Below are 144,179 nucleotides of genomic sequence, written 5' to 3'. Positions count from 1 at the left end.
GATGGAACTTAGAGAATAAGACACTGTTACTGTAGCTTTAAGACTTGTATAATTAAGTGACCTCTCAAATGATTGGCTAATCACTGCTGGACTGAACTGCTGAATGGGAATTGAGATGTGATGACAATATGGTTATGATTTCTGAATGACCCACTTTTGCATCTTATTTCCCATAAATGGTGTACTGTACTGAGAGAGAAGCTTTGTGTGGGCACTTTTTAAATAAAGTGTATTAGTGCCTGTCCACATTCTCAGCAGTCTTGGTGGTGGAAGTATTTCCCTTTAATTTTTCCCCATAGGGATTTTTTTCAAAGAGAATTATTATATATTATTATATTTGTGTTTAATATATATTCTATAACCAAATTTACCTGCTCGTATAATCATTGAGTATAGTGAAAAATAGTTGGCTAATTAACTTACATTTGACTGATCACTGTTATACACTGTAAAAAAAAAAAGATTTTATTATATTGAGTTTATTATATTTATATTAGAATATATTCAGCTTCAACTTTGTCTTTCACCTAGAAAATTGCACATTTAATTCATGGTGTTACTTGCCAATTCTTTGTAATTATTTGTGAAATGTACTAGAAATTTCTGAGCAAAAATTGATTTAACAAGAAGAAAATATTACATTTCACATAATCTAATGTATTACTTGTCATTTCTTACTAGCAGTTTCTGAGTAAAAATTTAACAAGAAATTTTAAGTTTCAAAATTTCAAACATTTTCAAAAGGTTTCAAAAATTTCAAAAAGGTTAAACATTTTAAGTTTAATTCAGTGTAACTTTATGTATTTATTTGAATTTTTCCCAATTTATAACATGGTATGTGACAAATAATGGAAAGACCTGTAATTGTCTGCAGTGTATTCCTTCACCTGGATGAGCTGGGACAGGTGTCTGTAACAGGAGTTGAGGACTCTTAAGGGATGATTTGATTTGGCAGGTGTTTTGTGTAACTTTGCAAGTAATACCTTACAACAGAGAAATTCCCCGAACACGGCCAAGACCTGTTGCTGTGTTGATGTGAGCCAGCGTTCCTCAAACACACAACCTGCCAGAGAGCTGCACTAAAACTAATCTGCACTTCCTCTTCTGTGTCCCGTTCCCAGTCGCTGTCTGTGTTCATGAAGGATCTCTGCTCTTCACTTTAGCACATCAGGTAGAGCCATCTGTCCGGAGAACCGGCCAATCACAACACACGCACAGCTGCTGAGCCCCGCCCACTCCGGTTCTGACAATATGAAGAAGAACTGCATCACTTCATCCAGGAGAGCTGATCTAGGAATTTATGAGTGGAAATGATATCAGCTATAGCAGTATATCTACAATTATATGTAATGCAAAGTTTTTTTTCTTGTTTTTTTTTTTATGACAAAAAAATAATAACATTATTTTAGTAGGTTCAGTAATACAATACTCATTCCTTTTCTTGTGCGTCTGTATTTACTGTATCAGTTTATTCAAAATGCATTAATGATTAAGATTTACATTTTTTGATCTGTTTATTTTGGGATTGTAATATATTTTAATAATATTATTAAATTTTCATGCTGTCAAAGGATTAATTGTGATTAATCACATCCAAAATAAAAGTTTTTGTTTACATAGTATTTATGTGTCTAATGTGTATATTTATTATGTATTATATAAATACACACACTTGCATGTATATATTTAAGAAAAATGTTACGTTTATATATTAAGTATATTTATATATAATATAAATTATATTAATGTAAATATATACATGTAAATATTTTCAAAATATATACTGTATGTGTGTGTATTTATATATACATAATAAATATACACAGTACACACAGATATATTATGTAAATAAAAACTTTTGTTTTGGATGTGATTAATTGCAATTAATCGTTTGACAGCACTATTAAATTTGAAATTGTATGTAATATTATTACAATTTAAAATTTAACATTTATCTACAATAGCCGTAAAGGATTTTGATGCCAAATCAAAGTCAGTGTGGTATTAATAACATGCATTAAGCTATTTCATCAATGATTATGTGTATATATATATATATATATACTTTTTGTCTTGAACAAAATATTTAAATATTTAAAGGTTTTTATACAACAATATAATACTATAAAGTGTTTTTCCCATTCAATTAAAAAAAATAATATTTTTTATCAGTCATGAACCCATCCATCCAGCTACGAGGAGAATCACGAGATTGCAAACTTTGATTTGAAGCAAAAAATTATTTGAAAATGAACTGAAAATACTGAAAGTATTTAAAGTGACCCTAACGACTTGAATAAGGGAAAGAACTACAAGCATTGTGAATGAAGACTGAATTAAATGTTGATTTAAAATGCTATTTCTGTCTTTACTTCAAAATTAAAGAGAGTATATTTCCTGGGTACTGAATGAAATGAAAAGCTCTGTTAAAGCTTAACGAAGGATCTCTCACAGCCTAACAAACACACTGTCCATCTCTGTCTTCTAGAGAAGAAGTACATGTTGAACAGCAAGAAGGGGAGAAGAGGAGGAGACAGGCCCATAACGCTGTCAAAGGAAAACTAAACAACTCATTCATAGTGCACTAAAGGCATGATGGGTAATCTTCTCCTTCACAATTGTGACCCTGGACAACAAAACCAGTCATAAGGTTAAATTTTTTGAAATTGAGTTTTTTACATCATCTGAAAGCTGAATAAATAATCTTTCCATTGATGTATGGTTTGTTATGATCGGACAATATTTGGCTGAGATACAACTATTTGAAAATCTGGAATCTGAGGGAGCAAAAAATCAAAATATTGAGAAAATCTCCTTTAAAGTTGTCCAAATTAAGTTCTTAGCAATGCATATTACTATATATATTTATGGTAGGAAATTTACAAAATATCTTCATGGAACATGATCTTAACGTAATATCCTAATGATTTTTGGCATAAAAGAAAAATAGATAATTTTGAGCCATATAATGTATTGTTGGCTATTTCTACAAATATACCTGTGTTACTCATGACTGCTTTTGTGCTCCAGGGTCACAATTATTCAGAAGTTTATGCACAAACAAGTTTGTTTCTCCACAAAGGATGTATGTGAGCATCCAGCACAGAAACTTTATATCACCTAAATAATCCATCTTTATGTTAACCCAATCAGTCAAAGACAACTACAGTGCTCTCACAAAAACCTACTTCTCAAGAACTAACTCAGTTTCTTGATCTGCTAAACACAGCTTCAGACGAACTCCTGCATCTGCTCCGACCTCGCCGAGCACTTGAGAATAGAGCAGAAACAGTGACTTCAATGGAAAAGAATGCACAGCGCTCTCTTAACCCTCCCCAAACTCAGGCAGTATGTTCTCTTTCTCTCTCTCACTTTTGCAAACCCACAGTTTTGTGGTGAATAGGAAGAACTGTAATGTGCAGTGATGACCACAGCCTTCCCTTAACTTTTCCTCTGGCTCGCTCGCTTTTTTAGCATTGCCACGTCTGATGCGCTGTAAGTAATGGCTTGTGTTCATGTACCTAAAGCATTGACAGTGATGAGCATGTGATCTTTAAATTAAGAAAAATCAGTCTGCATTAGTCTGGAGGCTCAGGACAACTCACAAATGTTCTCATAGCTGTCCATCACACACCATAATGCCCAACCATGTAAATAAAGATAAAACCTTTTCTTATTAGACACATTCACCATGACTATTTCTGATTTATTTCTCATCTTGAGTTTTACTCCAGTTTTTGTAATAGTTGAACACTCACAGAGAGAGAAAAACTGGTGCACACCATATGTTCTGATGTGGGACTAGAAAGAGAATTCATTTTCTTCACCATGGAAATCTTGGTAATCATTTTCAGATGTCCACAGTGACTCGCTGCTTCATCATGTCGACCTAGGTAGCAATAATATCACCATTAAACACAATGACTAGTTCTCCTATGCTTTTTATATTATTTAGAAACCAAAATCTGACTAATCCAGCTGCTATTGAACAACATCACAGTATGACAGAACAGCTCAGTTAAAATGTCCTAAGCATTCAACTCAAAAGTGCTTTGATAATGAAAGCATTTAACTTATTAAGAGTGTTTAAGTGATTCCCTTTTGCTCAAAGACCTAAATTGGACGAAATGTTGCTTTTTTGTGTGTTAATTGTGAACTTTTTTTCAAAATTCATAATGGAAGGACCCAGCTAAGGTAGAAATTGAGATGACAGATGACTATGAAAGTCCACTACTCAGAGTTAAAAAGAACTTTGAAATAAGACTTAATTTTCACAATATTACAATAAATGTTGCAAATGAATATGCTACTCTTGAAAATGTTTTTGAAAATATTAAAGGAAATAAAATTAGGGGGAAATTAATACAATATATTTCAGGCTTTACTTTTTTTGACAGCTCCATTAATGACTTCTTGTGAGTCTTGTAAAACTGCTATCAATTGTGTTTCGAACTTAAGTGTACTCAAAGGATTTCCTTTTGCAGAAAGAGAGAGATCACAGAGAGAAAATGCTTTTAAAAAAATAAAAGAAAAGGATAACTGGTAATCTGAATTTCTGTCTCAGTTAAAAAATGGTAATTGTGACAAGTGGAAGAAAGTCACATTGTGAAATGCAAAGTTGAAAACATTACGATAAATAAGGTTACAAATTACAAGAAATTCGCAACTGCAAAACACAGAATCACAATTACAAGAATCAAAGTCACAACTGAAAAATATATATAAAATCACAATTACGAGAACCAAAGGCACAATTTCAAAATATAAAGTCGAAATAACGAGAACCAAAGTCACAAATGCAAAATATAGTCGCAATTACGAGATGCAAAGTAGCAGCTGCAAAATATAGTCACAATTACGAGATGCAAAGTCGCAGCTGCAAAATATAGTCAAAATTACGAGAGGAAAAGTTGCAAGTGCAAAATATAGTCTCAATTACGAGATGCAAAGTCGCATCTGCAAAATATAGTCGCAATTACGAGATACAAAGTCGCAACTGCAAAATATAGTCTCAATTACAAGATACCAAAGTCACAAATATAAAATATAGTCACAATTACGAGATGCAAAGTCGCAAATGCAAAATATAGTCACAATTACGAGATGCAAAGTCGCAAATGCAAAATATAGTCACAATTACGAGAAGCAAAGTCACAGCTGAAAAATATAGTCGCAATTACGAGATGCAAAGTCGCAAATGCAAAATATAGTCACAATTACGAGATGCAAAGTCGCAAATACAAAATATTGTCGCAATTACGAGATGCAAAGTCGCAAATGCAAAATATAGTCACAATTACGAGATGCAAAGTCGCAAATGCAAAATATAGTCACAATTACGAGAAGCAAAGTCACAGCTGAAAAATATAGTCGCAATTACGAGATGCAAAGTCACAAATGCAAAATATAGTCGCAATTACGAGGTGCAAAGTCGCTAATGCAAAATATAGTCTCAATTACAAGATGCAAAGTCGCAGCTGCAAAATATAGTCGCAATTACGAGATGCAAAGTTGCAGCTGCAAAATATAGTTGCAATTACGAGATGCAAAGTCGCAGCTGCAAAATATAGTCTCAATTACAAGATGCAAAGTCGCAGCTGCAAAATATAGTCGCATTTACGAGATGCAAAGTCGCTAATGCAAAATATAGTCTCAATTACAAGATGCAAAGTCGCAGCTGCAAAATATAGTCGCAATTACGAGATGCAAAGTTGCAGCTGCAAAATATAGTTGCAATTACGAGATGCAAAGTCGCAAATTAAAAATATAGTCGCAGTTACAAGATGCAAAGTCGCAAATGCAAAATATAGTCGCAATTACAAGATACAAAGTCAAAAATGCAAAATATATTCACAATTACGAGATGCAAAGTCGCAGCTGCAAAATAGAGTCGCAAAGTCGCAGCTGAAAAATTTAGTTGCAATTCCGAGATGCAAAGTCGCAGCTGCAAAACAGTCGCAGTTACGAGATGTAAAGTCGCAAATTAAAAATATAGTCGCAATTACGAGATACAAAGTCGCAACTGCAAAATATAGTAGCAATTACAAGATACAAAGTCACAAATGCAAAATATATTCACAATTACAAGATGCAAAGTCAAAGCTGCAAGATATAGTTGCAATTACGAGATGCAAAGTCGCAGCTACTAAATATAGTCGCAGTTACGAGATGCAAAGTTGCAACTGCAAAATATAGTAGCAATTACAAGATACAAAGTCACAAATGCAAAATATATTCACAATTACGAGATGCAAAGTCGCAGCTGCAAAATGTAGTCGTAATTACGAGATGCAAAGTCACAAATGCAAAATATAGTCGCAATTACGAGATGCAAAGTCGCTAATGCAAAATATAGTCTCAATTACAAGATGCAAAGTCGCAAATGCAAAATATAGTCGCAATTACTAGATGCAAAGTTGCAACTGCAAAATATAGTAGCAATTACAAGATACAAAGTCACAAATGCAAAATATATTCACAATTACGAGATACAAAGTCGCAGCTGCAAAATGTGGTCGTAATTACGAGATGCAAAGTCACAAATGCAAAATATAGTCGCAATTACAAGATACAAAGTCACAAATGCAAAATATATTCACAATTACGAGATGCAAAGTTGCAGCTGCAAAATATAATCGCAATTACAAGATGCAAAGTCACAAATGCAAAATATAGTCGCAATTACGAGATGCAAAGTTGCAACTGCAAAATATAGTAGCAATTACAAGATACAGTCACAAATGCAAAATATATTCACAATTACGAGATGCAAAGTCGCAGCTGCAAAATATAGTCGCAATTACGAGATGCAAAGTCGCAAATGCAAAATATAGTCACAATTACGAGATGCAAAGTCGCAGCTGCAAAATATAGTCGCTAATTACAAGATGCAAAGTCACAAATGCAAAATATAGTCACAATTACGAGATGCATAGTTACAACTGCAAAATATAGTCGCTAATTACAAGATGCAAAGTCACAAATGCAAAATATAGTCACAATTACGAGATGCATAGTTACAACTGCAAAATATTGTCGCAATTACAAGATGCAAAGTCGCAACTGCAAAATATATTCACAATTACGAGATGCAAAGTCGCAGCTGCTAAATATAGTCGCAATTACGAGATGCAAAGTCGCAGCTGCAAAATATAGTAGCAATTACAAGATACAAAGTCACAAATGCAAAATATATTCACAATTACGAGATGCAAAGTCGCAAATGTAAAATATAGTCTCAATTACAAGATGCAAAGTCGCAGCTGCAAAATATAGTCGCAATTACGAGATGCAAAGTCGCAACTGCAAAATATAGTCGCAATTACAAGATGCAAAGTCGCAGCTGCAAAATATAGTCGCAATTACGAGATGCAAAGTCGCAGCTGCAAAATATAGTCGCAATTACGAGATGCAAAGTCGCAGCTGCAAAATATAGTCGCAATTACGAGATGCAAAGTCGCAGCTGCAAAATATAGTCGCAATTACAAGATGCAAAGTCGCAACTGCAAAATATAGTCGCAATTACGAGATGCAAAGTCGCAGCTGCAAAATATAGTCGCAATTATGAGATGCAAAGTCGCAGCTGTAAAATATATTCGCAATTACGAGATGCAAAGTTGCATCTGCAAAATATAGTCGCAATTACAAGATGCAAAGTCGCAACTGCAAAATATAATCGCAATTACGAGATGCAAATTCGCAGCTGCAAAATATATTCGCAATTACGAGATGCAAAGTCACAACTGCAAAAAATAGACGTAATTACAAGACGCAAAGTCACAAATGCAAAATATAGTCACAATTACGAAATGCAAAGTCACAATAACAAGATGCAAAGTCATAAAGTTGCAATTACGACAAAGTCGAACGTATTCGCAACTGACCCATCACAAAAACTCCCTTTGTTACTGTTGCTATGTCCGACAAGCCATGCCTCTCTCACACTTCACATCATGTTCTCATGCAGTAAAATATACATTGCGGAGCAAAGAGGAAACAAGACACAGCAGGTTGCTTCTGGTATGAAACAAGGTCTCAGTTTCCAAATATATATATATATTTTTTTTAAGAAATTCGATCAATAAATACTGTTTTGTGGCTCTTTAATGTGTCGTGACAGATTTCTGTATTGCCTCTGTTCAAGCGGCATGTGAACTGTTTGTCTTTTCATGTTTATTTAAACTATGAAATAAACATGAATGTACATCATAACATAGTTTATTATTTTTCAAGTTTAAGTCCTCCGAAGCTAATCAACTCTCCTGTCTGATTTGTTTCTCGGACAAGATGATGGATTTGGTGTTATGATTGGTCAGATCGCCTGTCAATCAAGCTTTTTGCGAAGGGTCAATTAAGATAACCAATGTTGCAACTGCAAAACATAAAGTTGCGACTGCAAAGAATAAAGTTGCAATTATGAGAAATAAAGGTGCACCTGCAAAATTTTGTTGCAATTACAAGAACCAAAGTTGCAATTGCAAAATAGTTGCAAGTATAAGAAACAAAGTCACACTTTGTTGTAATTATGATAAATTAAGGCATAACTGCAAAATATGAAGTTGGAATTGCAAAATATAATGTTGCAATTATCTTTTGTTAATTAATTAATTAATTTTATGTTATTTTATTTTCTGAGGCAGAAACACTTTTGATGTTCTCATGGATTTGATCTTGATGTTTTAACAGTCATGGTAGCTGAATTACAAATCACATGCAGCCACATAAACACATGAGAACTGACTGTCTGCTTCATGGGAGAGAACACATGAACACTATAATACAATGAAGCTGTGAGGGTTTAAATTATAGGTCAGTCGTGGTCAGCAGAGGTCCAGACACCCACTGCCACAGAGAAAGTGACGGGGCACAGAAAATATCAGCGTGGACTCACTGGGCACTCGGTTAAGGCTCAGTAAACTCTGCTTAAAATATACGACCAAAATGAGAGGCTGTTAAACCAAACAGGGAAAAAAGTGGCAAAGGAGCTCTTTAAAAATGTTTAGAGGGATGTGTCTCTCCCACACAGCAATGGATGGAAAAGACTTCTGGAGGACATCCAGTCAATCCAGTGAAAGACAAGTCAATTTATTCTCCTTTTGTCTCTCACTGGATCTGAATCTGAATCTGTAACACAACTCAAAAACTCAACATTATGTACCTTTCTAAAATTTCTAGCCAGCCTGTCAGACTTCATGCTCTTTACACTGAAAAAATTATTCTCTTAGTATTTTTGTCTTGTTTTCTAGTATACATTCTTGAATCAAGATGAATTTACTGTATAAGTAAAATGACTTAAGATATCATGTCTTGTTTTCTGTAAAAAAAAAAAATCAAAATTTTGTTAGTTTTTCCTTAAAACAAGCAAAAATAATCTTGTTTAGCCTTTGAATTAAGATTATTTTTCTTACCCCATTGGCAGATGTTTTTGCTTGTTTTAAGCAAGAACGAACACAATTTTTATAATTTGTTTTAGAAAACAAGACTTAATGTCTTAAATCATTTTACTTGTCAAGTAAATGCATCTTGATTCAAGAATGTTTAGATATTAGAAAACAAGACAAAAATACTAAGTAAGAAACTATCTGTAACTATCTGTGAAAGTTTGCAGATTAAAACTAAGGACAAATTCAGGGATGAAGTAAAGAAAAAGAGTAGAGTAATGAGAGGGGAGGAGTCTCAAGGAGTCTTTTGAGAGAAACAGAGAGAGAGAGAGAGAGAGAGAGAGAGAGAGATCTGGGTGGCATAAATCACACATGAACCTTTGAACCCTCAGAGAACCTAAAGGAAAACACATTGCATTAACAAAATCTTGACTGAGAAATGGATTTCACTCAAACAAGCAAGAAAAAGGAAGTGTCCGAAATTAGATATTGGAGTTTGCAGGTTTGTTTCTGCTCTTCAGAGACGTCTGCCAAGTCCACTGATGTTTAGCTCTCAGAGATGTTTTAAAATGCAGTCATGATTCCAGATGGTTTCAGGCTGTGTGAACATTGCCAGTGGAAAAACTTAAAAAAATAAAAATGTTATTGTGATGTTTTATTCACAATTCTGAGTCATAATTGCAAGAATTTAAACTCACAATTCTGAAACAAAAAGGCTGTGCGGTTGCTAGGGTACCAAGGGTGGTTGCTAGGGTGTTGCTATGCAGTTGCTAGGATACTCGTGGCAGTTGCTAGTGTGCCTGGGGTGGTTGCTAAGATGTTGCTATGCGGTTGCTAAGGTACTCGGGGCAGTTGCAACAGTGTTGCTATTCGGCTGCTAGGGTACACTGGGTGGTTGCTAGGGTGTTGCTATGCAGTTGCTAGGATACTCGTGGCAGTTGCTAGTGTGCCTGGGGTGGTTACTAAGATGTTGCTATGCGGCTGCTAGGGTACACTGGGTGGTTTCTAGGGTGTAGCTATGTGGTTACTAAGGCACCCGGGTGGTTGCTAGGGTGTTGCTATGTGGTTGCTAGGGTACTCGGAGGGGGGGGGGGTTGCTAGGGTACCTGGGGTGGTTGCTACAGTGTTGCTATCCGGTTGCTGGGGTACTCGGGGTGGTTGCTAAGTTGTTGTTATGCAGTTGCTAAGGTATCCTGGGTGGTTGCTATGCGGTGGCTAGGGTACTCAGGGTGGCTGCTAAGGTGTTGCTATGCGGTTGCTAGGGTACCTGGGGTGGTTGCTAGGGTGTTGCTATTCGGTTGCTTTGGTACTTAGGGTGGTTGCTAAGGTGTTGCTATGCGATTGCTATGGTACCTGGGGTGGTTGCTCAGGTGGTGCTATGCGGTTGCTAGGGTACTCAGGGTAGTTGCTACAGTGTTGCTATGAAGATGATAGATAGACACAAACTTCATAGATCTAACACATTGATCTAAACCTGAAAGTTCACAGTAGAATGACTGAAATAGTACAATCTTTTATTTAGTGTCATTTTACAGTGTAGATATCAGAATTTAATACTAACACTTGTCTTCAGAAACTGAGCAAAGAACAGAGACTCTTTCACCGGAAAACATTATTTTCTGATCAGTTTTTACCATCATCCCAGTATCAAATTCATTTATATGAACAAATACACCTTATGTAGCATTAGATGCATGTCAAAACTGTCATATTCTGTCAGACAGTTAAACCGAGAGTGGTCCAGACAAATGATTTCCAATAAACTCTGTCTGTAGGTCATATAAAGTCTGTCCCAGCAGGTTACTGTAGTTCTCCGTGGGCAGTAGTCTATAAAGATGCCTATCGAGTGAGCGAGTAATTAGGACCACACATCTCAGCATATATGAACAATATAAGATTTTAATATTATCAAGCATTTTTCCATTACCATTTTACTTTTCAAGTGCTCTCCAGAAAGTGTGCTGTGATGCTGTGATTGACAGCAGTGCTTCATATCTCTGTGATAATCAGCGCAGACGCAGCCCTAGACCGAATCATTTGTGAGGAAACATTTGGAAACACAAAATAAACGTGAGCCTCGGGTGGTTAAATGAGTCTGGCTTTCTACCAAAGACTTAGCACTAAAGGATTCCCATCGCTGCGATACGCCTTCTGTTGGTCAGAGGAAGAAGCACAGCTTTGATCGACAGCTTTAGAAGTGGACTGAGACAACACATCTGTGAGAGAGGGGGAATTTTCAAATAGCTTTTGCATCATTTATTTAAGCTCAAACACAGTTTTTAAATAATGAAGAAAAAAAATCATAGCTGCAAAATGATCACGTTTAAATTAATCAGTCTTCTGACATATAACATATCCAATTATCACTATAAACATTGTATATTACAAAAATAATACATTTAAAACATTGATATATAAATTACAAGCTACTTTTCAAAGGTTAGTTAGGGTTAAAAGTGAGGCTTTTTTTTTTAAAAAAAGAAGAAATTCATGATTGCATTCATCAAAGATGCATTAAATTAAATGGAAATGCTATGTTTAAACTTTCTACTTATCAAGGAATCCTGAAACTATGCTTCACAGTTTCCTCAAAAATATTGTGCAGCACAACTGTGTTCAACATTGATAATAATCAGAAATGTTTCTTGAGCAGTAAATCAGTATATTAGAATGATTTCTGAAGATCATGAAAAAATCTTTCTAAGCCAAACTTTTGAATGGTATGTTTTTAGAAAATATATCTTTTATATTTTTATTTTCTAGTTTGAAACAAAAAATCTCTCTAAATCTTTCTAGATTTATGCTTAAAACAAGAGAAACCAATCAGCCAATGCGATAAGAAAACATAATTCACTATGTATTCTCTGAAATCAGTTCCTAATAATTTATGTACATTTTCTTCAAAATAAAAACAACTTGTCATAAACCGATGTCATATATCTTCAGGTGATGTTTCTGTGATTTTAAACAGGCAGGTGCTCCACATACTAAAACCATAAACAGGAGACAACAGGTTAGGAGGGCAAAAGCAATCGAAATTAGCGTGCTTTGCTGATTTACGGCCCTTCTGAACACATACAGATGGGAAGCAGAAATCTGCGTCTTCAAATCTCTCTCAGGAAATACCAGGAAGGAAACACAGAAGGGTCTGGATGGAAAGTGGAAAAAGCAGAGGCACTTGTGTAAGACTGAACACGATACTGTGAGAGAACATGCTTTCTGTGAAGAGCTTTTATCAAAACAACGCATGATATTTACATGGATGTTTCTATTAATATGCACCAGCCCACAGCGATCACTGAAGGTCACATGATCCCAGGTTTCTGCTTCATGTCTGTACTTCATTTTCTCTACATCGTCTCACTTGCCCCCAAAAATAAGACAAAGACCAGCAGGAAAAATACATATGCTAATATGGAGTGGGCGGAGCTTATGCAAAAGCTCTCTGATTGGTTGAGTGCAGATGGCCATATTTAGTTGACTCATTTCTCAGACCACAGCATGGTTGTTTTTTGGTCTTTTTCTTCTCCTTGTCACATCATGGAAAGTCTGGCCAAGTACTCAGACCCTCCTCCGATGCTGGATCTGTAGAGTGCAGTTTTTCACCGTTTCAAACAACATCTATCTCTCAGAACAGCTCTATATTAGTTTGTAAAAACCAACTGGTAATTTTAACGGTAAAGGACTGTAAAAAATGAATAGTTCACCCCCTCAGACCACCCAAGAATTTGTTTCTTCATGGGAAGAAATTTGTAGAAATGTGTCTCTGCATCAGTGTCTCAGCAATGGATGCTCTGCAGTGAATGGGTGCCGTCAGAATGAGAGTCCAAACAGCTGATAAAAACATCACAATAATCCACACCACTCCAGTCCATCAGTTAACATCTGGAGAAGACAAGAGCTGAAACAAATCCAGCATTAAGACGTTTTTAACTCAAATATGAGTCCATAATCCATAATAACGCTTCCTCCAGTGAAAAAGTTGTCTCCTGTTGTCTCTCACAACAAAATCCAGCCACATATTTGTTTAGAGCTGTTTTGGACTGTTTTAAACGCTGCTTGATCTGTGCAGATTTCTCTGCTGATTCAGACCAGAACACTTTTTCACTGGAGGAAGCGTTATTATGGACTCATATTTTAGCTGGAAGCAATATTTTGAAGTTAAAAACCTCTTAATCTAAGAGTTAAATTTACAGTTTACAGTTAATCTGACTTTGTTTAAACAGTTTGGTTTTTGTGTCCATATTTATATAACATCTTTTGTTGTTTTATGATGTTTATTGCATTTTGTTTTAGTGTCGTGTGCTATCATGATGGTGTTTTCTATTTACTGTATGACACTGTGCATCTTCAGTATTTACCTCAGCTTGTGGAAACTCTAACGTAATTCATCAAGTCTCTCATTAACTGCCTGTTTTATGACAGTGGTTATGTATATTAAGCAATGAAAGCCAATTAAATATACAGGCTTACTGCAAATTTAAGCTCAGTCCTGTAAAACCTCAAATATTGCTGCCATATTTTCTACTGTGAAGTTCTGGCAACCACAGCTGTTGTTTTTTACTGTAAATTTGATGGATTTACCTTTTGCAGTTTCATATTAATTCATAAAGACTCTGAAAATGAGCTGGAGAGCACAGATGATTGTTTCTGAGTCATGCAACTTCAGCTTTCAGTATCTGCTTCTCATTAGTTCTCACATTTTCCCACTTCTCTCTGAGGCCAAACTCATCTCTGCCGTGCATGAACACAATCTGTCTAATAGAAAGGGTTAAGATCTAGTTCATAGGTTTAGGAGTGAGATCTGGATCACGCAGAGCTGAGGGTGTCTTTGTTTGGCGTCTGCAGCTCGCTTCATCATGTCGGTTAAAACAATGTTGAGGAAAAGGAGAAAGGGATGAACTGTGACGCCTCTTTTCTTCTGAAGTTTGCAACACAAAAACTATGCAACATCATTTATCAAGCCTGCCACATCATCATCATCGTTGGGAGGGAGAATCCGGCTCCGTTCCCAAACCTGCTTTAGCTGCTCGCTGTCCTGCAAAGACAGCCTCATAAATGACCGATTAGGAACATCTGCAGTGGTCAGCAAGTCCTCCTGACATGGAGTGAAACGGACACTCAACTAACAATTCATTTTAAAAGAGTTTAATGCATGGTAAAGTGCAGTTGTAACTTTAGATTGATTTGATCAACACTTCTTGATACGTACAAATAATTATTAGCATTAGTATGAATTCATTTATATTTAACTTGCCTTGACTAAAAGATGCAAGCTTATGCATGACTCTATAAAATATTAAAATGTGCCAAATACTTCTTAAAGTGTATTTAATTTGTTTTATAATAAATGTAATAATTAATACTTACTAATACGAATTATATATATATATATATATTATTTAATATTATATATATATATATATTATTATTACTAACATATTTATTTACTAAAATACATATATATATATATACACACACACACACACACACACACAGTATATTAGAGATCATTAAAGAAATTACACATTTTATTCAGCAAAGACATTGTTGATTAGATGTAAATTTATAATATTACAATTAAAATAAAATAAAAGCTGTTCTTTTACATTTATTATTTAGCAAATAATCTTAATAAAATATTTTGTGGTTTCCACAAAAATATTAAAATAGTTGTATATTAAGGTATGTAATATTATAATATTTAATATGTAATATAATATAATATTTTTAAGTCTGAATAGTAATTAATGAAAAATATTAAGAGACTAAAACCTTTTGAAAAATCTTACAGACCCCAAACTTTTTAATGGCATTGTAGATTTTTTTTTTTTTTTTTTCATTTTATATAAACATTTCTAAATAAAAAAATATTTTCCAAAATAAAACAATTAGGGGGAAAAAACTAAACAAATATGCATATTATAATTTATTTTGTGCTTCAGTACTTAAAAGAATTAGCCATGAATTACGCTTCAGTCCAGGATTAGTTTTGGACTAAAAAGTGAGAACTGGTTGGTGGTCTGAATTGTCTGCAACACACTGTGTGTATAAAGACTGGCATAAAGGAGCATTACAGCACACTAATAAAGGGTTATAAAATCACAAAAGCCAAGAAACCCTTAAATGAGGATGAAACACAGGCTTGCGAGGAAAGCATAATCATCATGCCCACCTCTTCAATGTCAACAAAAGCTCAATGGCGCTACACAAATCTCACGCTTAAGAGCGCTCAGTCTATTTTTGGGCTGACATCATGACTGTTTACATCGAGAGCAGTTTGACCCCATGCGATGGGGAGACATTGAGGTAAGCTATCCGACACCGCCGTCTCTCCTTATGCTCACGGCCAAACATGCTGAGACAAAGAGCAGGCAGCATTCCTATATCACAGTATTCATTCATCTTGAGTTATCAGCACGCTCTGGAATCCTGATATAAACAAAGCATTAATAGAGGACACTGTAAGTGAAAGTGGATGATGCTCTGAGCATTTGGTTTTGTGCACGAGTAGTGTTTTACAGTCAAACCAACATTTATTCAGACACCCTTCTCACATTATATTCACAGTTTATTCGCTATAGTTTAGAAAACGGTCAAAAAAATGAGAAAAACTCTACTGTGTCAGAACAAATTGATCTTGATAATGTCAGATAACTTTGATAGAAAGGTATGTAATGAATTGGGTTGAATAGCTGTCAGCTGTTACATTTAAGAACACAATTAGATAAAAACAATTTAGCTCAACCAATCACCAAGCAATGCTTCATTTTGTTCAGTCTGTGGTGTAAAAAGTTCACATTAACAATTAAAGAAAAAACACTTCAGCAAAACATACTCAGGTCAAAGTGTCTGAATAATTTTTGCTCCCAAATTTTACCGGTAGTCCACTGTATGAAGAATTTTTGGGTATAATATGTCACAGTTCACTTTATTTTGCACCCACTAGTAAAAAAAATATCAAAAATTATATCCGCTGTCTGTATAAGTTTTGGTTTGACTGTATATGCATATATTTATCTCTATGTTTGGCTTGGTTGTGAGGTTAAAGCCAAGTACGTGGCTCCACACTGCCACATCCTCAAAAACCCAAATTGGAAAGGCAAACTGAAAGAAAGCAGTCCATCTATCTCTCTTGTCCATGTCTTTGCCTGTCTCCACCTGCCCGAGCTCTCTATCTTAAGTCTGCTCCCTTTTGAACCCCAGATCACTTATCTCAACCCCCTCAGTCGTGGAGGAGACACACCCAGAGCTCCTGCACAGCAGACCTCACATCTAATGCCACTCGGCTTTCCTTAAAATGATAGTACGGTAAATAAATGTGCATTTACAGGCGCTATCATGAACTGAAATGACTCGCATGCTCTTAAAGAGACAGTTCACTCAAAAATGAAAATTCTGTAATCTTTTACTCACCCTCAAGTTGTTCTAAACCTGTATGTGTTTCTTTCTTCTGCTGAACACAAAAGAAGATATGTTGAAGAATGTTGGTATCTAAACAATTGACGGTAGCCATTGACTTCCACAGTATGGGAAAAAATAAATAAATATGAAGGCAATGGCTACCGTCAGCTCTTTGGTCATACCACAGTCATAATATCATAGCTCTGTGTGAGGAACTGAGCAAACATTTTTATCGAATTTTAATCAAATTGCAATATGGACTAGCGTCATGGGGATATAAAAGATATTTAAATATGAGGATTTTAAATTAGTGCTGTCAAACGATTAATCGCAATTAATTGCATCCAAAAAAAAAAATATATATTTACATAATATATATGTGTGTACTGTATATATTTATTTTGTATATATAAATACACACACATGCATGTATATATTTAAGAAAAATATGTTATGTTTATATATTAAATATATTTATATATAATATTAATTATATGAATAAAAATGTATGCATGTAAATACATGTAAATATTTTTTTAAATATATACTATATGCGTGTGTGTATTTACATATGCGTGATAAATATACACAGTACACACATACATTATGTAAATAAAAACTTTTATTTTGGAAGCTATTAATTGCTATTAATCGTTTGACAGCACTAATTTAAATGTTTGCATGAGTGAATGAATGGTGTGGATTCGTTTACTACACATGCTGAAGCTTGCAGGTGTTTTTAGCATCTGCCATCTCTATATATAAAAACATGAACACAGTCAAGTCAGCTTTATTTATATAGCGTTTTGAACAATACAGATTGTGTCGAAGCAGCTTTACAGTATCAAATAGGAAAATAGTGTGTCAGTAATGCAGAAGGACAATAGCAAACACTCAGTTAAAGGCAGTTCATCATTGAATTCAGAGAAACTTCATCTCCAGAGCTGCTCTGAGAGTCACTTCATGAGCATTTCATCACTTCACTTCACAATTTGAAACTATCATAAGGTACAGAAACTGAAAGTGTTTTACTCAACCCTCCAAAATAAATGTTATGACAGAAATATTGTACTATTATACAGTAGAATGTACTGTTTTAAAAATCATAATAATCATAATTTAAAAATCATAATTGGCTTGAGAAAGCCTAACCAGAAAGTTTGAAAACATTTTTAAATGTTTTTAAAAGTTTTAAAAGATTGATGGTTTTCAATCTGAAATATTTTGAAGTTTAAAGTAGTTTTAAAGCACAAAGCTTGAATGTTTTGAAGGCAATGCAGTCTATCAGATAGATAGATAGATAGATAGATAGATAGATAGATAGATAGATAGATAGATAGATAGATAGATAGATAGATAGATAGATAGATAGATAGATAGATAGATAGATAGAAAGATAGATAGATAGATAGATAGATAGATAGATAGATAGATAGATAGATAGATAGATAGATGCTATGCGGTTGCTAGGGTCCTTGGGGTGGTTGCTAAGGTGTTGCTATATGGTTGCTAGGATATTTGGGGTGGTTGCCAAGGTGTTGCTATGCAGTTGCTAGGGTACTCTGGGTGGTTGCTAGAGTGTTACAATGTGACTGCTAAGGTACTCGGGGTGGTTGCTAAGGTGTTGCTATGTGGTTGCTGGGATACTTGGGGTGGTTGCCAAGGTGCTGCTATGCAGTTGCTAGGGTACTCTGGGTGGTTGCTAGAGTGTTACTATGCGGCTGCTAAGGTATTCGGGGTGGTTGCTAAGGTGTTGCTATGCGGTTGCTAGGGTCCTTGGGTGGTTGCTAAGCTGTTGCTATATGGTTGCTAGGATATTTGGGGTGGTTGCCAAGGTGTTGCTATGCAGTTGCTAGGGTACCTGAGGTGGTTGCTAGGGTGTTGTTATGAGGTTGCTAGGGTACTCTGGGTTGTTGCTAGGTTGTTGCTATGCAGTTGCTAAGGTACTCTGTGTGGTTGCTAGGATGTTGCTACACAGTTGCTAGGGTATTCTGGGTGGTTGCTAGGGGGCTGCTATGCTACCCAGGGTGGTTGCTAGGGTGTTGCTATGCGGTTTCTAGGGTACTCAGGGTGGTTGTTAAGTTGGTTTGGATAGTTACTAGAGTGTTTCTATGATAGATAGATAGATAGATAGATAGATAGATAGATAGACAGACAGACAGACAGACAGACAGACAGACAGACAGACAGATGGATAGATTAGAAATATTAGATAGATGAGTTTGAATGAGTTATAAATAGTATGTAGAAGGGAAGCTTGTTTGAGTTTCAAGGGATTTGGCAGTTGGAGTTTGAATAGCCTTGGCTCATTTGAACATTCCATAAATGTAAGTCTATGGAATTTTTATGATTTTTAATCTTCAGTTTTAGGAAAACTGTAAGCCTGATTAATTAGAAAGAAATAGCAACTCGAGTCAGATCGTTTGTAGAGTTAAAGGTTTTTTTTGTTGTTTTTTTTTTTATTATTAAATACTACAGTTCATTAAAATATTATTTAAATATATTATTATAATAATATTACATTTACATTACATTTATGCATTTAGCAGACGCTTTTATCCAAAGCGACTTACATTGCATTCAAGTTACAGTTTTTACATTTTATCAGCTCTTGCTTTCCCTGGGAATCGAACCCATGACCTTGTCGTTGCTAGCACCATGCTCTACTATTTGAGCTACAGGAATATAATAATATTATTTAAAATTTGTTGTCCATTTTAATTTAAACAGTGAACCTTTGTTGTTCAGCACTTTATTTGCTAAAAAAAATAAAATAAAATTTGATTTGAAGTGTTATTAAATGGTTAAAGTATCGTGCATTCATTTGATCGCCACTGTTTTTGATAGTAAATCTGTATAAAACAGAATACAGAAATATTAACACAGACAACACTGAAATATATATAGGGCTATATTGTGACTATTAAATTATTTAATTTCTAAAGTTTCATGACTTAAATTAATTAACCATTCTTTTTATTATAGAAATTTAATTATAATTATGGAATCCAGAAAAATCAAAATGCAAAGCAGACTTTGAGAAAAAAAATTAAATAAATAAAAAATTGGGGGTAAAACCAGATTTCATAGGGCCTTAGAACAACTTTTAGCTGCATTTATAGTCTTGTCTCTTTTTCAGCCCAACAGCACTAATCTCCATTCAGATTCACTGCATGGAAAAGAGCAACATGGACATTCTGCCAAACATCTCCTTTAGACTTCTGCAGAAGAAAGAAAACCGTAACACGATTGTGAGGAAATTATGAAAAAACTAAATTTTTTGGGGGTGAATTATCTCTAAGTTATAGAGATATAACTTAAAAGATATAACTTATATAACAATAAAAGTATTGACCAAAACGTTTGTGAGTTCTTTTTCCAAAGAAAGGGGGCTAATATTTAAAACATCTTGAGTTGGTGTGAGAAAAGGTTAGAAATTCACTGTGAGTAAAACAGCAGGTATAATTAACAATGATTTAAACACCAGACCCTCATCCCACCCCACCCCTATAAAATCAATCAATCAATCAATAGCCTGTATATTTTCTCCTTGGCTGATTGTGAAGAGGAATGTCAAATAGTCACCATTTCTCTGCAAGAGAAATGTAAGTCTCTTTTTCTACGGCTGTCCAAAAGTAAGTCTTGCTTTTTCCATGCCCTCATGCGAAACCTGATCCCTTTTCTTTCTCCCGCAAAGAAGTCGACTCATTTGTATAAGCTGGTCTGAGACCTGGTCTGTTCTTGAACACAGTGGTGAAAAACAATGCATTTTTAATTTATTATCTTTCTTAATAATCATTCGGTTGATTGCAAATGTTTCCAGACAAAGCAAAAGCCTGGGGGAAGTCATTTCCTCACACAAGCGTTTAGGCTTCAGAAACATCTTGAAGTGTTTAAGCAGATGGAGACTCTGCGGTGTGAAACACAGTTCTGATAACAAAACCTTTACAGCAGGACACTGAGACTAAAAACTAAGGCAACATGGCTGCTTTACAACACATACAATGTGCTTTAAAACACATTATTTTGGCAAAACAAGACAGCAGTGCATCACATGCTCTCCCAGAGGAGACAGACAGACCTTAAAACCACTTTGTGGTGACAGAAGCCCCGCTGAACATCTCCCTGCTTTTACTGTACTGTTTAAATACAGGAGCACATTATTATTGAATAAAGATGAAGCTATTATATGCCGGCTGGTGTTTCTTGCTTTGAGAGGTAATTGTCTGGTTCGAAATCTCAGAACCGCAAGTTGCGAGCCCTGGACAGACCACCACGTCTCCGCCCTTCTTTCTTCTCTCACACAAAGACATTTACAGATCCAGAGATGTGAAGAGAAAGCAAAGATGGTGACTTAGTCTATTATTTCCCACAGGAACTTTGTATTGCTCAATTCTGAGAAGACTTATAAGAGTTATGTTTTTATCTCAGGTGAAAAAAAGTGTGTAAGCAAGGAGAAAAACTCACTATTTGCTCTTCGTTTAATATGACTGCTGTCTACGAGAAACAATACAGGTGTTAAAGATCTCATTTGTGAAACCTCTAAGAATTTTGTTGCCTTTTTCATCAGAGACTCGTTATCCAAAGAAATCTTCATTAATGCATTAACATACTAAAAATTAATTAATCAGCCTAATTGTTCATAATCAGCTGTATGCTTAAAAATAAAGGGCTTTGATGAGGAACCTTTAACATTCATGGAAGCTTTCCATCACACAAAAGGATCCTTAGATTATTAAAATGTTCTTCACACTAAGAAAAAATGCTTCTTTTAAGAGCCGTTCAATGAAAGGCTCTTCAGTCATTCTTAGACGATTGTATTGGTCAGAAGGAAACTTTTAAGAGCAATGAATGTAAAAGATGACTGCAAACTAATCAACAAATGTCAGTTTTCATAATTCAGATCCATGATGAAGGCGCAGTATAAAAAGGGATGTGGTGAGGTGAAACTAAAGAACAGCTGGAAATAAGAATAGGTGGTTTTACACCTGATTTCAGTCTCAAATACAAGGCTTTCTGAAGTGTTTCAAAAACATTGCTATAATGCTTATCATTGCTAATGGTGGGATTCACTACGCCTCAACATGCTTTCAATATGTGCGCACATAAAATTTTCCATCTGCAGAGAAGAGTTGCAAATGACAGCTCCAGATGGTTTGACTAGACGCAGACTCTCTATTGCCCTCTGTTGTCTAGAAAGGGCCAGATTAAGCTCTAAATCTGCTGCAAACACAAACTAAACTCAGTTTAAACTCACTTTCACTTAAGGCTTTCAGATTTGCAATTTCATATAATTCATTACAAATTGAAAGCTGAAACAAATAATCAAACTTTTTGTTTGTTACCCTTATTTTTACTTTTGCCATTTAATATATTGCTTTGTTTGATAATCGTTTTGTTTTTCATATTTCATATTCATTATTTCACATCACATAATGGAATTCAAATTCAAATATGTTGTGGAAGATGTTTCTTTTTTAAAGTTTACATAGTATTTCACATTGCAAATAAAATTAATTATTGACAAATCTGTGCCAATATCTGTGCATTTTTTTATCATTTTGTCATTATCCACACTGTATGTATGTATTTATTTATTTATTTGTAAAAAAAAAAGAAAGTTGTAAATAAAAGTAAATACATTGTAAATATAAGTTGCAGCTTACATTCAGTCGTTCTACTTTGAAATTGCTGGTAAATTTCACTAATATTTACAAAGTGACAAATTTTAGAGTAAAAAATGGTTTCAAAGCCGATTTTTCTTTACATGTTTTCATATAATCACACAACACTCGTCACATAAGGACAATGTGTGTGATCTATAACAGTGAAATGCTCAATATATTGAACATTTCTCTGTAAGAAAAATAATCTTGTTTTTTGTTTGAAATAAGATTATTTTTCTTACCACATTGGCAGATTATTTTGCTTGTTCTAAGCAAAAACTCACTAAATTTTGACTTATTTTTTTCTGAAAACAAGACATTAATTTTTACTTGTCTAGAAAATCCTTCTTAATTTAAGTTGTTTTGTTTTTTTAGATATTTTGGCTGAAAACAAGAAAAAAAAATTTTTATTTTTTTTTTGCAGTGAGAAATTGACTTTCTCTAGATTGTGTGTGCATCTAATCATTGAAAGTACAGACTGGTAAGAGTCTCAGAATAACACAAGCACAGACACGCATCAGAAACGTTGACAGGTTAAACAATCTTTGATTCGGAGAGCGTTTGGTTTGTGTGTTCGACACTTAATATCATTTTAGGAATGAGTACAGACAACTGATTTAGTGCATCATGATAATAGTCATGTGAATCTGAATGATAACGCCAGTCTGGATCAGTGTTTAGTATGAGAGAATAAATTACCCGAATCACATGTAGAATGTTCAGACAGCAAATAAAGATTTTCAGACAGACCTGTATAAGACTGTTTGACAATGATTTACTGGCTTTGTGGAAATTCAACATAGTGTTCAGTAATTTATGAGAGACTGTTGCAGGATTTACGGAGGGCTGGCGTTGGTCGTGTTTTTAGATGTGAACTACAGACAGAGCCTGTTTAAATCTGAACTGCTTTCAATGTCTGCTCTCTAAACCTGTATACTCTGTGCTAATAGACATTAAAGCATTTTATATGCTAAGGTCAAATGCAGAATATATATTAGATTTAACAGTACCTACACTACCAATCAAGACACTTGGGACTGGTAAGATTTTATATAATTTTTTATGTTATTGAAAGAAGTCTCTTCTGCTCAGCAAGGCTGCATTTATTTGATCAAAATTCAGTAAAGACTGTGAAATATTATTACAATATTATAATTAAAAAACAGCTGTTTTCTGTGAATATCTGTTCATTTATTTCTGTGATCTGCAGCTGTATTTTCAGCATCATTACTCCAGTCTTCAGTGTCACATGATCTTCAGAAATCATTTTAATATACTGATTTAATGCTCAAGAAACATTTCTGATTATTATCAATGTTGAAACCAGTTGTGCTGCTCAATATTTTTGTGATACTTTTTCAGGATTTTTTGATAACATTCAAAAGAACAGCATTTATTCGAGACAGAAATCTAACATTGTGAACGTCTTTTATTGTCAATTTTAATCAATTTAATGCATCCTCGCTAAATAGAATCATTCATTTCTTTATTCTCAATGTCTGTATAGACAATTTCAATGTTATTTAAAGTCAGTTTAATACTTTACAGGGAATATTTCTTACCCTGTGAGAAAAGACCAAGATCATCTAACATTTGCCATTCGTTTCAAAGAACGCAGGCAACAACTGAACGTTTGCTGACGGAAAGAGTGAATCATGACCCAAAAATAAGCAGAGGTTAAATGCAGCTCAACCATAATCCTCTCTGCCTTTAAACAGTCTCTTCTGCAAGCCATAAAAACATTTTTTTCCCCCTGGTAAACTCTAGTGTAAGTGTTATTATGCGCAGACAGATGCAAAGCACTTCAGTGAAGTGTTATTGTTTCTAAGATAATATACTGCACTTATTACTAGTAGAATAGCTTTGTTTTGTAGAAAGACCCACATTGGGTGTCTAAATTAATTTAGCTTAAGAGCAAAAATGTGGAAGAGGATTCTTATCCCTCACACAAACTCTGTTTTTGGACATTGCTTCAGTATAAACATTTTTAGCCAAGCCTCCCCTCTGGGTGCAAGCTGTAAGACCTCCTCCATTACGGCTCAAGGCACTGAAGTGTGTCCAGAGAAAACACTACACACACACACACACACACACACACACACACATCCCCGTCCTACTGGGACGACACACTCAGCACTACATGGAAGAGTCGACAGAAACCGGATACAGAGACACGCTCGTACATACAACCCCCACTGACAAAATAAACCTGACTGCATACACTAACAATAATGGATTTCCCTGTGAAATATCCTAATGCTTAGTTGAATTATTTTGTCATTATTCTAAAATGAGTGCATAAGCACTGACAGTTTCCACATCTTACGAATACACAAACACAGCATTCTCCTTTTTGAATGAAAACTTACTCTGTGCTACACACCGTGGAATAATTTAGTGCACACACTTTTTAGGTGGCTCTGGTTCTGAAAAAAAGGATTCCTATTAATTTTTCCTTATAGGGATTTTTAAAAAGTCTTCGTTTATAGGTCATGAACCAAACCAAGCAGCCAAAAGGTGAATCACAACATTACAAACTGTGATTTAAAGATTGTATTTAATTGTTGGTAAATTGCAGTTATGACATCAGTTGTGCGCAAATCATTTTGGTCAGAGAAAAATGCCAGTGTAAATAAATAGATAGATAGATCTATTTATTCACCAGAACTTCACAGGTTGCCACTGGAGTCCTCTTCCACTCCTCCATGACGACATCACGGGGCTGGTGGATGTTAGAGACCTTGTGCTCCTCCACCTTCCATTTGAGGATGCCCCACAGATGCTCAATAGGGTTTAGGTCTGGAGACATGCTTGGCCAGTCCATCACCTTTACCCTCAGCTTCTTTAGCAAGGCAGGGGTCATCTTGGAGGTGTGTTTGGGGTCGTTATCATGTTGGAATACTGCCCTGCGGCCCAGTCTCTGCTTCAGTATGTCACAGTACATGTTGGCATTCATGGTTTCCTCAATGAACTGTAACTCCCCAGTGCTGGCAGCACTCACGCAGCCCCAGTTTTTTCGTTGGTGTGGTAAGGTTGGGGGGGTGTTTGGGGTGGGGGGTGGTCTATGTTTCAGGAGGTAAGTGTTTGCATGGGGTTTCAGAGGGGGGCGGGGTGGTTTGAGTTCAGGGCTCTCACAGCCTGGGGGAAAAAGCTGTTGAGCAGTCTGGCGGAGCGGGCTCTGATGCTCCGGTACCGTCTTCCTGATGGTAGGAGCTGGAAGAGACTGTGGGAGGGATGGGTGGAGTCCTTCACGATGCTGTTGGTTTTGCTGGAGCATCGTGTAAGGAAGAAGTCCAGGATGGAGGGGAGAGGGGCACCGATGATCTTTGCAGCTGTGTTCACTGTCCGCTGGAGGGTCTTGCGGTCAGCAGCACTGCAGTTCCCGTACCAGACAGTGATGCAGCTGGTCAGCACACTCTCAATGGTGCCTCTGTAGAATGTGGTGAGGATGGGTGGAGGGAGACATGCTCTTTTTAGCCGGCGGAGAAAGTGTAGGCGCTCTTGTGCCTTTTTAGAGAGTGACATGGTGTTGGTGGTCCAGGTGAGATCCTCTGTGATGTGCACCCCCAGGAATTTAGTGCTGCTGACTCTCTCCACAGTCAAGCTGTCGAAGGTCAGTGGGGGGTGGTCAACGGAGTTTCTTCTGAAGTCCATCACAACCTCCTTTGTCTTCTCCACATTGAGGGACAGATTGTTAGTGCCACACCATTCAGCCAGCTGTGCCACTTCCTCTCTGTAGTGCGTTTCATCGTTGGTGCGTTTCAGGCTGGTTTCCTTAAACTTTTTAAGTTTGCTCAACTTTTCTTTTTTTTTACAGTGCTGTAAAAAATCAAAAGTTGAGAGAACTTAAACATTTAAACAACCAGCTTCAGCTGATTTTTGAGTTTTCTCAACTTGGTTTTAATTTTATACAACAAAAAGTTGAGAGAACTCAAAAATCTGCTGAAACTGGTTGCCTTAAACTTTTAAGTTTGCTCAACTTTTTTTTTTTTTTTTTGTGTATGCAGTAGAACTGAGTCAAATAAGAATCTAAACAGTTTACGAATTTAGCTTCATTATTTTCTCCAATTGAGATATTTTAGAATTGCAAAATATGCCAAAAGGAATCCTGTTCACATTCCTCAAAATGTTCTGACTAGACTTATGTGGGAAGTTATAGTTTCTTCCTTTCTCCCTCCATCTTTGGTTGCTCAGTTTTTCTCAGTGAAGAATGTGACTTCACTTCCTCTGTTTGTTTCTGTTCAGTGTTCATAAACCTGAGTCCTGGACCTTCTCCCTTTACAAGGCCTCCTCCTCTCACTCCTCCTCCTGCTTGGTTCTGCATGTAACAGAATTTACCCCGCAGGCAATATATCAAACAGCTGAAAAACGAAGGGAGAGAAGCTGCCAAAGAGAATTCCAGCGCTGTGAGTCAGAAGCCAGGCGAAGCACCTTCAACAGAACAAGACCCATAACCACAGCACCAGTGATGATACTAATGGCTACAGAAAGAGATTTGGAGTTTCTTTGTCTTATTTGGAAGTTTCTGAATGCAATAAAACTGGTTGTTCTATTCAGCTGAATGTGGTGTGAGATCTTTTATTTTCTTAGTCTCACTGCCGAGGTGAAAGCCATGCTGTTGTGTTTGAGTCTGGCCTGTTTTCCACAGACATGGAGAAGTCTTTTGTTTTATAGTGAAGTGTTGCACTGGCCAACAGTGCTCTCTATAACACACAAACTGAGTTAGATGTAGAGCAGCACTATTAAAGACAGCTGGGAAAGACACAACCTCACTTTTTTATTACTTATAAAAAAATAAGTATAATTGACTCAATTATACTAAACTATCCTTGCTGCATGCAGATTGAATTTATTAAAGCCAAAGGCATGTTTTTAAGCAAATGCATCTTCAACTTCACAAGCAGCCCACAATATTCAACTGATTGCTTTGAAATGTTATTATACATACATTACTACAGTTAATAAACTGCATAAAATGAACGCTTACAATAAATGTGACATTTTTTAGACTTTGCTTCTTCTCTCTTCAGCTAAAACCAAGTTTCCTCTCACTCCTCAGAGATCTGTGTTTGTATTTCTGGCTCGTACTCTGTGAACAGCCCACTCAGATTAGAAACAGCTGGATCTTCTGGCCTTCACACAGCAGCACAGCTCTGGGGCCAAAGCCCCGCCCATGGGAGGAGCTCCATATGACAGGAGGCGGAGTCATCAAACGCAGCAGCACCGCTCGGGGGCTGAAACCCCGCCCATGAGAGGAGCTAAATACTGCCGGGGGCGGAGACATCAAATACCCTGGCTCCATTACCCATAATTTGCTGTGATTGGCCAGTTACTACACTCAGATAGTTCAAATGATGATGGGCACAATTGTAACCAGCTGAACCCTTTGAGCTTGTTGTTTTGCTCAGTTACCATCATCCCTTCCATTGCACTGTTACAGGCCTTTTATAGAGTGCAAACCCAAAGATTGAGACTAGTTAGGATACTTGAAACTATCAGACTAAACCTGCTGCTTGCTTTCCCAATTTAAAAAAACATTTTACAATAAGGTTCCATGTGTTAACAGTTAACATAAACGAAAAATACTTCTAAAGCATGTTTTAATCTTAGTTAATGTTGATCGAAACATTTACTAATACATTATTAAAATCCAAAGTTTAATTATTATTATTTTTAATGGACATGATCTAAAGTGGACAAAAAATGAACAGCTGTATTTTTATTAATTAGGATTAAGATAGATTAATTAAATAATGTATCAAATGTATTGCTCATTAAATATATTAAATCATATTAAAACTTATTGTAAAGTGTTACCAAAAATACCTTTAGGAAAAAAAAAAAATCTTTAAATACGAAACAATAACTCTCTCTCCCAGCATTCCTATAAAAAAAAAATCGATTTTATTTTTATATTTTCACCTTAATTTTAGTTCAAGTTTTAGTAATTTTATTGTCTGCTTTTAATAGTTTTTTAATGTCTATATAGTTTATAGAATTTTTATTTCTTTATTTTTTTGTTATTTTAACACTTCAAGTTATATTAAACAAAAATGATATCTTGCTTTGCAGCTAGCTGAAATATAAAGTTTATTTATTTATTATTCATTCATTTATTTCAAGTAAGAACTTTTTTATGGTTTCAGTTAATTAATAACTCTGACTTCAACCATTCGATTTTCAATTTTACTTGTCATAGTCCAGAGTTTCTGTCTTGTTTTGCTTCTGTTTAGTTTTGAATTCAAATATTCTATATGACTATATAACAGATACAGACTCTGTCATGCAGTTGTGATCATCCATGAAAAGCGGTGTGATTTCGGGTCCATTTCACCCATTATCGGCTCTGAGTTTTGGTTCTCTTAAGTGCTTCTGGTCGCTGTTCAAACAAAACTCACTTCCCCTGCATCTCAAACAAGTTCATTTCTGTGTATTCTGGCCGGTTTGAAAATGTGTAATCCAAGTCCTGAAATATCTTCATAACTCTTAGTTGTAAAACAGGAGGAGTACTTCCTTTTATTAACCGGCTTTTAATGATATTTGTATGAAAGACGAATGTAGTTACAGTGTCTTTCTTCCTGTAACATTTCACTTTCAGCTCTGACAAATGAACCTTAATGAAAGCTGTGTTTTTAATTGAACATAAAACATGCTTGTTAAGCCTTCAGTGCTTCGGTGTATTTCATGGCAGTATGAACGCAGGCTTACAGGAGCGGAGCGCTTCTTTGGACTCAATCACAGAGAGGGCATTCATATCCACATTCAGCCAATCTGTACAGGAATCCCGGGGGACATGTCCACTTAAACCAGGAAGTCTGAGGTTTCCCACAATTCCTTTGAGTCCTGCTGGAGCACAAATATCCCCCGGGATCAAAGACGGGTTAGACGAGCTCAGGTGGGAGGTCTGCTGGAAAACACTTTAGTGAATCAAACACACCAGGTAATGTGTGGATGATAGTGATACTAGTTTTACAAATCTGGAACGGAAAGTGACACTCTTTTTAAAGCTCTTTTAGGCCTTTTTCCATTGCATTGAGATTTTTACCTGGGTACTGCACAGATGATGTATTTTTGTAGGCCCAAACCCAGAAACTAGCATTTTAGCACTTCTGATTTATATATATATCCAGGAATTAGTGAAGTGACATTCAGCCAAGTATGGTGACCCATACTCGGAATTCGTGCTCTGCATTTAACCCATCCAACGTGCACACACACACACACACACAGCAGTGAACACACACACACCGTGAACACACACCCGGAGCAGTGGGCAGCATTTATGCTGCGGCGCCCGGGGAGCAGTTGGGGGTTCGGTGTCTTGCTCAAGGGCACCTCAGTCGTGGTATTGAGGGTGGAGAGAGCGCTGGACATTCACTCCCCCCACCTACAATCCCTGCCGGCCCGAGACTCGAACCCCCAACCTTCGGATTACAAGTCCGACTCTCTAACCATTAGGCCACAACTTCCCCTTTATTTATTACCTGTGTTCTGTAATTCATGCATGTGATTCATTCTCCATCTCTAATTATTGCCTCTCTCAAGTACTATGCAAATACATATGCATATTATCTTCTCCGGATCCTATTGGGTGGAGTGTGGCAGGCTCTGATTGGTCTTCCCAGAGTTAATTGTTAATTAGTAGCATATATAAGTATGTTATTTGAGGCAGGCACTCTGTGGGGATGTTTTCTCCAGAGTCTCTCTTTCAGACTCTTTACCTATTTGTTTCTTTTGGCATTTCTTATATCTTGTAGTTAAAGTTTTGTTATATTTATTTCTTTGGTTTTCTTTATTATCCCTAGACTTATGCTTTATAGTCATTACTGACTGCTGTTGTTTCAGTTTAATTAAATAAAACAATTGGCATTGATATCTTTTATTATTTGACACTTTTTGTTGTTGTGGCTTTTAAAAGAGCTGGTCATAACACTGTATATATAGAGTAAATAATGTGCAAATCTGTACATAAATCTTCTGTTCCAGATTCATACACATTATTTATTGTTAAGTCTTATTTAAATGTTTCTGTTCTCATGTCAGATATGTATGCATACATGTATGTATGTATATACCAAGAGCTTCTTAAAAACCACAACAAATTCTCTCTGTGTTTGCGCACACTTGGTGAATAAAGCTGATTCTGATATATATATATATATATATATATATATATATCTATATATGTGACCCTGGAGCACAAAACCAGTCATAAGGGTAATTTTTTCGAAATTGAGATTTATACATCATCTGAAAGCTGAATAAATAATCTTTCCATTGATGTATGGTTTGTTATGATAGGACAATATTTGTCTGAGATACAACTATTAGAAAATCTGGAATCTGAGGGAGCAAAAAAATCTAAATATTGAGAAAATCTCCTTTAAAGTTGTTCAAATGAAGTTCTTAGCAATGCATATTACTAATCAAAAATGAAGTTTTGATATATTTACTGTAGGAAATTTACTAAATATCTTCATGGAACATGATCTTAATATCCTAATGATTTTTATCATAAAAGAAAAATGTATAATTTTGATCCATACAATGTATTGTTGGCTACTGCTACAGATATACCTGTGTTACTGATGACTGCTGTTGTGCTCCAGGGACACATATACACACACACACATATATATATAGATATATATATATATATTTAAATATATACAGTGGTGTGAAAAAGTGTTGACCCCCTTCCTGATTTTTTTATTTTTTTTGCATGTTTGTCACACTTTAATGTTTCAGATCATCAGACAAATTTAAATATTAATCAAAGATAACACAAGTAAACACAACAGGCCTGATTACTGCCACACCTGTTCGCAATCAAGAGATCACTTAAATAGGACCTGCCTGACAAAGTGAAGTAGACCAAAAGATCCTCAAAAGCTACACATCATGTTGAGATCCAAAGAAATTCAGGAACAAATGAGAAAGAAAGTAATTGAGATCTATCAGTCTGGAAAAGGTTATAAAGCCATTTCTAAAGCTTTGGGACTCCAGCGAACCACAGTGATATAGTCACTTTCACAGCCTCCTTTTGTTGTTATAATCACGCTCTTGCAAACTATTATAACTCAAACTTTCAGAGAAAATATTTTGAAATAATGACTTAATGATAGTGACAAAAAAGTACGCAACCGAGCTGTAGTTCATTTATAGCCTACATTAAGTTTTTTACATCTGCTGCTTATATTTAGGCTTTATTTAAAAAAAAAGCTGTGTTCATTTGTGAACATATTGTGATGAACAAAAGAATCATAAACTTTGTAGTTAACAGAGCTTATTTTTTGCAAGTAATTAATTAATTGATTGAGTAATTAATACATTTTTTTAAGGGAACCAGGGTGATGCAAACTTACAAAAACACCTCATGGCTGCAGCGATATATAGTGTAAAATTTAAAGGTCAAATAAAAAAAAAAGACAAAATATTTTCTTTGATTTTATTGTTATTTTATAGATTATTAAATGTGTTATATAGGCATGCAGTGTTATAGGTTTATACACTCTTATAAAAATAAAGGTGCTTCGCAATGCCATAGAAGAACCTTTTTTGTCTAAATGGTTCCATAAAGAACCTTTAACATCTGAAGAACCCTTCTGTTTCACAAAAGCTTCTTTGTGGTGAAAGAAGGTTCTTCAGATTATAAAAAGGTCAGAAAGAGATGGTTCTTTGACTGAATGCTTCTCTGTGGAACCAAAAATGCAAAAATTTCTATATGCATCGCTGTGAAGAGCCTTTTAAGCACCTTTATTTTTAAGAGTGTACATAAAATATTAAAATCTATAACTGAACAGGTTTAGGTATAACAAATAACCCCAAACTAACAATTAAGGGCTGATCCTCCATATTTATTAGTATGTAAGACATATTCACACACACACACACACACACACACACACACACACACACACACACACACACACACACACACACACACACACACACAATTCATCACTGCTGCTTCTGCTTTGCCAGTTTCTCTGCCTCCGTTGCTTTCTTCCGCTTGAGTTTCTTCTTGATGAGCAGCAGGTCGATGTAGACGGGGTAGTTGAGGACACTGGAGGCGCAGAGGAGACCCCCATGAAGCGCACCGGCGATGCCACAGCTGAAGATGTCCTGACCTGGAACACACAAACCACTTCAGATGCTCCCAGCTTTAAAGGGAATTTAAATTTATATTTCTCCAAATATTAAAGAAACGGCTAAAACACATCTCTTCCATCTTTATTTGACCCTCTAACTCTAGCACTCTCTATCATAATTCTATTTTATATGTTTGTTTTCTTTTTTTATTAAAAAAAACGCTTTAACACTGGCACACTATTTGTTTTCTAACTGCTTGTTTTCTTTAAAAAAACGCCTCTAACATTAGCTTTCTCTATTCTATCTACTTGTTTTCTTTTTAAAAAGTGTCTGCTAAATGACTAAATGTAAATGTAAAATATATATTAATACAGTAATAGCAAATATATATATATAAATTTGTTTGCATAATATATGTGTGTGTTCTGTGTATTATTATAATGTATATACAAATACACAAACAAACAGTATATATTTTGAAAATATTTACATGTATATATTTATATTCTTATATTTTATATTATATAGACATATATTTAATATATATATTTTTCTTAAATATATATATATGCATGTGTTTGTATATATATATATTCCTAATAAATATACACAATCCACGCATATATTATGCAAACAAAAACTTATTTTGGATGCGATTAATTGTGATTAATCGTTTGACAACACTAATATATATATATATATATATATATATATATATATATATATATATATATATATATATATATGTGTGTGTCTGTGTGTGTGTGTGTGTCTGTGTGTGTGTGTGTGTCTGTGTGTGTGTGTGTGTGTGTGTTTACATTGAATTAATATAATAATTACACGTTTACTTTGACAGCTTCAAAAACACATTTTGTTTACACTTTACATAAAGGTCCAATTAGTTAACACTTACAAAGAGCAATACATTTGTTACAGTATTTAATAATCTTTGTTAGTATGAGTTAATAATACAGCTGTTCATTGTTAGTTCATGTCAGCTCAGGTGCTTTAAATAATAATAATACACAAAGTTTGGCTTTAATAATGAGATTAACATTAAATTAAATCAATATTGAAGCTGAATAATAACACTACTGTCTTTCTACAGCTAAAATAGTATTAACTGATGAACTTTGCAACATTATATACTGTTGTTTTCTTGTTTATTACTGTGAAGCTGCTTTGAAACAACCTGAATTGTAAATAAATGTGACTTGATTTCTCAATGCTTGATGAATATTTTTCATTGTAAGTTTATAACTAATGTAGTATCAAATGAAACCTTATTGTAAAGTGTTACTTGTATCTCTCAGATGTTTTTGCATCCCCTCTTTAACCCTTTATGGACCCCAGTATGAAAACACAACAGTATAGAGTCGGAGGAGCAGTACCTGACAAGTAAAGGTTTTTGACGGGAGTGTTGCATCGGTTTCGAGCCATGGCCTCTGCGTAGAAGCGCTGCAGATTGTGGTCAGCAGAGTAAATGGCCCCTCGGTTACAGCTGAGATAGTGCATGTTTGTCAGAGGAGTGGCGGCCTCCTGAAACACCAGCTGAAAACACACACACACACACGTTTGTTTTTGTGAATTGTGGGGACTTTCCATAAACTTCTATTACTTTTATTCTGACCAAACGATATTTTCTATCCCCTAAACCTTACAGAAAACCTGTTTGCATTCTTACACTTTCACATAAACATCATTTACTATGTTTAAATCATTTTTCATTGTGGAAAATTTTTCATTTTCTCACACACACACACTCACTGTGTAAACCAGACTGAAACTGCCAATTTAAGCTACTTTTTGTGTTCAGTCTTTAAGAGGGTCAGGGTTTGACTGAATTCTCACAATTTGCATTTCAAATGTATAAATTATTAATATGTCATTAGTGACTTTTGTTTTTTTTGAAAGGCTCTTTATAACTGTTTACATTGGTTCAATTAGAGTTGATGTCATTTTCCTGGAGCTCTTGCTTAGTCACATGACATTTATAGTTCAGATGATTGGCTTACAAACTGTGTCTGGATCAAAGCAGCTGTGATTGAGATGAATGTAAATGCTAACGGATCATTTTCTCCATGTATTATAGACCTGCTTGTCCAGTCCATGATCGGCTGTGTGGGTGGTTCATGAGCAGGAGACTAACGATATGTTTTACAAAGATGTTGTTGATAAAACATCAGCTACAGTTTTAACTCTCAACCTTGTAATCGTATCGCAGTGTTTAGTGAAGCAGTGTTTAGTCAACCTATGAAGGATTCTGCAAATTAAACATATAGGACAAAAGCAATTTAGTATTAAAAAGAAACCGTTATCACTATTTTTCATGTAAAATAACACATTTTGAATCTGCATTTGAGTTTAGTACCTTGTCTCTGAGTTTTGGGAAGTGTTTGCAGGCCCAGTCAAACAGACAGCTGGCAAATCTCATCTTGTAGTTGAAATAATCCTCGCCTCTTTTCCTCACTCTGGTGTCTGTCCAGTCCTCAAACCATTCATAATTCACCATGGTCAGGATGGTCATACACGACTTGCCTGGACAACGAGGAATACGCCGTTAACATGACATTATTAACAGCACAACAGAATCCTGATTTACATTCACAACTACAAAAAACAAACACAAGCTTTAAAAATACAAACAGACTTTGAAGTATGATGAAAAGTACCAAAATAAAATTCTCACTAAATATGAAGTGTCTAAATAAATGAGTGTTTTCTTCTAGTGTATATAGGCAGTTAAATCAGTATTTATTTAAAAGGAATGAACACTTTTCTTCTGCAAAGACACACTAAAGTGATCAAAAGTGCCAGTAAAGGAATGTTGCAAAAGATTTCTGTTTCAAATAAATGCTGTTCTTTTGAACTTTCTATTAATCTGTGAATCCTGAAAAATAAAATGTATCACGGTTTCCACAAAAATATTGAGCAGCACAACTGTGTTCAACATTGATAATAATCAGAAATGTTTGTTGAGCAGTAAATCAGTATATTATTATGATTTCTGAAGATCATGTGACACTGAAGACTGGAGTAATGATGCTGAAAATACAGCTGCAGATCACAGAAATACATTACAGTTTAACAGATATTCACATAGAAAACAGATATATTAAATTGCAATAATATTTCACAATTGTACTGATTTTACTGTATTTTTTTATCAAATAAATAAAAGCCTTTTGAACGGGAGTGTACAGTGAATGACTGGCATTGGTCAGCTGATGGTCAGATGTTACCTGGGTGCCGGATCTGTGATGTGGGGTCTTTGGCTGACGGGAAAGTGATGAGTGCCATGGGAATGTTCTCTGGTGCTTCGTCTTTACTCATACTGAAGAAGTCATCCATCCTACAGGTGAAAGATGGCTTTACATTGACTGCACTTACACATGATGTGCTCACAGACACAGTTCCATCAGAAAACAACAGGAGAGTACAGGGAAGGAACTGGAAATATGTTTTCCCACAGGCAGGGAGATAAGAATTGCTTCTTGGACTGAGAGCAGAAACCCTGTCCAGACAGAAGTATGGCAGCAGGCCCAGAGAGAGAGAGAGAAATGAGACAGACCCGAGACGCCATGCTTTAGGCAACAGCACTATCTAGTGTTTGATTGGCACAACTGCAATCTTCAATCTACTTGTTGCCTTTACTTGTCTTCCATTTATTGTTTGACTCATGTACCACACGTCATTGTTTTAGTTTTTTAAATGCATAGTATTATATTATTTTATATTATGGTGAATCTGTGTTATTTTGTCTTCCCTTGTGAAAAAGAAGTGTGCTTTATTGTTTTGAAACTTATATTTTATAAGTATATTTTTTAAAAACTGCACTTGCAGTTACATAATTGTAATGAAATAAAGGGCCACCTAACTGTGCTTAAAGAGAGTGACTGTTTCTTTAAAAAGTGCACGGTGTAATAATGTCAAATTCATTTTACTTTAAAGCATACATAGGTTTTAATAATATTTTGTTGTGCTTTAAAGAAGTTCAAATTTAAAGGCGATTTTCTCAATATTTAGATTTTTTTGCTCCCTCAGATTCCAGATTTTCAAATAGTTGTATCTCAGACAAATATTGTCCTATCACAACAAACCATACATCAATGGAAATATTATTTATTCAGCTTTCAGATGATGTATAAATATCAATTTCAAAAAATGACCCTTATGACTGGTTTTGTGGCCAGGGTCACAATTATTAATACTTCATGTGTTAATATTGTATGAGGGTTTGTTTTTTATTGTTTTGATTGCTGCTATTGTTGTTTTGTGTTGTGTTTTTGGATTCTTGTGTAATAGGACCCCCTTGAAAACGAGAGGATGCATCTCAAGGGGTTTATCCCAAAGAATAAAATTGATTGCAGTCTAGTTTGATACTGACATGGCATCCATGTCGTTGGATTTGAAGAGCCAGATGCTGGTGGGCACGATGTCTAACTCTTCCTGCGTCGCATCGAACCCCGAGAACACGAGGAACGAGGCTTTACCTGGCCTCATCATATCCAGACGACTCTGAATCTCTGAAAGATCGGAGAAGAGTGCATCTATAGTCTCTCAAGAGCAGTTACACATTGAAGATGATTTATTGCAGCACATAGTTCACCTGGTTTGACTTGTATTTCCGGAGGTAAGAGCTTCTGGAAGGTGTTGAAGATCCCACAGTTGGAGATGATGACAGGAGCACAAATCTCCACGTGCTCATCGCCTTTCTTCACCGTCACTCCTGTCCATCAAACCACGAGGCAGGTCCATCAATGCACACATACAGTGGTGGCCAAAATTACTACCACACAGTATTTACAGCAGCTAAACATGGTTTTAAATCAGTTATTTTTATCTTTTGCTGTAGTGTCAGTAGGAAATATCTTTCTAAACATTCATTTAGCCATTAATTGTAATACTCCAGTGAGATGTTTGAGATCTGATCTGATCATCATCAGTCTGTCTGGAGTGACATGAAGAAACAGAACAAACTGAGACTAAATCCAGAAGAACTGTGTCTCCAAGACGCTTCAAGAAACCTCCTGCAAAGCTACAGTGCTGTTAAAAGTTTAGGCTCTTGTGTAAAAATGCTGTAAAATGAGGATGCTGTCAAAAATAGATTTTCTTGATCAATTAACTTCTATGAACTAAATGAAATCAACATTTGTTGTCAGCATCCTTTGTGTTTAAAGCAGCTTTTGTCCTCGGTGCACTTGAGCAGAGTTTCTCAGGAGCTTTGCAGGAGGTTTCTTGAAGCGTCTTGGAGACACAGTTCTTCTGGATTTAGTCTCAGTTTGTTCTGTTTCTTCATGTCATTCCAGACAGACTGATGGTGATCAGATCAGATCTCAAAAATCTCACTGGATTATTACAATTAATGGCTAAATGAATGTTTGGAAATGTAAACTGATATTTCCTACTGACACACTACAGCAAAAGATACAAATAACTGACTTAAAAACATTTTTAGCTGCTGGAAATACTAGTATTCTGATCATTTTGGCCACCACTGTTGTATTTATTATTGCAGTTTTAATTGGACTCACCATAAGCAGCGCCCTTCTTGTCGACCAGGATCCGGCTGACAGGAGCTCGGACCAGAACGCTACCCCCGTGTTTCTGTATGACTTTAGTGATGTGGAAGGGGATCTCACTGGCGCCTCCTTTAGGGTAATACGCACCACGCTTGAAGTGGTGCAGCATCAGAGCATTGATCATACAGCTGGAATCTTTAGGAGGCACACCTGGAGAAAACAGCACACAAACACTTCTCTAGCCGTTATGTATTATACTGCAGCCAAATTAACTTTGAAAATTATATTATGATTATGATGCTTCAATTGCGATTCTGATCATATGTAATGGTTAAAGACATCCTGAAGGGTGGTGCTGGGGAGGTGGAGGGTTTCTGATTACAGCAAACACAGAACCAAACTATTTATACGTTACGCAGCAAGCTCATTGGCTGCCGGATCAGCAAAGGCCAATCAGCTCGCCTCATGCTGTGATGATGTCATCGTTTGCACATTGCATTAGCGCCATCTAGAGTTTCATGACTGAACTGGATATTAGTAAGACACAAAATGTGCACTATGTTAAAGGTGTTAGTTTTAATAATTTAATGCATGTTAATTTAATTAGAATCAACCCCATGCAGTCGTTAAGCACCATGCTGTACAGGAAAGCACACAGAAAATACGTTTATGATATTATGTGCTGTTTAAAAAATCATGTGTTCTCATGTTATTTGTGTGTGTGAGAGACAGAGAGAAGTATTAATGTTAAAGGTGTTGACCTTTTTTTGTTTATTTGTTTTTCATAGTGTGGTTTTGGGAATTGTATTTAATAAAAATCATTGAACTAGTACCCAAAATTCGAACCTAATACAAGTTCTATTTATTTATTTATTTCACACACACACAAAAAAGTAAGAAAACATTTTCTTAGTATTATTAATATTTTATATTATTATTTTATATTTATTTAAATTTTAAATAGTTGCTATACAATTTTGTTGTAGGTTTCTGCCATTATTATTATTATTATTATTATTATTATTTAATATGCCTTAGTTTCAGTTATTTAATACAAAGTTAAAATTTGCCTTGGCAACTAACTGAAATAAAATATGTTTCTTTCTTTCTTTCTTTCTTTCTTTCTTTCTTTCTTTCTTTCTTTCTTTCTTTCTTTCTTTCTTTCTTTCTTTCTTTCTTTTCCTCACCATAGAAGAAATATGAGAAGATCATATGCAAGTCCTTGTTGGTGGTTAGTCTGTTGTTCACTTCTGTGGCATTGGAGCCTGAGAGACGAAAGATGGATGAGCAGAAGTCAGCGATGCCACTTTTGAGCAGAAACAGAGCCAACCACTGTGGAATCAGCTTTAAGATGGTCAGATAAGGAATCTTCCTGGCTGTGACCTGTGGACAACACAGAGGAGAAGAGATGAGCTCTGAGACAGGAATAATGAGCTTTAGGGTTAAGAGTGTTTGTTTTTTTTTTTTTTTTTTTAGTTAATTTTATAATTTAATTTAATTTTTCATTTTTCATTTCATTTTTAATTTAACTTAATTTTTAATTAAATTTCATTTCATTTAAATTTTTTATTTAATTTAATTTTTATAAGTAAAAATCATAGAAGTACTCAATACATAGACAAGATTAGATAAAACAAAGAAAAAAATACAAACTTATATTGCATGCATTAGTGTCTGAAGGCACAGAGTAAATTTCTTAGTTGTGAATATTAACTAGGTGACATAACTATTTTGCAAATGATTTTCTACCCAGGCAAATGAGCACAGTAGGATAAGCATTGAGCATTCATTCGGTCCACCCGCTGCCAATGCAAACACCAATTAGAGATACTGTATGAGATGCTCTACCTTCATGATCTTGAAGAACTCCTCCACAGCTTTGACATCATCAGGAAACTGCTTCTTCAGGTTCTGCTCCATCTCAGTCTTGCCGCTCAAGATGGCGTAGTCTCTCCGTTTCTCGCTGTCATCAATCACGATGCTGTCAAAATGCTGCGGTAGCTCCACAAACTCCAGCTGACCCTCAGTGATTTGGTCGAAAGCGACCTTCAGAAGACCGTTTTCATGCAGCTGACCGAAGTAGTGGAGTCCTTTTGACATGTAAAATTAAACTCGATTTAAGGACCTACAGTAGATTTGATCTTGAGGCATCAAGAAACAATTCACCCACATAGCCTTTACCTAACTAACACGGAAGTAAAATATTGCATCACAGGTAAGTTGCATTTGTGTATAAACCACAGTTTAATTTTAAAATACTTATAAATAAGCCTAAAAGAATAGTTGACCCAAAAAATGAAAATTTACACTTCCTCTGGTCATCTGAGATTAGGATGAGTTTGTTTCTTCATCAGGTTTGGAGAAATGTCTCAGCAATGGATGCATTTTTGTGGATTATTTGTGTGGATTATTGTGATGTTTTTATCAGCTGTTTGGACTCTCATTCTGACGGCACCCATTCACTGCAGAGCATCCATTGCTTAGACACTGATGCAGAGACACTATAAACCTGAAACACACTCATCCTAATCTCGAATGAACTCAGAGTGAGCAGATTTTTAGCTCATTTTACTTTTTGGGTGGACTATTTCTTCAAAATCCCCCATATGGATCAATAACCATGCTCTATGGTAAGGAACGGTACACACCCACATCAAACTCGAAGCCCTTCTCGGTGAAGGTGTGACAGCAGCCTCCGGCCACATCGTGCTGCTCCAGAACCAGGACTCTCTTCCCCGCTTTGGCCATCGTCGCTGCAGCCGTCATTCCTCCGATCCCACTGCCTATCACAATTGCATCCAGATTCTTTGGAATCTTCTCCTTGGTAAATCCTGGAAATACATAGAAGAAGTAAATATGCATTATATGCACCCACATGTTTCATAAAAATGAGCAAAAAACGTCATTCAAAGCAGCAGTCTTTAGTAAAAAAGTAATATATTTAAAATACATTTATTTCATACTAAGTATAGTTCAAATCTATTAACACATTTACCGACAGATAACTCGAGACTTACTGATATTAAAATTATAATTCAACTTTATTTGGCGTACTACTTGTGCACAATGCACTTTTCTTAATATTAAGTCTAAAATGTGTTTTAATGTCACTTTTAATGTCATGGCAATTGCATGATAATATCAGACTTTAAATGCAAAATATTTAAAGTGCACCTGAAGTATACTAGCAATAGTTCAACTTTAGCACAGTCAAATATACTAAGTATATCTTTAATTGTACTTCAGCACTACTTCTGCACAATTAAAGTGCATTAAGTACAAAATTAGTTGAACTTAAGTATACCAGTTTAGTATACTAAAAGTACAATTGCAGGGCATTTTATTAAGTATAAATATGAAAATGTATTTTTAGTATACTTAGCATAAAATAATAAAATATTTTTCACTAAGGTGTTTGTGCAATATGAGGAATGAACATTCCTGATCTGGGGTAACTCCCAGCATTCTGTGCTGAAGGGCTGGTGGATTATGAAAAAGCCTGATAAGGAGCTCATATGGCCACAAAATATTACCAAATACAGCATTATCTTTCAAATAAGAGGTTTGTGTGAGCTCTACAAGTGTTATCACAGTCAGCTAATCTAATTAAGATACTGGCATAGCCATTGACACACATGTTAATAGTTTTACAATAGGATTGAGCAGACTTTACATAATTAGATTACCTTCAGTGCGTATTATCTGATATAACTAATACTTCTTTCTAAAGTAATAAATGATATGCACATGCATTATTTTAACTGTGGTGTGTTATTTGATATTACATTTAAAGTTAATACATTTAAAGAAAAAAGTACTAAATTGCAACTTCATCATTACAAAGATGCAATTACAAATATATAAAAAATTAGGACATATGATTTCAACAAATATTAGTTAACCATAAATGCTTGTCAGTACATTCAGCAGTACTTTAATCATATTTCATAAACAACAGAATTATTAAACTTCATATAAAGATGTGCTTATATCCTAAGATTGTCAAAAAAAGTAAAAATGTCAACTAATTACATATGGACTTTAAAAAAAAAATGTTAATTTAATTGTAAATAACATGCATTAAAGTGTCTGAAAACATTACATTCAGTTCACACTTAAGTGTATTCATTTAACATACTGTACATTATTTCTGTAATAATAATAATTATTGTTAATTAATAATATTATACCAACCAATAATATATTATTATTATTATTATTGGTTAAAAAAGTATGCTAATGTGTACTACTTTTACAGTGGTCTCATTACAGTATATACCATTTAAAGAATGGTCAGTATTATTTAAAATAAAATAAAATAAAATAAAATAAAATAAAATAAAATAAAATAAAATTAAATTAAATTAAATTAAATTAAATTAAATTAAATTAAATTAAATTAAATTAAATTAAGCACAGTTTGTGTTCAGCAGACGAAAGAAATTTACACAGGTTTGGATTTTTATAAATGTGTACAAAAAAAATTATAAACATTTTTGGTTCACCATAAAATTAACAATTATTGTTTATTAAATTTGTTTTATTATTCATGATCTATCCATGCACTTCATTAAAAAAAAATAAAAATAAAAAATGTGTCCTCATGATATTTAATCACAAACATTAACTGTATAGTATGCACTGACATGAGGGCGGGACAATAACCTGTCACTCACATGATGTCACAGGATTTTGCAAATGACAATGATTTTAATAACTTCTTGGACATTCTTTGAGAAATTTCACTTGGAAATACATCACAATAGAGAAGAAAATGTTGCAATTTCTGTTTCATGAAGACTTGAGCTATTAACTTTGTTTATATACCAAGAATGCTGTGTTCTATAGGATGCTTATTTTAAACATGATGATTAAATGATGGAATTGCATTCGGCAGAAACATGCTCATATGTTGCATTCAAAGATTAGCACACATTAGATTGTCTATTTGCTTTTAAAAGCTGCAGATTAGCAGAACAGGCTTAAAACAATCTCAGGTCATTCGGAGGTCAAAGAAGCATTTAAGCATCTAAAGAAGTCTGGAGACTCACCTTGTTTGAGCACTTTGTCTCTCTTCCTCTGGTCCAGCTCTAAAGGTCCTGCAGGTCTCACTGACTCCACTGTAAACGGACTGGGCTTTCTCAACAGATACCAGTACGTTCCCCCGGCCCAAATCAGGATGCACACCAAAAACACCAGCAGCCACATCCTGAAGAACTGACTCAAATCCCAAATTTATTTGCTCAAATCTTGAGTTTTCTTGAAAAACTATGAGTATCACACATAGGAAGCTTACACAGGAGTTTTAAGCTGAAGATAGACGATTGATGAAAGTCTCGTTTTATATGCAAGCAAAGAGCAAAGGTCTCAGCGAATGAGTTTGCAGTGAAGCAACACTCGAGTGTCATACGTAATCGATCGAGATAAGAGTGGTAATATTTAATACAAGCTATAGCCCACATACAGATCCAAAGCAAACATTTATGTTAGGGAGGTGTGTGTGTGTGTGTGTGTGTGTGTGTGTGTGTGTGTGTGTTTGCGTGTGTGTATTTATGTATGTGTATGTATGTATGTATGTATGTCTGTATGTGTGTGTGTGTGTGTGTGTGTGTGTGTGTGTGTGTGTGTGTGGTATGAATGTAAAACCCAAGCAGACTGATTGTAGTTAGTTTAATTGGGCCTGGAAAACCTTATCGATATATGTCTGTCATAAAGTAATATAGATAAACACAGTGCACATACAAAGATGTTTTTGTCTTATTTTAATTACCTTATCTGGTTATGATAACTTGAAGAATAAATTTCCACACTCTTGCTTAATTTAACAAGATAAAAAAAAAAAACTCAAAGCAGCTGAGACGTGAAGATAAAGCCTTTTGCTGAATGCAGTATCAGGATTGATAAAAATTATGTTTTCTACATTCATAAAGTAACAATTCTCCTTTGCTACACTGAGGTGCTTAATGATTGCTTTGAGTTTCATCAGTGAATATATATATATATATATATATATATATATATATAAATATATGTGTGTGTGTGTGCATGTTTATGTGGTTTATGAGGACACAAATGTGTATAATGACATGGGTATGACAGAGGTATTACAATATGAAGGTGGTTTATGAGGACACTGCCTATGTCCCCGTAATTCAAAAGGCTTAAAAAACATACTAAATGGTGTTTTTTTGAAAATCTAAAAATGCACAAAGTCTCCTGTGAGGGCTAAGTTTAGGTGTAGGGTTGGTGTAGGGCAATAGCACACACAGTTTGTTCAGTATAAAAACCATTACGCCTATGGAGAGTCCCCATAAACCACAAAAACCAACGTGTGTGTGTGTGTGTGTGTGTGTGTGTGTGTTATTCCACACAGATAAGATATTATATACATACTAATTTCCTATATATTTAAAAAAGAAAAAGATTATTCAGTATTTTTCAGGACATAGAATGAAGCCAAAAGCATGCCTTTATTATCTGTCCTGAAAAAAGTTACTTTCATATATATTTATTTATGCATTTCTCAGAACTTATTTCATTTTCTGTGCCAATTTTACAGTGTCTTTTAATCAAATGGTCTTGATCATTTACCGAACCTTACGTTTTTCCAACCCTATGAGTTTCATTCTTCTGTTGAACAGTAAAGAATACAAATAAGAAACAGTCGATGGTTGCCATTGACTTCCATTGTATGAGGAAAATCAATGGCTACCATCAACTATTTAGTGGCCAACAATCTTCAAAATATCTTTGGTGTTCAACAGAACAGAGAAACTCATATAGGTTTGGAACGACATGAGGGTGTATATATATACAGTATATACATATATATATATATATATATATATATATATATATATATATATATATATATATATATATATACACACACACACACATGCATACATACAAATACACACACACACACACACACACACACACACAAAAACATGTTCAGAGAACACTCAGAAATAACTTATTTTTTTCTCCATAACTTAATTCCAACATTAGTAAATGTTCAAAGAACATATTTTTGTTGGCAGAAAGATCACTTTCTCTGAGATTCAAACTCTTGAAACCTGAAGAACCTCGTTCCAAAATATAGTAAAATTACCCTGCAGTTACTGGCTCAGGTTACAGTGTTTTTTCAGCTGCTTACACACTAAATATTTACTGTCTCACAGTTTCTGAAGGCTGTCACTCAAACAGCAGAAGCACACACCAAATCTGCAAAACCAGACACTAATTCTCAGCCTTTGACTCAGTTTTCAATTTCATGAAACACTTTTTGCAAAACACAACACACAATTCTCTCTGTAACACACACAAATCTAACAGGAAGTATCTTGATTTCCTTTTTCAAACACAACCAATCAGGATGCCTCACTAATTCATCACTAACTCCGCATGTGCTTCACTGAACCCCAACCAATTAATAAACACACATCTACACAACTGTTTATATTCTTTGCTACTGTGTAATACTGTATTCACAGCCACAAATGCTTACAGTAAAAAAAAAGCTTGCTTTACAGTTTTTTCTGAATGCTTAAGCGCTAATCGTGATTCTTGTAGCACAATTTCTAAAACTATTAATACGTATAGCAAAACCACTCACTGAGTTTGCAAAACTAAAAGCACAAACACTGATTTACACTCAGTTTGCAATTTTGTAACACACACTTTGCAAAACTGTAGGTACAATTCACTGCACAACACTCTTTTTGCAGAACTTTAAGCACAACTCACTGCTTACACTCAATTACCAAATTTCCAACACACTCCTAGCAAAATTATACACATGTATGGCTATCATTAACACTATTTTGCCAACTGTCTGGCACACTTTCACATGTGAAAACTGTTTTAGATAATTACTTCACTTTGCAATCAGCCTAAGCACTATAAGTAAGCCACAGGTAAGCTGTCTGTGTGGAGTACAATGGAAGGAGCAGTAAGAGTGAGAAGAATGAGAATCAGAGGAGGCCGAGGGAGAGGACGTGGAGGTGAAGAAGTGAGAGGGTTAGAGGACGTTAGAGGAAGAGGAGAAGGAGGAGCAAGAAGAGGACGAGGAGGGGAAAGAGGAAGGGTAAGAAGAGTAAGAAATAGAATAACTGATGACATCAGAGCTACAATAGTGGACCATGTCATCAACCATGGGATGACCCTGAGGGAAGCTGGCCAACGGGTTCAGCCTAATTTGAGCCGCTACACTGTGGCAAGCATCATTAGGACATTTCGAAATGAGAATCGGTAAGTACTTTGTAGCACTGCCATACTCTAATGAGAAACACAACAGTCCCATACATGCAAAAATACTTAAATTGTTACTTTACAGAATTGCTAGACGTCCAGATGTTGGGGGCAGAGGAAGAATGTTCACTCCAGAGCAAGAGACCCATATAGTGAACATGGTGATTGCCAATAATGCAATAAGACTGCGCGAAATACAGCAGCGCATAATTGATAATGACACCATCTTTCAAAATATACACAGTGTAAGCAAGTCGTGTACTTGCACGCCACAGAATAAGAATGAAGCAAATTTACAGAGTTCCTTTCGAGAGAAACACAGAACGTGTAAAGCAACTGCGATATGACTATGTGCAGGTAAGCTATAGTGTCATTGGTTCTGAATTTGGAAGTGCATACTGTAGTGCTGTGCATGGGCCTGATGTGTTGCATTTGTTTTGTCTTGTCCAGAGAGTGATGGAACTAGAAGCAGATGCCATGGGACATGAGCTACTTTTTGTAGATGAGGCCGGTTTTAACCTCAGTAAAACCAGAAGACGTGGCAGGAACATTATTGGACACCGTGCCATCATCAATGTCCCAGGACAACGTGGTGGTAACATAACCATGTGTGCAGCTATAAGCCAAAATGGTGTTGTTCACCATCATGCAACCATAGGCCCATACAACACTGCACACATTATTGCATTCTTGGACACCTTACATGACATGCTCACTGTTCAGAGACCAGAGCATACCCGATATGTCATCATATGGGACAATGTTAGTTTCCATAGGGCTGCTTTGGTCCGCAACTGGTTTACAGACCACCCATCCTTCATGGCACTCAACCTCCCTCCATACTCTCCATTCTTAAATCCCATCGAGGAGTTCTTCTCTGCCTGGCGCTGGAAAGTGTACGACCGTCATCCTCATCAACAGGTAGCCCTTTTACAGGCAATGGAGGAGGCATGTGGAGATATTGACCAGGCATCATGTCAGGCCTGGATACGGCATTCAAGGAGATATTTTCCCCGGTGCCTTGGACTGGAGGATATCGCATGCGATGTGGACGAAATTTTGTGGCCGGACCCAGAAAGACGACATGATGTAGGCTGATTGTCTTTTTTTTTTTTTTGGAAAATTACTATTTTGTGTTCTGACTTTGTCTTGGTTTTGATGAGTGTGAATAAACACCAATACTTGAAGTTTGGATCCTTGTATGTTTACATGACACTATGAAAAAAGTATGACCTCAAATTGACATCTGTACACAGAGAAAGCAAAAGCCAGATGTGTTTTGTATTCATACCATCAGTGTGTAGTTGGCACATTGTGTGCTTAGTAGATGATGGCTTGTGTTTACTGTTTGATACGAAAACACAATTTTTACGAAGGTGTGAAGAGTTAATCTAGCTGTGTTCGCTTTTGCAAGAGAACTACAATGTTTTGATAATTGGGTGAAAGGTTTTCTTATTTGTGTGTAGAGTTTTGCAAAAATAGCCAATAGTTACAAAAAATGTGCTTAAGCAATCAGAAAAAACTGTAAGTCTTGCTTTCTGTGTTTACTGTGAATTTTTCAACATCTCTCTGTCAGTTACTTTCAATCTTGAACAGAAATGTATTTACAGTTTTTATCAACTGCTTACACTGTTTTCAAAATTTTCACACAAATCCAAGAATTGCAGACAAAATGCAAAATACCTCACATCTCTTGCAAAATGAAGCACTGCATTCAAAATATCACAAACACATCTCAAAAGCAAACATTTGCAAACACCTTTGCCATAATATTAATTCCTGTTAGATTTGTGTGTGTTACATAGAGAATTGTGTGTTGTGTTTTGCAAAAAAGTGTTTTATGAAACTGAAAAAGGCTGAGAATTAGTGTCTGGTTTTGTAGATTTGGTTTGTGCTTCTGCTGTTGAGTGACAGCTTTCAGAAACTGTGTGACGAGTGAAGATTTAGTGTGCAAGCAGCTGAAAAAACACTGTAAGGAGCTCATGAAAGAAGAGCTTTAGGTTTTGAATAGCTATGTGTGTGTGTGTGTGTGTGTGTATGATACTGTATATACAAACATATAATATTATGGCACAGGTGTTTGCAACATAAGACAAATGTTTGCTTTTGAAATGCGCTTCTGATATTTTGAGATTTATAGAGATGTGATGCGTTTTGCATTTTGTGCATGCAATTCTTGGATTTGTGTGTAAAGTTTTGAAAAAAGAGGCAAAGGTTTGAAAATGTGTGTAAGCAGCTGAAAAAACCTTGCAAACAGGAGCTGGAGAGAGAGAGAGAGAGAGAGAGAGAGAGAGAGACGTGGGGCAGCGGTACAGAGCTGGAAAAGAAGCTTACAGGATGAAAAGCTCAATCCTGAGATGAGGATCAGAGAATGAGCTTAAGTTCTGGAAACGCAGGAAGACAGAGAGGTCTGACACCCAAATCCCGTTATCACAGCAGCCAATGAGCAGCACTGATTCTGATTTACACACAGAGCATTAATGCAAGATCACACCGCCGTTTGCATGGCCTCCCAGGGCTTTTTTAATGCCAGCATCAGATGCAATTGAAAAGCATGTGAAATCTTCAGTGCCGTATTGATTTGGGGTACATTTACACATTTTAAGAAATGTCATTTTTTAGTCCATCGCCATCAATTGGTTTTTATGTTTCATTGCATGGGCAAAACTGAAGAATGAAAGCATGCACATTTGGAATGACATGAGGGTGAGTAAATAATGACACCACTTTAATTTTGGGGTGAACCGTGTCCCTTTAAAGTCAAATTAGGGTTCCACTCTTTCATTTCAACCAGTAAGACATTTGGTTAAATGCTATTGAGTTTATTTTAAAAAGAGACATATCACAAGAGGTATTGAATGACATGAGAGAGTCTTCTGTGTAGTATCCAAAACTAAAGTGGTTGCTAAAAAAATAGTTTCTAGTACAAATATTGAAGTTTTATACAACATTAGCCCTGCTGCTACGTTATAATGCATCCACCCTTCTCCTTGAACGGGTTCTTGTCTTCTGGGACTCCTTTGACCAGCGGGTCTTCAGCCGACAACCCCTCAACAAACGCAATGATCTCTGGGGCTGTTGTTGAGACCTGAGAAGAAGAGTCAGGAAAGATGCTTTAAGTTTCATTGACTGCCACCGTCTTCCTCAGAATGGGAATCAAATACGTAAGCAATCAGAAATCTGTAATCTTTTAATCACACTCATGTCATTCCAAAACATAAAAGAAGATATTTTAAAGAATGTTAGTAACCAATGAGTTTCAGTTTTCTTTGACTTCCATAATATGGACGAAAATTACAATGGAAGTCAATGGGAAGCAAAACTGTTTGGTTTGAAACTGTTCTTTAGTATAATGTTCCCAGAAGATAGAGAGTCATACAGGTTTGGAACGACACAAGGGTGAGTAAATGATGACTGAAAGCTCATTTTTGGGAGGACTGAGCTCTCACCGCTGTTCGAGGAGTGTTCACTTCCAGCTTTAGCTGCTCCAGCTCCATCTTTAGGATGTCTTTATCTGACATGTCCCGAGCCATCCTGCCTGTCCAGAGGACATCAATCAAATATGATGCATGTGAAATTAAGCTCAATATTCAGTCTGAAAATGTCTCACATACAATGCTTGTACACTGTATAAAGTAGTAATCTAACAACTTATTTATCTCATAACAATCCGTGAAAAACATTACATAAAGATAGGAAATTAGTATATTTAGAATTAATATATTTAGGTTGATTCAGTGATGTCATATTATATTTCTGATTTGAATAAAATCACAGTTTATTTTTAGGTAACCATTTTTTCGGTGTATTGTTAAAAGCACTTTATATCATTATAAAATTGCTGGAAACCACTTTGTAAAACATTACTTTACAAATTTGATAATAAAGATTATTGGCATATGTTTTACAAGAAAATCCAATTTTAGCGTTTCTGCTGTTTGTTTTTCAGTTCTTTGTAATTATTTGTGAAATTGACAAGCATTTTCTAAGCAAAACGTGCTTCTATGCCAAGTGTTTTTCACTGAAGAAAATGATATTAAAAAGGTAAGTGGTTGCAAACAATTTATTTTAGCTACATGTAAAAAAAAAATGTTGAAAGTTAGTCAACTAAATTTGTTTATTTAAATGTAGCTAAAATAAATTGATTGCAACCACTTACCTTAAAAATGTTTTAGTTAAATTCAATGAATCTTTTTTTTTTCAGTGATAGCACGAAAAAACTCAGGTCTGGTTGTTTCAGTAAAATAGTTTTTTAGTGTGACTGTATACATTCTGACCAAAAACAACAACAACACTCACTCACTCTCTCACACACACACACACAGAGACACACACAAAGTCCTCTATTTACCTGTTGAATGGGACTGGCAGCAGTCAGAGAAAAGTTGCTAGGAGATCATCAGCATCGAGGCTCCTCTCCTGTCTGTCTATGAACAGACTACGCTCTGATCTCTGGCTCTTCTCCTCTATTTCTCTCCTCCTCATGTGTGGTGGGGATTGCGCTCTGATGTCATCAATGCCCTGATCTCATTAGGCCAATCAGAGGAAATAGGACGGCCGTGAGGAGTCACCTCTAAACAACATTAAAATACTGCAGGGCTGCCATTGTGCCTCACATTATGCACTGATGGAATTACTCTGTCAACTATCATCAGTGGCTCTTAGTAAGGATCTTCAGTGTAGACAGAGCTCAGTGTGATTGGTATATCTCAGGCAATAAGCAGAGCATTGGTTGAAACAGTAAATATTCATTTCTGTAGATAAATATTCAGTGAGAGACACTGAAGAAGTCCTCAGATGGCCTGGAACCAAACATGTCATACTCCTGCCTCAGATTCAATTAAACTGGAGTAATGATGCTGAAAATACAGCTGCAGATCACAGAAATAAATTACAGTTTAACAGATATTCACACAGAAAACTGCTGTTTGAAATGATAATATTTGACTGTTTTTACTGTATTTTTGGATAAAATGCTGTGGAGAGCAGAAGAGACTTTTAAAAAGAAACACAACCCTAAACTTTTGAACAATAGTGTGCGCTGGAGTATTAATGGACTGAAGAAGGAAGAAAAAATTAAACATTTTTAATTATATTCATAAACCAAATCTTGATCATTATTAAAATTGGTTTTAAAAATCACATTAATAAAGCATTTTGTTCAATATTGTTTATTAAATACATGTCTCTTTTTAACACATCAAAATGCATAAAATAGTAGAGTCCTTCTAATACAATAAATGTTGTGCTTGTATAAGAGCTATTTGAATTGCATGCTATAGATATGAACAACACTGAAAAAAAGGTGTAGAATTTAATTAGAAGGAATTTACACTCAGAAATTGCTAGTCAATTTCACACAAAAATTACAAAGGAGTTTCAAGAACACACTGAAATTAATGTGAAATTTTGAAACAGAAAAACTGAAAATAGTATCTTTTGCAATCTTTGTTTTAGTTAGTAAACACTTTTTTAAAAGTGTGACACCATTTTGTGTGTTTGTGTGTGTGTGTGTGTGTGTGTGTGTATTTGAAGCACATTATCAAATTGAAATGTTGTTTATGAAATAAAGTAGTCTTGAGATCTCTCAGATGCTTGTGTTGTGTGTTAAACTCCATATGAAGTGTTTCTCAGCTCCAGGTGCGTTTGGCCGTCATCCACAGCATCATGGCCCAATAAACTGCTCAGCGCAGGATTACTCTGCTTAATAACCGCAATGCTTTCTTACATTCCCCGTGTTGGAAAAACAAGACTATTATCTGATGATTAAGAGTGTTTCAAGTCCACGTCTAAACAGCTGTTTTGGATAGTTTTGGAGAAGAACACTGCCAGACCTGAGCAGGCTTGAATTAGCTCCAAACTACATTTATATCTGCTGTTTCTACTCATGAACTCTGGGTAAGCCGGTTTCTCTGGATCTGGGTCAGGCCCCCTTCGTCCAGGATTACCAGCTTGATTCCTGATCAGTGACTTCACCGCATCATCATGACGAGGAGCTTGTAAAAGCATATGGTCAAAGACCAATCTAAACAATAAGAGTTTAATACAGAGGTATATTTTAGAAAGTGTCCTGGTGCAAAAACTAATGACTATCATGCACTATTACATGATTTACACACACACAAATGTATTTTAGTGTAACAGTTCATCTTGTCATTTAGAACCAGAATCATTATGGAGGACATTAAAAGTCTCTATTTAAGATCATAACCAAAAACTAATGAATTGTCATTTTAAATCTTCACCAATCTTTGCCACTATCCTTCAAACCAGGTCAGCAAAGTTTTTAATCATTTAAACTAGAGCTGTCAAACAATTAATTGCGATTAATCGCATCCAAAATAAAAGTTTACATAATATACACACTGTGAACCCCAATTTTGTCATTAATAAAGAAATCAAGTTATCATAACTTAGCATTACTTAAAATGACAAAACTTAAACAGGCATCTTTAATGAACTCATTTGGGAGCAAAAATCTTTTGAATTTTGAATTCAAGTGTAACTAGATAAAAAAGTTTGCCAAGACAAATTTAGCATGATTAACATGTTTTATCATGATTAACCTGTTGCTAGCATGATTAGCATGTTACTAACATGTTGCTAGTATGTTACTAGCATATTGCTAGCCTGTTTCTAGCATGATTAGCAACTTTTCACTTTCAGTCAGTATTAGTACACGATGTAACTACAGAAGAGTCAAGTCTTAACTAGGAAAATTATCAAAACTCTTTGGTCATTTTTGAGTGAGATGCTAATGGTCTAATCCGATTCAATGATCTATGCTAAGCTAAGCTAAAAGTGCTACCCCCAGACACGGAGATCAGCTGAATAGATTCAAAAACGGTAAAACTCAATTGTTTAACTCTTGGGGAGTTGGAAAATGAGCCTATTTCCAAAAAAAGTGGAGTGTTCCTTTAAACTAGTTTAATGTCTGCTCAGACTAAGCTTACATTATCAACAGCACTGACGCGGAAAACAGGAGTTGTGTAGTTCTATGGAGAATAAGAGGCATGTTCTGTGACGACCAGAGAGAGGTTAATAGGTCTCCTAAGGAATTCAAGTCTTTGTCTTGTATGGGGGAAGACCTGCCCAAAACAGTCTGTAGCTCGTGATTTTCTATCACAAGTTTACATGTGACCATCAGTCTTGATTACTTGCAACAAATTTGACAGTCTCCTTCCTCAATTGGAATTATCAATAAGTGTTCGTTTGTCTCAAGGTTGAAAGCTGTTCTGTGAAAGAGGCTTGCTTGCTTCAGAGTAGTTGGAGCTAGGATTTGGACAGATTTATGCCGTTGTCCTGGGCCCCTCTTTGTGGAATCTCAGCTTCTCATGTTTCGATGTTCTAATTGAATCTTAAATTTGTCTGATTCAGTCTCTGATATCCTACAATATTATGTAAGCCTTTTTCTGCCATGGAATAAAAATTTAAAAAAGTATTTGTGATGCTATATCTCACAATTCTGACTTTTTTCCTTGCTATTTGGAGAGAAAAGAAAATCAGCATTGTGAGCATCAAAATCAGCATGAACTCGAAATTCTTAGAGGAAAAGTTAGAATCGTGATATGTGAATTAGTAATTACAAGAAAAAAATAAAATCGGTAGATAAATTCAGAGGAAAAAATTAATTGCAAAATGTAAACTCAGAATTCAGAGAAGAAACAAAAAAGAGATCCATAAACTCAGAACTGTGAGGAAAAAATAATCTGAAAAATTTAATTCTGATAAATAAAGTCAAGTCAAGTCAGCTTTATTTATATAGCGCTTTTAACAATACAGATTGTGTTAAACCACTTAACAGTATCAAATTGGAGGATAGAGTTTCAGTAATGTATAATAATAAGATTAAACATTCAAGTTTCAGTTAAAGGCATTTTATTATTGAATTCAGTGATGTCATTCTCTAGCTCAGTTTAGTTTAAATAGTATCTGTGAAATCAAATTGACGATAATCGCTAGAAATCAAGTGTCCCCAACTGAGCAAGTCAGAGGCGAATGATGTCCGAATGATGAGATACAACGGTGTGATTGCCTTTTTTATTTTGTGGCAGAAACAGCCTCCCATATTATAGATATTTAAAGAAACATGATAAAAAATTCTCAAAAACGTTCTGCATGTGAGAAAAAGGTCAAAATTACTAATATTTCTGCTATAGTTCTTCAGTTTTCATAGAGGAGGAAGTTAAGTAATATTTGAAATACTTTCATTGTGGTAACTCATTGTTAAGCTCACTGATAAGATAACAATGAGTAGTGATATGACATGAGTTGAAAATGTTATTCTTACAAAGTGTTCTAAATCAGACTCAAATATTTTATTCTGAGGTGTTTCACGTTTCATTCTCAAGCACACAAAACACACTAGCATCTCCTAACAGTTTGAGAGCAGATTATTGTAGCATGTTTGGCTGTTCTGCTGTATCCCCCTGAGCCTCCTCCAGCATCTGCTTGTACTGGCTTTTGAAGAATCCAGCCTTGTAAAAGGAGAAAATATGCATGAATAAAACATTTATCAATATAGACAGTGTAGACCGGTGAAACTGAAATGCCAGTGATTAAAACTGACTTGAACGATGGCGATATACCTTATAGAGGGCTGCTGTGATGAGAGCCAGTAGCAGCAATCCTCCTATTACACTTCCAATGATCTCTTTAGTCAGGTCAGCCTCCTCATACACCTCCACTTGAGTATTAATCTACACACATGTAAATGTGAATTTTTAGTGCTGTCAGAAGTCACACAAATTATGTAGAATATTATTGTAGATATGTACAGTAGATTAAGTAATTTTCAGAAGCAACAAATAAAATTGGAAAAACAAACACGAAACTGGTAAATAAAATTATTTGATATATTTGATCTATATACAATTTAATAACATATAGCCTAGTTTTATTTATGAATGGGGTATTCGTCGATTGCATGCGTTCAGAGATTCCAGTGTTGACAGCTCTGTAAAATAACCTACTACTGGAAGCTCTGTCGTTTTGCTGTAGCATTATATAGCTAAAAATGTGAAAAGTACAAACACACAAAGTTTAAAGTTACTTCCAATTCTAAAAAAAGAATGTAGTAATTGATGTAATTAATACACAAGCCTGATTTTTGTTTTAGCTGCAGAATCCATTGTACATAAAATAAAAAAAAATTAAAAACCCACACACATTTCAGAAATAAATCAAGAAGCCACCTGGGAACCCAAGCATAAGAAAACGAATGTAACATTTGTTAACCCACAGTAACCGTTTTTAACCCATTAATTGCCTATTTTTGTTTGCTGCATCTCTGTCAGGACCACTATAATCAAAGATGATTGACAATTAGCATACAGTTTGGATTGGCGGAATGGCTCTGTTCTGGGCAAGAACTCCCTGCGCATCCATGCAGCCTAGCATGGTTGAGAGCAGGGAGAGCAGTGATAACCCCCCAAAACAAAACCATATGCTGATATCCCCCAACACAAACTGATAGCAAAATCTCAAAGCCTTTAGCAACAAGAATCTTCCCCGTAACCAATACCAAAACAAATATTTTGCAAAACCCACATAACCTGGAGCAACAAGCATGTTGCCTTCAACAGATGGCCTAATGAATGTCGCTAATACCTTATAAGCTTAAGCGATATGTTCTCCATTACACCTGATAGGCTAAGAAAAACATATTTCCAATTCAACTACAGCTTTAAGAACAAGCATGTTCCAAATAATGACCAGATTGCTCCAGAACAAGCATGTTCCCAATAACGACCAGACAGCTTAAGAACAAGCATGTCCCCAATACAACTACAGCTTTTAGAACAAGCATATTCCAACAACAACCAGATAGCTCTGGGACAAGCGTGTTCCCAACAATACAGCTTTGACTAAGAACAAGCATGTTCCCAATTAGGGCTGGGCGATATGAGCAAAAATTCATAGCTTGGTATTTTTTGGCTGATTTGCGGTATACGGTATATATGTCGCATTTATTGTTTATTAACTACAAATATTTCAGCAAAATGTATATTTTAGTCAGTTATTGCGCTCCTATTTCATTCCGCTCTGTCTGTTTGGCGCGCACGTTATAAATGAAGTCTGTGAAGTTTAGAGGAGAATCGCAAAGCAAAAGCTCATAAGACAACACCACACTCATTGGCCTCATCCAGGATGGTGACGAGTCTGCCTACAAACAGGAGGTTAAGGAGCTGGCTGTCTGGTGCAGTCTTAACAACCTGGAGCTTAACACACTCAAAACAGTGGAGATGATCGTGGACTTCAGGAGAAACCCCCCCTGCTCTCCCCCCACTCACCATCATGAACAGCACTGTGACTGCAGTGGAGACATTCAAGGTCCTGGGATTCATCATCTCTCAGGACCTGAATTGGAACACTTACATAAGGGGCAGTCATGGCCTAATGGATAGAGAGTTGGACTTGTAACCCGAAGGTTGTGGGTTCGAGTCTCAGGTCCGGCAGGGATTGTAGGTGGGGGGGGGAGTGAATAACCAACACTCTCTCCACCCTCAATACCACGACTGAGGTGAGACCCTTGAGCAAGCCACCGAACCCCCAACTGCTCCCCGGGCGCCGCAGCGTTGGCTGCCCACTGCTCCAGGTGTGTGTTCACTACTGAGTGTACACTTGGATGGGTTAAATGCAGAGTACACATTTCACTGCTGGTTATACTCTGTATAATTGTGTATGTGACAAATAAAACAAATTATTATTATTTATTATTTAAATAAAGGCCTTCTGAAGCTAAACGATGCGTTAGTTTAAGAAAAATATAGATTATTAAAACTTTATAAACTGTTATGTGCAGCTTCTGGTAACTCAAGCAGGTGCGTTCACGTCAAGGTGGTCAAGCACATGATGTAGGCGTAATGAAAGGCACAAGATCCCGGGAGAGAGTCATGATGAACGCGGATGCACAGAGGAGAAAGCAAAACAAAACACCTGGTCACAAACTTATTTAAACATCCCGGGTATTGACACGGACATACCATTTTAATCAAAACGGATACAGTTTACTTGTTCACATGGTTTCCCTGTGATGTACACAAAACTTGGTTCTCGCGAGATTACACGCTTCTCCCCGGACATTACTCTCGCGAGACTACAGTCTTCTTTCCAGATCTTACATTAACCAGGTTTCCATGCAAGGATTTTTTTGCAGAAAAATATTTAGCGCTTTAAAATATTTATGACATAGCTGATGGAAATGCCAATTATCGATTAAATTTATCATGTGTCGACAAAATCTTTTTCCGTTTAGTGCATATATTCCATATCGATACTTCAAATTTCGCCAAAATTTATTTGGAAACGCTTTTTGTAGAGAAAAGGGGCTTTAACGCAAATAAATGTGGTGTCACATGACAGAATTAGCCTATCGGCATCGTGTTCATGCTGTCGCTCACATTAAAGCACCATTTACCTGTAGTTCAAAAGCACATTAAATAATATTAATATTATTAAATTGCATCTAAAATTATTTTATACACGGTAAGAAAAAGACGAGTTACCTCTCAAACATAGGCTGCTTATCTTCATATGATGTTAGTAGGCTAGCCTATGTTTATATTATTATTATTATTATTATTTGCAGTGCACTGTTCAGTTAAAATAGCCTAATCCATGCTTTTCAGCTTAACCACCATACCCCCGTGATATTATGCCAAGCACATTTTGTTTTACGTGGATATTGGAACGTGAAATAGCTAGAAAAGTATAAATTAATTTGTTTTGGCTTGTTAGATTCTTATATTTGTATTCTTGTTTTGTTCCGAGTTCTTTCTACCATTAAATTTAAAGGATTTGTTGTGGAGTGAGGGGAAATAAAAAACAATCATGTTTCTTCAATATTTTTTGCTGACTGTATTTTATTATGACAATGAACAGGCTGCGTTGTTGATGCTTAACTGCATGTGAGGCGCCGGCACGATCACTTGTTTTTTTGTTTTTTTTCCCCTTGTAAAAGTGGAAACAACTTACACTAGCCTACTCCTTCATTTGTGGTCATATAAGAGTAAGATATTATTCAAAACATATTCAAAACACAAAAAAACAAACATAGACTACTTTTGTGAAATAAAGGAAACAAACTGCCGCTTTCTCAAGAGTGCATCTTAAAAATGAACCGAAATTCTGCATATAGGCCGCTAATTGTTGCAGTTTTTTTCTTTCATTTTGTTAATTCATTAATTATTTAGAATAATATATTTTGCATATGGGACCGTTTCTTTTATGTATAATAGCTTATGTTTTTCTCTGTGCGCAGAAGCGCTGCAGGTGGGTGACGTGCATGTGAATCCTCACGCTCATGTAGTTTATGCTGCTTTTTGTGTATAAAATTAATCCCTGGAACACAAATTTAGGTATTTTTAATGGGTCAAAGCCACCTATCAATTTAAAATGAATTTATTTGTAATTTAACAATCTTGTCAGTTAATGGTTAATATGGCTTAATGACCATCGGTTAGGAAAAATAAAATAACCGAAATGAACATTCCAGTTTCCTATAAACGTTAATCAGAAAAATAATAATACAACTGCACCTGTTTATGATCATTGCTTGATTAGTGGCCTATCTAGTCTATAACAAAGTACAAAAAAAAAAAAACTCATGACACTTAATAAAAATGATTTTATATAGGCCTATACAATTTAATAATAAGCTGTTTTGTTTCAAATGGATGAAGAACAGGATACTAGCCTATAATTTACGCAATAGAAGAAATGATGTATGGAAACAGCTCAAGGGTGACGTCATCACGTACACCATTTTATCGGTAAAAAGCCAGTTGGATGGGAACAGGCTGTAGACAGCAAATTTCGCAAAGTTTTTTTAAGGCATATTCTCTTTGTCGATAACAAAACAGCACATAATCTGGATGGAAACTTGATTATTGTGCCTTTTGTTACGCCTACGTCATACGCTCGACCGCCTTTGTGAACATGCCTGCTTGAGAGAACGGAAGCTGCACATAACAGTTTATAAAGTTAAGAATCCGGTGCACCATTCACTGCAATTATACAGATTGGAACAGACAGGACAATGTGGAATATAACTCTGAATGTGTTCATCTGAAAGAAGAATGACAGACATACCTAGTATGCCTTGAGGCTGAGTAAATTTTGGACTAATTTTCATTTTTGGGTGAACTATCCCTTTAATGAGTCTCCATCGAATACTGGAACCTCTCTAGAGGGGAGTATAAAGAGTGTTTGCAAGAGCAGCAATATCATTCTGCCTCCGCGCCACATTTGAAAGATTCATACTTGTAGATCAGTATAACAGGCAGATGGATTTTGAATTGGCATAGCAGACTTCGCAGCTGTGTCATCAACTTTGTACTTACTTTGTGCAACTCGATCGGGTTTTTGAGGTTGAAGCATCCTTTGCAATCGAGTTTTTGGGATAGCTCCAAGTTGAACAAACTCAAAAGATGGTGAAGTTTCTGATGGTGTTTGATCATGAATTGCTGTCTGCTTAGAATTCTCAGCACCATACTTTTCAAGATACTCATTCAAATCATCCTAAGGTTCATAAGATCGATAAGAATTGACAGAACGAACATGTAGACTTGGGCTTGCAGTTGTTTCACAGCCTTCTAAACCCTTCAGTTTAGCATAATTTGTAGCTAGGTCACATTCCAAATTGGCTGATTCTAGTTTTAATTTGAACTAATTCATTTTCAAAGCAGCCTTTTCCATTTCAAGGGCACGTTTTTGTTTTAATGCAGCTTTGCGAGCAAAAATGGCTGCTTTATCAGCAGCTACTTCTATCCTCATTGATGATACTGAAGGTGATATGCTTGAGCTGTGAGAACTACAAGATTTATGTGACCTTTTGGACATATTCGAAGCACTATCATTTGGCTAAATAGGTTTTTGTGGATCCTTTTGAAAAAATTGTCACATTTTCAGTTCACTTATAAAGTTCTCACTTTATTGACGCTTCTTCAAAGCCTGTTTGATCAAGACAGGTCAAAAAACTGTCTCCCTTCCCTCTCCCATTGCCACAACACATCCTGTTTAAGATGGCTACCTCCAAAAGAATGCAATTAAATTCATCCACCACAAGGGGAGTATGTACAAAGATTCAATCAACATAGACTATAGAAAAGACATTATACAACAACATTAACACCTTTATGGCTCCTACAGTTGATTAGTATATATAACATTTCAATTCAATTTTAAATTTCAATTGATCACGCTACATATTAAATCATGTTCTTTCAAAATGAAAACAATGAGCCAAAGAGTAACCATTTCAAGTCATTTTAGCACGAAACAATCATGTTTAAACTGAAAAAAAAAAGAAAATTTATACTGTATATATATTTTAGTGCTGTCAAAATTAGTGTGTTAACACAGGTGATTAATTTTTTTCAGTTTAACGCCCCGTTAACACAGTGGTGGGGGCTAGTGTTGGCCACCCCACTCCCAACTGCTGCCTTTTCCTCTTTTTTCTTGATAAGAAGTGCATTTATTTAGTCGCTGAACATCTTTTTCGACCATCAAACAGGAAACAGATAAGAAGCGCTTCACTTCGCCTCAGCACAAAGGCGTCAGTGGGCACTGTAGCCTTTATAATTTCATATCAAAGCATGAAAGGAATTACTTGCATGCAATGCTGTGGTCAGTTAAGTCATGAAGCTACCAAAAAGGTGATTAAAGCAGCCTTAAAACTGTGCATTCGTGTAATATGTTATATATGAGTCACATTTAATAACATGTTTCTGAAATGGTTTTCAAAACTGTCCTCAAGCAGCCCAGTCTCCCTCAACTTACACACCCAATTCAACTCGTCAGTTCATTAGTAGAGACTTTAAGACCTGAAGCGGGTCAGAAAAGGTAAAGTGAGTTGAGAGAAAGTACGATGCGTATCGGATCCGCATCATGTTCAGCAATGGTAGCTCTTAAAGAAATAGCACCCAAAACAACCTAATAAACAGCTGCTGTGATGTCTATTCATCAAAGAACAAAAAAAAAAGAGGAGATAAATAACTTTTATAGCTGTAAGGATTCATCTAGATTTAGAATTTAGTGTTTGATAACCTTATTCAATTTCTGTATATTTCCTACTTGCACAGTTAGCTAAATATGATGTTTGTTATAATTGGTTTATGTGAAGATTGTTTAAAGTTCACTTAAATAAGTTATTTTATTAATTCTAATAAATATTAAAATTGATAGCTCTCAATTATAGTGTAATGTTGATTGGCTATAGTCAATGGTTAAATATTAGGGAAAAAAAGAAAAATTTTATAGCGGCATCAGTAGTACTGGTATCAGTGTTACTGGACTTCAGTCATAAAAAAGATGCCATTAAATAAATATTACTAATATACTGTCTTTATGTTGTTTCTACATTAATTTGAAGATTAAATGTGAAATTATTGCAATATTAAAGTATATTTAAAGTTTAATGCTAGGTGGGATTAATCGCGATTTTAGAAAAAAAAACATGCGATTAGTTAATTTTTAAATTGATTGACAGCACTAATAAATATATATGTGCGAAGAAAAAAGGAAGAGAGTATGTGGTCAAACAAAGCATGGCATTGAGAGCTATTCATACATTCATAAGACCTGACATGAACTCACTAAATTACCTGGATAGACGGTGCAGTTTGTTGAGAATCAGAGGACAAGAAAACATATTGGTTCTTGTCGTAATCCAGAGACGCTGAACTGACCAGCTGAAAAATAGCAGCTCTGAGTCCAGTCTAGGACAGACACAGATCATGAGAATAAGAAATGATGAAACAAATATGAAAATATGGTTTTGTGATATGAATTCAATTTAAAGTCAGATACCTGCTCAATCCATCCAGAGCTGACATTGGCAGTTATATTATAGAGAATCCTTTCATTCTTTATGAGAGTAACATCACAGATGAACTCGGCACACACCGCCACAGAGCAGTTCTGACACACACACGCACACACATCCAGAGAGTTTCATTAATGTCTGTTTAACATATACACTGTTTCAAATTATTATGCAAGTGACATATCAGACATTTCAGATCTCTCAGAAGATGAAAAGCATGAAAGTGCAATGTCTTACAAAAAGCATTAAAACCACTACAGTTTACACTTGTAAAATCAAAATATCAAAAGATTAGTGAGTGATTTAGAGCACAGAAGAACTTGGTCAGATCAAGTCTTTATTATGGAAAGGTTTTGTCAAACTAATTATTGAAATGTTGAGCAACAACAACAACAAAATCCTACTGATATGTCACTTGCATAATAATTTGGAACACAGTGAATTATTAAATAAATGAGGAAATCAAATATGGTAAAAATAAATAAATAAATAAAACTCAAAAAGTGTCCTTACCACTATGTGTTGACTTTTAATAATGTCCATAAAATTGGTGATAGCTGGCTTCTGAATGTTCTCCCTCTTACAGCCAGAAATCTTTTAGATCAATAAATAAATACAAAATTAAAAGGCACACCAGTTTGCATCATAAGGTTCAGATTTTCTTGTTGACATTATGGGTGAAGGATGGGATACTGTTGTTTTACCCCATATTATACAAAAACGATTGACCTAAAAGAATCAGTTTATGGCTTGTAATATGATAAATAAATTCACACACTTGCAGACTTGAATTAGTCCAGATGTCAGCATCACCAACTTTCACTGGTACTTTGATGAAAACCTTGAAAGTTAATTCTCTAAGGTCATTTTCAATCTGAAAGAAGAAAAAAAGGAAGGGTTATGTACAGTACGGATATTTTTGCCATGGTGTGTTTTCTTCTGCTGTAGATCTTAAAAATGAAATAAAAACTTTTACATGAGATACACAGGGTTATTGTCACGAATCCGGTCTATGAACGTCCGTTCACTCTCCACCAGAGGTCACCCGCTCACCACATGGACTCTCACACTACACAGATTGTTACACTATACCCTGGACTACATTTCCCATGATCCATTGCACTGATTTCAACCACAGCTGTAACCAATAACACACCCTACATAAGCCATGGACTTCCTCTCTCTCACTGCCAAGTATTGTTTAGCCTATGTCACTCTTCTAGCAATAGCAACACTCCGGCTTCCAGTCCTAGTTTTTAGTTCCAGTTCTAGTCTAGTTTAGTCATTTTGTGTTGCCTTGTTGTCTGTTTCCTGTTCTTCTGCCTGTGTAACTTGGATTAACCCTTTGCCTGCTGTTTCGAACTCTGTTTGCGCATCGCCTGGACTATTGCTTGTGTTATTGGATTACCCCTCATGTCAAGCCCTCTGGATATTGTTCGCCGATCGTAGACCGACACTAGCCCTCTGTTTACTCTTTGTCTTGCCTGTGATATACCTGTTTGCCATTGTTTGACTCTTGTCTTTTTGTGACCACGTCCTGGAATAAAGCTTGCAAATGGATCTGGACGTCTCACGTTGATCACACGAGGGTTACATTGTGGAATATTTGGCTTTGGCAAATGGCTCAGAATTACCTGACTGTATGTTAATAGACATTTAACCAGCCTTTAAAATCAAGAGTGGTTCAAAAGGGTCCTCGTTTGTCACAGAGTAATTTTTTGGATTATGTTTGGTGGACTGTTGGTTCAGCATTCACTGTGGGTGTCGCGGAGAAATGCGACACCGCACTCACTCATGTAATGGCGGCGTGTAACTAGAGCACGCTCATAAAATGGCGGTAGTTTTAGTTTTCTGAAAAACTACGGATTCTGTTCACTTCCAGCGACTCAGCATCAGTGTGGAAAGGTCTGAAAGAGATCACCAGCTACAAGACACCATCCCCAAGCACTGTGGAGAATCAACAACTGGCATACGATCTGAATGAGTTCTACGGCAGGTTTGAAAAAACACCCCACACCTGCTCTGAACACCTCTCCACACAACCATTAACACCTCCAGCAACCCCCCTCTCCCCCACACCTGCACTTCAGATCAGCGAAGTCGATGTGCGCCAGGTCTTCCGGAAGCAGAAGAGGAAGAAAGCACCAGGCTCAGATGGTGTCACAACAGCCTGTCGGAAATCCTGTGCTGGATCCTCTTCAGTTGCCTACAGAGCAAACAGGTCTGTGGACGATGCAGTCAACATGGGACTGCATTATGCTCTGCAACATCTAGACAGACCAGGGACCTATGTGAGGATCCTGTTTGTGGACTTCAGCTCGGCCTTTAACATGATCATTCCAAACCTCTTTCTGCCCAAACTAACTCAGCTCTCCGTGCCCACCTCCGTCTGTCAGTGGATCACCAGTTCCTGACAGACAGGCAGCAGCTAGTGAGGCTGGGAATACACATCCAGCACCCGTACGATTAGTACTGGAGCTCCTCAGGGCTGTTCTCTCTCCCCACTGTTCTTCGCCCTGTACACCAACAACTGCACATCTAAAGACCCCTCTGCCAAGCTCCTGAAGTTTTCAGACGACAACACACTGACCGGCCTCATTCAGGACGGTGACGAGTCTGCTTACAGACAGGAGGTTAAGGAACTGGCTTTAACAACCTGGAGCTCAGCACCCTCAAAACAGTGGAGATGACTGTGGACTTCCGAAGAAACCCTCCTGCACTCCCCCCACTCACCATCATGGACAGTACTGTAACGACAGTGGAGTCATTCAGACTCCATTGTTATAAAGGTCCAGCAGAGGTTGTACTTCCTTCAACAGCTGAGGAAGTTCAACCTGTCACAGGAGCTGCTGAAACAGTTCTACTCTGCCATCATTGAATCTGTCCTCTGCACTTCAATAACTGTCTGGTTCAGCTCAGCTACCAAATCTGACCTCAGAAGACTACAGAGGGTAGTCCGGACTGCTGAGCGAATCATTGGTACATCCCTCCCCACTCTCCAAGAACTGTACTCATCCAGAGTGAGTTAGGGTTAGCGAGTCACTTCACGTCACATCTGATCTTCCAGAGTCATGTCACGTCTCAGCTGATCATCCAGAGTTACATCACATCACAGCTGATCATCCAGAGTCATGTCACGTCACAGCTGATCTTCTAGTCACGTCACAGCCTGTCTGTCACACCCAGATCTTCAAGGTCAGTCCTTCGTTATCCCAGTCTGGTATCCAGTGTGAGGGATGCACCGCTGGTGTCTGCATGCACAGCTGGTGTCCCCAAACCCACTCACTCTAGTCTTCCTGTTCCTGAATTGATTCCCTTGTCTGAAGTGCTTCCCATGATGGGGATCGTTTTTTGGTGTGTTTGGGCTGCATACACCACCACAGAACTCCCAGAGATGGTGGCGGCCACTATGATGTCTCCAGAGGTGGCGGCTGACGCTGCAGAACCTCCTGAGGTAGTGGCACTCGCTTCTGTGTTCCTCAAAGCGATGGTACCTGCTGCAGTTTCTCCAGAGGTGGCGGTGCATGTTGCAGAACCTCCCGAAGCAGCGGTGCTCGCTTCAGTTCCTTGTGTGGTGGTGGTGCCCAGCAATACACTTTCTGCCTGTCATGTCACTGTCGAAGGAACCGTTGCTGAACTCTCCCTGTATCCTGATGGTACTTCTGTAGAACCTCCAGAGGTGGCGGCATCCCCTGCAGAGCCTCTAGAGGTGTCCGTGGTACCCACTTATGAACTCTCGTCCTGTCCTGTCATGGCTATGGAGGCCATCTGCGAATCCTCGTCCTGTCGTGTCACGGCTATGGAGGCCATCTGCGAATCCTCGTCCTGTCGTGTCACGGCTATGGAGGCCATCTGTGAATTGTGAACTGTGAACTGTCTGCCAGTGAGGTCCCAGTTAACTTATCTAAGATTATGCCAGCTGCCAATTCGGTTTCAGTCAATTAGCCTTTTTATGAGCTGTCTTACTGTCCAGTTTCAGTCAATGAGCCAGATTTTGAACTGTCTGCCTGTCCAGGTTTAGTCATTGAGCATGTTCATGATCTGTCAGTCTGTCCAGTTACATTTAATGGACCCAATTACAAACTATCTGTCTTGCCAGTTTCAGTGCATGAGTTTAATTACGAACAGTCTGATTTTGAACTGTTGACTCTATCTTTGAACTGTTGTTCTATCTGTCCATCGTTCTATCATCCATCCATCCATCCATATCTATCACTGACAGACTCTTTTGCCTTCAAAACATTCAAACTTTAAGCTTTTAAAAATATTTAAATCTTTAAACTGTTTCAGACTGAAACTTAAAACTTTTTAACTTTCTGGTCCGGCTTCTCAAGCCAACTTAAAGTTTGTCTTGACAAACGTTATCTAGTTTTAATTCAATTCCTCAAAATAACTTAAATGTAATAAAGCCTATACAAACATATGAAATATACTAAAACTTCAACTAAATTTTACATTAAGCAAAGCATAAAATATTCAAAATATGAACAAAACTTATAACAGTAAATCAATCATAATAAAATAACACAATGATTTTCTGAAGTTGTAAAATAAACAAAAATTATTTTACAATACTATTTCAGTTTATTTTACTTCAAAATGTCACATTTAATTCAATATGTTTAATTGTTTGTTGAATTTACTAGCAATTTTTAAGTGAAAATTGTTTCTGTCCCAAGCTATTTTCAGTATATTTTAAGTTACATAATTTTAACTCATACCTTTATTATCTGCTGGACTGGTTTCATAAGATCCTTTTTCCCTGATGTAAAATTAATGTGGATGGTGGAAGTTTCATGCCTTTATTTAAAAAAATTATGAAAGACAATTACAATATTACAGTATAGAATGACAAAATTGATGCATTGTTTACTATTTATACAGAAACATGAAGCAGAGCACTAACCTTATCAAGGCAATATAGATGGCATATTTGACACCAATGGTCTTCTCTTTAAAAAGTTCACTGCTGCTTGAGTGTTTGTCATTCCCACTGTGAGAGATGGAGGTTTTGTTTATCAGCAGCATTTATCAGTTAAAATTTATCAGTTAAAAATTGTCATACCTCGTGACCTCAGCCTTAAACGTCACATTTTGGCCCAGTGTACTTTCTTTATTAATACTGTATGTAATCTCAAACACAACCTAGAATTTGGACAAAAATGTCAGAAAGACAGAAAATGTCAGAAAGAAGAAAAACAAGACTGAAGGTTGGACTAGTTCAAAGAGTAAATGAGTGTATGTGCACACATGAGTGGGGCTGCACAATGGATTGAATTTCAATTATGATAACAATTTCGGCTTCTCTTAATTTATTAGGCATAATTATTGTTAAGCCTGCTGGTTATTTATACTGAAAATGTTTTGTTTTGTTATTATTATTATTATTATTATTATTATTAGACATTTCTGTTATTTTGTATTAGCTATCATGGTTGCCAGATGTCAAGAATTTAAATCACCCAAATCAGAGCTTTTCCACCAAACATTTATTTAATAAATATATGTAAAGTGGAGTTTAGTTATCTCCATTGCATTATTCTATTCAAACGAAAGTATCATACAGCCCAACTGTTTGCCTTCAAAAAAAATAAAAAATAAAAATAAAAAGGTTGGGTAACATTTTAGTTTAAGGACCAATTCTCATTATTAACTAGTTGCTTATTAGCCTGCATCAATATTTTTAGATCCTTTAATCCGATAATTAAAATTATTAATATTTTTTTCCCATGGCGGAAACAAGTTTCTGTAGTTTTAGCTTTTGAAAGAGGCTTCTTCGTGTTTTACTAGTTTTCATAATTTAGAGAGTGTGTTAATGTATGATGAATGTAATGAATCAGGGAAGCAGACTTGGGTAAAATAAATCCATTGTATGAGCTGACATTCTCTTGATTTGTGCTTACATGAATGTACAATCATTCTAAGGAAATTTCTTAATCGTGATTCTGATTTTTGAGCAAAAGAATCATGATTTTCAGTTGAACCATTATTGTGCAGCTCTACACATGAGCAAACGTTTGTTTAGGACTTGTTTCCACCGAGCAGTACGGGTCAGTACAGTACGGTTCGAGACCAAACTCCCTGATCCAGCTTGCGTTTCCACTGCCAACAGTACCCTTTACTTTATAGGCATGGTGTATGCCGAAAAGTAGTGATCAACAATAAAGTGCGACACTAAGCACAACTCTTCCTCTTTTATGTCAGTTTTAATTAACAATAAAGGCCATTATAAAAGCATAAGTACAAAGTATAAGAGGCTTATATAAGAGGAAATAAAGACAAAAAGCAAACAATTCAGTCAAACGTATACTACAAAGTCAGCACTGTACAACGGTAATGTTCAAAATAAATTAAGTTAAACTTTGTGCTCAGTCAAAAAGATATGACCAGGAACAAATAATAGATTCATGAGACCACGAATGCCTGTTAAATATAGACAAAACAAATTGTATCTCATGTTTAATCACTACAGAGACATCTGAGCCAGCGACAAATGTCGGAAGGACTAGCTGAGCGTAAGGCTGCTCGAGGCGGATACATGAGCACTGAGCGACCGGTGATCACCTCGAGCTCCGAAATCAGCATAGCAAATTTTCAAATAGGCTCTGCCTTTATAAATAAACCACAGATTTGAGTTTTTAACAACTACATTCTCACCTGAAAAACTCTTAAATCTACATTCCATGACACAATAACAGTAATATTTTGAAAATTACGCGGGTTTTTGGGCAATGACGTTCACAAGTCCACAAGAACAGAATGCATATTGAGAAATGGCTATTGTCTGTGTGAAAATAAAAATGTTTAAAATACACTGTTATTTTTTTTTGTGTTTGCGCACTCTGATGTAAATAAGCCCAACACTCACGGACAGCAGAGCGGAACGAGTGAAGGAGAAGCTTTATCCCCTTGTATCATGCAAAAGTGACGATTCTAGCCAACCAATCAACGTTCTACAGTGAGTTTAGCTCCACCCTTTTGGTACCCTTTGCTGTGCTAGGTACCTCAACAGAAGTGTACCAAAAAAGTGGTATGTATGGTTCGCTATTTTGGTACCATTCACAACTTCTGACAATGGAAACGGACAAAATTGCGTACTGTACCGCCATATTGTAGCGAACTGTACCGCTCAGTGGAAATGAGCCATTAGTGTCACGACTGGGATTGTTGACCTGAGAGTTTTCCTTGAGGATGGGTTTACTGATGAAGCAGGTGGTTTCTCCTACTTTAACTCCTTGCACACCATCCAGAGACACACACTCCACTCTGCCCTGTTCACACAGAATGTTTATCATATACTGTATTTCAACTCACATTTTATTGTATCTTCAGTGTTCAATAGCCAGTTTGCTTCAGAAATATCATGATAATACTATTAGTTTCAGCATTAGTACCTTTGTGTATGGTTTTACCTGTTTAGATGTGATTCTCCTGTAGGAAAGTCCAAAGGGGTAGTTGAGGATGAAGAGTGTGTTGTGTGAGTTCTCTCCTCTGTTCTCTACAAACACTGTCACATTGATCTCCTGCATTTTCCCAACCTCTATGTTTGTAGCTCTGGATCACAGAAACAAAAGAGAGACTCATGGATGTAAAGATAGTTTGGAATTACTCCTCTCTATCAATATTAAAGTTTTGAAATAGAGCAAATGATTTGCTCACCCAGAGAAATTGAAATCCATTCTGAGCTCATCGACACATAAATTATCAGTTCCACAGTTTATCTCAAAATCTAGCTGTAAAACAAAGTGGGGGCACAGAAAAAAAAAAAAAAAAATCAAGAATCACTTGTATGAGATGAGGTTAAAATTTTGAAATTAACAATATGTGTAGACCGATGCTGTCATGAAACAGGTTCATGGACTTTCATTCACTCGCCACCAGAGGTCACTCTTCTATCAAATCGACTCTCACACCACACAGACTGTCATATATTACCCTGGACTGCATTTCCCATCATTCATTGCATTAAGTACACACAGCTGTCTCAATCACACACTCACACCTGAGAATTAAATCACACAATCACACACCCTACTTAAACCATGGACTTCCTCTTTCTCTCAGCTGAGTATTTTTCTGCGTATAGCACTCTCCTAGTGTTAGTTGCCTTACCAAGCCATTCTGTGTTTCCGTTTAGTTCCAGTATTGTTCTGCATTTATGACTTCTTTAGTTTTAGCTGCGATACGGAACCTGTTTCTTGTATTCTAGTCTGTGTTTTAGAGGTCTGCACGGGCTTTAAACTGAAGCCCGAACCCGGCCCGTACCCGCGATCATTTAACCCGACCCGACCCGACAAATACATTTACATGTTAAGCCCGAACCCGACCCGAACCCGAGGTCCACTCTATTTCTCACAGCAAATAAATACCATTTTTGCAATATGTTATATTTTCTCACGGCAAATAAATAATGTCGTCTCTCAGTTGTTGAATTTCGCGCAGACGTTGCCACAACGTAAATGTGTTTGCTCAGTCCGATCTCATGAAAGTGCGAATACCACGAATTGTATCTGTAGTGCTTATGATACGCAGTTTTCGTGTGCATATGATACGCACTTTATGGGGTGTAATAGGCACGCACTCCGCACCCCTAATCCTAACCAAGGGGTTTACAGTACGTAGCATATGCATGCAAAAAAAAATTTTGGTGTATAAATGGCACTAGAAATTAATTTGTGGTATAGATATGCACTTTCATGAGATCGTGTTTCATAATCTGCTACTGGGCCGGCCCTCTGTCAAATTTTAAAACCCAGTGTAGCCCTTGAGCCAAAAAGTTTGCCCACCCCTGGGCTACACAGACCACAGACACACAGGTAGAGCCTGTGTGTCTGTGTAGCAGATGCACATTGCACATCTGCGCACGCAACTTTCTCTCTCGCGCGTGCCGGTCACCACAACACAGCAAGCAGGCAAAGCACACGGCACGCAAACTATATATAGCCCATTTAGTTTTTCTTAGTTACAAACCCGAACCCGACCCGAACCCGACGCTGTTCAATAAACATTAACCCGAACCCGACCCGAAACCCGCACATTTTTCGGGACCCGTCGGGCTCGGGTCGGGTAGCAGACTTCTACTGTGTTTCCTGGATTTACCCTTGTCTCGCTGTTCGGACTCTGTTTGTACTTTATCTGGACTATCGCTCATGTTTCTGGATTGCCCATGTTGTCAAGCCCTCTGGATAATTGTTCACCGATCAAAGACCAACGCTTGCCCTCTGTATTATTCTTGTATCTTGTCGGTGCCATACCCTGTTTTGACCCTGCTTGTGTTTTTTGACCATGTCTGTGTTTAATAAAGTTTGCAAATGGATCCTCACGTCTCGTTCGCCCCGTTACAGATGCGCTTAATCTCATGTGTAGTTGTTCAAGGTATTCGTTATTTAAATTAGCTAGTGTGAGCCAATAGGAATAGGATCTTTGAACAGAATCCAGCCAGCCCATAGTCTGTATTGACAATGACATGCCATTTCATTTTACTTCTGTATTGTTGTAAATAAAATATTGTATTTATACCATAATCGCTTCATTATGTTAATCGATTACAGCCAGGCACACTCTGAACAATTTATAATAGTCCGTTATGATTGTTGCTTGTCAGGATGTACAACATCACAATCATGTCTCACTGTGGGATCTCAGTTGTCATTAATGTCAAACTGTACGATAATCAGCACGTGTTAAAAACAGGTGCGTGCAAGGTAACTTGTCTGGAGTTTTACATTATTAACCCATACACGTTGAGTGTAAGTGAGCTGCATTGCAAACAGGGCTGAAATGTTAGCTATCATGAAAACTCTAAGAACGGCGGCAATACCAGCATGCTTAAGATATAAGCAGTGCACACCCACATAAAAGCAGTGGTGCAACCGGTGTTTATCATAGCAAAAGCAACATATATGAATTCTACAAGCAGTGGGTGGGAGTGCCAGAGTTTATGACGATTAGAAGAAATCTCTAACATTAATTCTGATCATGGCTTGTCTTGAAAATTTAAGATAATTTGACGTTCGTCGTAGAAGTCACACTGCAGGACTGTGGACTGCCAAATCTTCTGACACTGCCAGAATTTCATTGGAGGTAAAATTTGATTGCAACAGTCATTAATCGGCTGTTAGTGAACATTTCAAACCAGCAATCAAAGATTTTTGACTAGGATTGGAGGAATATTTTAGGATTTTCTAAATTTTGTCTCAAACGGCCAAATCTTGGTACAGTGTGCACCTTGCTTAACCCTTGCGTCAAAGCCACCTTTTTACTAGGAAGGGGACGATTCACACCATGTCGTGCCAATTCTATGTTCTATGTTCACTATCACTAGATTGTTTATTCAGGTGAACACTGTAGTAAAACTCACACTAAACCATTCATTCATACCAAATCAAACATGCTTTAGTTGATAAACTTTAGTTTATATTTTTGCATTATTCTGAGCTTTCATTAGGCAGGAGACTCTCTGCCGTTACAGTCCCACCTGACCAGGAAGGCACCTAATATTAGCGCACAGGTGGGAAACGAAAGAAGAAAGATTGTCATCGTGAAACAATCATGGCGATTTTTGTGATCGTGGCTCTTAAACGGTGGTCCTGTGTTGTACAGTGACAGAGGTTCAAAGATGGCCGTTGTCACAGTCTTGCGACCAAAGATAGCCTACGATAGTTTTCTGACAGTGTCAGAAATTCAGTCTGATCATCGCACAGTGTGTTTGCTGCTACGACCCACATTTACTGACCAGCCAATAAAAATGTGACATGAAATGGCATGTTGATCAACACGACATGGAGTTAAAACTGTATTTGATTTAAATCAGAAACTAAAACTGCATACCAAAAACGTCTCGGTTACTGATGTAACCCTCGTTCCCTGAAGGAGGGAACGGGAGACGTAACGTCGACGTGACGACGTAATTGAGATCCCAATTACGTCATCACGTCGACGTTACGTCGAACGTGAGCGACTGAAAGGGAACTACCTTTAACTTCCTCTTTTATTATTTAGTTTATTAGATCCTTGTCGCAGAGTGTGATTTGTAATGATCTTATAGGTTCAGCTGAAATGTTTGAATATGTTATGGACAAAAGGATGTTACTTAAAAATATATATTCTAAAGTTAGAGTTAAAAAAAAAAGTTTTAAAAAGGGAGGTTAAAACTAATTTGACTTATGTGGAATTTTCTCCTCCCTCTCTATGTTTTAATATAGCGTTGGAACTGGGATCTCCTCTGATGGACGGAGTACATTTGTGTTTGTGGACACATACAAACCAGGGAACATTCTAATGTTGTTAAGTTCTGAACAGGAACCAATCTTTGGAGGTTTGTTTACTCCCAAAGGTGGACAAAAAGATTTTGTTGGCTTTTTAAAGGCTATTTTGATAATGACTTTTACTCCAATGATGTGAAAAAGATTGAAGAGTACAGACATTGATAATAAGAAATGTTTTTGAGCATCAAAGAGACGTCTTTCAAAAACATTAAGATACCTAAATATTTTGGCCACCAGTGTACTTCAATCTAACAAAGATTTGAAACAGGTGAAATGATTTTTGAAGGTGGGCTTATGTGTCACATTACCTAATGAGATTGTGAAAAGTTTTGTCCTGTGTTGGACATTTCCTTTTTGACTGCTTAATATAAAGGATTAAAGTATTCTGCAGTTCTGTTAATGCAACGGTTGATATTTTAGCATAATACATTTTTTGACAATAAGCTAAAGAATCAATGATTTTCCATTAATTTTGTCAAATGCTAACATTGTTTAGCTTAATGTGTTACATTTTATATGTTTACACATCTTGTGCTAACCTTTCTAACACATTTACAGTGTTGAAATCATCAACACAAAGAATGAGTTAAAATTAACACACAAATATTTTTTTGTCCCAGATCTCACCCAATCATGTTAAAATTTAACAGGTTGGATCATTTTTAACACATCCTTTCTAAGAGTGTAGATAGTTTGCAAAGAGCTGATGTTTGTGCGTTTCTGCATTGTTGTTTCTGCTGGCTATGGTGGCCCCTAGGAAATTTTAAAGTAACATACCATATTAAAAGCCAAAAATACCTTCCCTTGATTGTGCAATATTTATCATGGTAAATTATTATCTGACTGTAAGATAATAAGGTGTGTGCACATACTGTAGAAAGTGCATGATTTCTGCTCTAAACTCTTAAAGGTGCAATAAGTGATTTCTGAGAAACATTGTTGATACTTGAAATCACCAAAAACAATGCGCCCCTACTCAAAAGAATCACACTCCTGTCTTGATAGCCTGATATACACAGGCAACTCCCCCATCATGAGTGGACTCGCTCCTTACTGGTGATTGGCTACAAGTGTGTTTGGGTGCTTGGTCCAATCCACTTTCAGCAGTGTTTCTCAGAAATCCCTTACTGCACTTTGAACTTCACACAGGTGAACTCTTACATTGTGGTCTGTGGTAGTCTTTATCTCTGGATGGAGTATTGGTCTCAAGTTTTGCATTGCTGTAGATGGAAGACCCTCAAATATATAATTTAACTGATTGGACAATGGGTTCAGAGCATCTTCTGGACAAGCCTGGTGGGGAAAAATAAGAAGAAAAGTTGGTAACACTTCAGTATAGGGACAAATTACTACATCCCTTCTCCTCCAGACACAGTGGGTGTGGCGTCAGGCCTCAGAGTGGTTTTTATTAAACAAAATAATAAAGTGTCCAAAGGGGGATAAAAGTGTCCAAAATAAACAGGGGGGTCTGGTGTCCTCGTCGTGCTGCGGGGTTCGTGAAGGAGGGCAGTGTTCTGGAAGGAAGGGTCCAGGTAAGAGGCGGAGTCCGGCGGCCACAGGCGCTCCCCTCTCGGGACCGGGGCGCGAGGGTGGCGGCTTCATCCCTCTTCAGTCGCCGTGGCACTTCCGGGGGATCCTGCGGCCCGACCTCATGGCCTGTCGACCGTGTCATGGGTGCAGCTTCGTCCGGACTGCTGGTCCGGCAGCTCACGTCTTGGGTGGTTCGGGAATCCCTCTACGCACACCTTCCTGGACCCACGAGGACACCAGCGTGCATGCACGGGGAAGAGACCGGTCTCCCGAGGAGAGGCGCGCTCGGAATTTAAACAGCGGCGGTGATGAGGCTCTATTCACATCAGGTGCGCCTCATCACACGCCACTGGCCCTAGCTGTTTCAGCGCCCCTCCTCTCTCACACAACCACTCCCAGGAGCCTGGTGAAGGGCAGCGAATACGGGACGGGGTGGTGATGATAATAAGGGGGGAGGCAGCCGACTCATCACACTACCCAATACCTAAACTTAACTACCTTACTAACTATTAATAAGCTACAAATTAAGAGTTTATTGAAGCAAATGTCATAATTAAGGGTTTGTTAATAGTGAGAATTGGACCTTAAAATGAAGTGTGACTGAAATGTTAACAAACACTCTAAAATTATGCATGGTTCACTCCTATCAGATTTCCCCATCATATTTATTAAAATGTTGAATAAAATATTAAGCTCAACATTTTTAGGATGTGACATGTGTCCAAGTATGTGGTCCCATACTTGGAATATTTGCTCTGCATTTCACCCATCCAAGTGCACACACAGAGCAGTGAGTAGTGAAAACACACACCCGAAGCAGCCATTTTTTGCCAAATCTAATCAAAAAAGCTAGACAATATCAATGGCATTTGATGCTAACCTCTATAAAAAAAGCATGACTTTTGCAAACTTCATCCAGCTCAATATTCTTCACATCACTGAGGCGGCGGTTTTTGGCCGAGAAATATGCTCGATATTTCAGTCGCTTGGCATCCAGTGTTATGGTGTAATTAATATTTGCAGCCAAATCTAGAAAACATGATTGATTATACGAATGCAAAAATATAAGCAATGCAACAAAATGTGAGAATTTAAGAGTTCACCAGAATACTACAAACCTCAAGCAGAATATATGTGATGTAAGCACAAAAAAAGTCAGTTTTAGTACGTAATTAGTTTATAAATAGACCTGTAAGGCTATGCTTGTATCCGCTCATGGTGAAGCACACAGTCAGGACATTTAGCAATGGCTTCGTGCAGTCTGTTACATTGGTTTGTAATTTGGGTGGGTTGTAAGTTACTTTGGTTTCCAAAAGCATGATGGGTCTGGACCTGAATGATTCACATATAAACACACATGAATGATATATTTAATGTATATTTATATATTTAGAGAACTTTATGAACAAAACAGACCTGAGAAGCAGAACTGCTCCCATGGACCCAACAGCAATATCAGGAAGGCTGTCTCTACTCTGGTCTAGAGAGGACTGACTCAGTGAAATCCCAAAGAATCGCAGACCTGATTGTACCGATGATCCACCAATCCTCTGTCATCACAAATAGGGAATGAAACCGATAATAAAGGTATTAGAATGAGCCCATGAAGTGAGCCAAGGAAAAGCAATGCAAGGAAGGTGCTTTAAACCACAACTGCCACCAACCATGTCTTTTTCACCTGTGAATATGTGGGATTTATTTGATCTACTCCTCCATTGAAAACGTAGATGCTGCCCTGTCCGTCTTCCTCCAAAGGAGCTCCAATCAGTACATCCCTGAAACCATCACCATTCAGATCTGCTGGACTGGCCAGAGAAGAGCCAAACTGGCCCCACTGACCGGTCATTCCCACCAGCATTACATCAGAAAAAACAAACTATGAAGACAGAACAGAGAAAGTAAAAAAAAAAACTATTTAAATCAGAAGTAATTTTCAAATTGTTCTAAAAAAGTTTTATCCTAATTACTTTATCCCCATCACTATACCTGACTCGTAAAGATGTAAACAAACACTTTGCCCTCCCGGTCAGGCTCCATGTATGTTGGTGCAGATATCAAGAGAAGGTCTGTATTGGAGTCACTGTTCAAATCCACCACACAAACCTCAGCTCCAAAATATGAGCCAATCTGAGGCTGAGAAAAGAGAAGGTTGGACATTAATATTAACTTTATCTACTTTCTGCTGATTATAACAGACTACTGTCAACATTTGTATTTTGATCCTGTGCTGCTATCACTGTACCCATCCCACATCTTAAAACCTCTAGAAGTCTTTTAGATCTCTTTCATGCCATTCTTTTGGGAGTTGATTTTACTCTAGCACCTTTTTCTATTTAGCACCCAAACTCTGGAACAATCTACCAACCGTTGTACGGGAGGCAGGCACACTCTGTCAGTTTAAATCTAGATTAAAGACCCATCTTTTTAACCTGGCTTACACATAATACACTATCACATTTCTATAATTCAAATCTGTTAAAGGATTGTTACGCTGCATTAAGTAGGTCATCCGGAACCAGAAACACTTCCCATAGCACCCAATGTACTTGTTACATCGTAAGAAGAATTGCATCTATGCTAATATTAGTCTCTTTTATTCTTATTCCAAGGTCACCGTAGCCACCCAGATCCAGACTGTATCCAGATCAGATGGTGGATCAGCACCTAGAGATGACCTCTACAGCCCTGAATGTCAGCGGAGACCAGGACAACTAGATTAGGCCGAGAGAAACGGATGCGTGCCTGTATATTAGATGCATACAGGTCTTAAAGGGACAGTACTAAAGATGCTGATAACTGTAATTAAAGGGATAGTTCACCCTAAAATTTTATTTGTCATTATTTACTCACTTATGTTCCCAAACCTGTATTAATTTCTTTCTTGTGCTGAACACAATAGATATTTTGAAGAATCTGGGTAACCAAACAGTTGCTGGTCCAAACTGACTTTGATAGTAGGAAGAAAAAATATATACTATGGAAGTCACTGTGGACCAGCAACTGTTCGGTTTTCGACCTTCTTCAAAATAGCATTTATGTTCAGCAGAAGAAAGACACTCAGGTTTAAAACCACTTTTGAGTGAGTAGATGGTATAAAAATAAAATGCTATTTTTTATTTTTGGGTGAACTATTCCTTTAATGTTAATAAAACACCAAAACAAAAGAGAAAAACTAACACAGTTGCTTTAATAGGAATCAGTCTATATCAGGGGTACCCAAGCTTGGTCCTGGGGGGCTGGTGTCCTGCAGAGTTTAGCTCCAACCCCAATTAGACACACCTGAACCAACTAATTAAGCTCTTACTAGGCATACTAGAAACTTCCCAGCAGGTGTGTTGAGGCAAGTTGGAGCTAAACTCTGCAGGACACCGGCCCTCCAGGACCAAGTTTGGGCACTCCTTGTCATGGTTGTCTATGGAGAGCAGCGAGGAGACGAGAATACGTAGGAGTAAACTCAAATTATATACTTTAAAGGGGTGGTTGATTGCGATTTCACTTTTTTAACGTTAGTTAGTGTGTAATGTTGCTGTTTGAGCATAAACAATATCTGCAAAATTACGAAGCTGAAAGTTCAATGCAAACGGAGATTCTTTTAAAATTCTGGCAGTTTAATGCCTACAAAAATGGCTCATAGGGACTACAACAAGTTACTTCCCGGGTCCATTAGTCACAAACTCAGATAAACCCCGCCCCTGAAAACACACTGCAAAGGGGGTGAGGCCATGCTGCGCTGCTTTAAAGAAGAGGGAGAGATAACTAGGGGTGCACGTAAAAATATATTTATATATGAATCGTGATTCTGTCTTCTCGATTCTAATGGATTCACAAGTATCAAAATTAAGGTACTAAAGCAGCAGTTCTCAATCCTGCTCCTCGCGTCCCCCTGCTCTGCACACACTCTGGATCTCTTTCTCCCTCACTCTCATTGAGATCGTCATATCAGCTCCAACAAACTGTTCCAATTATACAGTTTCACATAGTAATGAGAAGCGTTATACATGGACGGGCGTGCAGTTGCTGTGCTGTAGTAAAGCTTTAATCAGGATAAAACCGTATATTAAAAGCTAACAGAAGCAGTAGCATTTACAAATAACAATGTATCTGAAAATATGAACCAACAACAAACAAACGTACCATTAAGAGCCGTGCTTGCACAGGTTCTGTGAGATCTTCTTCACTAATATCCTCTGCATCTCAATCGGGCTCACATTTATAAGCAATATTGACGACACAATTTACAATACAACCGGAACACATGACGCTGACTGAGCTGAGGGGCGGGACATTTAGATGCTCACTAGAGGCGGTTTAGCCAATCACAACATACTGGACTAGGTAACTAATCTAAGCCCATTGCGTATTTCTGAGGGAGGGGCTTCATAAACCCAGGAAATAATTGGGACATTTATCAGAGAAGGGACAGAGTTGTGTAGAATAAAGGTAAATCAGACATGACATACAAGATGGAGCCGCACACGGAAACCATAGTTGCTTCATTAGCCAGTTGTTTTGGTGTTTTTGTTAGTTTTTCCTGTTTTTTGTTTCTCAAATACGATCAGTTTTACCAGAGAATTCGACAGTACACATCACAAAATCTCCTATCATTTTTCGATTATTTGGATCTTTTGCTGGACATAGTAGTCGGCGGAGCAGTGGGGATGATCAAATGCAGGACGTGCAGACAGAGGAAGCGAGCCGTCGCGCTCATGAAGCTCAGACAGCGCGGATTTCGAATGCCGTTGCCTAGCATCCATCTGGCGAATCTCCGCTCTCTACCCAACAAAACAGATGAACTCCTCCTGCTCTCCCAGACAAATAAGGATTTTTCAAACTCTTCTGCTCTGTGTTTCACAGAAACCTGTCTGAATGACGCCATTCTGGACAGCACGCTTCATCTGCCAAGCTTTCAGCTGTTGGGACTGTTCAGCAACATGGCACTGCATTACATCCTGCAACACCTGGACAAATCAAGGACTTATGTGAGGATCCTTTTTGTGGACTTTAGTTCGGCTTCAACACCATCATCCCTACACTCCTCCAGACCAAACTAACACAGCTCTCTGTTCCTAGCTCTGTCTGTCAGTGGATCACCAGCTTTCTGACAGATAGGCAGCAGCTAGTAAGACTGGGGAAATTCATGTCAAACAGCCTTTCCACCAACACCGGTGCCCCTCAGGGATGTGTTCTCTCCCCACTGCTCTTCTTCCTGTACACCAACAACTGCACCTCTAAAGATCCCTCTGTTAAACTCCTGAAGTTTGCAGATGACACCACACTCATCGGCCTCATCCAGGATGGTGATGAGTCTGCCTACAGACAGGAGCTTAAAGAGCTGGCTATCTGGTGCAGTCTGAACAACCTGGAGCTCAACACGCTCAAAACAGTGTAGATAATCGTGGACGCTCCCCACTCACCATCATGAACAGCACTGTGACTGCAGTGGAGACATTCAAGTTCCTGGGATCCATCATCTCTCAGGATCTGAATTTGGACACTCACATCGACTCTATTGTAAAAAAAAAAAAAAAAAACCCCAAAAAACGTTGTACTTCCTTCACCAGCTGAGGAAGTTTAACCTGTCACAGGGGCTACTGAAACAGTTCTTCTCAGCAGTCATTGAGTCTGTCCTGTGCATTTCAATAACTGTCTGGTTTGGCTCAGCTACAAAATCAGACATCAGAAGACTACATAGAAGGGTTCAGACTGCTGAATAGATTATCCGTGCCCCTCTGGCCACCCTTCAAGAACTGTATACATCCAGAATGACAGGGCTCAGAAAATCACTCTGGATTCCTCACATCCAAGTCATCCCCTTTTTGAACTTTTACCATCTGGCCGACGCTACAGAGTCCCAATTACAGGACAGTCAGGCAAAAGAACAGTTTCTTCCCTCAGGTACAGTTAAATGCCCCCCCCCCCCATTATGCAATAACCTTATATTTATTTGCTACCACCTCAATCCTAGTACATCCCTGCATCATCTCCTATTCTATTCCATTCTATCATCTATATCACAACTGTACATACAATCATTGATGTTTAAATTTTTCTTTTTTGATTTTATTTATATTTACATGTGTATTTTTTATTCTCATCTTATGTTTATTGTCTGTGTGTCGTTGTTGTCTCTGTGAACTGGTAGTTTATGACACCAAAACAAATTCCTTGTATGTGCAAGCATATTTGGCAATAAAAGCTCTTTCTGATTGTGATTCTAAATTATGTGAAAAATAATGCGTTTTTGAAAAAACGAAGCATGAACACGTTTGATTGCACCCCATAAACACAATCAAGTCTAGAAAAAAAAGTCAACCACCCCTTTAATAACAAGCAAAAAGGAGGGAACACAGTGCAGGAAGGAACAAACACGTAGCATAACATCTAGGGCATGACTATAGACACCGGACGAGGGACCATGGAACAGAACATTCTTAAATAATCAACTAAACGAGGGGATGACGAGAAACACCTGGAATCAAGGAAACACAATGGGAACAGGAACAGAAAACCAAATATGGATATGTCACACACGAGGGAATACTAGGTTATGGGGAGCAAGTGGAAGCAAACACACACAGACAGTCCAATATTCCTGACATTACTCCCCCCCTCCCATGGTTAGCGAACTAAAAAGTGACAGTGATGAGTGCTAAGTTAAGCATTTATCAACTCTCGGCACCGAGAAAAAAAAAATAAATGCCCAAGTGTTCAGCACCAGAACAGGGTGCCATGGCGGAGCCCCATAGCCCTCCCCAAAAAAATTCCTTGGGCGAAATTGAGTTCTGAGGCCCTCCATGGGCCAGGCGTAGGAGCAGGTGCCCTCTCTCGACTCTGGGCAGGGGCTAGGGCCATCTCTCGACTCTGGGCAGTGGCTAGGGCCATCTCTCGACTCTGGGCAGTGGCTAGGGCCATCTCTCAACTCTGGGCAGTGGCTAGGGCCATCTCTCGACTCATGTGAGAGGCATGAGTCAGAATAGAGTTGGACCCCCAAGAAAATGGTCCACTGAGGAGTGAGAACATTCTTCTGGGCATTCAGCCTGAGGCTAAGAGACCGAAGGTGGTGAAGAATGTTCCTGTGATGAAACACCAACTCCCTGGATTGGGCTAGTTAGAGGAAATCATCACACGGATGCACTGGAACCTCACTGGGGCCACAGAAGCATTTATGCGCTTTGTGAATGTCCAAGGAGCCAAAGCCAGATCAAAAGGGAGAACTCAATATTAGTACACCTTTCTGCTGTTTAGCACAGTAAGATGAACCTCGTCGAAACGGGAGCGTTGCAACAAAACTGAAGCGTGTAATCAGACTGGATTGTGTTGAGAACCCAACGCAACACTCCTGGCAAATGCCTCCATGTGTCTAGGTAGCAAGACAGAGGTTGCATACGAATTAGAGATGCACACATTAGCTCAAACATCACCCAAAGATTCAAATAAAATTTCCACCCGCTACCCATCCACAGCTGTATTTTATTATATCCGACCCACACCCAAATCGTCACATTACAATGATTCTAATTCTTAGTTCTGCATCATGATATGATGAATGGATGGTTTATTTTTACGGAGTGTCTATTTACACTAAGTGCAAATAGCCCATCTTGTTGGCAAAGGCTATTTACACTAACTCCGCCCACTAACGTGTGATTGCGTTAGTCAACATTAAGAAAAGAAGCTAGATCAACATCAGTTTCAGTAGCGTAGATGGTAAGGCGCATGCTTTTTGACGCGAGCGACCCGAGTTCGAGCCCACCTTTTGCCAAACATTTTTTTCTCCCTTTTTAAATCTCATATCGCATCAGAAAGGCATTTATTTTCAATAAAAATGAAGGAAATAATCAAAAAGTTGAAAATAAAGTATCGGGTAGGTGTAGGGAGGGCTTTATTGTCCCAATAAGGTGGCATCCATTTAATAAATTTTAATTAAAATTATAATTTACACTCAGTATGTTATTATTGCGTACTGTTTTATAATGTACTACAATACTGAGGTGCAGATAATTGCCACTATTTGCAATAAGTAGTATAAATAGCACAAAATCTTGCTATTTTAACATAGTGTAAATAGAATCTATAGCTATTTGCACTTAGTGTAAATAGCATATCGTTAAAAAATACTGCTATTTACACTGAGTGTAAATAGAATCCATCGCTATTTGCACTTAGTGTAAATAGCATCTGTCACTAAAAAATATGCTATTTGCACTTGGTGTAAATAGCATCTAATTGCTATTTACACTGAGTGTAAATAGCATCTATTGCTATTTGCACTTAGTGTAAATAGCCGCTGCCTTATTATTAACAGCAGATTCAGTGATGTTAAAGATGATCATCACATCACTGAACACATCTACGGTGCATTATGGCTCCACAGCCACCGGAGCTGATCGCGGCCACTCTGCTTGTGTTTGGCTACTTTAACACACCTAGGCTACTTTTATGCCTCTGCCAATGTCAAAAATCAACCTTACGCCCTTGCTCTAGCACCACTGTAATATCTTTATTTATTTCACAATTATTGAAAAAAAGTGAAAAATTATACTGTGTTTTTATGTGTGGTTTTGTCCCCAAAATATATATGTGAACAACCCTGGGAGAGTCCAGCGGTTTATATTGATTGGCTTGTGATACGATGATTTGTCCTTGGTGCTTGTATCTTGGAGCTCCTAGAATAGTATAGCTGTTCCTTGACACTGTTGCAACAGCCACCGAATAACCTTCAGACAAAATGCAATAGTTCAATAATATGCATGTTCTAAGTTGTATTTGCTGTATAGAAGACACTGACTTTAAATTCATGTCTTCTTTGAGTTTGTTTTAAAAAAAAATAAAAAATCCTCACCTAGATAGCTTTCATGCTCAATGCCTCTGTGAAAGGAGCTGTCGGGAAAATATTCCTGATATCCACCTTTCCACTGGAAAGCTCCCACAGCACTCACTAACACACTTCCCTAAACAAAGCAAAACAAATCTGCAACTCGACTTAAAACATACAGAACTTCACAAGCTACTCCATACCCTTCTTTTAAATTATAAAAAAATGTACAGTATTTATAGTTTATTCCTATATAAGCTTTCAATTAATATTTAACTTTAAGGTTAAGCCTCTGGTAAATTTGCAAATTTATTTACATATGATGTGAAGGCTGTGCTGAATCCATCTTGTGCAAACTCCATTCTGGAAGAATCCCCTGAAGACTGAGTTCCTACAGCAAAGCAACAGAAGTTACTGAAATAAATGATTCAATCAAAGTTCATTTTTCTGAGGGGCACACCCCTCAAACATCTCTTCTGGGAGTATTTACTGAAAATGTCATAAGCGGGTACAGAATTGCGCAAAAAGCCCAGATTGTTTTACGGCAACAATAAATTATGGTGAATTACACAACTGTAGGAGGCTCCAAAGTCGCAAAAATACACAATATTACAGTTGCTTGGCTTCTACACTCTCTCTGGTGCATACTTTAGCATCTAATTCAGTGGTTCTCAAAGTGTGGTATGCGTACCACTAGTGGTACATGAGCTTCCTCTAGTGGTACACAGATTATAAATTATAAGTGGTACAATTAAATATAAATTAGGCCGTGTGTCCACCTAAGCATTTTTTTCCCCTCGAGGCTAGTGAATTTTTAAAATACTTTTAAATGGGAGCGTCTTTTTCATGCTGAGCACTCAGGCGTTTTTTTTCTCTGTGCCGAAAAATGTTACTTTGGGTAAAACTTAGCACTCATCACTGTCACTTTTTAGTCAGCTAACCAATCACAGTGGAGAAGGGGCAGGACTAATACCTTCACACCCTGCTGTAACTGAGCGGGTAAACAGTCCATGAGCAAACTCCCTAATCAAGACTGGACTGGCAGACAATTAAAAATTTAATTAATTGACAGGAACTGGATAGGAAGACAGCTTAAGACCAGACTCATGGACTGGAATTGGGCAGGAAAACAATTATAAGTGGACTCCCTAACTAGGACTGGCAAGACAGACACATTTGGAGAAACCGAACAAGACAGTTCATGAATGGTTTCTATGGCAGTGACAGTTTTAACAGGATAAACATGTGCATTTACAGTTTCTGGGCTCACTACTGGCAGATAACAGGTCTCTTGTTAGGAACTGGACAGACAGATGGTTCAAAATTAGACTCATTAGGGGAAATGGGACAGAAAGACAATTCAAAAACTGATTCATTGGTTGAACCTGGGCAGATTGACAGTTCATGATCAGACAGATTGACAGAAACGGGCAAGGTAGAAAGTTCAAAATCAGCATTCAAACAGACAGACAGACAGATCACAATCAGCCTCCAAGGCTGATTCAGAACAGGATGAGAGTTCGGAGATGGAACAATCAGCCAGCCCAGGACAGGACAAAAGTTCATAAGTGGCCTCTGTGGCCAGTTCGGGACAAAGCAAGAGTTCACGAGCGGCCTCCATAGCCGTGACAGGACAGGCAGAGAGATCATTGACGGCCTCATTAGCCGTGACAGGACAGGGTGAAAGCTCACAAACGGCCTCCATAGCCGTGACAGGACAGGACGAGAGTTCATAGAGGGTTACCACTGACACCTCTGGAGGATCTGCAGCAGACGCCACCACCTCTGGAGGTTCTACAGTGGTAACATCAGGAAACAAGTAGAGTTCATTTACAGGATGGGTACAGTGCTCGGTTCCTTCGACCGTGACATGATGGGCTGGATTGCTGGGCGCCACCACCACGCAAGGAGCTGTAACAAGTACCGCCACCTCTGGAGAAACTGCAACAGGCTCCATTCCGGGAGGTTCTGGGGTGATGTATGCAGCCAAAACACACCAAAAAGTTATCCTCATCATGGGAAACGCTTCCGACATGAGAATTAGAAACAGGAAGGTTTGAGAGCGCTGGTTTAGGGATACTGGCTACACGGGCTGACACCAGCGGTAGGTCCTCCACGCTGGATGCCAGTCTGGGAGCTTGAAGAACTGACCTCGACGATCTAAGTGCAATAGACAGAGAGTGACAGGACTCAGGATGAACAGCTGTGACATGACGAGATTCTGAGCGATCAGCGGTGACAAGACTCAGAAATAGCAGCTGTGACTTGACTTGATTCATGAATGGCAACAATGACATGACTGGGTGTTGTTGTGGCCGCCATCTTGTGAGACTGCCATTTCACGAGCGGGTTGAATCACCGAAGTAGCGATCAATACACTTGAATGTCCCAGAGCTTGCGACTTACTGACTTCAGCAGCCGCCATTACAGGCACAAACACGGTGTTATTTTCCTCCTCTGCAACACCCACAGTAAATGAAGAGCCAACACACAACAGAGCATAGTCCAAAAACTGACTGAGGGACGTGGACCCTCACAAATAAGCTTAGACTTTAGTGGCTGATTAATGCTGTCACAAAAAAAAAAAAAAAAATCAATAATTAGCAGAATAATAATTCTAGAATAAAGTCCTCGAGTGATCGCATACCCTTGCTTGAGGGCTAATAATAGTCTTGCAGTGTACATACCTGGCCAATGTTGTTCATGAAAGCCGCTAGATCCTTGTGTGACCGAGTGTTCTGTTACGGAACTGACGAGATGTGAGACGTGCGGATCCATTTCCCATAAACACAGGCAAGGTCGACCAACATCAAACAAGTATGGCATAGGCAAGACACAGAGTAATCCTAGGGCAAGCGTGGGTCTATGATCAGCGAGTGATATCCAGAGGGCTTGAGAAGAGGTGTAGTACGATAACCTGAGCAATAATCCAAACGAGGTATGAGCAGAGTCCGAACGGCGAAACAAGGGTTATTCCAAGATACCCAGGCAAGAATCAGGAAAAGAGGCTATAAACAAAATAAACTAAACTAAGACTTAGAAAAAACAGAAGGGCTCTGTAATGTAGCTATCACTAGGAGAGCGATAAAGGCTAGACAATACCGGAACTAAACAAACACAGAATGGCTCGGTAAAGCAGCAACCACTAGGAGAGTGATAAATGCAGAACAATACTCTGCGATCTGTGAAAGGAAGTCCATGGTTTAAGTAGGGTGTGTGATTGTGTGAAAGTTCTCATTGTGAGCATGTGATTGAGACAGCTGGGTATACTCCGTGCAATCAGCCGTGTATGTGCAATCAGTGCAATGGATGATGGGAAATATAGTCCAGTGTAATGTGAGGAGTCAATATGATGGAGAGGCGACCGCTTGTGGCAGTCGGACAAAAGTCCACGAACCGGATTCGTGACATACAGCCTGTTATTTATTTATTTAATCAATTACTTTTTTATTTAAAAATTAAATAAAAACTGTACTGTACTTAAAGATCAAATTAAAATGTATTGTATCTACTTAAAAGTTAAATAAAAACTAAGTTACTATACTTAAAGATGAAATGAAAATGTATCATACTTAACATTTAAGTACAGTTTTTTTATTTCACTTTTAGGTACAATATATTTTAATTTAATAATTAAGTTTTTTATTAACCTGGAAGTAAGCACAGTGCAGTGTTAATGTTCAAACTGTGTATTTACAATGTTTTAAGTGGCTGACAATAATAAATATTCTTATTAGGAATAAAACTGACTCGTTTTTGTTTTTGCAAACTGTGCATAGTGCTACTGCATTTTAATATTGGTCATAATGGTGGTACTTGGAAAGCCAAATATTTTGAGGTGGTACTAAAGTTTGAGAACCACTGATTTAAATGGTACATATTTGTACCTTTGTTAAGATACCACTCCATTTTTTGTACCTTTTTTCTAGCGTGTAGGGGAAATCTGTTTAATTATTCCAAAAAGATATACTGTATCTATACATACATAAATGCATTTTCACTCTTAATTGCATTGTCTTCTAAGGTGCCAACATACCTTCAATGGCAATAATATTCTCTTCCAGTTTTTGAAGAATATTATTCAGTGCATTAAAGTCTGTCACTTTGAACACATGATCACTGTCTGGATCAGAAGCGATTGTTTTCAACTCCTCTTTTGCGTTGACATTATCAAAAGCATTGCCAACCTAAAAACAAAAAGAATAGCTTCCTTAAAGAGAAATAATGATACAAAGCATAATTCATTCATTAATAAATTCACACACTAGAGGTCTTCACGGGTCCACTTGGATCCGAAAACCCGAGGTCCAACCCGAGACCCAAGCGGGTTCAGGTCCAAAACTTCTCGGAGTGCCTCAGACACGGGTTGGGTTCGATATTTAGCAGCCTTGGGTCTCAGGTAATATAAAATAAATGTGCTTTTCCCAAATGTACTCGATTAGACCCGAATTCTTATAAACTATCTCAGATGCGTCGCCTACTTGTGCATTCATGTTAAGTTCATTTTTGAGAAACGCACATAAAAAAAAAAAAAAAGCAACATACATTTGTAACCTCAGAAATCCATCTTATAGATGAGATCCATCAGGAAATCCACTCACTTCAGTACACTGTGTTTTAATACAAGACTTTTCTTTTTTTGTGTGCAGAAACTCTTCACCGGAGATGAGGTAAATAGCGTTGCAGACAAAACTAGCAAATCCATGATTTACTAACCTATCGATTTAATTTTTATAAAACTATCATGTTTAGGCTAGATTTGAAATCCACTGGTTACAACTGAAAGCAAAAAAATTGGGAAATAACATGTATCCATCAGGCAGGCAAAAATATAAAGTAATAGGCTAATAAATAAGTAAATAAACTGAATGAAAGTAATGGAGCAGCAGCCAAATCAGTCAGCAGGACCCCGGGATTTTTCCCGACCGATGCGGGGCTGCAGGCTGTGCACACGTCAATGCCGTTTACTTTCGGGTCTAGTCGGGTTCGAAAATAAATGCGGTCGAGTCAAACTCGGGTCTGTCTCGGGTAGGGTTTATCTTTTAAAAAAAATATTTATGCACATTGGGTTCAGGTAAGAAGTGATTCGGGTCGGGTACCCGAGAAGTCCTCTACCATACACACACACACACACACAGGTATTAGTGGTTTATTGTGACTCTCAATAGGTGTAACCCACCCTACACCTAAATCTACCCTTCACATGAAACTTTGTGCATTTTTAGATTTTCAAAAAACACCATATAGTATGTTTAAGCCTTTTGAATTACAGGGACATAGGCAATGTTTTCATAAAACACCTTCACATTGTTATGCCTCGGTCATACCCATGTCATTATACAAATTTGTGTCCCCATAAAAACACCCAAACCAGTGCACAAACACACACACACAGTCATTAATCTGGTCTGTGAACTTCCGTTAACTCACCACCAGAGGTCACTCGTTCACCACATGGACTCTTGCACCACACTAACTGTTGCACTCCACCTCTACAATTCCCATCATCCATTGTACTGACGACACACAGCTGATTGCACTGATCACACACCCTACATAAACCATGGACTTCCTCTTCCTCTCTGCCGAGTATTGTATTGCGTTTATCACTTCTGTGCTTTTCTGTTTAGTTCCAGTTGTAATGATGTGGATCCATTTGCAGATAACTTTAACAAATCAAAAGCAGGGTCAAACAGGCAGTGTTCAGTCAACAATGGCAGGAATATCAGAGGCAGAAACGATACCGGGCAGGAGTCAGGGCAGGCAGCAAAACAGTCGGAGTTCCAAAGAGCAAGATCACAAGGGCAGGCGGCAGAGAATCAACAGTAGTCAAACAATCCAAGATCATACATAAAAGGGTCGCAGGGTAAACGCTCAGAAATGTCAGCTGGAGCAAAACAAGACTTCGCAATGAGTGCGAGTGTGAGTGCTGTTTAAGTAGTGGTGGATAATGGGGAACACCTGTGCAGGTGATTAGTCTCTGAACGGGTGCATGGGAAATGGAGTCCGGGAAAGTCAATACTCAGGTGAAGGTGCCCTCCGGTGGCCATCAGAGAGAGCCACAGAGGTCCGATTCATGACACCAGTATTATTCTGCATTTATAACTCTACTAGTTTTAGCTGCGATACGGAACCCACTTTATTGTCATAGTCTTGCCTTATGTGTTTTTCTAGTGTTTTGATTCTTGCCCGCGTTTCCTGGATTTACCCCTTTGCCTTGCCGTTTGGACTCTGATTGCACTTCTCTTGGACTACTGCTCGTACACCTGGATTATCTCTCTGCCTTGCCCTGTTGGATATTGTTCACTGATCGTCGACTCTCGCTAGCCCTAGGATTGCTCTGTGTCTTGCCCGTACCATATCTGTTTGCCGTTGTTTGACCTTGCCTGTTTATTGACTATGTTTATAAATAAAAGCTTGCACTTGGATTCGCACGCCTTACGTCTTGTTCGCCCCATTACATATATATTCACATAAAATGTGGAAACATAGGTTTTAAACATTTAAGAATTAGACCAAAAAAAGTTAGATTTTGTAAGAGATTTGAATAACATAAAAACCTACCCCAATTGCGAATCGTGCTATGTCCTTTGCCTCTGCCTGTGATGCTACATATTGCAATGAACCCCTGTCATGTGACTCTCCATCAGTAACAACCACCAAGATTTTTTTTGCTGATGGTCTTGACCCTCCAGCTGATGTAAATAGCTGATTCCTGGGATTAAAAAAATTATTTACAAGATATATCCCATAGATTTCTGTTATTGTAGTGGAGTTTTTGTTTTCCTTACACAAGTTTTAGGATGGCTTTTGCAGTGTAAGTGGCACCTGTAAAGTATGGTATAACCTCCACCTTAGACTCCCATGTGCTGTCTTGAATTCTGAGATTATTGAAATCGTAATGAATAGCACAATTATCGGAGTACTGTGCAATGGCAAACTGTAATCCAACAACAGATAAAGTCTTATTATGTACTCTTTAATACCACTCTAGCTATTTGTTATGTATACAAACACTTCTTAAAACATTAAAGTCATATTAAAGGCTTCTTGTACCTTTCCATCCCGGTCAGTAAAACGTTTGATCATGTTTATCACAAAAGTCTTCATTGTCCCAAAATTAAAAATCCCAACACTCCCAGATCCATCTAATAGAAAAGCTATGTCAATCTGATCAGGACAGTCTGAAAAATAAAGAGAAGCAGGAGTATATACATAAACTACAGTAAAATTTCATCAAAAGAAGGGAAACTAATGGTACTTAAAGAAAATCCTCTGGCGATCATCATATTTACCTCTCAGAAAGCTGGGTATCGGTGGCTTAAACACATTGTTTTCAAGGATAAAGCACATGCCATTGTAGGTGGTAACTGTTGCACATTTTTTTGGAATGGTTGGACCACAAATCTGGGTGAAACAGAATTTAAACAAAGATTTCACTTTAAATGGAATAGAAAATAAATGCTAATAATAGACCATAATACCAGCTCTGAGCAAGCGAATACATATGGCTCAATAAAATGCCATTATTTGCAAACTTTTTCTTGTTATTTCAAGCAATGCAATTTGCTTAATATTTTTACTAGTTACTAGGTTATTTTTTTTTACTAGTTTTTACCTAATTCATACTGAGCTTTAAATGTAAAATGGTCATACTATGTGCTTCATTTGTAACTTGTGTATCATGTTTTGTGCTAGAACTTACTGCCAGCTTTGACGAGAGTGGATCTTGAACCATAGAAAGCCCAAGAGACATGTTGATGGCTTCCAAAGGCACTTTGTTAATATACAGATAGTGTGTTATTTTTTTTTATATATATAAAACAAACAAACACAACTTTCCACAAATACAGTACATGTCCCAACCTTTTCTCTCTTTTTTTGAGAACATACACTACTATACAGAATAACAATATTAATTTGATCCTTTTCCCACAGCAGAGTTCTTGTCCTGCTTCACTGCACCTATTGAAATTATACAGCATAATTTGGACAATCTGCTGAAGTAATATTTATTTAGGCACTATACCATTTTTAATTATTAATTTTAATGACTAAATTGATTTTCCCCTTACTCTAAAGATATAACACGCCTTAAAATCTTTAAAATATATATACAGTGGCATTATTTAGATCTTTTCTTGACAACTGAGGGAATAAAAGTAAATAATCTCCTAAATAACTGAGAATATTACAGTCCATTACTTTTCTCAAACACTGCATTTGACAGTTTTGTGCATGTAATTTTAAAGGTTTATGTTTAAGTTTATCAACAGAAAAAAAAAAAAATCATACAAATCAGGGTCTTAAATGTCCTGAATTTTGGTAGCATTTTGCTAACAACATTGTAAAAACTGAAAAGCCCAAACCAAAAAAATAAAAAGAGAGAAAAGAGGAAACAATGGAAAATAAAACCACTAAATACCAATAATGTTCTGTGGTGAGCAGGTTCCTTGTGTGACAAAACACCTATAAATCTGTCCTCTTTTAGCTTGATTGATTTGAATTAAAGGATCACTCACGATCAGACTACAAGAAAAGAGGTATGTGTTAGAATCAGTGACAGATAATTGATTTGAAAGACAATTGTCAAGAAATAGCTCCTATAAAGAGAACGTACATGTATACTGCAGCAATTAGTTATTTCATGTGGGAGAGAATTCAGTGCATTTCAAGTGCTTATGTTGCTCATACACAAAATATATATACTGTATCTGCGGAACATTTTATTGATATATTCACAGTTATGTTTCTTGGTTTTACATGGTCTTTCAATCTATAATGATGTAAGTTGAATGTGTCAACAGGGGGTGCTGCAGTCAAAGACACATTTGGCTTTAAGGATGATGATTCAGATGTCACACAGACTTTAAATAAACATTTTGATAACCAGTATAATTCTTTGGTAACACTTTTACGGTGTCCTTGTTACACATTATATGAGTAAGTACATGTAATAACTATGAATTATACATAAATACATGTAAGTAACCCTAACCATATAGTAAGTACATGTAGTTAATTCGGTACTTAAATATATAATTACAATGAATTGTAACCCTTCTTCACTATAACAGACCACGTAAAAACAAAACTAACTGTGGTGGTTGACAGATGTTGTAAAGACAGTCTCTTCCGGTCTCATTGGGCAGCTGATTGCAGTGTAACGAGTTCTAGCAATGTTGTGCTTTTCAAACAATATGAGTGTTTGTGCTGCTCTCACCTTGATGCGTCTTTCTGTATAACCTTATAGCCAAATGATACATTCTGTGGTTCAGTGAACATTTTCCAGGTAGAAGGATCAATGTTAAAAGCCATCACTGACTGAGACACTAAAGTGTTCAGAAATTATATTAAAAAGAGACTGAATTAGCATATGAACTGCATTTTTAACAATTAAAATGGATAAAATGGATATTTCCAGTCTTGCTAAAATACATGCAGTAAAAACAGATTCCAAACACTCCTGAACATATCACTATGTAGCATTAATAGAAGCAATTAAAACAAAGTAAAAACAAACACACACACAAACACAATACTAAAGAACTTGATGCTACATTGTGAATATAGTGTTATATGCTCTATTCTGCTGAACACTGTGCCTATCAAAACCTTTAGCTTGTTTGAGTTCCTCTTAAGTGTGGTTGTTTTTCCATTGTAAATATATAAAAATATGAAAGTGCATCTGAGTTATTTTTTGCAATTCTCATCTATTTCACATAGATGTATGTTTATGTGAAGTGTGTCAAAGCATATGAGAAATATTTAGGCCGAGGGATTTATAAAAGGAAGTTCACACTTATTGGAGTTTGTTCTTGCCTTAAAAGGTCATTTTTCATCTTCATCCAAATCATAGGACTGACCATGCTATTATGTATGCTACTACTTTGGCCAAGGTTTTTAACCTCTGTGGTTATATAAAATTAGATATTATGACAGGGAATGCTGAGTAACTGTAACTCCACAGTCAAATGAAAACTGCAAGAGATTTAAATTTAATTCCTACATTGACACAATGAATCATTCATTTATTTATGTGTACAATATGAATATTGCAATGTATTCAAAGTTCACCTTATTACCACCGATTACAATCTTTCAGGACGGTAAAAAAAAAAGCTTTAGGACTTACAACACAAGAAGGATAGCAAAATAGCAAACTTACCACAAAAGATGCATAATATGATGCAATGGTTCTGGTCCATCGTAACCTGTCAAATGCAGATATGAAGGGCACATGAATGAAGTCATATGCTAAAGTGAGACTAGATGTGGTTCACAGATGTGAAAAGGGGTGGAAGAAAACCATAAAGAGGAACAACAATTTGATAGAGGAAATGAGCACACTTTCAAGAAAGATGAAGCGTAAGAGAATAAATGATCAAGAAAATTGAATTATAAAATTAAATCAGAAATCAAATACATTGCAGTTTAAATCATTTAATAGTCATTAAAAGAATGAATGAATGAAAGTGACATACAGCCAAGTATGGTGACCCATACTCGGAATTCGTGCTCTGCATTTATCCCATCCAAAGTGCACACACACAGCAGTGAACACACACACACACACACACCGTGAACACACACCCGGAGCAGTGGGCAGCCATTTATGCTGCGGCGCCCGGGGAGCAGTTGGGGGTTCGGTGTCTTGCTCAAGGGCACCTCAGTCGTGGTATTGAGGGTGGAGAGAGCGCTGGACATTCACTCCCTCCACCTACAATCCCTGCCGACCTCGAATCCGAGACTCGAACCCACAACCTTTGGATTACGAGTCTGACTCTCTAACCATTAGGCCACGACTTCCCGGATGACAAAAGAGGTTCTTCAAGTAAAGTAAATAAGAATCACTTATAAAACGACTGCCTTGTGAATAACGTGGAAATAAATAAGGTATTGAAATTGAAGCTGATGCTGTTGTAACTGTGGTAGAAGGTCTTTTTTTAGAGATTGTTTGACAACTAAAACTAGCAGTGGTCTCGGTTTTAAAGGAAACAACGAGATGTGTAACCCAAGGGCGTTCCGTCCATATAAGCTGTGAATGCTTTGCATACCCAGGCCGTCTGAAAGAAAGTTCATGGGCTAATTAATATAAACGTGATCATATGTTGATCCCTCATCATTTGAGATTTAACTAAAAGCTTAAAGTTTTGGGAATAAGTACGTAAAATTTATTTGAAAAACAATGGTAATTCTCTGTAAATCTGTCAGTTATGGAAGCTTCTGGGTAAGCGGATTCTCTGCGGATTTGCTGTGACTCATCAGGATTGTCGTGCATTTTCAGTGATTTGCTGGCAGGTGACTGATTTCATGCGCGAGGTAAATTGTCCGCAAATCGCTCGCTCAAGCGGAAAAATGCGCTGTTGCTGCCAGATCTCAATTGCCCGAAAATTACATTGTGTTTGATGCAAAACAAACTCAACTAAATCAAGACAGGGGTGATATGAGCAGATTGTTTAGTGCGGGTTAATATTATTGCAGCAGAATTTTTAATGTATTGTAAGCAAGAAATTGTGTGTGCTGGTAAGAAAGCAAAAAGAGCATTACAGTAGTCGATGTTCTGTGTAATAAAAGCATGCACTAATGATTTTGCATCTTTTGGACTGACATAAAAATAAAGTTGGGCTATACGGCGAATTCAAGAAATGCAACTTTGGAAAGTTTAGTTATGTAAACATGCAGGGTCAGTGAAGGATCAAGAGTGATCAGATTTACAGGTAAGATTTACAGAACCTCAGACACTTTTATCTTCTGAGACGGACAATACACACTGTCACGAATCTGGTTTGTGGCCTTCCGTCTGACTGCCACAAGAGGTCGCCTCTCCATCATACTGACTCACACCACACGTCTCACTGGACTGCATTTCCCATCATCCATTGCACTGATGACACACACACAGCTGATTGCACTGATTGAACAGACACAGCTGAATTCACTGATCACACAGCCATTTCACGATCACACCTGAGAATTATCACACACCCTACTTAAACCATGGACACATTTTGACATGGACAATTAATATTTCTTTTGCTCAAGAGGTGCTACTCTACATTTGTGCCAATTTGAAAAAGTTCACATTACATCATGTTTTGTCTTACCACAGAAGAGGTACAAAAAGAGGCAGAAATCCCAGTCCATGGTCATATCAGGGTCAGAGGCAGTGGTGACATGAAAGGTGTGAATTTCCTAATATATGAAAAACAAAGAGCATTTATTGAGACTGATGCAAGAGTCAGTACATATAACTAAGGAGGGACAGCCAAAAACACAGGAAATGGAAATAACGGATCTGAACGACTAAGCAAATATGAGAAAGATAAAATCAAAGCCATGATGAACCAGAAAATGACATAAAAACTTCAAGAAATACTGTATGTTCTTGGAATGCTATATCATTGTGTGGCGGTATTCAACAACATGACTGAATGCAGTGTTGCTTGTAGTTACGCAACAGTTCAATAAACAAGAAGTTAATAGAGTAACTGCCCTCACTATATTACGAGTGGGGACACACACAATCTGTGCGTGGTCTGGGTGTGGAGCATGCGGCATCGGCTCTCGAGGGAGCCGATTGCCCTCATTGCGAGCGGCTGTCGCTGCTTACACTCCGCACCCGGAGGGCTCTCTTCGAGGAGGGAGCCTTCACGAGCTCTCTGCGCGGTTTCGGTCCCGCTTCTGCCGAGGCAGAGCGACGGCTGCACTCGTGGGGCTCGCAGGCTGATCTGGCTGGTGAGAGTGAGACGGGTATGTCCTTATCTCCTCCCGTATCTGCCAGATCTGGCGCCCCGTCTCTCGTTTGGAAGCAGTCTCTTCCCCCCTAGACGAGGGCTCGACGCTGCGTCTTTCTTCCTCCGAGGAGGTTGATGTGACGAGCGTTCACGAGGTTTTGCCGCCTATTTTGCCCCAGTATGAGGAGCTTTTAGAGGTGGTTACTCGGGCAGTGGCCAAGCTTGACATCAGCTGGTCCCCCAAGAGAGCATCTGAGCCGCAGACTAGCCGTTTGGATAAGTGTTTTCGGCGCTCGCGGCCGCCACCTCTACACAGGAGCTTTCCGTTTTCCCCGATCTCCACACCAAGGTGTCGAGATCGTGAGTGAAACCTTTTTCGTCCCGACCATTCATTCCCTCCGCTGATTATTATGGCAGCGTTAGGGAATTGAATGAGCACGGGTACAGGGCAATGCCGCCGGTCGAGCAGACGGTTGAGCAGACGCTTGCGAGCTATCTGTCTCCCTCGACGGCATTGTCTTTGAAGGCTCCTGCGCTGCCCACTAAGCCTCTGCGTACAACATCTTTTTTAAGTGGGCAGAGGGAATGCGGCAGGGGACTGCTGGGCGGGCGCAGCGTCCTCCGCATACCAGCTCCTCGCACAGGGATGCGCAAAAGCAAAGCGTCGCTTCTCGTGCTCCCCCGCAGAGAAGCCGAGACCAGCGGCTCTCTGCGCCGGGGACTTTGCGGCCAAAGGCAGATCTCGAGAGACTGATTCCCTTAGTAGATCATTTGGCAGCCTGGCAGCGACTGCCGAATGTGTCTCGTTGGGTCCTGCAAACCATAGCGAATGGATATCGCATTCAGTTCGGTGGGCCACCCCCGCCGTTCAACGGGGTTGTTATGACTGCGGTCCGCCCCGAGCAGGCTCTGGTTCTGGAACAGGAAGTCGTTACTTTGCTAAGGAAGAAAGCCATGGAGTTGGTTCCTCCTCACGGCACCCAGACCTTCTACAGCCGATACTTCATTGTTCCAAAGAAGGATGGAGGGCTGAGGCCCATACTGGATTTGCGTCTACTGAACCGCTCAGTCAGAAAACTAAGTTCAAGATGCTTACTGTCAAGCAGGTCGTGTCTCAAATCAGGTCCGAGGACTGGTTTGTCACGATAGATCTCAAAGACGCCTACCTCCATGTCTCCATCCTTCCTTCTCACAGGAAGTTCCTGAGGTTCGCTTTCGGGGGCAAAGCATACCAGTATCGGGTTCTTCCCTTCGGCCTAGCACTTTCACCCCGCACTTTCACCAAGTGTGTGGATGCGGCACTGGTCCCGTTGCGACTGCAGGGCATCCGCATACTCAATTATATCGACGATTGGTTGATCCTCGCTCGATCAGAGCGGTGGGCGATTCGGCATCGAGATGTCGTTCTCGCCCACATGAAAGACTTGAGGTTAAGACTAAACGCCAAGAAGAGTGTGCTTTCTCCAGCTCAGAGAACCACTTATCTAGGCGTGGTGTGGGATTCGACCACGATGCAGGCTCGGTTGCCCCCTGCTCGGATCGATTCAATCCTCACGGCAGTCATGAGAGTGCGAGAGGGCCAGTCACTCACTGTCAAGCAGTGGCAGAGGCTGTTTGGGCTTATGGCAGCTGCGTCCAACGTGATCCCGTTCGGCCTGCTGTACATGAGATCCCTAAAGTGGTGGCTCAAGACCAAGGGGGTTTCCCTGAGGGGAAATCCGCTCTGCGCTGTCAAAGTGTCATGCTGTATTCGTGCCTTAGACATGTGGAGGAACCCTTGGTTCTTGTCTCAGGGCCCGGTGCTGGGAGCTCCTTGTCGCCGCATCTCGCTTGCGACGAATGCCTCCCTCACCGGTTGGGGTGCGGTCATGAGTGGCTACCCTGCCCACGGTCTGTGGAGTGGTCACCACCTCACGTGGCATATCAACTGGCTAGAGATCCTAGCTGTGTTCAGTGCACTCAAGCACTTCCTCCCAGACCTAAGAGATCCCCACGTGCTGGTGCGCACCGACAGCACGGCAGTGGTCTCTTACATCAACCATCAAGGAGGTCTGCGGTCGCGCCCCTTGTACAAGCTGGCACACCAGATCCTTGTGTGGTCCCAGGGCAAGCTCCTATCACTGAGAGCTGTGCACATTCCTGGGCATCTCAATGTGGGAGCAGACGTCCTGTCGAGACAGGGGCCGAGGCCCGGGGAATGGATGCTTCACCCCGAGGTGGTGAAGCAGATTTGGAGAGTTTTTGGCCAGGCACAGGTGGACCTCTTTGCGACTAGAGAGTCAGCATAATGTCCCCTCTGGTTCTCTCTAGCTACTCCAGCTCCTCTGGGAATGGACGCTATGGTACAGACTTGGTCGAGGCTTCGTCTATACGCTTTTCCCCCAATCGCTCTGCTCCCGGGAGTTCTGGCGAGAGTGCGCCGGGACGAGGTCAGTCTACTGTTAGTAGCACCATTCTGGCCGGACCGAGTATGGTTCTCGGACCTGATTTCTCTCCTCGACGGCACTCCGTGGGAAGTGCCCGTCAGGAGGGATCTCCTCTCACAGGCCAGGGGCACTATCGTGCACCCTCGCCCGGAGTTATGGAAGCTGTGGGTGTGGCCCCTGAGGGGGCACAGCTCATAGCTTCCGGTCTGTCAACCGAGGTTGTCGAGACCATCCTCCAATCCAGAGCTCCCTCCACGAGGAAACTGTACGCCTTGAAGTGGAGGCTCTTCACTTCTTGGTGCGGGGACCGCCAGCTAGACCCAGTCAACTGCCCAGTTGGTACAGTACTGGAGTTCCTGCAGGCCCGTTTCTCCACAGGGTTAACCCACTCCACTATTAAGGTCTACGTGGCAGCTATTTTGTCATACCACGCCCCTATTAGTGGCCAGACAGTGGGTAGACGTTTCCTCCACGGTGCGCTGAGGCTGAGGCCGCCGGTACGCTCCCGCATCCCCACGTGGGACCTGGCTGTGGTTCTGGAGGCTCTGTGCAAGGCAACTTTTGAGCCTATTGAGAAGTTAACTTATAGACTCCTCACCATCAAGACCGCTTTCTTGCTGGCTATCACCTCTCTGAGGAGGGTGAGTGACCTTCAAGCCCTGTCTACGGCCTCTATTGACTTTGCGCCCGGCATGGCGAAAGTATTTCTCTACCCCCGCGTGGAGTATGTACCTAAGGTCCCATCGGTCGTGCCACAGCCAGTCGTACTCCAGGCCTTCTGTCCTCCTCCCTTCAGGGAGCCAGACCAGGAGAAGCACAATTGTATGTGTCATCCCTGTGGAGGAAGTTGGACCAACTGCTTGTGTGCTATGGTCCCCCTAAGAGGGGTCTTCCTGCTACGAAGCCCACTCTTAGCAGGTGGATAGTGGATGCCATCTTTCTGGCATACGAGACCTCTGAGCGTCCCCCGCCGCTGGGAGTCAGAGCGCACTCGACCCGAGGTGTGGCGGCCTCCAAGGCCCTCTGGGCAGGTGTCCCGGTTCAGGACATCTGCAACGCTGCTGGGTGGTCCACGCCCCTGACTTTCGCCAGGTTCTATAACCTCGACATCCGAGCCACGCCAGGCTTGTCCGTCCTCTCGTCCTGACACCAGGCAGGGACGTATCAGAATTCTAACCTACAAAAGGAGTTAGATTGCGTTATTGATGTTGGTTTTATTATGGTTATATTGAATGCAACTTGTTTGTATAAGGTTTGTTTCTTTTCAAGGTTACATTATTGTGAATTAGCTTAATGTAGAAGACAATGTACCTGGTAAAACATACCTTTTTATGGTGTGCCCAAAAAGGGGGCGGAGTCTGGCCTGGAGTCAAAGCAAGTGTGCTACTGCGGTGCCGTGAACTGAAAACCCTATTTTGTATAGTGTAGATACTTTTATATATATTTGGATGCTTATCTTCGATTTTCTTTTTTTTTCTTTTTTGGGTTGCTTTGGTACTTTGATATTTTTTTCTTCTGTTGTTGTTGGGACTGTTCACTTGTAAATGATTCTTCACGGTTGGACTATGGGACTTTCGGTGCACCTGTAAATAAACATCACCATACTCTAAAGAGTACTTGTGGGTTGAGCCATCCTTTTTTCCCCTTTTTGAGCCTTAACACGCCCGCAGTAGACCCTGCCAAAAGTCTACTGCATCACAAATACAAAATACCTCTAATTTTGTTTTTCTCCAGCTGCGCTCCATTTTCTGGGCTGCTCTCTTTAGGTATGATAAAGCAAATCTCTCCCGTGAACTGCCAAAATACAGACAGTATGTTACATGTCCCACCAGAGGCAGTAATATACTGGATCACTGTTACACAGCAGGATGCATCACTCTGTCTCACGAGCAGCTTTAGGACTCTCTGATCACTGTTTGGTTCATCTTATTCCAACCTACAGGCAGAAACTGAAATCACCTAAACCTGTATTAAGGACTGTAAAGAGATGGACTAATGAGACAGAGCGGGTTTTACAAGCCTGTCTTGACCTTACTGATTGGAGTGTTTTTGGAGCTGCTGCAAATTATCTGGATGAGCTCACAGAGACTGTAACATCTTATATCAGTTTCTGTGAGGATATGTGCATTCCTACTAGGACTCATCTAACTTATAACAATGACAAACCATGGTTCACTGAAAAACTCAGACAGCTCCGTCAGGCCAAAGAAGATGCTTACAAGAATGTGGACAGAGTCTTGTATAAACAGGCCAAATACACACTGGAAAAGGAGATCAGAGTGACAAAGAGGAATTATTCCGATAAGTACGATCAGCACTGGAGCTCCTCAGGGCTGTGTCCTCTCCCCACTGCTCTTCTCCCTCTACACCAACAACTGCACATCTAAAGACCCCTCTGTCAAGCTCCTGAAGTTCGCAGATGACACCACACTGATCGTCCTCATCCAGGACGGTGATGAGTCTGCTTACAGACAGGAGGTTAAGGAGCTGGCTGTCTGGTGCAGTCTTAACAACCTGGAGCTCAACACGCTCAAAACTGTGGAGATGATCGTGGACTTCAGGAGAAACCCCCCTGCTCTCCCCCCACTTACCATCATGAACAGCACTGTAACAACAATGGAGTCATTCAGATTCCTGGGCAGCACCATCTCTCAGGCCCTGAAGTGGGACATTCACATTGACTCTATTGTCAAAAAGGCCCAGCAGAGGTTGTACTTCCTTCGCCAGCTGAGGAAGTTCAACCTGTCACAGGAGCTGATGAAACAGTTCTACTCTGCCATCATTAACTGTCTGGTTCAGCTCAGCTACCAAATCTGTCCTCAGAAGACTATGGAGCGAATCATTCTGCTGAGCGAATGATTGGTACAACCCTCCCCAGTCTCCAATAACTGTGCTCATCCAGAGTGAGCAAAAGGGCTGGTAAAATCACTTTGGACCCCTCACATCCAGCACACTCCCTCTTTGAACTGGTACCGTCTGGTCGACGCTACAGAGCTCTGAGCACCAGAACGACCAGACACAGGAACAGTTTCCACTCAATCCATCTCATGAACATTTGAACTCTTAAAAATAAACATGAAACACATCTATCATACTTTTTATTGTTATTTTTTTATTTAACAATCAAATTTGCACCTAACATACCTGTACATACTGAATTGTCCATTTTGTATATTGTGTTTGTGCTATTTTGCATATTGCCCATTTTGTATATTTGTACATTAATATTTTTTATTTATTTTCTGTGTCCGGTCCTGTCGCTGTCATTCTGTTGCATTGTGGAGCTACTGTCACTAAAATGAATTCCTCGTATGTGCAAACATACCTGGCAATAAAGCTAATTCTGATTCGGATTCTGATGAGTGTGCTCATTATACCACGGTGTTGGACTCTATAACATCATAGGCATGATTTTCCAGTGAACATGGGATGGTATTTGTCCTGGGATTATATTAATATGTAGGTGTCAGGAAAGGGTCATTTTGATTGTTATATGACATGCATTTATCAAATATATTTATAAAGTAATTTTAATAAGGATATTTTATAAAGCTCAAGATTGACCCACTGAGGATTTTGTCTTGCTCACTGTGGGTATTAAAGCTATATATTAAATACAGAAGAAACGGTAAGTGCCTCCACAAGGGGAGCATAAAGAAACATGCCTTACAACATACAGTTTTACTCTGTGACAAATAAGCTTTCAGTTAACAAATGTTTATAAAAGACAGAATAGAGAAAGTGAGAGATGGTTAGTAGCTGTATTCATAATCTACTGGAGACACTATTACATTTTTTTTTCCAAAATTAGCAATTGCAGAAAATTAATGTTTGCAGATATTCAGTGATCACATTATATGCTTTCTGGATTTATAAGAGCATATGGGTGAGTCACGTGTATTGCTTTAACTTTAAACCAGGGAAAATTCCAAGCTATGATAGAAAATAAATGTAATGATCAAGTCTTTGACACTGTGAGCAGAATAAAAAAAGAAAGACAGGAAGAGAAATTCAACGCTGTCCTCTTTTGCAAGTTAAAAATTGTGACACCTCATCTGATGTATTTACACACCCATGGTTTAACACAATAAATGGTGCAACCCTTTTACGGTAATCTCTTTTAATGTACAAATATCATTAAATTCTTGCTATGTGAGTGTAAAGTCACATTTTTATTTTCACCAACAAACTTTCTAACCAAAGAGATGTCTATTCATTTGGTCTGACTAAGCACACAGGCCATTTTCTGTAAACCACCAAAGTCTTTCCGCTCTGCTGTGGTTTTGTACTTCATTGTCAGTGACCACTCAGTCATTTTTAAACTTACAACATTTATAACTATTTGCAAGAGAACTTCCCCCTCAACTGAGTCTGGTTTCACAAGTTTTTTTTTCTCTCCATTTCTGTCAGCGATGGAGTTTTGGTTCCTTGCCACTTCCTTTGGCATGCTTAGTTGGGGACACTTAATTTTTGACAACACTATCTATCGACTTGATTGCACTGACACTATTTGAAGAGAACTGAACTGAGCTGGACGATGACATCGCTGAATCAACGACAAACTGACTTTAACTGAAAAAATTTACTGCTATTATTGTCCTCTATTTAGAGCTGCTTTACAGCAGAATTTAATTTTTGTTTGCATTATTGACACCATTTTCCTGTTTAATACAGTAAAGCTGCTTTGACACAATCTGTTTTGTATGAAGCGCTATATAAATAAAGGTGACTTGATCATTCCACTGTAAAAAAAATTAATAATGGGCAATTTTCATTTAAAAAAATAAGGTGATAATTAAAAATAGTGTGTATATTTTATTAAATAAATTGTGGTTTGGTATTGTATAGAAAATATTGAAAACTTTTCACTAATGAAACCAACAGATATGATCCTCATCTTTTAAGGAAACAGGCAGTTTTGAGGTTTGAATTGAGGAACTGATTAAACTGAAAAAAAGGAAAGAAGGCTATTTATTTAAAGAGAATTAGCTAAATTTTGCAGTTTTATTTTAGCTGTGATTGTTAGACACTGATCTGCCTCATTCAGGACAGTGACAAGTCTGCTTACAGACAGGAGGTTAAGGAACTGGCTGTCTGGTGCAGTCTTGACAACCTGGAGCTCAACATGCTCAAAACTGTGGAGATGGTTGTGGACTTCAGGAGAAACCCCCCTGCTCTCCCCCCACTCACCATCATGAAAAGCACTGTGACTGCAGTGGAGTCATTCAGATTTCTGGGCACCACAATTTCTCAGGACCTGAAGTGGGACATGCACATTGACTCTATTGTCAACAAGGCCCAGCAGAGGTTGTACTTCCTTTGCCAGCTGAGGAAGTTCAACCTGCCACAGGACTTTCTGAAACAGTTCTACTCTGCCATCATTGAATCCATCCTCTGCACTTCAATAATTGTTTGGTTCAGCTCAGCTACCAAATCTGACCTCAGAAGACTACGGAGGGTAGTCTGGACTGCTGAGTGAATCATTGGTAGAACCCTCCCCACTTTCCAAGAACGTCTCAGGTTACATATGTAACCATGGTTCCCTAAGAATAGGGAATGAGACACTGCATCCTCTAGGGGTCGCTATGGGGAACAGAATACCCACGCCACCACGGGGAGTGCAAGCCAAACACAAAAGGCGAGCACTAAGTACCAACTCTACCCGGCTAAGGGAGTTGCCCCTGGGACGGTACAACGGCTGGCAGTGACATTATCCCCTTTGGCCAAAGGCCTGATCTGCATACCCCAGAACTTACCTGTTAGGGGCCAGGCCTCCTGGACCCAGGGTAGAGCTCAAAAGCTTGGAATCAGAAGAAGAGATTCCTTATCCAGGACTTTCAGCAGATCAGCCTGGTATGCCTGAAGCACCACCATCGTGTGCAACGAAGCGACAGCCTGACCTGCTGCTGCGTATGCCCTGCCATTTAAGCAAGATGTTTCCTGGAGGGGCTTAGATGGCAAGGAGGGAGCCCTGAGAGAGGATGTCTCACCCTCAGAGAGATAGTTCATCTCTTCCACAGGGGGAATCCTCTCATAGCCGTTTTCACGCATCCCCTCAACTGGTATGCTGAAACCTATGCATGCGAGAGGAAAACGGCTTCTTCCATTCCCTCTCAACCTCCGCATGGAAATCAGGAAGAAATGAGAGGCTCACTCGAGCTGGAGGTTTATGGCCAGAAAGATCATCAAGACGACCCCGCTGCGGCACCATCTTGGCCTGCTTCCACGGCAAGTTAAGCCTTGCCGTGGCGCATTCCATAACCTTCAACAGATCGTCATATTCAGGGCAGGAGGATTGAGAGGGCTCAGTCTCAACTTCTTCACCCCCAGACATCTCCTGCTCTTCCTGGGCATAACCCAGCAGAGCACTAGCCGCTGGATCAGATGATGTCAGCGAGATCGCGTCATCATCATCCCGCGACTCGCCCTCGCTCGTGGCGGACGAGCACGAGAAGGAAATGAGGAACATCATTAGCGCCGACGTGAATAACAATCTTACTGAATTTACGTTTTACTGATGTCTTATGTTGCTTTACTACATAGTAGTAGTAGAAAATTGTTCTTACCAGTGGAATGCACGCTTCAAACAAAACAGTCACTGAAGACGAAGAAGAGAATGATGTATTTTCCCGGCGCCCCTTTATACTGTGGTTATGCCGGTAGTGACGTCATAGGCTGTCACCGGCCAACATGTGGTGTTTTTGTATGTATGGTTCAGACACAGGTCACGTTGACGGCGTTCCCCATAGCGACCCCTAGAGGACGCAGTTCGAAGTTCCCTCTAAAGGGAACTGTGCTAATCCAGAGTGAGCAAAAGGGCTGGTAAAATCACTCTGGACCCTCGCATCCAGCACACTCCCTCTTTGAACTGTTTCCGTCTGGTCAACACTACAGAGCTCTGAGCACCAGAACGACCAGACAAAGGAACAGTTTCTTCCCTCAGGCAATCCATCTCATGAACACTTGATCTCTTAATAATAAACATGAAACACACAACGCTATCATACTTTTTATTTTATTTAACACACATATTTATTACATTTCAAATTTGCACCTAACATACCTGTACATACTAAATTGTCTATTTTGTATATTGTGTTTATGCTATTTGGTACATTGTCCATTTTTGCATATTTGTACATTGTTTATTTTGTTTTATTTTATTTTTTATTTTATTTATTTTTTATTATCTGTGTCCTGTCCTGTTGCTGTCATTCTGTTGCACTGTGGAGCTACTGTCACTAAAACAAATTCCTCGTATGTGCAAACATACCTGGCAATAAAGCTAATTCTGATTCTGATTCTGCTTTCGACACACTATTTCCCCGTCTAAATAATATAAAGCCACACAGCTTTATATCAAACTGATGTAAAGCTGCTTTGACACAATTGCATTGTTAAAAGCGCTATACAAATAATAGTGACTTGACTTGTCTTATGTTGCTTCTTGCACATTTCATGAAAATTGTCAGATGAAATGTGCCATGCATGGGTCTAAAAGTACAGTTTTATCCAAAAGAGATGAACACGAATCTGGCAACGTTTTATTACATTGAGCATTCTAGTTTGGAAATTAAATGTCCATAAAGGTTATTGGTGCTAAAAGGTTAATGCCCTATTACATTGAAAATAAAGTTATAACACCTCTTTCACAAGATGATTACAGAGCATTGTGCGGGTACATTGCAGTACCATGTGAGCTACCAAGCAAGTGAACTTTGTCAGAAAAGCCAGACATATGGAGCTGGTTGTGATGCAAACATCAAAACATATTAGTTTACAAATCATGCATTCATGAGCTCAAAACACAGTACGGTGCAAGAAACCATGCAAAAGTAAGTCTTTATTAATCAATGAATGACAATCAACAATCTGCTCCTGTAATCATGATTTGAGCAAACGTGAACCGCAATAAAAACTGTTGGCGTTTTATTGCCTTTCATGTTCATTTTAGCTGGAACCTGCTGTGAATTTTATGTATAGGAATGTTTTGGAGTTTTGATAGAATGTAAATAGAGGCACTTCTATAAATACAAACTCTTCATCTTCAAGGTGCTGTGTAATTTACTTTAACACTAGTAGTGCCAAATGTAATTGCTTTTTTTTCATGGTGACTTCCTGTGTGGGAACGCTGTGCACATCTGGCTGCCGCTCCATGCTGGGTTGTGTGTTTGTTTGTGATCATCTTTGTTCGCTATTATACCACTACTACTACTACCACTACTTTTCCGCATAACTGTATATTGGATTTACTCTCCCTGCTTGGCTGATGGGCTTTTTGCAAACTGGATTTTCCTGCTCGGATGGCGTACTTTGTTGTTGCCGCTGGGAACTCTTGGTTGTTAGCCTGCTGTGAGCCCTCTCACCCCTCGATTCTTCATCTATCGGACTGACTGTGAGGTGAGCTAACACTCTTCTTACTAGTCTTTCTACTGGCTTACTGTCTGGTTGGGTAGCTTTCCTCTCTGTAAGCTTTTATTGATGTTGAGATGGTTGTGGTTCTGGCTAACGCGGTGCTGCTGACTTCCGGTTTTCTCATGGCTATCACCAACAAGTCAAAGGCTTTAGTACTTGCGTTGTCTCTGGTTCTCTTCACCGCTATCGGATTACCTTCCAACATGGAATTTGGATACCTGTCTAGTGAACTCAGGGCGCTCGATGGGCACCCACGCCTTGACTCTGTGATGTATGAGCATTGCCGCTCGCTCTGTATTATCCGACGTCCGTGTTACATACATCGCTCAGTAAGAAGGATTTTTACTATTCAGCAGCCGAAACCTTCGGTTATTCCGTGCATCTGGACTAGTAACAGAAGTTTGGTCAATTCAAAACGTCTATCAAGAGACTGTCATCCATCGCGAGCACTTGTCTATGTAAAAAAGTAGAGATGACATCTCTACTCTGACATGTCATCTCAACTGTGACATGTCATCTCTACTGGCAATACAGGAGTACTGTATAACCACTCGGCTCTGTTGAATTGTCGCTCCATCTCGGATAAGATTCAAGATTCAAGAGTTTTATTTGTCACATACACAATTATACAGAGTATAACCAGCAGTGAAATGTAGGTCAGGTCCGCTCCAAGGACAGTGCAATTATAAAGTATACAAATATTAAGAAGAAGTACAAACATAAAATAAAAGATAAGATAAAATAAGATAAGATAGGATAAAAAAAATATAAATATAAATGTGCAGGTCAGTATGTTGTTGACAAATAGTAATGAGAGGAATGTGCAAAAAATAATGTGCAAAAAGTTGTACAGGGTATTTGAATAGCAGCAATATGAGGTAGAGAAAAATTATGAATAGCTTATTGATATATGATATTTACATGGAGAAAAAATTATGAATGAATAACTTGTTGATATGGTGATATTACATGGAGTCAAGTGATATTATGACACAGAGTTAGAGTTTAGGAGCCTGATGGCCTGGGGGAAGAAGCTCCTCCTAAGTCTCTCAGTTTTTGCCATCAGGCTACGGAAGCGCTTACCAGATGGAAGCAAAGTGAATAGACAGTTACCAGGGTGATTTGAGTCCTTGATGATTTTGACAGCTCTATTTTTGCAGCGTTTGAGGTAGATGTCCTGCAGAGAGGGGAGAGCAGACCCTGAGATGCGCTCAGCTAAGCGCACAACTCTCTGTAGTGCTTTGCAGTCCTGATTGGAGCTGTTTCCATACCACACTGAGATGCACTGAGTCAATACACTTTCTATGGTCCCTGAATAGAAAGTTTTCAGGATTGCTGGTGAGACCCTGAATTTCCTCAGCTGTCGCAGATGGTACAGTCTTTGCCTGGCTTTCTTAACCTGTGATTGGATGTGTGTAGTCCAAGTCAGGTTCTCGGAGATGTTTACGCCGAGGTACTTGAAGCTACTCACCCTCTCCACAGGGGTCCCACTGATCCTGAGAGGAGAGTAGGGCTGCTGCTGTCTCTTCCTAAAGTCCATGATCAGTTCTTTAGTTTTCCCCACATTCAGTGAGAGACAGTTGTCCTGGCACCATGATGTGAGTCTCTCTACCTCATCCAAGTATGCGGTCTCATCGTTGTTGGAGATGAGGCCCAGAACCACAGTATCATCAGCGAATTTAACAATGGATGTGGAGCTGTGAGAGGACACGCAGTCATGCGTGTAGAGAGAGTAGAGCAGGGGACTCAGGACACAGCCCTGTGGGGCTCCTATGTTCAGAGTGATGGAGTTTGAGGTGAACTGGCCAACTTTCACCACTTGAGGTCTGCCGGTGAGGAAGTCTTGAATCCAGTCACAGAGTGAGGAGTTTAGGCCGAGGTCAGTGAGTTTAGATGCCAGCTTGATGGGGACTATAGTGTTGAAAGCTGAGCTATAGTCAATGAATAGCAGCCTTACATAATTCCCATTGTTGCTGTCCAAGTGTGTGAGGGAAGAGTGGAGAACGTGAGAAATGGCATCGTCCGTGGATCTATTTGGGCGATAGGCAAACTGAAGAGGGTCCAAAGTATCAGGGATGGAGGAGCAGATGTGGCTCTTTACAAGTCTCTCAAAAACCTTCATGACTATAGATGTGAGGGCAACTGGGTGATAGTCATTCAGGCAAGAGGGTTTATTGTTCTTTGGCACAGGGATAATGATGGATTTTTTGAATGAGGTGGGAACCACGGAGGTAGCAAGGGACTCATTAAAAATGGAAGTGAACAAACCAGCGAGCTGATCGGCGCAGGACCTCAGAATACGGCCGGTTATCCCATCAGGACCGGCTGCTTTCCTGACGTTCACTCTCTTTAGCGCCCTCCGAACCTCATCCTCCGACACGGTGATTACAGGATCATCGCTGCTCTGCCTGCTGCTTCCTGACGCGCCGCCGCCGTTGCCATCGAAGCGGCTGTAGAAGATGTTTAACTCGTCGGCCAGCAACGGATCTGCTCTCACCTCCGCGGAGGATTTGTTTCCGAAGTCACAGATGGTCCTCAGTCCCTGCCACATCCGTCGAGAGTCGTTGAGCTGGAAATGAGACTCAGTTCTCTCTCTGTATCTGTGTTTAGCGGCTCTTACTGCGCGTCGGAGAGCATAGCACGATGCTTTGTACTCGCTCGTATTCCCGGTCAGAAGAGCCTCATTGTAAGCGGCGGTGCGTGTGTTAACCGCGGCACGGATTGTTCTGTCCACCCACGGTTTCTGATTGGAGAATGTCCTTATCGTTATTGTTTCTGTAGCTTGCTCGGTTAGCGTATTTACGAAGCTTAATGCTACATCCGTGAACTCGCTGACGTCAGAAGAACTCGCCCGGAACATGTCCCAGTCGACGTCATCAAGCGCCGCCTGCAGCATAGCCTCTGAGTGGGAGGACCAGCGCGTCACTACTCTCTGCACCGGAGGTTCCTGAACGAGCCTTTGTTTGTATCCCGGTGTTAGAAAAATTGTGGCATGGTCCGATTTGCCAAAAGCCGGTAGTGAGCGGGCTTTGTAGGCATCCTTGAATTGAGTGTAGCAATGATCCAGTGTGTTTGGTCCTCTAGTTGGACAGGATACATGTTGATGAAAGTTCGGCATGACCTGCTTGAGGTTGGCTTTGTTAAAGTCCCCCGCGATGATGAAGGCAGCGTCAGGATGTTTGTTGATGTAGCCGCTGAGCACATCGTGAAGCTTAGACAAAGCCAAGCCGGTGTCCGCCTGTGGTGGAATGTACACAGCAGTAACAATGATCGATGAAAACTCCCGGGGCAGATAAAATGGGCGGCAAATAATGGAAAGATGTTCCAGATGAGGCGAGCAGGAACGCGACTGAATGGAGATATTCCTGGGATCACACCATTTCTTGTTGATCATGAAACATACTCCTCCACCCCTGGATTTACCGGCCTCTGCTGTTCTGTCCGTCCGAAAGACAGAGAAGTTATCACTCGGCATTACAGCAGTGTCCGGGACCGAGGACGAAAGCCACGTTTCTGACAAACAAAGGATGTTGCAGTCCCTTATGTCCCATTGGAAACTAATCCTGGCTCTAAGATCGTCCATCTTATTCTCCAAGGATTGGACATTAGCAAGGAGAATGCTTGGAAGAGGAGGACTGTGAGCCCTTTTCCTGAGTCTGACTCGAATTCCAGCGCGCTTCCCGCGGTGTTTCTTGGTCCGTCGCCTCGGGGGGTTATTGTTCGTCTCCGTGTTCCGAAGAATCTCCAGAGGCCACGCAGGATTCGTGGATAAAGTGTCCTGAAGCAGGTTGGTGTAGCGGTTTCCAATGTCCAAAAGTGTTTCTATGTTGTAGGTGATCAGTGCCGACGTGAAATGTGTAAAAAGAGAAAGTAAAAGTAGGGAAAAAAGTAGGTTTAAGCAAAGTCTCAGTGGAGCGACCCGCACGGCGTCCGAACACAGCGGCGCCATCTTGGGAATGAAGTGTGAAGTGAAGAGTTCACTCTTCACTTAAGTCACTTCACTCTTCACTTAAGAGTGAAGTGAAGTGACATTCAGCCAAGTATGGTGACCCATACTCGGAATTCGTGCTCTGCATTTAACCCATCCAACGTGCACACACACAGCAGTGAACACACACACACCGTGAACATACACCACATGCAGCAGTTGGGGGTTCGGTGCCTTGCTCAAGGGCACCTCAGTCGTGGTATTGAGGGTGGAGAGAGCGCTGTACATTCACTCCCCCCACCTACAATCCCTGCCGGCCCGAGACTCGAACCCGCAACCTTTGGATCACGAGTCCAACTCTCTAACCATTAGGCCACGACTTCCCCCCCCATCTAAACGAATTAATTACAGATACTGACTTGGACATGTTATTTCTTACTGAGACTTGGCAAACACCTAATGATTTCATCCAACTCAATCTGCTTACACCGAAGGGTTATCAGTACTTGTCTAAGCTGTGTCTATCTGGAAAAGGAGGTGGCTTTGCAGTCATTTGTCGTCAAGTCAAGTCAAGTCACCTTACTTATATAGCGCTTTTTACAATGCGAATTGTGTCAAAGCACTGCACAATATCAAAAAAAGGAAAATAAAGTGTCAATAAGTTTGAATAGTGTCTTTGCAATAAGGTCGGCGATATCGCTGGAAATGAAGCGTCCCCAACTAAGCAAGCCAGAGGCGACAGCGGCAAGGAACCAAAACTCCATCGGTGACAGAATAGAGAAAAACCTTGGGAGAAACCAGGCTCAGTCGGGGGGCCAATTCTCCTCTGGCCAAACAAACCAGCAGTTCAGTTCCAAACTGCAGCAAGTCAGGTTGAATGGGCTCAGCTGGTTCCAGTGGTCTTTTCCGATGGCTGTCTAAGTGGCGGCGTCCTCAATGGGGATCTGTCTCTGGCGTTCATCCAGGTGTTTGGCCTCTGCCTACGATCAGGGACACATACGTCATCTCCCGGCGCTGATCCTCCATCTCAGGTGTTCGGTCATCTCAGATCATGTAATGGTTAGATCCAGACTGAAGGTCTGTAATTCCTGGCTACCACGGGATGTTAATCCCGTGGCAGAAACGGAGAGACAAGCAGAGACATGATTAGCGTAGCTGCTGTTCCATCTAAGCAAAAATAAATTGTTCAACCCAAGCTAAAGAATAATAATAATGTACATTTGATCAGATATAACTGCAGTACAAGATTATAAAATGCATTATGTGTATGCTTGGCTAAAGAGATGTGTCTTTAATCTAGATTTAAACAGAGAGAGTGTGTCTGAACCCCGAATGTTGTCAGGAAGGCTATTCCAGAGTTTGGGAGCCAAATGTGAAAAAGCTCTACCTCCTTTAGTGGACTTTGCTATCCTAGGTACTACCAAAAGTCCAGAGTTTTGCGACCTTAGAGAGCGGGTTGGATTATAGCGTGGTAGAAGACAAGTTAGATACGCAGGTGCTAAACCATTTAGGGCCTTATAGGCAAGTAATGATACGGAACTTAATAGGTAGCCAATGCAGAGACTGTAAAATTGGAGTAATATGATCATATTTTCTTGATCTGGTAAGAACTCTAGCCGCTGCATTTTGGACTATCTGTAGCTTGTTTATTGAAGATGCAGGACAACCAGCTAACAGTGCATTACAATAGTCCAGTCTAGAGGTCATGAATGCATGAACTAGCTTTTCTGCATCAGAAACAGGTAGCATGCTTCGAAGCTTGGCAATGTTTCTAAGATGGAAGAATGCTGTTTTTGTAACATGGGAAATATGATTTTCAAAGGACAAGTTGCTGTCTAAAATAACACCCAGATTTTTGACTTTAGAGGACGTAACAGTGCATCCGTCTAGTTGTAAATTATAATCCACGAGATTCTGTGTACGGTTTTTTGGTCCAATAAGTAATATCTCTGTCTTATCTGAATTTAGTAGGAGGAAATTATTGGTCATCCAATCTTTTACACTTTTTACACAATCTATTAGCTTAGATAGTTGAGAAATTTCATCTGGTCTTGTTGAGATATATAATTGAGTATCATCAGCATAGCAATGAAAACTTATCCCGTGTTTTCTAATAATATTTCCAAGGGGCAACATGTAAATTGAAAATAGCAGAGGACCTAGGACAGATCCTTGTGGTACTCCATACTTTACTGGTGATAATTGAGATGACTCCCCATTTAAATGAACAAAGTGGTAGCGATCGGACAGGTAGGATCTAAACCATCTTAAAGCCTGTCCTTGAATACCAATATATTTTTGTAATCGATCTATGAGTATATTATGGTCTATAGTGTCAAACGCAGCACTAAGATCAAGTAATACTAGCAATGAGGTGCAGCCTTGATCTGAAGCAAGTAGTAAGTCATTCGTAATTTAACAAGTGCAGTTTCTGTACTATGATTGGGCCTGAAACCTGATTGAAATTCTTCAAAGAGATCATTTTTTTGCAAAAAGGAGCATAATTGAGTAGACACAACTTTTTCTAAAATTTTTGACATAAACGGAAGATTTGAAATGGGTCTGTAATTTGCCAGTTCATTAGAATCTAGTTGTGGTTTCTTAATAAGAGGCTTAATAACCGCCGCCTTGAATGGTTTTGGGACGTGACCTACGTAAATATAACGATGAGTTAATAATATTGAGAAGCGGTTTTTCTGCTACGGGTAACAACTCTTTCAGTAATTTAGTAGGTACAGGATCTAATAAACACGTTGTTGGTTTAGATGCACTGATAAGTTTATTTAGCTCTTCCTGTCCTATAGTTGTAAAGCACGGCAGTTTTTCTTTGGGTGCTAATTGAAAAGACTGTTTTGGACTGTTTCGATCTTCATCAAAACGTCAACTTCCCTACTCACTCTCATTGTCATACGCTTGACTTAGTCTGTACATCAGGTTTAAATAATATCTCTATCAGTGGACTGGCTACCCCAATTTCTGATCACAAACTTATTATTTTTGACTTTACAAGAACTTGTCCAACTAAACGTATTGAAAACAACACCATCTCTTATCGTAAGTTCAGTGCTATCAATGTTGATTCACTTACTGCCTCTATTGCTTCATCTGTTATTTCTGATGTATTCAATTTTACTTGTCCATCTAAGATATGATCTGTATCACGCTGCTGTTGCTGATGTTTAGGATGAGCATGCTCAAATCAGGACTAGGTCTGTTCCCATGTCCCGCTCCGCTCCATGGTACAACAACGAGCTACGCGCTATGAAAGCCAAAGGCAGACAACTTGAATGCCTTTATAGGAAAACAGGTTTAACTGTACACTTTCAGATCATGTTAAGCACTACAAAACGGCTTTGAATGCGGCTCACTCTTCCTATATTTCCAAAACTATTAACACATCAAACAACAAGCCTAAATCACTTTTTAGTTTGGTGAACCGGCTAGTTCAGCCTCCTATATGTAATGCCTCTCTACGAGAATCTGACGACTTATGTTGTTCTTTTTTATGCTACTTCCAGGGTAAGCTGGACGCTTTATGTGGGACATTTGGTGCAGAATTGACCACTCCTACTTGTGAGCTAGCTGGGTCTTATTCAACTGCTTGATAGCATTTCCTTGACAAACCCCACCTTAATTAATTAATTTATACAGAAATCCAACTCTTCTTCGTGCCGTGTTGACCCTGCACCTACATTTCTTTTGAAACACTGCACCTCTGCCATTTCTGGTTCTATTTCACATCTTGTAAAATGTCTCTCATTTCTTCCACTGTTCCAGTTTCACTCAAAACTGCTGCTATCACTCCTACTCTTAAAAAGCCAACTCTGGACCCTGCTGACTATGCTAATTATCATCCAATCTCCAACCTACCATTTGTTTCTAAAATCATGGAAAAGGTTGTTGCCACTCAGTTGCAGTAATTTCTGGCTCACAACAAAGACTTTGATATATTTCAGTCAGGTTTTTGCTCGCAACACAGTACTGAAACTGCTTTAGTAGGGGTTACAAATGACCTCCTCCTTTCTGGTGATTCGGGCAACCTTTCCATACTCTTATTACTCGACCTTAGCTCAGCTTTTGACAATGTGTCTCATAATCTACTACTCATGCGCCTCTCAGAGATTGGAATCTCGGGAGCTGCGTTAGCCTGGTTTTCCTCCTATTTGACAGACAGACAATACTACATCATCATGCATAATTACAAATCTCCCACTGTCCCTCTTAAACAGGGTGTGCCACAGGGCTCAGTTCTAGGGCTATTATTATTTATCATTTATATTATGCCCCTTGGACAAATTATTCGCCGCCATGGTTTTCAGTATCACTGCTATGCCGACGATATTCAGATATATAACTCCGTATGATGGAGTTACAACTGACATTCCGGAGTGCATTCGCTGCTGGCCTCTAAGCAACACACGGAGGAAGCGCAGGAGGAAACGCGGGTCTCGAGGAGGTCGTACGATCAAGCTGAAAGCCCGTTTGCATGCAGGCTGTATTCCTAGCCCTTTTTGCGAGCCGTCCTATGGCGACTCCGTGGTCTGGCGTCTCCTGGATCGGGCTCATCGGTGGCTTCGACCTGTCCTTCCTCTGTTCCCGCCCTCCGTCCCCTGGGTTGGTCTTCCTCGTACCGGCCGTCTTCTCCGAAGAGCTGGAGCGGCTCCTGGTGTGCTGCGGCCGCTGCGTAGAGTGTCACTCTCCTCCGGAGCTGTCCCTCCACCCAATATGGGTTTAATCAATGCTCGTTCAGTGGTGAACAAGACTTTCCTGCTGAATGACTTTTTTTCTTCGCACAATTTGGATTTTATGTTCATTACTGAATCATGGATTAAGGATGGTGATCTTACCCCCTTTTCTGAACTGGTCCCGGTTAACTGTACATTTTTTAATTCCCCTCGCAAAAATGGACGAGGGGGTGGGCTTGTGACTGTGATGAAAAACTCTCACTGTGCGCGATGTCGCACCGTCCCTGTGGATATTTATTCCAGCTTCGAAGCCCAACTTCTCCATCTCGATTGGAACGGTCCTGTCTGCTTAGCGGTGATATACCGTCCTCCACATTCAGTTAAGGACTTTCTACAGCAATTCACTGACTTCATTGGTAACATTGTTATTAAATTTGATCGTTTTTTATTGGTGGGCGATTTTAACATTCATGTCTGCTGTAAGTCAAACCCCCTGGCAAGGGAATTTATTAATATAATTGATGCCTTTAATCTGATACAGTGGGTTAAAGATCCCACTCATATCCACGGTCATACTCTGGACCTTATTCTTTCTTACGGGGTCGATATTTCTGATATTACAGTTTCTGATTATATGCTCTCTGATCATAAGCCTATTTTATTTTCCATGTCTCTTCCTAGTCTTCCTCATGTCTCTACTAAAACGTCATCTATGTCCAGGGTTTACTCTCCTCAGTTCAGTGAAAGTTTTAGTCAGTGTTTTATTAAATCCTGTACTCATCTACTCCTGGACTCTCCGTTAGCAGACCTGGATGCGGATGAACATCTGAGTTTGCTAAATAGCATCTGGCTTGATGTATTGAATGAGACTGTTCCGCTAAAGCCTCTTAAGCACAAAGTTAAATCTGAACTGTGGTATACCGCTGAAACTCGGCTGTTAAGGCAAGCTTGTAGAAAGGCTGAGCGTAAATGGAAGAAGGACAATCTATACATCTCACTACAGTTGTTCAAAGACAGTTTATCGGCTTATCAGAGAGCCGCCAAATCGGCTAAGGCAACCTATTTTTCAAATTTAATATTACATAATCAGTCTAGACCTAAAATCATGTTTTCCGTTATCAATTCTGTTGTAAATCCCCCAGTCAATACTATGTCTGTTGCCTCTGTTGCTCTCTCTGAAAGCTTCTCGAGGTTTTTTAAGGACAAAGTAGTTAAACTAGGATTGGTAACTCATACTCCCCCTATTGAGCTGCCTCTCCCCCCACAGTTGTCTGTATCCTGGGATGTCTTTGAACCTGTCTCCCTTCAATCACTCAGTGACGCTATTGCCAAGTTGAAACCTTCCTTTTCTTCATATGATGTTATCCATCCTAGGTATTTAAAGCAAATTGTTGACTCAGTTGGACCAGGTCTAATGTCCTTTTTAAATAAGTGTCTTTTAACTGGGGTGGTTCCTGCTTATCTGAAAGTGGCAACCGTCACACCTCTCCTCAAGAAGCCTTCACTCGATTCGTCAGTTTTAAAAAATTATCGCCCCATCTCTGTTTTACCATTTATCTCCAAGGTTTTGGAAAAGATTGTGTTTCTTCAACTCCAATCTTTCCTTGCTGTAAATTCTCTGTTTGAGCACTTTCAATCTGGTTTTAAGGCTGCCCACAGTACTGAATCTGCCCTTCTGAGAGTGTTAAACGACATTTATTTAGCAACTGATACGGGTGACTCTGTGGTCCTTGTCCTCTTAGATCTATCAGCTGCTTTCGACACCATTAACCATTCTGTATTAATTAATAGATTGAAATCTTGGGTGGGTCTCTCTGGCACAGTTCTAAAGTGGTTCCAGTCATTTTTATCTGACAGGACATTTGTGGTTAGGTTAGGAGAATTTTTATCTTCCACTGCTTCTCTCCCCTGTGGCCTTCCGCAAGGCTCGATTTTGGCCCCCTCTCTATTTTCATTATACATGTTACCTCTGGGATCTATCTTTAGAAAACATGGGGTATCGTTTCACTTTTATGCCGATGATACTCAAATCTATTTACCTTTTAGAAAAAATGATCCACTGGCCATGACTGCTCTTTCATCCTGTTTAGGTGAGGTTAAATCCTGGTTATCTAAAAAAAAATTTTTTATCCTTAAATAAGGAGAAAACGGAAGTAATTGTTTTTGGCCCTTCAGAACATATGAAAGCATTTAATTTTGACTTGGGATCCCTATCGGCTTTTAGGTCTCCACAGGTACGAAATCTGGGAGTTATCTTGGATGACTCATTAAAATTCGACAAACAAATTTCTTCAGTAATTGGGTCCAGTTTTCGTCAGCTCCGTATACTTGCAAAAATTAAACATTTCCTCACTGATAAGACTTTGGAGATGGCGGTGCATGCTTTTATCACGTCACGTCTTGATTATTGCAATTCGTTATACTGTGGCATTTCTAAAGCCCAAATTGCCCGACTTCAGTTGATCCAAAATGCTGCCTCAAGATTTCTTTTGAAAAAGAAAAAAAGGGATCACGCTACTCCACTTTTAAAGGCCCTTCATTGGTTGCCAGTACAATTTAGAATACATTTTAAAATTGTACTATTTGTTTTTAAATCTTTGCACAATCAAGCACCCGGCTACCTATCTGAACTGTTGCATCAGTATATCCCCTCAAGAAGCTTAAGATCTGGTGACCAGAATCTTCTTTTAATACCACACTCCAGACTTAAACGTAGAGGTGACCGTGCCTTCTCTGTAATTGGTCCTCGTCTCTGGAATGACCTGCCAGTGGAAATTCGAATGGCCCCGAGCTTGACCATTTTTAAGTCTCTGTTAAAAACCCATCTGTTTTCATTGGCTTATTAGGTTTTATTCCTGCCTATTATAATTTTTCTGATACTGTTTTATTTTGGGTTCTTTGTTTTAATCTGTTTGCTTGTTTTAATTACTTTTATGATGCTGTATCTTTTGTGAAGCACTTTGGTCAGTCTCGTGGCTGTTTTAAATGTGCTATATAAATAAAGTGAACTTGAACTAAAGTGAACTTGAACTATATACTTCTTGCCGACCTGACTCTATTCACCAGACTGCTACTCTATTTGACGTGTCAATGAGTTAAAAACCTGGCTTAACTCCACCTCTCTCAGTTTTAACTTGACAAAAACAGAAGTTTTACTTGTCGGTCCCCCAACTGTAACAAAAAACATAACTAACCCCCCTAAAATTGACCTTGAAGCTACATAAATTTTTCCAACTGCCACTGTCAAAAACTTAGGTATCATTCTTGACTCATCACTAAATCTAGACGCTTATATTAGCAAACTCTCCAAAGCTGCATTCTTTCAACTTCGACGTAACTTCCTTCATGAGCCCAAAAGATGCTGAATCACTAATACATGCATTTGTCACATCTCGCCTTGACTACTGTAATGCTCTTTTTTCTGGATTACCAGCACGCTCCAGCTCCCGTTTGCAATATATTGAAAACTCTGCTGCTAGAATGTTAACGTACACCAAACGGTCTGCTCATATCACTCCTATTCTTTTTAACCTCGACTGGCTACCCGTGTCCTCTCGTATAATTTATAAAATTCTTCTGCTTACCTTTAAGTCACTTCACGGTCTTGCACCTACTTATCTTTCTGACCTACTTTCTTCATATACTCCTTCTCGTTTACTTCGATCATCTGGAGGGGAACTTCTTTGTGTTAGGGAAGATCTCGCCTTTCATCTATGGGAGGGAGATCTTTCTCTGTTATGACTCCTAAATTTTGGAACTCATTGCCCTTGTGTCTCCGGTCAATAACCACACTACACAAATTTAAGTCCAAACTCAAAACGTATTTGTTTAACCAATATTATCGGCCATTACCTGTTTCTTCTTAAACTGTTGTGGTGTAATGCTGTATCTGATTGTTTGCTGTACTTGACTATCTATATTATTACTATGGTTTGCAACTGCATGTCCTGGACGTGGCAAATGTCTATTGTTCTTCTATGTATGTACTGATTGCTTATATTGATGTCATTGTGAAGTGCCCTTGAGCTTGGGAAAGGCACTATACAAATTAAACTTATTATTATTATTATTATTATTATTATTAATTATTTTAACAAACAGAAACCACCTCTTCTGACCCCTGTCTGCCATAAATGTATTGCCTAATTCCTCTAATAGGGCATTTAATACACTCACAATAAAAAAATTTCCATTATAAACAACAAAACCAGGCCTATTAATAAAAGACCCTGCAGCTGTTCAAAAGCCACCGAAAGGTCAAGGGTCAGCATGCTGCCGTTGTCGGATGAGGTTTCCAACAACAGTGCATACTGTAGATTCTGACATTTGTTTATATTATCCAACTTGTTTGCCTTTCTCCCTCTTTAGACATCTCCATGCAGCCTTTAACGTATTTCCACAAGAGCACACTCGATTGTAAGGCTTCTGACCCCACACACCCTTCTGTCGGTCTCCTTCGCTCTCTTGCGTGTTTGGGAATGTTGCCACCCATCTCCAGTATCAGGATAGAGATAATTTTAGCAGGACAGCTGAATGTGAGGGGACATAATGCTGGATAAATACAGTGGCCAATCGGACAGGCAGCTGTCGTGGTCTGTGCCAGATCTTTTCTTCTCTCCCCTTCTTTTTCTTTCTCCCTCGCTTCAAGGGTCACTCCATTTGGTCTGTGCTCCTTTCAGCAAGAAAGGTAAGAATATTATTTTAAAATGCATCTAAATTCTGTCTTAACAGGACATTGATATTAAAAGTCTATCACAGTGCTAATGAGTATGAATAAGATAACAACCGAAATAGGAGAGTGTGATTGTGTGGTGGCTTTACAGGAGCAAAACACTTCAAATAAAAAGAGGAGGAAGCAAGAGTTATATTTCCTTCATGATTACTGAACTCAGAACTGCGACAAAGCACCTAACCTGATGAACTGTGATAGTAGTTATCATGATGTTGCTGGTAGTGTTAAATATTCCAAAAGTCTGACTATATATATCTAAAGGCTTCTGATATGTAATTGGCTTTTGGAGCTAGATCAAGATGATTTAAAGCAATTAAACAATATTAATTTTTCAAATAATTTTAGTTAAATATATAATTTTTACCAGTTGAATCTCACAGCATACCAGTATGGTCACTACCAATATTGACAATGTTAGATCAAATGATTATTCCATGATTGACATAATCAATCAATTAAGATAATCAAAAAGATAAAAATCGCAATATTCCAAAGCAATATAAATCTCCATGTAAAAATGAGACCATTTTTCTAAATATTGCAGAAATGCAACAATCTTGAGCTGATTTTAATGATATTCACACAACAGAGCCCTTTAGTAAATCACACCTAAACTATTCTAAATGATTCATTTGGATAGATTCGAAACAGTCTAATGAATCTGAATAAATTGCATTGTCAAGCTTCTGTCAGCCCAGTGTTACAATGCAACTGTACTAGGTCTTCTATATGACTGCGTTTTTCTGATATTGCTTTCATTTTATAGCTTTTTTTATATAACCAGTGGCTCATTATAATCGTTAATTATAAAAAATAAATGCAGAAAAAGGGGTTAAAGTGCAGAAATAATCAAATACTTTATTGGTTGCAGCCTTCGATGTTCACCGATGGAACAAACAGAAAAAAAGAAAACAATATACATACATACTTTTTGGATATATATATACCCTCGTGCGAGAACAGCGCATCTACACCAGTGCAGCTGGTAGGCACTAGTTTATATATAGTCTGAACTCTTAGGCAGTAGTGTCAAAAAGGGCAAAGGTAGAATCACTGGATGAAAGCGGTGGCAGGAATAGAGCTTGTCCTACATAACTCACATAAAGGTCAACAATGAGAGTATCAAGGCTTGACACGTATAGAACTCTTGAGGAGAACAGAAAGTAGGAGTAAACGACAGTCATTATGAGGAAATGAAAAGAAAGATAAATTTGAAGAGCAGTATTTAAGCGTACTGTCACAATATATTTCCCTATACCCTAATAAATAAAGCAGAAGTTCTCTCTAAAAAAAGGAGGATCTTAGCTTTCAAATCATGCGTATGTGACAATTGCAGGCAGTTTTTTGAGATATGGTTCAAAAATAAAAAATTTAAAAAACTCCCTCCTTTGTATTTAGATTAAAAGTTTGTCAAAACACTTCCTCATCACAACATCCCTTTGAGTCACCATTAATTATTTAGCAGATATTTTAATCCAAAAAGGAAATTACAGCACTTCCTGCAACAACCAAGAGCACAATCTGAAAGTGTAGGTTATGATTTTTAATGCATTATATCTCCTACATCACATTACACATTCTGCACTTTGTTTATTTAATTTTTCTTTGAAATGAAATGCTAATTTCTTTGGACATATCAAATAAATACCATGGTATTGTAATCATTAAAGGTTGTATGTAATTTGAATGAGTCCTAACAAAACGAAACGAGTTTATCAATGGGTTTTTTGAATGGGCTTTTGGTTAAATAACTGAAATAAAGCCTGTGGTGAACACAAGATCAGGACATTTCCATGCTTTATTCTACAACATAAAAAAAACATTAGTAATACCCCAGATTTATTTAAGCTTTCATGTTTCTGGTAAAACGGTGGTTGCTAAAATGTCCCTAAATGGGACTAAAAACAAAACTCATTCACTCACTTGTCCACTTTGTGTTTATTACACTAGTTTGTTACACTACGAACTACTTTAACTTAAAATTTCCAACTTGTAGAAATTTAATTAAAGACTGAAAGAGGCTTAGGGATTGACACTGAAGTTGTGAAATCATGGTGTCATTTGTTTGTAGCCTAAATTTACCTTTTTACTTTGGGCGATTGCTTTTAGGCTTTGTGAAGATCATTATGATGAACAAAGCATGTAAGAATCATAAACTCTTGTTGGTCACAAAGCTTATTCTTGAGAATCCAAAACCCAATGGCAAAATACTTCTGTTTTTTTTGCCAAACTAGGATGAAGCAAACATATAGGTTCACCTCCAAAATATGTCAACCTTGCAGCACTCTCTAGTTTTCCAGCCCAAATTTGACTAAACCAGTGGATCAAGTTTGGTGCAGAATTATCTGCTTGACTAACTTGTGGCAAACCGATTGGGAAAGTTTTCTGGAAACCTGTTTGAAAACAACTATCTGTTTGATGACACTACTGACACTGAAATTAGTACTTCATGTCTCGTTAGTATGTTCCACGGTATTATGTGATACCATCAGTGTATTGCACCCCTATCACATAAACTTATTTGGCTACTGTCTGCTTTGTTCCTGATTTCACTTTCCTCCTTCCAGTAAAGATGCCTCACGCATATCCGTTCCTAAGCCCTGATCAGAAGAAAGAGCTGAGCGATATCGCTCAGAGGATCGTCGCATCAGGAAAGGGAATTCTTGCAGCTGATGAGTCCACAGGTATAAACACTTAAACATTTATATGCTTTCAAAATGCTAGTTCTTGCAAATGGAGAATTCTGTCTTACTGTGCATCATTTTAGGCAGCGTCGCAAAGCGCTTCCAGAGCATCAATGCGGAGAACACAGAGGAGAACAGAAGGCTGTACCGTCAGCTGCTCTTCACCGCAGACGACCGCATCCTGCCCTGCATCGGCGGAGTCATTCTTTTCCATGAGACGCTCTATCAGAAGACTGACGATGGCAAGCCTTTCTCTCAGCTGATCAAGGAGAGAGGCATGGTGGTCGGAATCAAGGTGGACAAGGGTGTTGTACCTCTGGCCGGCACCAACGGAGAGACGACCACACAGGGTATGCATGACCTTTCTTCATATCCTTCATTTTATGAGTTTTTGCACAAATGTTCACACATATCCCCCTCAGGTCTGGACGGGCTGTACGAGCGCTGCGCTCAGTATAAAAAAGATGGCGCTGACTTTGCTAAATGGCGCTGTGTGTTGAAGATCACCCCCACTACTCCATCTCATCTGGCTATCATTGAGAACGCCAATGTACTCGCCCGCTACGCCAGCATCTGCCAGATGGTGAGCCACTTTACAGCCTAGACATAACACTTAACTCTATGAACACAATTCAGAATCCAGAATTTTGTCGGAGATAAGATCTGATCACAACGGCCATTAATTGGCTGTTGGTGAACATGTCAAACCAGCGATCAAAAACTACAGATTTTAGTGCAGGATTATAGGAATCTTTTAGGAGTTTCAAAATTTGTCTCAGACGACTAAATCATGGCCAAAATCGCACAATGTGAGCTGGGCTTAAATCGCATGTTAATTTTGCATGTTGCATATTCTGAGTTCATCTGCTTGCCTGCATATAGCATGTTTTATAGTAAAGTGTATACTGAATTTGTATACTTAAATTTGCATTAATGCATTAACCCACATTAAGCATTTTCTTTAAAATGGTTAAATATGGAATCTTTGAAAAATGACCTGCTTATCTGAACCCAACATGCATAAATTAATTTTTCAAAAAGAATGACCTGACCCGAGACAGACCCGATGAAATTAGACCCGAGTCCAACCCGACCCGATGGCATTTATTTTCGAACCCGACTGGACCCGAATGTAGACGCCATTGATGTGTGCACAGCCTGCAACCCCGCATCGGTCAGGAAAAATCTCAGTTTCTTGCTGACTGATTTGTCCACTGCTCCATTACTTTCAGTTATTTATTTACTTATTTATTATTACTTTATATTTTTCCTACCTATTGGACACGTTATTTCTGAGTTCGGCTTTCAATTGTGACCAGTGGATTTGAAAAATAAACATAATAGTTTGATAAAAATATAAATCCTTATAAATCATGGAATTAACAACTTTATTTAGTTTATTTAGTTTAACGGCTTCTGCACACAAAAAAGAAAAGGCATGAACATACAGCATAATAAAGCGAGTGGCTTTTCCTGATCTTATATCTATAAGATGAATTTCTTAAAAATGCACTTAACACGAGCACGCAAGTATGCATCCAGGATAGTTTAAAAGAATTTGGGTCTTATCGGTTCCATTTGGAAAAAGCACATTTATTTTAAAGTTCCCGAGACCCGAGGCTGCTAATACCAAACCCGAACCATGTCCGAGGCACTTGTAGAAGTTTTGGACCCGAACCCGCTCGGGTCTTGGGTCGGACTTTGAGTTTTCGGCTCCAAGTGGACCCATAAAGAGGTTTTAGACAGCAGTCTACACAACAATTCATTCCCTTTCCCATCAAACCCTTAAAGTTGTAACAATGTTACTCTAGTTTTTTGTCAGAATTTCTGTCTTCTGTCCATACAGGTAGTGAATAAACCTTATATAATTTATACTTATATAATTATAATTATGCACCTTATATATTTTTTTTATAGTTATAATTAATATGTTTTTGTTGATGTAAACAACAAAAAATATTGACATTTTTTGGCATATATTTTGTAAGGCTATACCTGTATTTTGTTGCACTTTTAATTCTTGTTTGTTTCTCTGCTGTCTGTGCCCTTATCAGAAAACAGACTTAAAGCATTCACATAGGCAAGGTGTCACAATTCATTTACACTGGTTGCTGTTGTCTCCGCCAGCATGGCATCGTGCCCATCGTGGAGCCTGAGATCCTGCCCGATGGCGACCACGATCTGAAGAGATGCCAGTATGTGACGGAGAAGGTCCTGGCGGCTGTGTACAAGGCTCTGTCAGACCATCATGTGTATCTGGAGGGAACCCTGCTGAAACCCAACATGGTGACTGCTGGCCACTCCTGCTCCCACAAGTACTCTCCTCAGGAGATAGCCATGGCCACCGTCACTGCCCTGCGCCGCACCATTCCGCCGGCCGTTCCCGGTGAGTCACTCCACCTGTGCTGTGTCCTACATGGGATACACCTGCCTCCGGAGGGCACTGCCCAGTAGAACAATCACTCCCGCTATATTCAAGGGTACACCTGATGGATTCTTTGCACAGGTTTCACGAGTTCGCCTGCCCATCCAGACCTAGGCCCGTATTCACAAAACTTTTTATATTAACAGTAAGAGTTCTCCTAAATACCAGTAAAAGTTTTTAGCTAAGAGTTTGCTCTTAAAACCTATTCACAAAGCTGCTGAGAAAAACTTTTACTAAGGAATAGGTAGAAGTCTTAAGGCCTTTCCACACTGAGCGCGAAAAAGCAAAATGAATTTCGGACGCGATGATGCGCTGGAATAAAACAGCTTCCTATGGATGCTTCCACATAGACCGCAAACATTCGAAAAAATGCAAATATGTTTTTTTCGTCCAGTCCGACGAATCTTTTCAGTTTCGCAAAGCGAAAACATGGACCGTCCAATTAGATTTGAGCTAGGGTCACGTGACCGGAGCAGCTGCTGTGGCACAAAAGCGTGAGAATGGTGGCATTGTTTTGAAAACCAGTGTAAACAAACACAGAAGAAGAGTATTCTGGATAAGAGAGTGGATACTGAGTTCTTGTTGTCGTTGGTATTTGAGAACAGATTTATTATCACATGTTCTTCATACAGAATAACTTTTCTAATAATTCTCCACTGAATCATGTGATCTGTACAGCACCGTCTGTTTTCTTCCTCGTACGCGAGTGTTATGAGTCAGAGCGCGTTCACTCTCTAGATCTAGTGTATTTTTAAAAAACAATTGAGGGAAACATTTTTTGACATGAAATACACTGAACAAAATTATAATCGCAACACTTTTGTTTTTGCCCCCATTTTTCATGAACTCAAAGATCTAAGACTTTTTCTATATACACAAAAGGCCTATTTCTCTCAAATATTGTTCACAAATCTGTCTAAATCTGTGTTAGTGAGCACTTCCATCCACCTCACAGGTGTGGCATATCAAGATGCTGATTAGACAGCATGATTATTGCACAGGTGTGCCTTAGGCAGGCCACAATAAAACACTCTCAAATGTGCAGTTTTACTGTATTGGGGTGGTCTGGGGGGGTCCGAAAACCAGTCAGTATCTGGTGTGACCACCATTTTCCTCACGCAGAGCAAGACATCTCCTTCGCATAGAGTTGATCAGGTTGTCCACTCCTCTTCAGTGAATGTGTGAACTTGCTGGATATTGGCAGGAACTGGAACATGCTGTTGTATATATACGCCGGTCCAGAACATCCCAAACATGCTCAATGGGTGACATGTCCGGTGAGTATGCTGGCCATGCAAAAACTGGGATGTTTTCAGTTTCCAGGAATTGTGTACAGATCCTTGCAACATGGGGCCATGCATTATCATGCTGCAATAAGAGTTGATGGTCGTGGATGAATGGCACAACAATGGGCCTCAGGATTTCATCACGGTATCTCTGTGCATTCAAAATGCCATCAATAAAATGCACCTGTGTTCGTTGTCCATAACATATGCCTGCCCATACCATAACCCCACCGCCACCATGGGCTACTCGATCCACAACGTTGACATCAGCAAACCGGTCACCCACACGATGCCATACACGCTGCCTGCCATCTGCCCTGTACAGTGAAAACCGGGATTCATCTGTGAAGATAACACCTCTCCAAAGTGCCAGATGCCATCAAATGTGATCATTTGCCCACTCAAGTCGGTTACCATGACGAACTGAATAGAGTCAGGTTGAGACCCCGATGAGGACGACGAGCATGCAGGAGAGCTTCCCTGAGACAAAAGAGTTTGTGCAGAAATTCTTTGGTTATGCAAACTGATTGTTGCAGCATCTGTCCGGGTTGCTGGTCTCAGATGATCTTGGAGGTGAAGTTGCTGGATATGGAGGCCCTGGGCTGGTGTGGTTACACGTGGTCTGCGGTTGTGAGGCCGGTTGGATGTATTGCCAAATTCTCTGAAACACCATTGGAGATGGCTTATGGTAGAGAAATTATCTAAATATCTAATCAGCATCTTGATATGCCACACCTGTGAGGTCAATGGATTATCTCAGCAAAGGAGAAGTGCTCACTAACACAGATTTAGACAGATTTGTTAACAATATTTGAGAGAAATAGGTGTTTTGTGTACATAGAAAAAGTCTTAGATCTTTGAGTTCAGCTCATGAAAAATGGGGGCAAAAACAATAGTGTTGCGTTTATAATTTTGTTCAGTGTATGAAAGCAAATAGACATGATTATGACGATATATTTTCTGTATGTGTTTTGTATGCAGCTCATTATATTTTTTTATAGCAATAAAGGATGTTTACGACAAATATTACTTACTTTTTTACTTACTTTTGTCATTTAGCAGACGCTTTTGTCCAAAGCGACTTACAAATAAGAAAAAGTAACTAAAACTAAAAAGTTACAACTCTATAAATACTATCTACCCACATATTTAAAAAAATAAAGAAATTAAATAAAATTAACACATGCATATAACAACAACATTTCAATAATAAACATATCAATGAAAAAATTTAATAAAAAGCTACTACTATCCCTTGCCGGTGTCCCTGCCCGGTGGAGTCGCACGGTAGAGTCGATGGTCTTTACACTCTTTGGTCTTCACACTAAGAGGGCTTCACACGACGACTGCCGCGACCGCTGCCGCGGTATAATAACCTTTATTATACCAAACCAACAAATGATCATTTCAATTCAGCTGGACCCACTTTCCTGTTTATCAACTACAAATGGCCAAGCAAGTGCACACACTGACAAGATACACGATACAGTACGAGACCAAACGCGATTTCAGCAACTCTCATCCTAGTAAACAAAATAAGCGTTTCCTAGCAACGGCAAATGCGCTAAACACTGAGACAAGTAAATACACTTACGAGCTGATTTTAAACTTCCGCTGATAGACTGCTTCACTTAAAGACCACTTCATTACACTGCCTTCTGCTGGCGCTTGAACCCACTTTCCTGTTTATCAACTACAAATGGCCAAGCAAGTGCACACACTGACAAGATACACGATACAGTACGAGACCAAATGCGATTTCAGCAACTCTCATCCTAGTAAACAAAATAAGCGTTTCCTAGCAACGGCAAATGCGCTAAACACTGAGACAAGTAAATACACTTACGAGCTGATTTTAAACTTCCGCTGATAGACTGCTTCTCTTAAAGACCACTTCATTACACTGCCTTCTGCTGGCGCTTGAACCCACTTTCCTGTTTATCAACTACAAAATGTAGTTATATTAGCAGTGTAGCATTATTAAACATACGAAGAGTGCATGTGTCTGCTTATTATAAAATCAAAATCACCTATAAATCACAATCAGAAGTTATTACAAGCACTCAATGATGGTTTAAAGTGGGTAAGCAAATACATTAAAAATTAAATACATTTTCAAGTGTAGCTTGATGCTAATTTTACTTCTAGTTATATTTTAGGATGTAGCCTATTCTTGTAAGCATTATAGATAGATTTTGTTTCTGGTGTAGAGCCAAACTTTTTTTTTTCTTAATTTAGATGTTAAATACAGATACGAGACACATATCTGAGGAAAAATACATTGTTGGTCGGTGCCTGCTAGCGTGCAGGCGTGAATTAGCAGAAGGCGAACATTAGTTTCGTGCTCGGTGTGAAAGCAACGTTCGTCTGCGATTTGCCTCGAGCTCAGTGTAGAAAGGCCTTTAAGCTAAGATTAAGGGGGCGGGGTTGACCTTGTTGCTATGGGTGATATCAGCATGCTCATTAACTATGCTCACAGTGATTGGCTCATAGTCTCTGTCAGAGATTCATTCATAGAAGTATTGTAGAAGTGCGATATTATGTTGCCATATTCAAATAAAGGTTTAAAAATAAAAAATGTTAATTGCCACATTCAAATAAAGATTTTAAAATGCAGGCAAAGTGTCACTAATTAAACAATATAATATATGCAGTATGTATATGCTCAACTAATTGTCAGCCTGTATGCTTCTTGTTAAAAAATTTGTGAATATGCTGTGGCGGGAGGAGCAAACAACAGACACAGTGGGCGTGGCGTCAGGCCTCGGAGAGGTTTTTATTAAACAATAATAAACAAAATAGTGTCCAAGGGGGAAAAAGTGTCCAAAATAAACAGGGGGATCTGGTGTCCTCGTCGTGCTGCGGGGCTTGTGAAGGAGGGCAGTGTTCAGGAGGGAAGGGTCCAAGGAAGGGGCGGAGTCCGGTGGCCGCACGCGCTCCCCTCTCGGGTCCAGGAGCGAGTGGCGGCGGCTTCTTCCCGCGGCGACATCCTGCTTCTGGGGGACTCGACGGCCCGGCATCCTGGCCCGTCAGCCGTCTAACGGGTGCAGCAGTCCTCCTACTCGACGCGCCCTTCCTGGACCCACGAGGACATCAGCGTGCATGCACGGGGAAGAGACCGGTCTCCCGAAGAGAGGCGCGCTCGGCATTTAAACGGCGGCGGTGATGAGGCTCTATTCACATCAGGTGCGCCTCATCACACGCCGCCAGCCCTGGCTGTTTCAGCGCCCCTCCTCTCTCACACACCCACTCCCGTCGGGAGCCTGGTGAAGGGCGGCGAATACGGGACGGGGTGGTGATGATAAGGGGGGAGGCAGCCGACTCGTCACAATGCATATAAACAGCCTTTTAATCAACAGAGTAGAATAATCATGATGTTAGTAAGACATACAAACAAAAAAGAAAACCAAACTGGATGCAAGAACAGCAGTTACTTCTTGGCCAATTGGTTAATGAAAACAAGCATATAATCAAAGGAAAATCTGAAGTTGGGATAACCTCCAAAACCAAAGGTGATACATTTATAAAAAATATTTTTCGTCAAATGTTTCTAAAATGCTTACGTTCTGAGGCAGATTGCCAGCAACCATCATTTTAGGATAGTTTGTGGCTTGGTCTAGTGACTTAAGAGTCCTCTTCACTACTCCTAACCTTTCACAGATTTAGGAGCTAGTTTTAGTGCTAAAATGCTTTGTGAAATACTCTTAGAGCAAAAATTTAGGAATCCTAAATTTAGGACTGACAAGCGAATTATGAGCTACTTTTAGCCTTAATATGTTTTGTGAATACAGGCCCTGATGGTTAATGGTAAACAAACTTGGCTTGCTGTCTGTAATGGAGGCTCGAACCCAAGGTTCAGCTTGAGCACCGAGTGCAATCCCCCATTGCGGTACTACCTAGAGGGAGAAAAACAGAAACAGAGGAGGAGATGGGGAGGTGGAGGGATGCCGGATACAGTTTTTAGTCCCCCTACACTCTTCATCCTTTCGAAAGCTCTCATTTGGGAGGGTAAACACTGTAAAATAATGAGAGAATAGAGATGAGCCCTTCAGAATGGAATGCAGTGATTATCTTCACCTCTAATCCCACAACGCCAGTATTTGGTATACAGTATAAATATCTGGGAAAACTGAAGTGAATGTGATTACATATTGGGCGAGTCTGACATTGATTCTCTAAGACAGCAATACAATATTTATGGATTGGCGTGATTCAATTATGATTTGATTAGGTTCAATGGTCTGTGATTTGTATATTGATATTCTGATATAAAATGCTGCCGCAATTAGTAATAGCAACTTAAGTAAACTTATCATTTTAAGTCAAGCACAAACATTTAATTTTTAAAAGGTGCTGTATGTAATTTTTTGACTCTTCTATAGCCAACAAAAATTGCACGTTTGTAGATATTAAGGAAACACGTTAACATAGCTGCTTCTTTTTATAACAAACAAGTCTTCTAATATATCAGATTTTTTGTGCATTGTTTCAATACATTACGTAGTTCAACATTTGGCTGATGTATCAGTTCATATCAATGTATCATGACACCGCTACTATATGTAAGAATAATATTAAGTGCAATTTATACATTATTATCTAAACTAATAATTTATCATTCAAATGGCTCGTCATTTATAAATTAGCGCATTTTAAACTGCAATACAAAGATCACAATGCCAATCTCTATCATCTTCTGCTACCAAAGGCATCACCTTCCTGTCCGGAGGCCAGAGCGAGGAGGAGGCCTCCATCAATCTAAGCACCATTAACCAGTGTCCCTTGAGTAAACCCTGGGCCCTCACCTTCTCTTACGGCCGGGCCCTGCAAGCCTCCGCACTGAAAGCCTGGGGGGGCAAGAAGGAGAATGGCAAGGCCTGCCAGGAGGAGTTTGTCAAGAGAGCCATAGTACGTAAACAACCTCACAAAGACAATGATCTGTGATGCCAGTTCCTCAAGTGATTTTGTCATCATATATGTCTATAAGTATGACAGACCACTAATAGCAGCTGTCAAATTTCCCCACCTTCTTTCTGAGTGACACTCCACATTATGTCATTAATAATCACTAGTTAGTTTCCTCTTTCCACCCATGTTCAAAGTCCCACTCCACATATGTTTGTTGAGGTCACTTTTTTAGTCATCTTGGTTCCACGAGTGTTTTCCTGTTCATTTTTCTTATAAGGATTTTTAAAAAGTCTTCAAGAAGAGTTGAACCAAAGCCATGAACCAAACTGACCTGTTATGGGGAGAATCCTAACATTACAAACTATAATTTGAAGCAAAAACAAAAATTTGACATTTGAAATCCAGACAAAAAGGTACAAATGAAGGTACAAGACTGTGAATCTGAGGGAAAGAAGCACCACATCTTTACTTAATATATACAGTTGTAATTTAAAGATGTTTATTTTCTATATAGAAACAGTATATTTTACATTTATTCCAAAATATGCAGATATACACAAATATTTAGTCATTTGAGACTTGATTATGTCATTTGCAGTGCTTCTTGGGAGGGGACGGGCAGCTAAAGATCTTTTGGTGTGATTTGTTCCTGATTGGTGGTGATTTAGATAAGGTTACCCTGACTAAAAAGTAGTATACTTCACGTTTATTTTATTAAGTATACTTAAGTAAAGTTCAAGTATATTTTTAAGTATACTTTATGTAGTAAGTATACAAATATCAGTGTACTAGTCAAGTCAAGTCAAGTCAGCTTTATTTATATAGCGCTTTTAACAATACAGATTGTGTCAAAGCATTTAACAGTATCAAATTGTAGGATAGTGTCAGTAACGTTTAATAATAAGGTTAAACACTCAATTTTCAGTTAAAGGCATTTCACTATTGAATTCAGTGATGTAATTGTCTAGCTCAGTTTAGTTTAAATAGTATCTGTGAAATCAAATTGATGATAATCACTAGAAATCAAGTGTCCCTAACTGAGCAAGCCAGTGGCAAGGAACCAAAACTCCCTCTGTGACAGAATGGAGAAAAAACCTTGGGAGAAACCAGACTCAGTCGGGGGGGGCAGTTCTCCTCTGGCCAGGATATTATTGTTTATTATTTATTATTTATTTAATTAAAATTTCAAATATATAAATGTATTATATTTCTATTTTTATATTGTTGCAATTTCTAAAAATAATAGTATTATGTAGTTAGGTATTTTATTATATTTTTAGTTATTTTGTTTTATGTTTGGTTTTATTGTATTTTTAGTCGACGTATTCACTGGGGATATGTCCCTGGGGCTAATCCAGGTGTCCGACCTCCGCCGACGATCAAGGCCGCAGGCAACATCTCCTGGCGTCGATCCACCATCTGATCCGGACATGGACTGAGAAACAGAATAAGAAAGAAACAGACAAATATTAGCGTAGATGCCATTTTTCTTACGATGTAACGAGTACACCGTGTGTTATGAGGAGTGTTCCCGGTTCCGGTTGATCTAATTAATGCAGCCTAACAATCCTTTAACGGATTTGAATACTAGAAGTGTAGTAGTGTGTTATGTGTAAGCCAGGATAAAGAAATGTGTCTTTAATCAATTTGAAGGTTTTGGGGACATATCCTAATGACAATGATGAATTAATAATTGCCAAAATTGGATCTATGACTTCTGGAAGTAGCTCTTTTAGTAGTTTAGTTTACTAGTAGTATACTTGTAAGTGTACTATTTCAATACTCCTTGGGACTAAATTGGCTCACTTTCTAGTATATAAAAGTATACTTTTAAGATAACAGTAGTAAACTTTGAGTACACAACTAGTTTACATTAAAGTTTTTAGCTTGTACTGCAACTATACTAAACGTGAACTTATAGGTATACTGACAGTTTACTAATTAAATACGTGTAGTAGCATTTTTATTACACTTTAGCCCCTTTCACACTGCACGTTGGTCCCGGAATATTGCCGGAAAATTGCCAGAGTGCCTTCTGTGTGAACGCAACCACGACCCGGGATTGATTCCGGGACCAATCCCGGGTTGGGGACCTAGTAACATTGCCGGGTTCAGTCCCGGAACGAGCTCTGTGTGAACAAAAGCCGGATAAATGCCGTAAAGGCTGATGACACGCGTTATCATGCGACTCTTTCACCAGGTGTTTTGAAGGCAGATCAACATTCACACAACGAAAAATGTGTAAACTGGAATGAAGCAGCGATCGAAGCTCCTCACTATCCGCGCTGAAGCTGAAATCGTTCGCCAATTTAGTTTTTTTTTTTTTTTCGTTCGCCAGTTTAGTGAAATGGTGCGCGGCGCATTATATACGTCACATGATGACGTCACGTGTCTTCCGGAACATTTACGGGTTGAGTGTGAACGCGCGCACAGATTCCGGAAAATCACTGGCAGTGTGAATGCAGCAAATCTAACGACCCGGGAACAATTGCCGGAACACATTACCCGTGTATTTTCCGGAATCTCTGTGTGAAAGGGGCTTTTGATTAATATTTACACTATGTTGTTTCGATTTCTTCTTCACTTGTGTTTTTTGGAAATTCAGTACACAACATGTGTACTAGCGCCCCCTACCGTATGACAATGAAAACACGGATTCTAGGAGCACAAGTATACCTCAAATATATTTAGACTTTTTCTAAGTATAAGTCAAGTATACTTAAATGTCATTTTAAGTATAGTTCTGAGAAGTACATAGAGCCCATTTCTGAGAAGTACATAAAGGCCATTTCTCAGAAGGACATGAAAAGTAGACTAAGGTGTACTTTCCTATTTCTTTAGTTTAAAAGAAGTAAACTAATAGCACACTTGGATAAACTTCTTTTTCGTAAGGGTAGTTGGTTGGGTAAGGTTGTTTTTCACCAAATATTTCACTGTTAAACATGTAAATAAACAATAAATTGAAATAATGCAGACTGATGGCTTCAACAAAAGCATATATTATGAATTAACAACCTCATAGCTCACAGAAGGTCACATTTTTAAAGGTTTTTAAATTAGCGTTCAAAATCAGCTCCCTTATGGAGAAAATTAATGTGATTTTGACTTCTGGAACCCAACCGATGCGCTCTGCAAAGACTGTACCATCTGCGACAGCTGAGGAAATTCAGGGTCTCACCAGCAATCCTGAAAACTTTCTATTCAGGGACCATAGAAAGTGTATTGACTCAGTGCATCTCAGTGTGGTATGGAAACAGCTCCAATCAGGACTGCAAAGCACTACAGAGAGTTGTGCGCTTAGCTGAGCGCATCTCAGGGTCTGCTCTCCCCTCTCTGCAGGACATCTACCTCAAACACTGCAAAAATAGAGCTGTCAAAATCATCAAGGACTCAAATCACTCTGGTAACCATCTATTCACTTTACTTCCATCTGGTAAGCGCTTCCGTAGCCTGATGGCAAAAACTGAGAGACTTAGGAGGAGCTTCTTCCCCCAGGCCATCAGGCTCCTAAACTCTAACTCTGTGTCATAACATCACTTGACTCCATGTTAATATCAATATATCAATAAGCTTCAGAATTTTTTCTACCTCATACTACTGCTATTTACATACCCTGTACAACTTTTTGCACATTCCTCTTATTATTATCTAAGTCAACAACATACTGACCTGCACATTTATATTTATATTTTTTATCTTTATTTTATTTTATTTTATTTTTTTCTACTTTTCTTTTTCTTAATATTTGTATACTTTATAATTGCACTGTCCTTGGAGCGGACCTGACCTACATTTCACTGCTGGTTATACTCTGTATAATTGTGTATGTGACAAATAAAAAATCTTGAATCTTGAATCTTGAAATCTGTAATTTAGTTCAATCACACATAATTTCTGCTTTGTGCTGCGCAACATTAGATATCTGCAAACATTTTTGACACCCAGCTCACTGTTCCTGTTTTCATTAATCTTATGTGAATTTCCTCTACAGAACAACAGCGTAGCAGCCGTTGGTAAATACGCCTCCAAAGGAGACACCGGAGCAGCAGCGGGGGAGTCTCTTTTCGTGGCCAACCACGCTTATTAAAGAAACACAACTGTGTCGAATCATTTCTGTGAGCCACAGCACTGTCACTCCTCTAGTCATTTTCCCACTGTCATAATGATGTCAAAGAACATATGTGTCACTGTAACTGACCAGTCCACCCATGCTGTCAGTCCACTGATCTGTCCTGTCCTTGCGACCCTTACAGTTTTGCATCTGTTGTTTTCTTTTTCACTTGATATTTTGCAAAACAATAAAGAAACAAAACACCAAAACACTGATTGATTGCCTTTATGCACAAGTTTGTTTCAGCAATATAACTCTGAAGCAAATGTATTAGTTTTATTACTTTATTAATTATTTAATGTCAATATTCACTTGAGATATGTCAGACCACAGACTCGCTAATTTAGTTATAATAAAACTGCACAGAAAAGGTCCAATATACAAGGAGAGAAAGCGATCCATTAGCATCTTAATGATTCATAATGATCTGTTAGCATCAGTTTTAAAGATTTTTACAAAACCTTTCCAGAAAATGTCACATTTGACTCCAAAAAATTAAATATATTAAATTAAAAATGAAATATTATTTAAAAATATGTACACATCTATGTAGTATTTGTTCTGCTGCATTTAATGTTTGACTTTAAAACAATTTTTTTTTTTTTTTTAAATGAACGTATTTCATTTAAAATATCAAAAGTAAGATGGCACAGTACATTATTGTAATGAGATCTGGGGGCTAAAATGTCATTTTAAAAAAATCGTAATGGCCCTAATTGGTCCTTGTTTTCTTACGACTATGGAGTGAAATTTGACCCAAACATTTCTGGACAGGCTTTGTGAGACATGAGCTTACAGTTCTAAATTTTTTTAGATGGGTTTTTACAAGTTGGGAAGTTGTAATTATGACTTCTCATCTCGTACTCTGTTTCTACAAAATGATGAATAAAGAATGTGTCAGTGAGTCTCATCAGTCACCCCTGTCCCCGCAGTCATCAGCCACCACTTACCCACGATCTCAGTCACCTGTGTTCTGATCACCTGCACCTGCCGAACTCCAATCAAGCCACCTACAAAACCACACTCCACTCACTTACTGATCGTCCGGTCTACTGTTCACTACAGGAACCGAACCAGACCCACTCTACTAACCTTTGTGCCTTTCTGACTCAGATATTCCAAAGTGTCTCCACCGCTCCCTGGATTCCTCCTCGTGCCCGCCATTCCTTCCCTGGCACCGGCTAGCCTGCCAACCTGCTCTCAGTTTTCTGGATCTACTCTCACGTAAACACTGGTCTCTCTCATCCGATCTCATCAATAAAGTCACTTGTTATCATTACCATCTGTGTCTCCTAGCCTGTGTCCTGATGGAATGTGCTTTTGTTTTTTTTTTATGTTTTTATTCCATTTTTAGGTGCTGTAAGTGTAACTTATTTATTACATATTTTATCGTAATTGTACAATGTCATTTTTGTACATGCAAGTTTGCTGGTTTTATTGTAAATGAAAACAAAATCATGAATTTCAAGAAATTTACCATTGCAGATGCTGCATCTATTGTGCCCGTTTAGATTTTTCTCACTGATAGGCCATGATCTTTGGGCTTAAAGTTCAGAGCTTCTGGCATTGTGATGGCGTTCATTTGTGTTCAACTTGCACAATATTTCCAACGTAACTTAAACCATCAGAACTTCCCACTTCAGAAGTGTTATATAAAAAAAACTACTCACCAGTAACATACTGAGACACTTCTCCCCACAATGATGTAGTCATGTTTCCAGTAGAGGCTGACTGGTCACAGGAAACAGAGCAAGGACTTTTTGGTGATTTCACTCATGAGCCTTCATTTTTCAGATGCTTTTTTGTATTTTGCCCTTTTTCTAAGTCGTTCAGAATTTCACTGAATTTAACTCAGAGACACGTGAATACACCTCTGGGAAACCTTCTCTGGCACACCTTCTCTGGCACAGCCCAGACTTGTCCCAAAGCTGGTGATTCCAGCCTGGACCCACACAGAACCCTGTTTGCACTGTAAGGGGCCTCCAGAATCTCCCTGCAGACAGAGAAACACTGCAGTGAAAACACAACCGCTGCGGTGCTTTAAACGAATAGTTCACACTTTTGGTCTGTTCCTGATGCAGCTGCAATCATATGGCATCAGGAGACTTGTAATTGACAACAAATGTTACATTGATCACTGCTTGATTGCTACTTTTTATGGTGCTTTTTGTCATTTTGAAGCTTAACAACCCCAGTTCCCATTTCAGAGTTTGTATCTCACAATTCTGACTTTTTTCTCTCACATTTCTGAGATTCTGGGGATAAAAGAAGTCACAGTTGCAACATGATATGAACTCACAGTTCGAGGAAAAAAGTCAAAAGTGCGAGATGGTACTTTGCAATTGAAATTGTGGGTTTATAATTAACAACTATGAGATATACTCACAATTCTGAGAATTGTATTTGAATGAGAATTTAATCTGAATTGTAAGAAATAAACTTGCTATTGCAAGAAAAAAAGTTAGAATTGTGAAAGGCTTGTTACAATTCTCTCACAGAATAACAAAAAAAGAGACTTCTTTCCTCGTAATTACGAGTTTATAACTCACAGTTTGGACTTTTCTTCTCAAAATTGTATGTTTATATCTCACATTTCTGACTTTTTTCACACAGTTTATGTCTCACAGTTCTGATTTTTCTTCTCAGAATTCCAAGCTTATATCTCTCAGATGTAAGCTGACATCTAGCAATTTTGAATTCTTTGAAGGAAAAAAAAGAGTCAGAATTGTGAAATTGCAGCTACCCTTTTTTCTGAGGTGGAAATAAGCTTGTTCACTTGCCTGACAGATCCCTTTGTCTGCTCTCCCTGCACAGATCATCTGTGCTGTGATTGTAGCATCACCTACTGGTTTATACTGGCAGCTGCATTGTGAGCTGCCCACGACCGGGACCTGCACCTCCTGAAGAGCCTGTGGAGCCGGCAGTGGTTCTGTCAAACACAGACTCTGAGAGTTAGAAACACAACAGCACTAACAGAAAACCCTTAACACCCTCAGTCTAGCAGCTGTGACCACAACAGGTGGTGAGATTTTCTTCTTCATTTTTTTTAGCATGAAAATAGGAACACTATTATAAGAAAACAAGTAAAGCAAAAATATAAGAAAATATTCACCTTATTTTGCAACACGGAAGTAAGCTGTTTTCTGTGAATGTTTCTGATTCCTTAACCACTATCAGATCTTGACCGGAATGAATGGGTACAAACTTGTGTCTTATCCTTTGCAGGAGCAGCGGCGAACACGGAGAGAGACAGCTGGTACACACACCGCCAACCAGGAGCTGATTCTCAGGAACACGGGAGCTGGCTTGGAACTGGATCCTAGAGGTACAGAATGCAGGTAAGATGCGAAGCAGGTAAGTAATACAATCGCAACTAATACTAAGGCTTGTGGACGCTTTAGCAGTCCTCCTTTGATGAACGAGATCGGTCGTCGAGCGTTGGACGGCTACTCCTCCTAGAGCTTTAACTCTACAGACTCCAAACTCAGCCCAGATCTTCAGACTGTTCTGACTCGAAGAACAGCAATTCGAGAGAATACTGACTCGAGTTGCTATATCTTTTCTAACTGATCAGACTTATGGTTTTCAAACTGAAGATTAAAAATCATAAAAATCCCATAGACTTACATTGACGGAATGTTCAGATGAGCCAAGACTATTCAAACTTCTATGTACTATTTCTAACCCATTCAAACTCATCTATCTATCTATCTATCTATCTATCTATCTATCTATCTATCTATCTATCTATCTATCTATCTATCTATCTATCTATCTATCTATCTATCATCTGACTATCTATGTCTATCTATCTGTCTGTCTGTCTATCTGTCTGTCTGTCTGTCTTCTGACTATTTCTATCTATCTATCTGACTATGTTTATCTATCTATCTGTCTGTCTGTCTGTTCAAGTTCAAGTTCAAGTTCAATTTATTTGTATAGCACATATACAACAACCACCAGGCTGACCAAAGTGCTTTACAGATTATACCACATACACAGAAAACAGACCAGACAAAATTTTATATAACCCGATTAAAAATGGCCATATCACAGTGGTCAATACACTAAGGAAAACAAATACGTTTTTAGCAGGGACTTAAAAACAGACAGTGAAGGGGCCATTCTAATCTCTAGAGGCAGGGCATTCCAAAGTTGAGGCCCTGCCACTGCAAATGCACGCTCACCTCTACGCTTAAGCCTAACGTGAGGGACTACCAACAAAGCCTGGTCACAGGATCGTAGGCTTCTGGACGGAGTGTAGAGATGAAGAAGTTCAGAGAGGTAGACAGGGGCTAGGTTGTGTAGGGATTTATAAACAAAGAGGAGAATTTTAAATTCTATTCTCTGAGAAACCGGCAACCAGTGTAAGGATTTAAGAACTTGGGTGATGTGTTCATGTTTACGACACTTTAAAAGAAGACTGGCCGTAGCATTCTGAACAAGCTGAAGACGTGCAATTTGACACTTAGATATACCACAGTATAAAGAATTGCAGTAATCTAGACGAGACGTAACAAAAGCGTAAACAGCCATTTCTAGAGTTTTAGGAGTGAGAAAATATTTAATTTTAGACGGTAAGCGAAGCTGCTAAAAACTGGATCCGATAACAGAAGAGATATGTTTATCAAATTTTAAATGCTGGTGAACAAGAACTCCTAGGTTCCGAACGCGTGAGGATCTAAAAACGGATAAACATTCTAACTCAGGGCTTAAACACTGAGAGTTCTCATTGGGGCCGAAAACAATTAGCTCGGTCTTGTCTTCATTTATGAAGAGGAAATTTTGGGCTAGCCATAATTTAACCTCTTCTAGACATTGCAGAAGAGAAGTAATCGCAGTGGAATTTTTTCTTTTGATTGTTAAATAGATCTGAGTATCATCTGCGTAAAAATGAAAAGACACGCCATGTTACGCAGAATAGAGCCCAGAGGTAGCATGTAGAGAGAAAATAGAGACGGAGCTAAAATAGAGCCTTGAGGAAGGCCACAGGTCAGAGGTGCAGGGGAAGAGGTAAAATTACCCAGCTTCCCTAAAAACTTTCTGTCAGACAGGTATGACTGAAACCATTTCAGGACGTTAGCTTTTAGATCTACTCAAGACTCCAATCTAGATAATAGTGAGGAGTGGTCTACGGTATCAAAAGCGGCCGACAGATCTAGAAGAATAAGAACCACAGAGTCTCCGGAATCAGTAGAGAGGTAAATATCATTTAACACTCTCAACAGGGCAGACTCAGTGCTGTGAGCAGACTTAAAACCCGATTGAAAAACCTCATAAATACAGTTACTTGACAGAAAACACAATTTTCTCCAAAACTTTTTAAATGAAAGCTAAGACAGAAATTGGCCGAAAATTTTTTAAGACAGAGGAATCCATTGAAGGCTTCTTGAGCAGAGGAGTGACCGTAGCGACTTTAAGACTGGCAGGAACAGAGCCAGTTTGGAGACACTTATTAATAAGAGACACCAAACCTGGCCCGATCTAATTGAAAATTAATTTTTTAAATCTCGGGTGAATGATATCGCTAGAACAGAATGAAGGTTTAAGCTTGCCAATCACCTCCTTCAACTCCTGGAGATTGATAGGTACAAAAGCATCGAAAACGGCAGAGGCAGATGACATGATAGGAGAGACAGTTAAAGTTAAAGTGGGGCAGACCCTAAGTCTTAAGTTAGTAATTTTGTCACTGAAATATCTCAAGAAGCTTTCACAGAGAGCAACAGAGGCAACAGGCAAAGTATTAACAGAAGGATTAGTAACAGACTGAATAATTGAAAACAATACCTTAGGTTTAGAGTGATTAGTTTCAATTAAATTAGAAAAATATGCAGCTTTCGCAGACTTAGCTGCAGTCTGGTAAGATGTCAGAGAGTCTCTGAACATTTGAAGAGAGATATGCAGCCTGTCCTTTTTCCATTTTCGTTCTGCCTTTCTACAATTTTGTCGGAGACGGGTGTCAGAGTTAAGCCACGGTTCAGATTTTGGTTTGTGCTTGTGAGGTTTAAGGGGAGCAGTTGCATTTGCTACCTTAAGATAGGGCAGAATTCATGAGGCTAAGATGTTGATCAGCATCCAAGTCAGATAATGATTGATCCAAGTGCAACTGTGAGCAGCATTCAGCAAAGCACAAGTTGAAATTTGTGCTAAACTGGGGAGAGTAGAACCGAGACAGAATTACAGGTGTAGTAGAAAAATGAGAGCGATCTGGAAGAGTCAGTGAAAATAGTATGGGCTTATGGTCCGAGATCATAAAATCTGAGAGCACAATATCAGTCACATCAAGCCCATATGACAGTACAAGATCCAACGTATGGCCCTGAAGAGTCCTTAGAAGAGTGCGGTGGACGGTAGATCACCCCTAAACATACAGGACCATTCCAGTCTAACTGAAGAAACTGAGCTTCAAAACTGGAAAAAGCCGTTAAAGGGACCAATTGACAGCGTGCAGAGAGAGAGTTCTTTAAAATTGTTACTATCCCACCCCCGCGTCCACAAGGAGAGTTAAAAAATGTACAGTCAGAGGGGATCAGATCAGCAAAAGGAGTTAGATCACCAACCTTTATCCAGGATTCCGTGATGAACATAAAATCCAAGTTGTGAGATGAGTAAAAGTCGTTTAATAAAAAGGTCTTATTCACCAAGGAGCGGGCATTTAATAATGCCATCTTCGGTGGAGAAATAATTACAGGAGATGAGGGCGCTCGTTTCAGTGAGCGCAGATTTCCGTGAGTTACTCCCCGTCTTCAAGAGCCGAGGCCGATTTGGTGGAGACCGGCACGAGAAACAGGACTCGGGTGCAGGGGGAGAACAGGACGAAGCCACCGGTAGATCAAGTCCAGCGGGCGCCAGGTAGCAGAGCCGCCGTAAAACGATTCATAGGTAGGATCCGAGAGAAAGCCAGCTCGCAGATGAGCTTTCAGCTTCACGAGGTATCCTTCACGGTTGCCTCGTTTCCTCCTACGCTTTCTCCATGGGATGTTGAGGGGCCACCGGCGAATACAGTCTGGGATAACCATTTGGAATGACTCATTCGAATTGTCACAGGAGCAGTCCACATCCGAGGTATAAGAGTTTATGAGTGTGTCCGCAACAAAGTCGCGGATGTCCAAGAGTGCTCGGCGGTCGTAGATTAAAAGCGAGCAGCAGTTTAGAGACAGAGCAGACAACCAGACAAACAAACAGGAGAGCAGTAGACGGCATGCCAAATACACAGGCGCCATCTTGGATAGTCAGTCTGTCTGTCTGTCTGTCTTTCTATAATCTGGCTCTATCTATCTATCTATCTATCTATCTATCTATCTATCTATCTATCTATCTATCTATCCTAGCGACATGCTAATAACTGGTCAATCATACATAGCTAGTCACTTGCTAATCATGTTAGCAACATGCTAATAGCATGTTAATCATGCTAGAAACATGCTAATCACTTCCTAGACATGGTAGTAGCATGCTAATCATGCTAGTGACATGCTAGTAACATGCTAATCATGCTAGGAACATGCTAATCATGCTAGCGACATGCTAATCATGCTAGTGACATGCTAGGAACATGCTAATCATGCTAGCAACATGCTAATCACTTGCTAATCATGCTAATGATTAAACTTTAAGCTTTTAAAACTACTTTAAACTTCAAACTATTTCAGACTGCAAACCATCAAACTTAAAACTTTTTTAAACTTCTTAAACTTTTCAAACTTTTTCAAACTTTCAGGTCTGGCTTTCTAAAGCCAACTTATTTCTCGACAAACCTTTTTATGTAGTTATTATTATTATTATTATTATTGACTGTTTTGATGGCTCATAGGGCCTTCAATTGGAAAAAATAAATGAATACATAAATCAGGAAAGAAATTAATACTGATAGATATTACTGAATTCACGACAAATGCAACAAACTTATGAATGCATTTTTGTCACATAGAAAAGCACTTGACAGTAAAGCATTCATTTTGAGCTAGACTGCTGGAAAGTCACTGCTAATAATTTAATTTTTTAGTTGTAGTTACTTTTTTCTTATTTGTAAGTCGCTTTGGACAAAAGCGTCTGCTAAACGACAAAAGTAAAAAGTAAAGAGTGTA

General features: G+C 38.8%; 4 protein-coding genes across 7 annotated transcripts; 1 reads left to right on the top strand and 3 right to left on the bottom strand.

Annotated features, from left to right (window-relative positions):
• Positions 1-32,410: 32,410 nt before the first annotated feature.
• On the bottom strand, positions 32,411-43,272 carry LOC306852047 (inactive all-trans-retinol 13,14-reductase-like; the record flags this gene model as incomplete). Its single annotated transcript, XM_079388644.1, has 11 exons — positions 32,411-32,580; positions 33,934-34,093; positions 34,914-35,080; positions 35,785-35,894; positions 36,930-37,068; positions 37,152-37,271; positions 38,077-38,274; positions 39,252-39,447; positions 39,913-40,154; positions 40,713-40,895; positions 43,116-43,272. The coding sequence occupies 11 exons, from the start codon at positions 43,270-43,272 to the stop codon at positions 32,411-32,413; spliced, it is 1,842 nt and encodes a 613-aa protein (XP_079244770.1).
• Positions 43,273-48,812: 5,540 nt separating this feature from the next.
• Positions 48,813-50,774, bottom strand: LOC306852612 (guanine nucleotide-binding protein G(I)/G(S)/G(O) subunit gamma-T2-like). The gene is made up of 3 exons (XM_079389589.1): positions 50,669-50,774; positions 49,767-49,855; positions 48,813-49,405 (listed from the first exon to the last, which is right to left on the bottom strand). Exons 2-3 carry the CDS (start codon positions 49,848-49,850, stop codon positions 49,280-49,282), a joined length of 210 nt encoding a protein of 69 aa, XP_079245715.1. The 5' UTR covers positions 49,851-49,855; positions 50,669-50,774; the 3' UTR covers positions 48,813-49,279.
• Positions 50,775-54,054: 3,280 nt separating this feature from the next.
• On the bottom strand, positions 54,055-94,030 carry LOC306852566 (integrin alpha-X-like). Of its 2 annotated transcripts, XM_079389498.1 has the most exons (30): positions 93,924-94,030; positions 92,979-93,087; positions 92,181-92,284; positions 91,461-91,531; positions 91,051-91,162; positions 90,812-90,939; positions 90,547-90,695; positions 90,320-90,470; positions 87,792-87,942; positions 84,073-84,146; positions 83,783-83,891; positions 83,530-83,657; positions 76,927-77,073; positions 76,619-76,816; positions 76,357-76,490; positions 76,130-76,272; positions 75,821-75,969; positions 74,572-74,703; positions 69,803-69,876; positions 69,556-69,697; positions 69,316-69,414; positions 67,209-67,288; positions 67,050-67,136; positions 66,865-66,943; positions 62,922-63,017; positions 62,657-62,737; positions 62,128-62,238; positions 61,923-62,036; positions 54,906-55,016; positions 54,055-54,794 (listed from the first exon to the last, which is right to left on the bottom strand). In XM_079389498.1, the coding sequence occupies exons 1-30, from the start codon at positions 93,961-93,963 to the stop codon at positions 54,711-54,713; spliced, it is 3,387 nt and encodes a 1,128-aa protein (XP_079245624.1). In that variant the 5' UTR covers positions 93,964-94,030; the 3' UTR covers positions 54,055-54,710. The 2 variants fall into 2 exon arrangements, with proteins under 2 accessions (XP_079245624.1, XP_079245625.1); XM_079389499.1 differs by lacking the exon at positions 92,181-92,284.
• Positions 94,031-120,442: 26,412 nt separating this feature from the next.
• On the top strand, positions 120,443-136,273 carry LOC306852182 (fructose-bisphosphate aldolase A-like). Of its 3 annotated transcripts, XM_079388855.1 has the most exons (8): positions 120,443-120,633; positions 123,246-123,362; positions 123,446-123,712; positions 123,785-123,945; positions 125,490-125,748; positions 131,782-131,981; positions 135,321-135,384; positions 135,973-136,273. In XM_079388855.1, the coding sequence occupies exons 1-8, from the start codon at positions 120,495-120,497 to the stop codon at positions 135,996-135,998; spliced, it is 1,233 nt and encodes a 410-aa protein (XP_079244981.1). In that variant the 5' UTR covers positions 120,443-120,494; the 3' UTR covers positions 135,999-136,273. The 3 variants fall into 3 exon arrangements, with proteins under 3 accessions (XP_079244981.1, XP_079244982.1, XP_079244983.1); XM_079388856.1 differs by lacking the exons at positions 135,321-135,384; positions 135,973-136,273 and adding an exon at positions 133,299-134,955; XM_079388857.1 differs by lacking the exon at positions 135,321-135,384 and having other exon boundaries at positions 120,498-120,633.
• The last annotated feature ends 7,906 nt before the right edge of the window (positions 136,274-144,179 follow it).

This window comes from Barbus barbus, assembly GCF_936440315.1.
Source record: "Barbus barbus genome assembly, chromosome: 32".
NCBI classification, from domain to species: Eukaryota; Metazoa; Chordata; class Actinopteri; order Cypriniformes; family Cyprinidae; genus Barbus; species Barbus barbus.
Note: the sequence above shows the minus strand (reverse complement) of the source record. Positions and strands in the feature narration are given on the sequence as shown.

Excerpts from the sequence above, each read along its gene's own strand:
- LOC306852566 (XM_079389498.1), bottom strand. The coding sequence starts at position 93,963 with ATGGACCAGAACCATTGCATCATATTATGCATCTTTTGTG. Across the intron at positions 93,088-93,923 it reads CATATTATGCATCTTTTGTG|TGTCTCAGTCAGTGATGGCT; the intron begins GTAAGTTTGCTA and ends TGAACACTTTAG. Across the intron at positions 66,944-67,049 it reads ATCTATATTGCCTTGATAAG|GCATGAAACTTCCACCATCC; the intron begins GTTAGTGCTCTG and ends TTTTAAATAAAG.
- LOC306852612 (XM_079389589.1), bottom strand. The coding sequence starts at position 49,850 with ATGGCTCGGGACATGTCAGATAAAGACATCCTAAAGATGGAGCTGGAG. Across the intron at positions 49,406-49,766 it reads TGAACACTCCTCGAACAGCG|GTCTCAACAACAGCCCCAGA; the intron begins GTGAGAGCTCAG and ends TCTTCTTCTCAG.
- LOC306852182 (XM_079388855.1), top strand. The coding sequence starts at position 120,495 with ATGCTGGATAAATACAGTGGCCAATCGGACAGGCAGCTGTCGTGGTCT. Across the intron at positions 123,363-123,445 it reads TGCAGCTGATGAGTCCACAG|GCAGCGTCGCAAAGCGCTTC; the intron begins GTATAAACACTT and ends GCATCATTTTAG. Across the intron at positions 125,749-131,781 it reads CATTCCGCCGGCCGTTCCCG|GCATCACCTTCCTGTCCGGA; the intron begins GTGAGTCACTCC and ends CTGCTACCAAAG.